This window comes from Bos indicus x Bos taurus, chromosome 5 (assembly GCF_003369695.1).
Source record: "Bos indicus x Bos taurus breed Angus x Brahman F1 hybrid chromosome 5, Bos_hybrid_MaternalHap_v2.0, whole genome shotgun sequence".
Lineage (NCBI taxonomy): Eukaryota > Metazoa > Chordata > Mammalia > Artiodactyla > Bovidae > Bos > Bos indicus x Bos taurus.
Window position 1 is genome coordinate 19855676 of NC_040080.1, and position 144179 is coordinate 19999854.

The window sequence follows — 144179 nt, forward strand, 5'->3', positions numbered from 1 at the left end:
TAACTGTTGCTTCCTGACCTGCATACAAATTTCTCAAGAGGCAGGTCAGGTGGTCTGGTATTCCCATCTTTTTCAGAATTTTCCACAGTTTATTGTGATCCACACAGTCAAAGGCTTTGGCATAGTCAATAAAGCAGAAATAGGTGTTTTTCTGGAACTCTCTTGCTTTTTCCATGATCCAGCGGATGTTCGCAATTTGATCTCTGGGTCCTCTGCCTTTTCTAAAACCAGCTTGAACATCAGGAAGTTCACAGTTTACATATTGCTGAAGTCTGGCTTGGAGAATTTTTAGCATTACTTTACTAGCGTGTGAGATGAGTGCAATTGTGCAGTAGTTTGAGCATTCTTTGGCATTGCCTTTCTTTGGGATTGGAATGAAAACTGACCTTTTCCAGTCCTGTGGCCACTGCTGAGTTTTCCAAATTTGTTGGCATATTGAGTGCAGCACTTTCACAGCATCATCTTTCAGGATTTGGAATAGCACAACTGGAATTCTATCACCTCCACTAGCTTTGTTCGTAGTGATGCTTTCTAAGGCCCACTTGACTTCACATTCCAGGATGTCTGGCTCTAGGTCAGTGATCACACCATTGTGATTATCTGGGTCGTGAAGATCTTTTTTGTACAGTTCTTCTGTGTATTCTTGCCACCTCTTCTTAATATCTTCTGCTTCTGTTAGGTCCATACCATTTCTGTCCTTTATTGAGCCCATCTTTGCATGAAATGTTCCATTGGTATCTCTAATTTTCTTAAAGAGATCTCTAGTCTTTCTCATTCTATTGTTTTCCTCTATTTCTTTGCACTCATCACTGAGGAAGGCTTTCTTATCTCTTCTTGCTATTCTTTGGAACTCTGCATTCAGATGCTTATATCTTTCCTTTTCTCCTTTGCCTTTTGCTTCCCTTCATTTCACCGCTATCTGTAAGGCCTCCTCAGACAAGCATTTTGCCTTTTTGCATTTATTTTTCTTGCGGATGGTCTTGATCACTGCCTCCTGTACAATGTCACGAACCTCCATCCATAGTTCATCAGGCACTCTGTCTATCAGATCTAATCCCTTGAATCTATTTGTCACTTCCACTGTATAGTGGAGTGGATAAGAAGTTCATGATCTGAGCTACAGCCAGCTCCTGGTCTTGTTTTTCCTGACTGTGTAGAGCCTCTCCATCTTTGGCTGCAAAAATATAGTCAATCTGATTTTTTATTGACTATCTGGTGATTTCCATGTGTAGGGTCTCCTCTTGTGTTGTTGGAAGAGGGTGTTTGCTATTGTTAGGTAGGTAGAATAGGGAAAAGGAGTTCAAAATGGCCATGGCTAAAAGACAAGGAACGTCAAAGGAAGGTCCGAGGACCAGAGTGAAGACTTCAGGCAGAACAAACAGCACTCCTGGCTAAGCCCAATTTGCATAGGGCAGGCCCAGGTGGAGGAAAAAACATATAAAAGGAGGAGCCAAAGCGCTTTCTCATGGACTCTGTCTCCTGCATGTGTGCGCTCTTTCTCTCTCTCTCTCACTCTCTCTCTTTCTCTCTCCCGTGTGTCTGTGTTCTCTCTCTCTCTCTCTCTCTCACTCTCTCTCTCTCCCCACGCACTCCTCCACTCTCTTCTCTTTGAGTCTTGGATTCTCCTGCTATCTTCTAAATACAATGGAGCTGTAACACTGATTTGCCTAAGAGCTGTAGCACGGTTTGTCCAAGACCTGAGAGCTGTGCGCACCGAGGGCTTTAATGTCCGTTGCTCCAAATCTTTGTTGTGACGAGACAAAGAACCGAGGAACATACACTCGCGTGACATCTATGGTGCCGTGACTCGGATTTAACCTGGCTGAAACAACCTCTGCGGGGAAGAGGCCAAACACAGCAGGAGCCCAACTCAGTGAAGCTCCCGCGCTAGAAGCGGAAGGCAAAGAACCCCAGCGCAGGGGAAGGCCCATCGTGCTGGAAACCGGGACATCGAAAACCAAACTCAGCAGAAAGCTCACGTGGCCCAGTCTCAGATTCCAGAAGACCTCTGGTTAAGGTAAGAGGTCCTCGCTCCTATGACTGGAGGGACCTTTACAATCTCTCATTTCTTGTTTCCTCGAACCTCCAGCAAACAGGCGGGCGGCAGGGGGCACAACTGAGGGACTCTGGAGAGGCTACTCCTCAACATGTCCCAAAGGCGCTATCTGCTGAGCCCCAGTAGCTGTTACCCAAGCTGGTGGGGGTTATTCTGTCCTTTCTCTTCTCTGTGCCAAGGATCAGACCAATGAAACTGTGAGCACTGGTCAGATATTTAGCAAATTTTCCGGCGGGCTATGAAGGAGATTCTTTGGCACGTTTTTCCCACTGCTTTTTCCTCCTGTCCTTCAGCTCTCTCCCGGGACTCAAGCCCGGCCAAAACTAATGAAACTCAGGCTCTGATGTCTCATTGCAAAAATTTATTGAGAGACAAAGCGATAAGAGGTGGATTTGTTAGGATCCAGAGAGAAGCCACTCTTTAGGGTGTGAACCATTGCTGAGGGCAAGGGCTGGGGCCACGAAATTAGGGCTGGCTAGGTTTTGTGAGGGGGTGGAATTCATATGCTAATGAGTAAGAGGATCATCCCAGCCATTGGGGATATCCTGCCACCTCTGGGTGTGTCTGTTGGCTTATAGATTGGGGATTAAGCTTTGTTTGAATCATCTTGGACCCAATTGATTTTAATTGGTTTACATTATACCCTTGTGCTATGTTATTCTTTCAAAGGTTGTGCTCTGCCCCCTTCCCTCCTGTTTCATGCTCTTTTCCTGAGCCCCATCCAGACCCACAAGGTTGCCTCTACAATCTTCTGGAGAGACAATCAGAAAATAGCTGGCCTTGGGAGGGAAATACTCTATAATATTCAACCCCCTAATCCTACCCAATACTGGTCACATTGGAGATCTTGGGGATGCCCAAACTCCAGTCTGGGGGGTCCCAGGAGGTCATCACGCCTTGACCTGCCTAGGGATCGGTCTTCAAAAGGTTGTCACGCTTCGACCTGCCCAGGGACCCAATTCTCGGGAGGCCGTCATGCCTCGACCTGCCCGGGGATTCAATCTCTAGGAGGCTGTCATGCCTCAGCCTGCCTGGGGATCAGCACCCTGACCCAGGGATGCCTGGCTCTCAGGTTGCAACAGTTCTGGGTAGGATAAGCTTCAGAAAGACTCACCCCTAAGGAAGTCTACCTATGGAAACAGAAAGGAAGCCTATTACTTGTGAGACTGTGCACCAGCCTGCTTGTCACAGATAACCATCACGGGGCTGGAGCCAAAGGTGCAACTGGATGTGGCAGGTAGGTCTGAGAATTTCTTGGTTGACACAGGGGCTACCTACTCTGTCTTGATCTCCTGCTCTGGAGCCTTCTCCTCCCAAACCTGTACCATTTTGGGTGCTACAGGAAAAGCAACTACCAAAAGATTCACCTAAGCACTTCTTTGTTGTTGAGATGGACAAATATTTTCCCACCAGTTTCTGGTGGCCCCTGAGTGTCCTACCCCCTCATTGGGAAGAGATATACTCACTAAACTGGGGACCACCCTTGTGATGGGAAGTTTTTCAGCCCCTAGAGCTCTACAGCTCCTGGTTACTACTGAAGAACCCATTACACCTTCAATAGAGAGGGACCAAAAACTATGGGAAGACAAAATTAACCCCAAGGTGTGGGATCAGGGGATTCCTGGACAAGCCCACCAAGCTGAACCGGTCATCTTTGTCCTCCGATACCCCACTCAGTTTCCTAGCCGGAAACAATACCCTCTCAAAAGAGAGGCTCAGAAGGGACTACAGCCTTTAATAAATAAATTCCTTGCTTGTGGGCTATTGGTCCCTACCAGTTCGCCATGTAACACCCCAATCCTCTCAGTAAAGAAAAAAGATGGAACCTGGCGAATGGTTCAAGATCTCCAGGTCATAAATGAAACTGTAGTCCCCCTCCATCCCACAGTACCCAATCCCTATGTAATCTTGGGAGAAATCCCACTCAGTGCCAAGTGGTTTACAGTCTTGGATCTCAAAGACGCATTTTTTTTTTTTTTTTTTTTTGCATACCACTGGCTAAAGAATTCCAATACCTTTTTGCCTTTGAGTGGGAAGCCCCAGGAGAAAAACACCAACAGATGACTTGGACAGTATTACCTCAGGGGTTCAGAGATAGCCCCCACCTGTTTGGACAGGCCCTTAGCCTGGATCTCCTAGATCTGGACCTAGGACCTAATGGGAAAATATTACAATACGTAGATGACCTACTAATCTGCTCTCCAGATGGGAAAAGTGCCCAAAAACATGCAATTCAGGTTCTAAACTTCTTGGCAGAAAGTGTCCCATGCTAAGGCACAGATGGTCGAGACAAAGGTCACTTACCTGGGAGTTCAGATTACGCACGGGTCCAGGAGGCTGTCCTCTGATCGGGTACAAGGAATCCTCCAGTTGCCCTCCCCCACGACTTGAAAACAATTGCGAGCTTTCCTGGGGCTAACTGGTTATTGTAGAATCTGGATACCCAATTATGGTCTAATTGCCCAGCCTTTATATGAAAGCTTAAAGGGATGAGATGATTCAATCTCACTGATGTGGGGAACTCCTCAAAAGAAGGCAGAGGCTACACTAAAACAAGCTTTAACTCAGGCACCTGCCTTGAGGTTGCCAGACCCAGAAATAGCATTCCAACTTTATGTCCATAAAAGAGAGGGAATAGCCTTGGGAGTGTTAACTCAAAGGTTGGGATCTGAGCCCCAGCCTGTAGCTTGCTTATCCAAGAGTCTCAATCCAACTTTCCAAGGTTGGCCCCCTGCCTTCGAAATCTTGCAGCTATTGCAATTATGATAGAAGATGCTTTAAAACTCTCCTTTGGGGGCAAACTATTTTTATCAACCACCAAGTAGAACAACTCCTAAATGGGAGAGGCCATTTATGGATGCCTGATCAAAGAATCCTCAGATATCAAGTAATGCTGATGGAAAATCCAGGCCTCACTATATCCCTTTGTGAGGTTCTTAACCCAGCCACCCTCCTACCTACCCCCGAGGGCTCTCTCCCCTTTCACTCTTGTCTAGATACCTTGGACCACTGGACAAAACCCCGAAAGGGATTGTCAGAAGATCCTCTGACCAATCCTGAGGAAATCTGATACACTGATGGAAGCAGCTTTGTCTTGGATGGAAAAAGAAGAGCCGAGTATGCAGTAGTCTCCAATTTTGAGACCATAGAGGCTAAGCCTCTGCCAACAGCCCAATTAGCTGAGCTCATAGCCCTGACTCGAGCTTTAGAGCTGGGAAAAGGAAAAAGAATAGCCATTTACACTGACTCCAAGTATGCCTTTCTGGTGCTACATGCACATGCGGCTATTTGGAAAGAAAGGGACCGCTTGACTACCCGAGGGTCCCCAATCAAATATGGTTATCAAATTCTTCGACTCTTGGAGGCAGTCCATCTGCCCACTGAGGTTTCAGTCTCCCACTGTAAAGGACACCAAAAAGGGAACACAGAAGTGGCATGAGGGAACCAAGCAGCTGATCAGGCAGCTAGGAGAGCAGCATTACAAAACCATGACCTAATAGGGATTGCCACCTTAGTTCCACAGACTAATTTGCCAGAAACTGCTTCATAAACTGAAGGCAAGACTCTTAAAGCTAAGAGCAAGGGCTTTCAAGAAGATCATATGGGGTGGTTCCAAAAGGAGGGACTCCTTTTTCTGCCTGGAAACCTCCAATGGAAGTTGGTTAACTCCTTACATACCACTATTCAGTTAGGAGAAAAGGCCCTCCAAAGATTACTAGAAAGGTCCTTCAGAGGAACAGGCTTCCAAACAACTATAAGACAGGTGGTCTCCTCTTGTCCCACTTGCCAATTAAACAACCCCCAAGGAGCTCGAAGACCCCAGCTGGCCCAGCCCGTCCAACGACGTGGGGCCTACCCAGGAGAGGATTGGCAGATGGACTTCACCCAGATACCAGTTTCTCAAGGGTATAAATACCTATTAGTTATGATAGATACATTCACAGGATGGATTGAAGGCTTTCCCACCCAGACTGAGAAGGCTGAGGAGGTAGTAAAAAAAACTGCTCCATGAAATCATTCCAAGATTTGGTCTGCCCAGGTCATTACAAAGTGACAATGGGACACCATTTACTTCTAAGGTCACCCAAGGGGTCTCGAAAACATTGGGCATTACTTATTATCTTCATTGTGCCTGGAGGCCTCAATCTTCAGGAAAAGTAGAAAGAGCCAATCAATTCTTAAAATCAGCGATAAAAAAGATAACCCAGGAGACCTCCCTAGGATGGAAAGAGGCTTTACCAATAGCTCTCCTCCGCACCCACATTGCCCCTGAAGAACAAGCTGGTCTTAGTCCTTATGAGATGCTATATGGGAGGCCTTTTGTTTATGTCAATGACCTCTTCCTAGATACAGAGGTTCAGATCCTCCAGTCTTATACCATGGCCATTGGGCAATTCCAACAGGATATACACTTGTGGGGTATGAACCAGGACCCAAAAGATTCTAAAGAGTCACCACTATATGCTCCAGGAACTCAAGTCCTAATTAAAGTCTGGAAAGATGAGTCCCCAAAGGCTCAACTCCAGCCCACATGGAAGGGCACCTACCCTGTAATACTTTCTACCCCCACAGCAGTCAAGGTACCAGGACATGACTGTTGGATTCATTATTCATGAGTCAAGCCATGGAAGAAAACTGAAGAGGACACTCAATATACCTGTGAGCCCCTGGGAGATCTCAGATACCTATTCAGGACTACCAATGAGTGTCATTCTAACGAACACCCCCAAAATCTGGTTGCTGGGAATAAGATTTCTCAGGATAACTCTAAAGAGCCAACACAGCTTGACAGAGACTGTACTCCAAAACAGACAGGAGATAGATCTTCTGATCCCTGAACAAGGAGAGACTTGAGCCATCCTGGCCATGTGAATTTAAAATTGACCAGTGTCCCTACTAGTCCTTGTTATGCTATATTGATGATGCCCTATGACAATTCCATGTACTGTCAATTGTCTAACCTGTTTTGTCTCTGCCCAGGTCAACCAGCTACAACATGCAGTACCAGTTCAACAAAGATATAAAACTACAGCCGACCACAGAAAATATCACACACCCTTGGACACTGCTATAAGGACTCTGAGGATTGAGACTAGCAAGAGGGGAAGGCCTAATACCCCTCACCGTCCCAGTTCAGCAGGAAGTAGCCAGAAAGACCTCGACGCCCCTATTCCCAAAGAATTGGGCCTCCCATCTCTTGAGGGGGGAATGTTAGGTAGGTAGAATAGGGAAAAGGAGTCCAAAATGGCAGTGGCTAAAAGACAAGGAATGTCAAAGGAAGGTCCGAGGACCAGAGTGAAGACTTCAGGCAGAACAAACAGCACTCCTGGCTAAGCTCAATTTGCATAGGGCAGGCCCAGGTGGAGGGAAAAAGATATAAAAGGAGGAGCCAAAGCACTTTCTCACAGACTCTCTCTCCCGCGTGCGTGCGCTCTTTCTCTCTCTCTCTCTCACTCTCTCTCTTTCTCTCTCCCATGTGTGCGCTCTCTCTCTCTCTCCCTCCCTCCCTCCCCACGCACTCCTCCACTCTCTTCTCTTCCAGTCTTGGATTCTCCTGCTATCTTCTAAATAAAATGGAGCTGTAACACTGATTTTCCTAAGAGCTGTAGCTCAGTTTGTCCAAGACCCGAGAGCTGTGACGCGCCGAGGGCTTAATGTCTGTTGCTCCAAATCTTTGTTGTGATGAGACAAAGAACCGAGGAACATACTCGCGTGACACTATGACCAGTGCATTCTCTTGGCAAAACTCTATTAGTCTTTGCCCTGCTTCATTCTGTACTCCAAGGCCAAATTTGCCTGTCACTCCAGGTATCTCTTGACCAATCTTACAATCTCTTTTTATCTTACAGACTCATGTGTCTGTTTAGCCCATAAAATCAAGTTAGTTTTCTTCTTAGAGGTATTGGATAGAAATCATTTCTATTAGAAAACATGAAATTGAGAGATTAATAAACTCATTGTTGTTAATAATGGACGGACATGTATTTTGTTTTAGTTTCAATTCTGTTTGTGGTACAAAAAATTAGTATCAAACAATGTATCCAAAATAAATAAAGGGTAATATAAACTTTGGTCATTGTTCAAATAAGTATCTAATCTGATCGGTAGTCACTAAATCATGTCTGATTCTTTTGTGACCTCATGGACTGTAGCCCATCAGGTCCTCTGTCCATGGGCTTTCCCAGTCAAGAATACCATGGTGGGTAGCTATTTCCTTCTCCAGGGAATCTTTTCCTGGAGATCAAACCCAGGTCTCCTGCATTGGCAGGCAGATTCTTTACTACTGAGCCACCAGAGAAGCCCCAAAAGAATATAATATAGCTCTAAAATTGCAAATACTGACACTGTACTTTATAGCATGTATAGCAACATAGAATAGGTCTACGAAATGTTGGGAAGTAAAGCACAGAACACAGAATTGTGTAGAAACACTGTTATTCTTCCACTGCACTGTCTGGGGGTCATGGTGAATCCTCATATTTCCCAGTTTTTACAGTTTCTAGATTTAGGTATTTTTTCAGCAATACCAACAGACAGTTTGCCTGACTGCAGGGGCCTTAACATCCCCTCTGCCCTTCTCCCTTTCCCAGTCTCTGGAAAATCCAGATATACTTCCTTTATTTCTGGAAATCACCAGAGATGTTTTCCGGTGTGTGGAATCACACAGTGTATGGCCAAGCTCTGAAGACAGATTAGGGCACACTCTATGCTCTTGTCTCCATATCCATTTGCCTCTCTTGAGGTCAGAGTTTTTTAAAGATTTTTTCTCTTATTCCTTAAGGTTCTTATAGGGTATCAACTCATTGCCTTTTCCCCTTTTTCCTTCCTTATTACTAATCTCTAGTGGGGAAGTCAGTTACTGATTGTTTTTAAATTTTCTGTTTTTGAAAATCGAGGTATTCTTGATGTACAACAGGATCTTAGTTTCAAGTATATAGCATAGTGATTTGTTATTCATATTGAGAGAGTCATTTCCTAGGCAGGTTGATAGAAATCTAGAGGTCCCCAAGGAGAGAGGGGTCTGGACTTCTCAAGGAGAAAGGACAAAGAAACGACAAACTTTTTTTTCCTCTACATTCCTTAGGATTATATAACAATAATGTATCCTGCCTGAGGACAGTCTCTGGATTAAACCTTCTGGCTAATCCTGTTATCTTAAAATGTAAATTATGGGAGTAGGTCTGGTCTTTAAAGTGAAGTTGCTCAGTTTTGTCTGACTCTTTGCTACACCATGGACTATAGCCCACCAGGCTCCTCTGTCCATGGGATTTTCCAGGCAAGAATACTGGAGTAGGTTGCCATTTCCTTCTCCAGGGGATCTTCCCAACCCAGGGATTGAACCCAGGTCTCCTGCATTGCAGGCAGATACTTTAACTTCTGCATCACCAGGGTCTTTACAAGGATTATATAATAATAATGTATCCTGTCTGAGGACAGTCTCTGGATGAAACCTTCTGGCTAATTATTTTATCTTAAAATGTAAATTATGGGACTAGGTCTGGTGAGGTCTTTACAACCTCCAGACATTTTTGGATTCATTGGAGAGTATATAACTCTATTGCTAACACTAGCAAGGGGGTACTCTTTCTACCCCCTTCTAATGTCTATGTCAGAAGCGTTCTCTATCTCCTTTATACTTTAATAAAACTTTATTACACAAAAGCTCTGAGCAATCAAGCCTCGTCTCTGGCCCCGGATTGAATTCTTCTCCTCCAGAAGCCAAGAATCTCAGCATCTTTGCGTGGTTCAGCAACAACCCTTCAATATGCACCATGAAACAATCACAAGTCTAGCTTACGTCCATCATCACAGAGTATTTTCTCTTGTGATGAGAAATTTTAAGATCCAGTCTCTCAGCAACTTTCAACTATGCAACACGGTGTTATTAACTAGAGTTGCTATGCTTTACATGACAGCTACGGGATTTACAGAATTTATTTGTTTTATAACTGGAAGTTTGTATCCCTGACTTCTTTTATCCTTCAACTTCTTTTGCCCACCTTCCACCCTCTGCATATGGTAGCCACCAATATGATTTCTGTATCCATATCCAGGAACTTTTTTGTTTTTTAGATTTCACATATGAGTGAAGTCATATGATATTTGTCTTTCTCTACTCTGATTCATTTCACTTAGCATGATACTCTCAAGGTCCATCCAGCTTGTCACAAACGGTAGTTTCATTCTTTTTTATGGCTGAATTATACCCTTGTTTATATGGTACATTTTCTTTATCCATTCAGACATCAGTGGACACTTAGGTCATTTCCATATCTTGCCTGTTGCAAATAATTCAGCAGTGGGTATGAAGGTGCATATATCTTTTCAAGTTACTATTTTCCTTTTTTTTCGGTTGCACTGTAAGGCTTGTGGGATCTTAGTTCCCCAACCAAACATAGGCCTGTGGCAGTGAATGTGCAGAGTCCTAACTATTGGACCACCAGGGAGTTCCCTCAAGTCAGTGTTTTCATTTTCTTTGGATAAATGTCTAGAACTGGGGTTGCAGGATGGCATGGCAGTTCTATTTTTAACTTTTTTAAAAAAGCTTTCTCTCAACTCTTTGATTGTATTTTTAATTTTTTATCTCAGTGTTCTAAGCCTTAGGAAACTAATTCCTGATGTTAAAGTTCTAGATTTCCTCCCTCCCCCACCCCGACCTTGAGGGATAGTTGCTTTACAGAATTTTGTTGTTTTCTGTCAAATCTCAACATAAATCAGCCATAGGTATGTATGTATGTATATATGTATATGTATATGTATATGTATATGTATATATATATATATATATATATATATATATATATATATATATATCCCCTCCCTTCTGAACCTCCTTCCCATCTCCCTCCCTATCCCATTCCTCTAAGTTAATACAGATCCCCTGTTTGAGTTTCCTGAGCCATACAGCAAATTCCCATTGGTGATCTGTTTTACATATGGTAATGTAAGTTTCCATGTTACTCTTTCCATACATCTCACCCTCTTCTCCCTCTCCCCATATCCTTAAGTCAATTCTCTATGTCTGTTTCTCCATTGCTGTAAATAAATTCTATGTACCATTTTTCTAGATTCCGTATATGTGTGTTAGAATACTATATTTATCTTTCTCTTTCTGACTCATTTCATGCTGTATAATAAGTTCTAGGTTCATCCACCTCATCAGAACTAAGTTGTGTTCGTTTTTATGGCTGAGTTAATATTCCATTTTGTATATGTACCACAACTTCTTTATCCACTCATCTGTCGATGGACATCTAGATTGCTTCCATGTTCTAGCTATTATAAATAGTGTTGCAATGAACAATGGGAACGTGTATCTGTTTCAACCCTAGTTTACTCAAGGTATATGCCTAGGAGTGGGATTGCTGGGTCATACGGTGCTTTTATTCCTAGTTTTTTAAAGGAATCTTCATATTGTCTTCCATAATGGCTGTATCAATTTACATTTCCACCAATAGTGCAAGAGCATTCCCTTTTCTCCACACCATCTCCAGCATTTATTGTTTGTAGACTTTTTGATGATGGCCATTCTGACTGGTGTGAGGTGATATCTCATTGTGGCTTTGATTTGCATTTGTCTAACAATGAGCAATGTTGAGCATCTTTTCATGTGTTTGTTAGCCATCTGTTTGTCTTCTTTGGAGAAACATCTGTTTAGGTCTTTCCCCCATTTTTTGATCGGGTTGTTTGTTTTTCTGGCATTGAGTTGTATGAGCTGCTTGTATATTTTGGAAATTAATCCTTTGTCAGTTGTTTCATTAGCTATTATTTTCTCCCATTCTGTGGGTTGTCTTTTCACCTTGCTTATAGTTTCCTTTGCTGTGTAAAAGCTTTTAAGTTTAATCAGGTCCCACTTGTTTACTTTTGTTTTTATTTCTGTTACTCTAGGAAGTGGGTCATAGAGGATATTGCTTTGATTTATGTCATCGAGTGTTCTGCCTATGTTTTCCTCTAAGTTTCATAGTTTCTGGTCTTACATTTAAGTCTTTAATTCATTTTGAGTTTATCTTTGTGTGTGGTGTTAGGAAGTGTGCTAATTCATTCTTTTATGTATAGCTGTCCAGTTCTCCCAGCACTATTTATTGAAGAGGCTGTCTTTATCCCATTGTATATTCTTGCCTTCTTTGTCAAAAACAAGGTAACTATAGGTGCATGGGTTTATTTCTGGGCTTTCTATCTTGTTCCATTGGTCTATATTTCTGTTTTTATGCCAGTACCATACTGTCTTGATGACTGTAGCTTTGTAGTATAATCTGAAGTCAGGAAGGTTGATTCCTCCAGCTCCATTCTACTTTTCTAAAGACTGCTTTGGCTATTCAGGGTCTTTTGTGTCTCCATATGAATTGTGAAACTTTTTGTTCTAGTTCTCTGAAAAATGCCATTGGTAATTTGATAGGGACCACATTGAATCTGTGGATTGCATTTGATAGTATAATCATTTTAACAATATTGATTCTTCCTACCCAGGAACATGGAATATCTCTCCATCTGTTTATATTGTCTTTGATTTCTTTCATGAGTGTCTTATTAATTTCAGTGTATAGTTCTCTTGTCTCCTTAGGTAAGTTTATTCCTAGATATTTAATTCTTTTTGTTGCAATGGTGAATGGGATTGATTCCTTAATTTTTTTTTCTGATTTTCCATTGTTAGTATATAGAAATGCAAGTGATTTCTGTGTATTGATTTTGCATCCTGCAAATTTGCTAAATTCACTGTTTAGCTCTAGTAATTTTTTGATAATATCTTTATGGTTTTAAAGTGCAGGCGGCTGCGATGGGTGTGCTAAAGCGTGGCTGAGAGGAGCTACCCCACGTCCAAGGTCAGGGGCAGCGTCGGCGAGTGCCAGACTGCGACAGCACAGGAACGGCCGAGAGGACCTACCCCACATCCGAGGTCGGGGGGGTGGCTGAGAGGAGATACCCAGCATCCGAGGTCAGGGGTGGTGACGAGAGGAGTTATCCCACCTCCGAGGGCATGGGCGGTGGGCGGGAGGAGCTACCCCACCCAGCTAAGCCCAAGGCCAGGGGCAGCGGCCTGGAGGAGCAACCCCACACCCGAGGCCACGGGCAGTGGCCGGGAGGACCAACCCCACGCTGTGGCGGGCACAGGAGGGCCTAGAGGAGCTATCCCATGTTGAAGGTCAGGAAGGGCGGTGGTGAGGAGATACCCCTCATCCAAGGTAAGGAGCATTAGCTGCGCTTTGCTGGAGCAGCCGTGAAGAGATAGATACTCCACGCCCAAGGTAAGAGAAATCCAAGAAAGACGGTAGGTGTTGCAAGAAGGCAGACACACTGAAACCATACTCACAGAAAACCAGTCAATCTAATCACACTAGGACCACAGCCTTGTCTAACTCAATGAAACTAAGCCATGCCTGTGGGGCAACCCAAGATGGGCGGGTCATGGTGGAGAGATCTGACAGAATGTGGTCCACTGGAGAAGGGAATGGCAAACCACTTCAGTATTCTTGCCTTGAGAACCCCATGAACAGTGTGAAAAGGCAAAATGATAGGATACTGAAAGAGAAACTCCCCAGGTCAGTAGGTGCCCAATATGCTACTGGAGATCAGTGGAGAAATAACTCGAGAAAGAATGAAGGGATGGAGCTAAAGCAAAAAGAATACCCAACTGTGGATGTGACAGGTGATAGAACCAAGGTCCGATGCTGTAAAGAGCAATATTGCATAGGAACCTGGAATGTCAGGTCCATGAATCAAGGCAAATTGGAAGTGGTCAAACAAGAGATGGCAAGAGTGAATGTCGACATTCTAGGAATTAGCGAACTAAAATGGACTGGAATGGGTGAATTTAACTCAGATGACCATTATATCTACTACTGCGGGCAGGAATCCCTCAGAAGAAATGGAGTAACCATCATGGTCAACAAAAGAGTCCAAAATGCAGTACTTGATGCAATCTCAAAAATGACAGAATGATCTCTGTTTGTTTCCAAGGCAAACCATTCAATATCACAGTAATCCAAGTCTACGCCCCAACCAGTAACACTGAAGAAGCTGAAGATGAACGGTTCTATGAAGACCTACAAGACCTTTAAGAACTAACACCCCCAAAAGATGTCCTTTTCATTATAGGGGACTGGAATGCAAAAGTAGGAAGTCAAGAAACACCTGGAGTAACAGGCAAATTTGGCCTTGGAATATGGAATAAAGCTGGGCAAAGACTAATAGAGTTTTGCCAAGAAAATGCACTGGTCATAACAAACACCCTCTTCCAACAACACAAGAGAAGACTCTATACATGGACATCACCAGATGGTCAACACTGAAATCAGATTGATTATATTCTTTGCAGCCAAAGATGGAGAAGCTCTATACAGTCAGCAAAAACAAGACCAGGAGCTGACTGTGGCTCAGACCATGAACTCCTTATTGCCAAATTCAGACTTAAATTGAAGAAAGTAGGGAAAACCACTAGACCATTCAGATATGACCTAAATCAAATCCCTTATGATTATACAGTGGAAGTGAGAAATATATTTAATGGCCTAGATCTGATAGATAGAGTGCCTGATGAGCTATGGAATGAGGTTCGTGACATTGTACAGGAGACAGGGATCAAGACCATCCCATTGGAAAAGAAATGCAAAAAAGCAAAATGGCTGTCTGGGGAGGCCTTGCAAATAGCTGTGAAAAGAAGAGGAGTGAAAAGCAAAGGAGAAAAGGAAAGATATAAGCATCTGAATGCAGAGTTCCAAAGAATAGCAAGAAGAGATAAGAAAGCCTTCTTCAGCGATCAATGCAAAGAAATAGAGGAAAACAACAGGAAGGAAAGACTAGAGATCTCTTCAAGAAAATCAGAGATACCAAAGGAACATTTCATGCAAAGATGGGCTCGATAAAGGCCCGAATGGCATGGACCTAACCGAAGCAGAAGATATTAAGAAGAGATGGCAAGAATACACAGAAGAACTGTACAAAAAAGATCTTCACGACCCAGATAATCACGATGGTGTGATCACTGACCTAGAGCCAGACATCCTGGAATGTGAAGTCAAGTGGGCCTTAGGAAGCATCACTATGAACAAAGCTAGTGGAGGTGATAGAATTCCAGTTGAGCTATTCCAAATTCTGAAAGATGATGCTGTGAAAGTGCGGCACTCAATATGCCAGCAAATTTGGAAAACTCAGCAGTGGCCACAGGACTGGAAAAGGTCAGTTTTCATTCCAATCCCAAAGAAAGGCAATGCCAAAGAATGCTCAAACTACTGCACAATTGCACTCATCTCACACGCTAGTAAAATAATGCTCAAAATTGTCCAAGCCAGGCTTCAGCAATATGTAAACTGTGAACTTCCTGATGTTCAAGCTGGTTTTAGGAAATGCGGAGGAACCAGAGATCAAATTGCAAACATCCGCTAGATCATGGAAAAAGCAAGAGAGTTCCAGAAAAACATCTATTTCTGCTTTATTGACTATGCCAAAGCCTTTGACTGTGTGGATCACAATAAACTGTGGAAAATTCTGAAAGAGATGGGAATACCAGACCACCTGACCTGCCTCTTGAGAAATTTGTATGCAGGTCAGGAAGCAAGAGTTAGAACTGGACATGGAACAATAGACTGGTTCCAAATAGGAAAAGGAGTATGTCAAGGCTGTATATTGTCACCCTGTTTATTTAACTTATATGCAGAGTACATCATGAGAAACACTGGGCTAGAGGAAGCACAAGCTGGAATCAAGATTGCCGGGAGAAATATCAATAACCTCAGATATGCAGATGACACCACCCTTATGGCAGAAAGTGAAGAAGAATTAAAAGCCTCTTGATGAAGGTGAAAGTGGAGAGTGAAAAAGTTGGCTTAAAGCTCAACATTCAGAAAATGAAGATCATGGCATCCGGTCCCATCACTTCATGGAAAATAGATGGGGAAACAGTGGAAACAGTGTCATTTATTTTTTTGGGCTCCAAAATCACTGCAGATGGTGACTGCAGCCATGAAATTAAAAGACGCTTACTCCTTAGAAGGAAAGTTATGACCATCCTAGATAGCATATTCAAAAGCAGAGACATTACTTTGTCAACAAAGGTTCGTCTAGTCAAGGCTATGGTTCTTTCCTGTGGTCATGTATGGATGTGAGAGTTGGACTGTGAAGAAGGCTGAGCACCGAAGAATTGATGCTTTTGAACTGTGGTGTTGGAGAAGACTCTTGAGAGTCCTTGGACTACAAGGAGATCCAACCAGTCCATTCTGAAGGAGATCAGCCCTGGGATTTCTTTGGAAGGAATGATGCTAAAGCTGAAACTCCAGTAATTTGGCCACCTCATGCGAAGAGTTGACTCATTGGAAAAGACTCTGATACTGTTAGGGATTGGGGGCAAGAGGAGAAGGGGACGACAGAGGATAAGATGGCTTGATGGCATCAATGACTCAATGGTCATGAGTCTGAGTGAACTCCTGGAGTTGGTGATGGTCAGGGAGGCCTAGCGTGCTGCAATTCATGGGGTCGCAAATAGTCGGACACGACTGTGTGACTGATCTGATTTGATCTGATCTGATGTACAGTATCACATCGTGTGCAAACAGTAAGAGCTTTACTTTCTCTTTTCTGATCTGGATTTCTTTTATTTCTTCTTCTTTTCTGATTACTATAGCCAGGACTTCTAGGACTATGTTGAATAATAATGGTGAAAGTGGACACCCATGTCTTGTTCCTGATCTTAGGCGGAATGGTGTCAGTTTTTCACCACTGAGAATAATGTTTGCTATAGGCTTATCATATATGGCCTTTACAATGTTGAGGTGGTTTCATCTATGCTCGTTTTTTGAAGATATTTAGTCGTAAATGGGTGTTAATTTTGTCAAAGGCTTTTTCTGCATCTATTGAGATTATCATATGGTTTTTAATCTTTCAATTTGTTAACGCAGTGTATCACATTGATTGATTTGCATATCTTGAAGAATCCTTACATTCCTGGAATAAACCCAACTTGATCATGGTGTATGAGCTTTTGATGTGTTGCTGAATTCTGTTTGTTAAAATGTTTTTGAGGATTTTTGCATCTATATTCATCAATGATTTTGGTCTATAGTTTTCTTTTTTTGTGCTGTCTTTGTCTGTTCTTGGTATCAGGGTGATGGTGGCCTCGTGGAAGGAGTTTGAAAGTGTTCCTTCCTCTGCAATTTTTTGAAATAATTTTAGAAAGATAGGCCTTAAATCTTCTCTAAATGTTTAGTAGAATTCTCCTGTGAAGCCATCTGGTCCTGGGGAGATTTTTGATCACAGCTTCAATTTCAGTGCTTGTAATTTGGTTGTTCATAATTTCTGTTTCTTCCTGGTTCAGTCTTGGGAGATTGAACTTTTCTAAGAATCTGTTAATTTCTTCTAGGTTATCCATTTTATTGCCATATAGTTGTTCATAATAGTCTCTTATAATCCTTTGTATTTCTGCATCGTCTGATATAACCTCTCCTTTTTAATTTCTAATTTTGTTGATTTGATTCTTCTCTCTTTTTTTCTCAATGGGTCTGGCTGAAGGTTTGTCTATTTTGTTTATCTTCTCAAAGAACCAGCTTTCAGTTTTGTTAATCTTTACTATTGTTTCTGTCATTTCTTTTTCATTTATATCTGCTCAGAGCTTTATGATTTCTTTCCTTCTACTATTTTTTTTTTGTTGTTGTTGTTCTTTTTCCGGTTGTTTTAGGTGTAAAGTTAGGTTGTCTATTCAATGTTTTTCTTGTTTCTTGAGGTAGGATTGTATTGCTATAAACTTCCCTCTTAGGAATGATTTTGCTGCATCCCATAGGTTTTGAGTTGTCATGTTTTCATTGCCATTTGTTTCTAGAAACTTTTTTATTTCCCTTTTGATTTCATCAGTAACCTGTTGGTTATTTAGAAACGTGTTGCTTAACCTCCATGTGTTTGTGTTTCTTACAGTTTTTTTCTTGTAATTGATATCTAGTCTCATAGTGTTGTGGTTGAAGAAAATGCTTGATATGATTTCAATTTTCTTAAATTTACTGAGGTTTGATTTCACCCAATTGTGGTCTATCCTAGAGAATGTTCCATGTGCATTTGAGAAGAAGGTGTATTCTTCTGCATTTGGATGGAATGTCCTGAAGATATCAATGAGATCCATCTCATCTAATGTATCATTTAAGACTTGTGTTTCCTTATTAATTTTATGTTTTTATGATCTGTCCATTGGTGTGAGTGGGGTGTTAAAGCCTCCTACTATTATTGTGTTACTGTCAATTTCTCCATTTATGTCTGTTAGTATTTGTCTTATGTATTGAGGTGCTCCTATATTGGGTGCATAGATATTTACAATTGCTATCTCCTCCTCTTGGATTGATCCCTTGATCATTATGTAGTGTCGTTTCTTATCTCTTGTAATCTTTTTTATTTTAAGGTCTATTTTGTCTGATATGAGGATTCCTACTCCAGCTTTTTTTTTTTTTTTTTGCTTCCCATTTGCATGGAATGTATTTTTCCATCCTTCACTTTCAGTCTATATGTGTCTTTAGGTCTGAAGTGGGTTTCTTGTAGACAGCATATATAGGGTTCTTGTTTTTGTATCCATTCAGCCAGTCTGTATCTTTTGGTTGGAATATTTAATCAATTTACATTTAAAGTAATTATTGATATATATGTTCCTATTGCCATTTTCTTAATTGTTTGGGGTCGATTTTGTAGATCTTTTTTCTTCTTTTGTATTTATTGACTATATAAGTCCATTTAACATTTATTGTAAAGCTGGTTTGGTAATACTGAATTCTCTTAACTTTTGCTTGTCTGAAAAGCTTTTTATTTCTCCATAAATTTTGAAGGAGATCCTTGCTTGGTACAGTAATCTTGGTTGTAGATTTCTCCCTTTCAGTACTTTAAATATATCTTGCCATTCCCTTCTGGCCTGCAGAGTTTCTACTGAAAGATCAGCTGCTCAGTGTATGGGATTTCCCTTGTATGTTACTTGTTCCTTCTCCCTTGCTGCTTCTAATATTCTTTCATTGTGTTTAGTCTTTGTTAGTTTGATTAGTATGTGTCTTGGTGTGTTTCTCCTTGGGTTTTTCCTGTACGGGATTCTTTGTGCCTCTTGGACTTGATTGACTATTTCTTTTTCCATGTTGGGGAAATTTTCAACTATAATCTCTTAAAAATTTTTCTCATACCCTTTCTTTTTCTCTTCTTCTTCTGGGACCCCTATTATTCGAATGTTGGTGCATTTGATATTGTCCCAGAGGTCTCTGAGACTATCCTCAGTTCTTTTCACTCTTTTTACTTTATTCTGCTCCTCAGAAGTTATTTCCACCATTTTCTCTTTCATCTCACTGATTCATTCTTCTGCTTCAGATATTTTGCTATTGATTCCTTCTAGAGTATTTTTAATTTCAGCAATTGTGTTGTTTGTCTCTGCATATTTATTCTTTAATTCTTCTAGGCCTTTGTTAGTTGATTCTTGCATTTTCTCCACTTTGCTTTCAAGGTTTTTGATCATCTTTACTATCATTATTCTGAATTCTTTCTCAGGTAGTTTGGCTATTTCCTTTTCATTTATTTGGATTTCTGTGTTTCTAGTTTGTTCCTTCCTTTGTGTAGTATTTCTCTGCCTTTTCATTATTATTTTTTTTAAACTCACTGGGTTTGAGATATATTTCTCCCAGGCTTCAAGGTTGAATTCTTTCTTCCTTTTGGTTTCTTCCCTCTAAGATTGGTCCAGTGGTTTTTGTAAGCTTCTTTTAGGGTGAGATTTGTGCTGAATTCTTGTTTGTTTGTTTTTCCTTTGATGGGAAAGGCTGAGTGAGGTGGTGATCCTGTCTGCTGATGATTGGGGTTGTATTTTTGTTTTACTTGTTGTTTAGATGAGGTGTCCTGCACCAGGATGGTATTGGTGGTTGGGTGATGCTGGGTCTTGTATTCCAGTGGTTTCCTTTGTGTGAGTTCTCACTATTTGATACCCCAAGGGTTAGTTCTCTGGAGTCAGTGCTCCCACTCCAAAGGCTCAGGGGTTGATCTCTGGTTAGGAACGAAGATTTTGCAACTGGTTTGTTATGATATTAAGTGAGATTAAAACAAATAACCAAAAATGAGAAACCAAATATGAACCCCAAATGGCAGTAAAAATGCAAACAATAATTAAATTAATGGAATATACATATATACATATACACCAATAAGCAAAATCAAACAGTTCAACAAAAATAAAGTACAATAGATTGACCCAGTGAACACAGGAAAGCAAAAATTATATTTACCAGTTAAGAACAAAACTAACTAAAGCAAAAACTGGAAAACAATACTAAAGCAAGGTGCCAAGTGGGGAATAAAGCAATGAAAACAAAAATAACAAATATGTTGAGAGGAAAGGAAAGAAAGGAAAGGAAAGAAAGTAAAGAAAGAATAGATATGCAAAGTTAATAGAGGTAGATGAAGAAGATTTACACACATTAAAGATTAACTGCAAGGGGGAAAGAACATTAAGAAAAGCAAAAAAAGGGAATAAATGTAGAAAAAATATAATAAATTAAAACAAAATTATGAAAAAGAAAAAAGAAAAAAATAATAAACAGAAGAAGATAGAAGAAAGGGAAAAAGGAAAACTCGACAGAACTTCAAAAGTCCAACATAGAGGCAGAGGTTTATAACAAAAAAAATGTGACTGAATAAACACATACACACCCATAAGCAAAATCAAAACTGTCCAACAAAAATAAAAAGTACAATAGAATGACCTGGCAAACAAGTGGAACCAAAAATTATGTCTACCAGAACAAAAATAACTAAAGCACTAACTGGAAAACAAAACTAAAGCAAGGTGTCAATTATGGAATAAAACAATGAAAATAAAACTAAAAAATATGTTGAGAGGAAAAAAAAGAATAAAAGAAAGAAAAAAATAGATATGAAAAATTAAATAGAGGTAGATAAAGAAGATTTATATACATTAATGATTAACTGCAAGGGGAACAGTACAGTAGGAAAAGCAAACAAAGGAATAAATGTAGAAAAAATAATAATAGGTTTAAAAAGTTATAATTAAAAAAAGAGAGGGGAAAAAAAGGAAAACTCCCTAGAGTTTTATAACAGAGGTTTATAACAACAATAAAAATGTGATTGAGAAAAAAAAAAAAAGCTCAGAAGCTTAATTAGATTTCATAGTGCCAATAAAATTGACAACTGGGGGCGGGGAGTGTGGGAGCAGGAAAAAAAAAAGAAAAAAAATCCTAAAGAATCTACAGAACAAGTCAAAACATAAGAATAATAAATGTTTTTCTTAAGCCACAGCTGTCAGAGTCTTTTCCCTCACTGGGAGTTACAGTCCACCTCACCTCCCCAGGATGTCCTCCAACATTGTCCTTGATCTCTGAACCTACTGTGGGGGCAGCTCAGATTCTAATCTGGTCCTCCTCCTGTGTGTTCTTGTCTCCAATGTCCACAGCTATCAGAACTAGTGCATTTTATTTTGTGGGAGTTCTCAATGACCTTTTATATATTCCATAGACACAGGGTCTGCCTAGTTGATCATGTGGATTTAATCTGCAACTTGTACAGCTGGTGAGAAGGCTTTTGGGTCTTCTTCTTTAGCCACACTGCCCCTGCGTTTCAATTGTGGCTTTATTTCCACATCTGCATGTGGGTCGTCTACTGGGGTTTGCTCCTGAGGCTGCCCTGGAGGACTTAGGTTTGCCCCTGTGAGGGCCAGGTGTGGAGGTGGTGCAGCTGCTTGGGCCCAGGGGTTCTGGCAGTGCCAGGTATTCAGGGGAGTTGGCAGCTAGGGCAGCAGGAAACACAGTGCTTTAGAAGGGTATGGCAACCAGTATTGGCCAATGTGCTCCAGTATTTTTGCCTGGAGAGTCCCCCTCCCTGACAGAGAAGCCTAGCAGGCGACAGTCTACAGGGTCACATAGGGTCAAACACAACAGAAGTGACCCTGAGTGAATAGGTGCAATACTTTTTTGCCTGTGGCAGCTCTGCCCCAGTGAGAGTTGAGCCTGAAGGTGGCGCAGTTGCTTAGCTTGCAGGGACCCTGGCAATGACAACTGTGCAAGGATACAGACTGCCTCCACCACGGGAGTTATGGCCCTATCAGAGTCTTTTTTTCTGAGCCTCTTGTGGCTGGCGATCAGAAGGCCTCTTTGGCCAGTCTTTCTCTGTAGCTCAACTCATTTAGGCACCTACAAGGTTTCCTTGCCTCGGGTCCTTCTCTGTTGTTCGGCGAGTCAGGCACATAGAGGGCCCCCCCTGGCTGGGGTCCTACTCTGCAGACCGGCAAGTCAGGCATTTAAGGGATACCCAGGGTGGGGTACTACTCTGTAGTACAGTGCATCAGGTGTTTGATGGGCCCGCCTCTCTATTGGTCAGCTGCTGATGCTGGTGTGTGGGGGAAGAGAGACTATGGTGATGGCTCCACCTGGTCTTACACTCACATCTTTAACTCACTTTGCACTAACTTTGTTTATGAAGTAAGGCAGCGGTTCAGCTTCACTACCTTTCATGTGGCTGTCCAATTATCCCCACACTATTTACTGAAGAGATTGTCCCTTCCTTTGGGGTATTCCTTGTTCCTCTGTCATGAATTAATTGACCGTATACATGTGGCTTTATTTCTGAGATCTCTATTGTGTTCCATTGATCTATATGTCTGTTTTTATGCCAGTATGATACTGTTTTGATTACTATAACTTTGTAATAAATTTTGAAATCAGAGAGAATCATGCCTTCAGTTCTGTTCTTTCTCAGTTTCTTTGGCTACTCTACATCTTCTATGTTTCCATACAAATTTTAGGATTTTTTTTTTGTTCTATTTCTGAAAAATGCCATTGCAATTTTAACAGAAGTTACATTGAATCTCCAGATAGCTTTGAGTAGGAGGGACATTTTAACAACATTTATTCTTTCAATGTATCAGCATGGAATGTCTTTCCTTTTATTTGTGTTATTTTATTTCTTTCATCAATGTCTTATAGTTTTCAGTGTATAGGTCTTTCAGTTCCTTGGTTAAATTTATTCCTAGGTATTTTATTCGTTATGATACAATTATAAATGTGATTGCTTTCTTAATTTCTCTTCCTGATAATTTGTTATTAGCATATAGAAATGCAACATATTTCTGTATATTGATTTTATATCCTGCAACTGTACTGAATTCATTTATTAGTCCTACAGCTTTTTTGGTGGAATCTTTAGGGTTTTCTGTATATAATATCATGTCATCTGCAATAGTGTAAGTTTTACTTCTTCCTTTCCAATATGAACGCATTTTCTTTCTTATCAGTTGGGCTTTCCAGGTGGCTCAGTGGTAAAGAATCTGCCCACCAAAGCAGGAAGCGTGGGTTTGATCCCTGGTGGGGAAGATCCCCTAAAGAAGGAAATAGTAACCTGCTCCACTATTCTTGCCTGGGAAATCCCGTGGACAGAAGAGCCTGGTGGGCTACAGTACATGGGGTTGCAAAAAGAGATGGACACGACTTAGCAACTAAACAATAACAACAAATTTATTAATTATTAATGTTAAGAGTTGCTCTCCATGTCCTGAAAATGATAAACAGGAAACCTTTCTTAATAATGCCTTTCCTAAGAATAACTTTTTTGAACGGCTCCCTCTGCTGGATAGAGTCTGCACTGCTTATTGTTGTCAGACACAATGCTGGGACAATCTAGGCACAGCACAAGCAAGTTCCTAGAAATATCTGGAATTTTCCGGGAAATAAGATTTCCTGAAACCACTGTTAGCTGCGTTGTGATGGGGAGTGGAGAGAGAGTTGTTCTGTATTCCCAACACTGCAGACCTCTTCTGTTAACATTTCAACACTAATTATAAAGGAATGAGGTCTTGAAAACTAGAATGGGGACATATGGGAAGATTCCAAACAAACTAGGGATATGGAACTCTAACTCCTATCGAGCTCTTTTTACCATTAGAAGAACCCCTGTGGCCCATGTGTGAGAAGGTTAACCTTATTTTGCCTGAAGAGACTGTAAATGGCCTCCCTTAAGTGGAAGAGTCCTGGGTGAGTGAACAGAATGATAACTTGAATCAACAAAACATCATCCCTTCAGTCAACTCCTAGACATGAGCTGGTTTATAGAGCCAGAATCTCCTCGTCCCTTGAGGAAGTGCCCTGCTAAACTGACAGACTTCTTATAGTTAATCTTTTCCCCATGTTTCCCCAAAGAAATCTGTGACCATTTACCTACGTGACTATGATTTGAAGAATCAGACTTTGGAAGAGTTATGGAAACACCGACTCTGACTGACATTAATTTCAGGAGACCCAAGACATCACTAGCCAGAGTAAGTCAGTAGATCAGTATAAGAAGTGAGTTCTGTGACTGACTAGACAGTGAGTTCAATGGGTTGTAGAATCAATCATGTGGTTTTTCCCCTGGTTCTCAGCAGGGACATGAGAGCGAGGGACCAGAAAGTGTGGGATCCGGCATGGATGGAGAGGGGAGACTTGAGACCATCAAAGTCAGAGTCCAAAAGAGCCTTGGGCAAGAAAAAAAAATCACACCTGGAGTGTAATGCACATTTATTTCTCTAGATGTTACCATTCCAGTATCAGTTTTTGCTAATATCTGTGAAAGACATCAATTAGATAAGGGAAATCTAGGCTCAGCCTCTAGCAGATTCTACATTGGTCCTGCAGTCTTCACACTTTTCTACCTCTATTATGTAAACTCAGAGAGACAATGAAGATGAGAACTCTTAGAGAATAGTAGGATATCATTCTTCTCAGAGGACAGATTGCACTAGGAAGGAGCAGCATGGATAGAAGCTCTCAGACCTTCCAGCTAAGTATGGTTTTGGGCTCCAGAATAAAATCCTAAACACAATGATTCAATGGCTATTATTTATTATAAGAATTCAGAATACTTGAAGAATGAGAGAACTTTATCCATGTTAATCAGTCACTCACCCATATCAAATATAATCAAAGGTAGAAGTTGACTTGGAATATTGGCACAAGTGTTTTAATTTTATTATATTTTTGATTCCTAATTGAGAAAAAACAAAAACTGGACTCCATACAGAATTATTGTGAGTTTCACATGGGATACTAGATATGTGTATGATTTCTTTGTGTATTATTAAGCAACTCATACACACATTGTATACACATCTTACTCTTTTGATGTTGATCATTTGGCCTTGTATACTAAAGACTGGAGATACCAAAATCTAATCTCTCAAGGGATTTTCCCTAGGAGTATGTTCTCAGCCTCACATAAGACAGTCTTGAACACTTGTAATAGATTCTCTTCGTTTTCAGTCTTTGAGAGCTTGACCCAAGATTGGCTTTCTTTTCTGAAAAGGTAATGAACTGACTTTCATTCTTTCCTGTATCCTTCTTCAACACACGAGGTATGAAGCTCCAGAGCCCCAGCACAGTTTGCATTGACACTGAGTAGGGGAAACCACAGGCAGGGCCATATGAAGAAAGTCCTCAGTTGAGAGTAAAAGGGATGAGGGAAGTTGGGGATATGGGGAAAATGACCAGATCCTCCTGTTCCTGTTCTGCTTATGGCTGGAGCCTATATCTTCTGTTTCTTGCAGCCACGAGAACAAACTCTATCTTAAGGGACACTGTCAGCAACTCTGCTGTAGCAATGGTGGCAGTTGGCTGCTGCATGAGGAACTTGTGGGGAATGTGTCTTCCTCTTTGTCCTCTTTAGTTTCCTCAGCTCTGTGGTTTTAGCTTTCTGTAGCTCTGGTATCCCCTTTTTTTCTGGCAAATACTCCATAGTCACCTTTCCAATCACTAACCACAAGTCCACTAACTCCAATCGCTAACCACGCCCTGCTAAGCACTGTCTATTTCTGGTCTTTTTGCCCCCTCTTTCCCTGATAGCTCTAAAAAAGCTCTTCCCATTGGTTCTGATCTATTCTCCCTCACATCTCCCATCTTCTTATTTTTGTCACAACTTCACACTGGGTTCCAGTGATGTGAGTAAAAGGACCCATTGTCTCCTCTTTCCCTGAGAGCTCTATACAGGCTCTTCTCACTGGTTCCTATCTCAGTTCTGATCTATTCTTTATCACATCTCCCATCTACTTATTTTGTCATAGCTTCACACTGGATCCTTTTACTCACATCATTGGGTATCTCCCTATTACCAGACACCATTCTGACATTGGTCAACACGTATTAACACATCAATTTCCTCATGTCCAACCAATGGTCTTATATCCTGTCTTGAGTCTTCTTGGCCACTGGGTTCTGCTAATCTTTCAAGTGTTCTTTGTTGACTTTTATCCTTGTCTTATGAACACTACTGTGTCCCTAAAATGAAACAATTTTTTTGTTGTTGTTGTTGGGATGTAGTGCCAACATGTTATTGCTGTTCAGTTGCTAAGTCATGTCTGACCCTTTGCGACCTCATGAACTGCAGCACACAAGGCTCCTCTTCCTTTACTATCTCCCTTAGTTTGCTCAGACTCATGTCCATTGAGTCAGGGATGCCATCCAACCATTTCATCCTCTGTTGCCCCCTTTTCCTCTTGCCTCAGTTTTTCCCAGCATCAGTGCCAACATGCCACAGTTTAAATGCTTTGCTCACCAGTTTATACACAATGTTCAACTCAGCACATATAAGGTGGTTTGTGTTACATACGATATGCAAGAAAACTTGTACAGATATCATCACCTGTGAGCATAAACATCACAAGAAAGTTTGTCTCTGAAGCACTTAAAGTCCTTTATTATTTATAAGATTCTGTTTCCATATCAGTCGTACAAGCAGACAAGTACTTGGGTTTTCAGTTGGCTTTTAATGATGTAGCAATTAAACCTCTGTTATCTTAGTCTGCTTCTTTTCCCCCCTCTTCTCCCCAACCACATATCAACATTTTTACTTCTATGGTCTCTTAGGGAAAACTCAATACAATATATATATATATATATATATATATATATATATATATATATATTTTTTTTTTTTTTGGTAGTTATTATGTAGTAGGTAATTTAAGAGGCAGTAGAAATATAAAAACAGTGATTGGACCCTCATGTTATTTACAGTCAAGTGAGGGCAGAGGATATGAATCAAATATTCACTCAAAAGACTGGTATAATTAAGACTAAAAATGTAATAGGTGCTGGGGAGGGGAATGTAATGTCAAAATATTCAACCCTGTCCTGGAGCTCAAGGGAAAATTCTTAAAAACTGAGCAGAGATGCAGAGAATGTTTGGGAGGTAACTTGATGGAGGAGAGAGGAAAGAATTCCAGGTCCAGAGAGCAACTTCTGTTAAGGCAAAGTGGTGAAATGTATTATGAGTTCCAAAAGCTAGTTCAACGAAGTTGTGGTCCGGAGAGTTTGGGTAAGTTTGGTGTGCATGCTCAGTCATGTCTGAATCTTTGAGACCCCATGGACTGTAGCCCACCAGGCTCCTCTGTCCATGGAATTTTCCAGGCAAGAATACTGGGGTGGCTGCCATTTCCTACTCCAAGGAATCTTCTCAACCCAAGAATCAAACCCGTGTCTTTTGCATCTCCCCTATTGTGAGGCAGATTCTTTACCACTGGGCTACCTGGGAAGCCCAGGTGGAGGAAGAGACAATAAAGAAAGATTAGACCTGATAGGGATTGTTAGGCTTTGTTATGGAATTTGGTATTATTACAAGGAAGATAATGAGGTGTTTTTTAAAGGGAAAAATTGCATTGTCAGTATTTATTTTTAAAATGTCACAGAATTCATGGTAGAGAATAATTGAAATGGAGTGAAGATGTTGTTATTAAAGCTATTTAATTATTTTAGTGTCTTTGTGTTAAGATCATGAAAGTGGTGCTAAAGAGAGGAGGACATGTTTGAGAGATATTTCTGCTGTTTTTCAGTTGCTCAGTCGTGTTCCATTCTTTGTGACCCCATTAACTGCAGCATGCCAGGCTTTCCTGTACTTCACCAGAGATATTTAGTTAAAAATAAATAAAACTTGGTATTTTTCCTGGTGGCTCAGAGGGTAAAGAGTCTGTCGGCAATGCGGGACACCCGGGTTCAATCCCTGGGTTGGGGAGAGCCTCTGGAGAAGGAAATGGCAACCCACTCCAATATTCTTGCCTGGAAAATCCCATGGACAGAGGATTCTCATGGGCTATGATCCACGGGGTCGCAAAGAGTCAGACATGACTGAGCGACTAACACACACACAAATAAAACTTGGTGATATGAGATGAAGGTGGAGAGCAACCTAGAGGTATGCATGTGAGAGAGAGTAATATCAAGATGAGATGGTTGGATAACATCACTGATTCAAGAGACATGATTTTGAACAAACTCCAGGAGATAGTGAAGAGCAGGGATGCCTGGTATGCTGCAGTTCATGGGGTTGCAGAGTCGGACATGATTTAGTAACTGAACAACAACAACAACTGGTTTTTAGATGGCATGTCTTGTATGGCATATCCTTTACTGAGATATGGAGTGCTGGAAGATGGTTCCTTTTATGATGAAGTTTAGTGGACTACTGTTGTAAGTTGAGTTGGAAGTACCTTTGGGGTTTTATACTTGCTGTGTTAAATAGCCGGTAGAGTATACAGGTCTGGTGATCAGAGAATGATCTGAAAGGCAGATATGACTTTGATGTGCACTGCTTTGTATGTGGTAGTTGAAACTGTGAGAATGTAAGAAATTAACTAAGGATATCAAGTTAAGCTAAGTGAAAGTGTGAATCACTCAGTCTGAAGATACAGAAAAGATAAAGGCTAAAATTAAAAAAATACTGGCACGATGAGATGGATGATTGAATCACCACTTCATTCAGATGTAAAAATATATTCATCACGTACACTCATTTTCTAAAATATTTTATTTTGTGTATCTCCCTTTCCACACTTCTGAGAATAGTGCTATAAAACACACACACACACACAGCCCTCTGAGCTTTCTTATGATCCGAGCTCAAACTTCATGTGGTGTCTCTTAGTCAGACAAATAGAGACTTATTTTCTGCCAAGTGGATTATAGTTGACAAATCCATGGATAACTTTTCTGACAGTCTTCTTTGGTTATCTCGGTAGAAGACACCCAGGCACATTTCATACTCCGGGTTTCTCGTTGATTTGAAAACCTACAGAAAGAAAGCAGATGGTTTTCTTTACATCAGCCATGAGTATATGCATATGGCCAGAGGCTTACAAGGACTTCAGAAAATGTTTTCTATTTTTTTAAATAAAGAGTAAACTCATTAAAACTATTTAAATACACAACCATATGATAGGCAAAGCAATCCTTCCCACTTTATGTTAATTTCTCAAACGTCTCTCCAGAGAAGTTAATAGTTCATTTTTGTTGTTTAGTCTCTCAGTTGTGTCTGACTCTTTGTGACCATATAGACCATAACCTGCCAGACTCCTCTGTCCATGGCAAGAATACTGGAGTAGGTTGTCATTTCATTCTCCAGGGGGTCTTCCTGACCCAGGGATTGAACCTGCATCTCTTGCATTGCAGGCAGATTCTTTACCACTGAGCCACAAGGGAAGCCCTGATAGTTCATTAAAGAGAGCTAAAACATCACCTCTGACTTTTTTTTAGTCCATTCTGAGCAGTGTGTGGGATCCTAGTTCCCCATGATAGGAGATGGGTTTGAATCCATGCCGCCTGAATTGGGAATGCGGAGTCTTAACCACTGGAACGTCAGGGAAGTCCCTCAGCTCTGACACTTTTATTGCTTAAAAATTGATCACTATAAGAAGTGAGCAGAAAGTTATGCTCTGTAAAACAAACGTGTGCACTCATAAAAGAGTTTATACCTGCTAATTTACCTTTTATATAAAAAGCTAAAATCAGGCAACAGGGCAATCCTGTTTCATACATAAGTTTTCTGAGTGGATGGAGGGAGATTTCTTTCTCAACTTTCTGTGTGAATCATTTTATAGAAATATTTATCAGACTGTAGCAGTCAGGAAATTTATACCCATTAGATCACTTCAAAGCCAATGATGTCATATGTCTCTTTCTTGTCACATACAACATGGGATTAAAAACCACAAAAAGAAAAAATGCAAAAGAAATGCAAAAGACTTACAGCTGAGGGTCAAAAGTGCTGTTGTCCAACCAGGTCCATAATTTCCCTCCAGGAGGAATCCTCAAACCAACCCAAAATGAATCATATATATTTTGCCATAGGAAAGTCTAAAAAGAATAGAAAATGTTGTATGAAATCAAGTGATTCTTACAGATGCAAGATAAAATACCACAGGAGCACCTTCTATGTGGCTAGCACTGCACTAGAAGCTAGGAATGAACAGGTAAGACAGGCTTCACGTTTTCAAATAGATCACAGTGGAGGGGAAATCCACAGTAATGCAATGGGATAAAAGCCAAAGGAAAATTACCAAATGTCTATCGACAAATGAATGGATAAAGATGTGGCACATATATACAATGGAATATTACTCAGCCATAAAAAAGAATGAAATTTTATCATTCGTCATACAGAGTGAAGTAAGGCAGAAAGAGAAAAACAAATATCATATGTTAACACACACACATATATAAGGAATCTAAACATAAATTAAAAAAAAATCTAGATGTACCTATTTGCAAGGCAGGAATGCAGACATAGAGTAAGAACATGTGAACACAAGAAGACAGGGAGAGTGGGAAAAATTGGGAGATTGGGATATATATATATATATTACCATGTGCAAAATAGATAGCTAGTGGGAAGCTGTTGTATAGCACAGGGAGCTCAGCTCAGTGCTCTGTGATGACCTAAAGGGGTATTATGGCAGAGTGGGAGGGAGGATCAAGAGGGAGGGAATATACGTACACCAAATATACTCCAATATAAAAACATAAACTGAGACTGCAAAGAAAAAAAGAACTATTATGGACAGTGTTAGTAGACACCAAGGCTGTGGCGTCAGGCTGCAGCTACTATTACTACTACACATCTTTGCACAGTTATTTATTCTTTTTATTTCTGCATTTTTCCAGTCACTAAAACTCTGACTATGATAATATTCATACCTATCTCAAAGAACTGTTATTGTTTTGTTAATAAGTAATATTAAACACGGCTTGGCCCATAATGAATGCTTCTTGCCTAAATAATAGTGATTATTACTGAATACAAGTATTAAACAATAATCTAGAAGCAAGAAAACACACAGGAAAAACACACAGAAAGAAAGTAGTCTCTGAGCTGATGGAGCACATATTGTTTATAAGTTTTTTTTTTTTAATTGGAGGACAATTGCTTTACAATATTGTGTTGGTTTCTGCTATACATCAACATGAATCACCCATAGGTATACATGTGTCCCCTCCCTCTTTAATCTCCCTCCGACCTCCCATCCTATCCCACCTCTCTAGGTTGTCAAAGAACACCTGATTTGAGCTCCTTGCATCATATATAGCAAATTTCCACTGGATGTGGTAATTTATGTGTTTGCATGCTACTCTCTCAATTCCTCTCACCCTCTCCTTTCCCGACTATGTCCACCAGTCTGTTCTGTATGTCTGCATCTCCATTGCTGAAAATAGGATCATCAGTACCATCCTTCTATATTCCATATATATGCATTAATATATGACATTTGTTTTTCTCCTTCTGACTTACTTCACTTTGTAAAACAGGCTCTAGGTCCATCCACCTTGCTAGAACTGACTCAAATGTATTATATTTATGGCTGAGTAATATTCCATTGTATATATTTACCATAACTTCTTTATCCATTCATATATTGATGGACATCTAGGTTGCTTCCATATCTTGCTGCTGCTGCTGCCGCCGCTAAGTCACTTCAGTCGTGTCCCACTCTGTGCGACCCCATAGACGGCCTTCCACCAGGCTCCCCCATCCCTGGGATTCTCCAGGCAAGAACACTGGAAATGGGTTGCCATTTCCTTCTCCAATGCATGAAGTGAAAAGTGAAAATGAATGTGAAGTTGCTCAGTTGTGTCCGACTCTTAGCGACCTCATGGACTGCAGCCTGCCAGGCTCCTCTGTCCACGGGATTTTCCAGGCAAGAGTTCTAGAGTGGGGTGCCATTGCCTTCTCCTTCCATATCTTAGCTATTGTAAATTGTGCTGCAGCAAACATTGAGATACATGCGTCTCTTTCAATTATGGTTTTCTCAGCGTATATGCCCAGTAGTGGGATTGTTGGGTTATATGATAGTTTTATTCCTAGTTTTTTAAAGGAATCTTCATACTGTTCTCCACAGTGGCTGTATCAATTAACATTTCCACCAACATTGCAAGTGCATTCCCTTTTCTCCACACCCTCTCCAGCATTTATTGTTTATAGAGATTTTGATGATGGCCATTCTGATCCATGTGAGTTGATACCTTATTGTAGTTTTGATTTGCATTTTTCTAATGATGAGCGATGCTGAGCACCTCTTCATGTGTTTATTAGCCATCTGTATGTCTTTGGAGAAATGTCTGATTAGGTCCTCTGCCCATTTTTTGTTTGTTTGTTTGGGCTGTTTGTTTTCCTGATATTGAGCTGCATGAGCTGCTTATATATCCTGGAGATTAATCCTTTGTCAGCTTTTTCCTTTGCAATTATTTTCTCCTATTCTGAGGGTTGTCTTTTAATCTCGTTTCTTTTGCTGTACAAAAGCTTTTAAGTTTAATTAAGTCCCATTTGTCTATTTTTGTTTTTATGGCCATTACTCTAGGAGGTGGGTAATATCTCCTTTTTGTACAATAACATAACCCCTGAAACAAAGTATATGGCTGTCCATAATGTGCTAAGTTGCTCAAGTTTTGTCTGACTCTTTGTGACCCTGTGGACTGACTGTAGCCTGCAAGACTTCTCTGTCCATGGGATTTCCAAGGCAAGAATACTGGAGTGGGTTGCCATTTCCTCCTCCAGGAGGTCTTCCCAGCCCAGGGATCAACCCTGTGTCTCTTGTGTCTCCTGCATTGGGAGGTAGATTCTTTACCACGGCCCAATTCACATGTATGCCATGCCGTGCTCAGTTGCTTCACATGTATAATTGACCCCTATTACAGGCTTCAGGAGCCAGAGGATAGAATATTACGGCCTCAACTGTGTCTCTTCAAAATGTATGCATTTGAAGCTCTAACCCCCCATGCTTCAAAATGTGACTGCCTTTGGAGACACAGCTTTTAGAGACAGTGACTAAGCAGAAATGAGGCTGTTAGGGTAGATCTTAATCCAATCTGATTACTGTCCTTATAAGAAGCAGAAATTTGGACATACAGAGAGACACAGATGCATGCATACAGAGGAAAGACCGTGTGAAGACAGAGCAAGCAGGTGGCCATCTAGAAACTAAGGAGAGAGGCCTTGTAAGGAACCAAATCTGCCAACACCTTGATCTTGAACGTCTAGCCTTCAGAGCTGTGAGTAATGAATTTCTGATGCTTAAGCCGTCAAGTCTGTGGTACTTTGTTATGTTAGCTCTGACAAACTCATACAACCCCTTTGGGTGCTTGTGTGCTAAGTCCCTTCAGTTGTGTCTGACTCTTTGTAACCCCGTGGACTGTAGCCACCCAGCTCCTCTATCCATAGCATTCTCCAGGCAAGAATCCTGGAGGGGTTGCCATGCCCTCCTCCAGGGGATCTTCTTGACCCAAGGATCAAACTTGCATGTCCTGCATTGGCAGGCAGGTTCTTTACCACAAGCACCACCTGGAAAGCCTTACAGCCCCTTTATTATTCTGTTGGTGGCTCAGATGGTAAAGAAACTGCTTGCAATGTGGGACATCTGGGCTCAATTCCTGGGTAGAAACAGACAATAAATCAATGCATGGAGAAACAGTGCAATGAAAGACTTCCCTAAAAACCTTATCTGTTTCCTGCTCATCATCAAATGGAAAAAGGCAGAAATGCAGAAAAGATGTGTTTCCTGGGCAACAAGAAACCTAACCAATCACTTAATAATGAACTGAAACTCCACTTTAAAGACCTAGGAGGAACTGTGTGTTCATTTCCAAATACAAAGCTATGTAACTCAGTCTCTTTTTATTAGATGCTTTCTTATTATTATGTCCTAAAAAGTGGCTCTGCTTCAGCAGATACTTGCCAGTTTTTAATTTATCCATGACTTCTCACCCTACCCCACTCCCATATACCTCCTAACATCAGCTGTCTTTTTCATCACTTCTCTGGGGTTCAGTGTGCAGTGAGCAATTTTTGTGTCAGAAATCCCCTGTCATAATGAATAGATTTAACAAACTCAACTTACATAAAGCTACCTGTGTTCTCTTCACATATCTGTAAAAAGATGTCCCTAATTGATTATGTAGTGTAAGAATAGTTGAAGATAGACCAGAAAGACTATCCATGAGTTAATTATCCTGCCTATGTAGAACAGTGATCACTGAAGAAAACTGATTAGTTGTTACTAGCCAGTTTAACTTATTCAAAGCCTCTGTTATTTTATTGCATACTAAACTAGTGAATTAGTTGAAGAAGGCAATGGCACCCCACTCCAATACTCTTGCCTGGAAAATCCCATGGACGGAGGAGCCTGGTAGGCTGCAGTCCATGGGGTCGCTAAGAGTCGGACACGACTGAGCGACTTCACTTTATTAGGTCCTTTCAAGTTGATACCTTCTTCCCCTTTTTTGTCTTAAGCTGACTTCTAAGAGAAGAAAAAAGTCTCTTTTTTAGTTCTTCACCCATTCTGGATTTGGTTCATATTCAAACCAATTTGGACTGGATCTGACAAAGAGTTTTACAGTTTGATATTTGTGGTCACATTGGTTACACTGAAGATAACTTACTTCCCATTTTGATTTTCTTGTTTTTGTGGATTTCTATGAAACTCAGAGGAATTTTTTCTTCCCCCTACAAAAGTTTCAACAGCTGTCTTTATATAAACCCTCCAGACTTAACCAGGCTTGTAAAGCACTGTTCATCACTGAGTTTTCTGAAGCTGAGCCTTTGACATCGTTTGTAATTTCAACATACTAATTCTTATGCTAAGAATCCTTATTTGATGTTTGCCAACTAATATCTATACTGGTCTTATTTAGGTTTAGTGTCCAACCTTCGTGTAAGAAATTTCAATTTAAATTAAGCCAGAGTTAGAAAAATATTTGTTTTCTTCAACAAAAAACAAAGCTTAATAAGAAGGGTATACTCTATTTCCTTTCTCTGAACATCATTTTTAATTTCAGCTGCCATGCTGTCTGACTACAAACTTTGTGAGCAATGATGGATTAAATATGGGAGATGAGAGTGATGTCATACATTTAAAATGCAATCTGGGAAATGGATACCTTATAGAGAAGAACTTAGGTATATACTACTAAAAGGATTTCTTCTATCCCTAGCTAAGTGAATGTGAAAGTAAAAGTTGCTCAGTCGTGTTTGACTCTTTGCGACCCCATGGGCTATATAGTCCATGGAATTCTCCAGGCCAGAATACTGGAGTGGGTAGCCTTTCCTTTTTCCAGGGGATCTTCTCAACCCAGGGATCAAACCCAGGTCTCCCGCATCGCAGGCAGATTCTTTACCAGCTGAGCCACAAAGGAAGCAAAAGAAGACTAAAATAATAATATAGTTTCAGTGATTCATTCAACCAATAATTGTGCAGTTAATATCAATGAGGTTTAAATTTTTTTCACCGATATTTTCAAATTTGTAGCACAAAGAACTACTGCAGTTGTGAAGGATGCTATAATCTTAAAATTTTATACCTCACCGTATCAGTGAAGTCTCGGACCACCATGAGATGTGATTTTTTCGTGACACAGTCATTTTTACTTTCATTCCAAGATTTATTTTCATGTTCAGCAACCCAGTAGCATTTCCCCCCATGTAGCTTCCAATCTTTGGTGGGGCATGATGTATGAACAGTGGAAGAATTGAAAGAAACTGGAAGGAAAAAGGATAAATAATTAAAAGAAACATGAGAATGCATCCCTAATATTGCATAATAATTAATGCCTCTCAAAAGTTGTTAAATTATGGCCTAAGCTTCTTTGACAAAAGTATGTGCTTTTCTCAGGATGGATTTTGAAACAAATAAAACCTAACAGAATTTCAATTGTATTTTTTTTTTCTTTCTCTCTTTTCTTCTTTCTCCCATTTAATTTATTCTCTTTAAAATATGTTATGTTTTCTATGAGCTAGGCAATGCACAGACACTAGGATAAAGCGATCAACATCCAAACTTCAGGAAGATAAAAATTTGGGAGGAAAAGTAGAAATTAGAGATTTCAACTAGTGATTTCAACAATGAACCAGACATTTTGAGAATTATGTATCACTATAATTTTGAGAATGATAAAATCATGAGAAGAATTTTTATTGGGCAAAATTTGTATGATAGGTGATCTCTAAAACTCAGATAGATTGATCTTCCTATGTATAAAAGGGTCTGGACAGAATTTAAAGCAATTTTATTCAACACCATGTTACCACCTCTATCAAGGGTAGAAGGAGGACAATGTGCTTTTGTGTTGGGAATAATGTCCCAGAAAATTTGCTATCATAGTCTCACTAGTTTAAAAAAATTAAAGTTTTTGGAATGAGGTTGAGGAGACTTGGAAAAATTAAAATCCATTTTAAAGTTTTAATGAGTTCCCAGAAGTTGAAATTACTCTATAACATGGACTGGTAAGTCTTTCTAATAACATTATATATGCGGGTTCAAAAAAAGAAAGGAATATAGTTTTTCAATATAGAATAAAAACTTAAATCAACAGATTAAAAATAATAAAGGAAACAGAAAGAAAAAGAAAACAGAAAAGCTAAATAATTGAGTGTTTTCTTGACTTTTAAAAATATATAAATATGTGAAAGATAAAAACGCATAAAATAATCATTTATAACATTTTTCATGTAGTGCCATTAAAAAACTGACAAAAAGCTATGTGGTGTGATCATGAATTTTAGGAAAGAAAATATTTTTTACCATATTGTACACCTGCACATGTCCCAGTAGAAATAAAAATACTAATAAAATGATTTCAACATAGTACCTTTAAATTCATTTAAAACACATACAAGTTTATTTTTCTCATTTGTCTTCAGTCTTTAAACAGTTTTGTCAAAAACTGTAATAGGCCCATGAAAAACAATGGTCTAAACCATGCCTCTGTAGGGGTAGAGGAATTTCCCCTTTATTCAGATATACCCAAGTAAAATACATGCTACTGTCCACACTTGCTTATTCAGGAATTCAGTTCAGTTCAGTTCAGTTCAGTCACTCAGTCATTTCCGACTCTGCGACCCCACGGACGGCAGCACACCAGGCTTCCTGTCCATCACCCACACCAGGAGTTTACTCAAACTTGTGTCCATTGAATCAATGATGTCATCCAACCATCTCATCCTCTGTTGTCCCCTTCTCCTGCCTTCAATCTTTCCCAGCATCAGGGTCTTTTATAGTTAGTCAGTTCTTCACATCAGGTGGCCAACATATTGGAGTTTCAGCTTCAGCATCAGTCCTTCCAATGAATATTCAGGACTGATTTTCTTTAGGATAGACTGGTTGGATCTTGCAGTGCAAGGGTCTCTCAAGAGTCTTCTCCAACACCACCGTTCAAAAGCATTAATTCTTTGGTGCTCAGCTTTCTTTATGGTCCAACTCTCACATCCATACATGACTACTGGAAAAACCATAGCTTTGACTAGATGGATCTTTGATGGCAAAGTAATGTCTCTGCTTTTTAATACACTCTCTAGATTGGCCATAACTTTTCTTCCAAGGAGCAAGCGTCTTTTAATTTCAGGGCTGCAGTGACCATCTGCAGTGATTTTGGAGCCCCCCAAAATAAAAAGTCAGCCACTGTTTCCACTGTTTCTCTATCTATTTGCCATGAAATGATGGGACGGGATGCCATGATCTTAGTTTTCTGAACGTTGAGCTTTAAGACAACTTTTTCACTCTCCTCTTTCATTTTCATCAAAAGACTTTTAGGTTTTCTTCACTTTCTGCTATAAGGGTGGTGTCATCTGCATATCTGAGGCTATTGATATTTCTCCCGGCAATCTTGATTCCAGCTTGTGTTTCATCAGCCTGGCATTTCTCATGATGCACTCTGCATATAAGTTAAATAAGTAGGATGACAATATACAGCCTTGATGTACTCCTTTCCTGATTTGGAACCAGTCTGTTGTTCCAACAGAAACTTGGATTAAAGATTTACTGCGCATGGCCCCGCCCATCAGAACAAGACTCAGTTTCCCCCTCAGTCAGTCTCTCCCATCAGGAAGCTTCCATAAACCTCTTATCCTTCTCCATCAGAGGACAGACAGAATGAAAACCACAATCACAGAAGACTAACCAATCTGATCATATGGACCACAGCCTTGTCTAACTCAGTGAAACTATGAGCCATGCGTGTAGGGCCACGCAACACGGACGGGTGATGGTGGAGAGTCCTGACAAAATGTGATCCACTGGAGAAAGGAATGGCAAACCACTTCAGTATTCTTTCCTTGAGAGTCCCATGACAGTATGAAAAGGCAAAAAGACAGGACGCTGAAAGATGAACTCCCCAGGTCAGTAGGTGCCCAATAAGTTACTGGAGATCAGTGGACAAATAACTCCAGACAGTATGGAGAGACAGAGCCAAAGCAAAAACAACATCCAGTTGTAGATGTGACTGGTGATAGAAGCAAGGTCTGATGCTGTAAAGAGCAATATTGCATAAGATCCTGGAATGTTAGGTTCATGAATCAAGGCAAATTGGAAGTGATCAAACAGGAGATGGCAAGAGTGAACATCGACATTTTGGGAATCAGCAAACTAAAATGGACTGGAATGGGTGAATTTAACTCAGATGACCATTATATCTACTACTGTGGGCAAGAATCCCTGACAAGAAATGGAGTAGCCATCATAGTCAACTCAAGAATTAGGCAATATAAAATAACATTACCTATTGAGTTGTTTGCTTCAGATTTACTTTGCTCAGTACAATATTTCTTCTTTAATTCATTATCCACTTCAGTTTGTCTTGCAGATTTGAACTGAATAACTAGTGAAAGAAGACACATCTTTTCTTAATTAAATATAAAGCAGAAAACAGTTAGGTTGTAGTGACTCAGTGAAGTTGATTAATGTGGAAACTCCAGAGAAATTAAAGTGATTAAAATTTATGGGAAAAAATTCCTTTTCCCAAGATTGGACCTTCTTTTGCACATACTCATGTTAATTTTATTAATATCAAATTTAGGGGAATTGGTAAAATATGATCTGGGACCAGAAGGAAACTCACTTGATTTTTTTCTGGAGTTTTCATATTTATTTTAATAAACACAAAATAACCAGCTTTGAATGTAAGCTTCATTTGGATAGTTTGTGTTTGGTAAATTCCTATTAACTGTACCAAGTGTCACCTGATTCATGGAAAGAGCTTTCTGTGTTTTGATTTCAGTTCATGATTCTGTTCCTTTTGAGGTTGTTAAAGTCTACATATGGAAGGACAGGGTGAGCCCAGAGTACTTTTCTATCATGAGAAAGACATTTGTCTTTCTGATGGCCATTTCACTGAAATTACTTTTGGTTATTTATAATTTCACAATAGTGTGTATTAATCAGTTAAATCTTTAAAATCTATCATAGTAACAAATCCGTTACTAACAAACTACTGTTTTGATAACAAGCAAATCTATTAACCTATACCAAAAAGAAACATAACAGAGAGAGTATTTTTTTTTTTAATGGCCATGCCCCATGGCATGTGGGATATTAGTTCCCTGACCAGGGATCAAACCTGCACCCTCTGCAGTGGAAATGCAGAGTTGTTTTAACCACTGGACTGCCAGGGAAATCCCAGCAGAGGTGTTGAATGTTAAGTATTTTTTGCTTCATCCCTTCAATGTTAAAGTCCCAATTTGGCCACTGCCTAGTTATATTAAACTACTCAAACCACTTATCACTCTGGGCTTTACACTGTTCACCTCAACTGGAGGCTTGACCTTGTTGATTTCTAGGGCCCTGTCCAGTTCTAGAATTCTGACTCTGCTCATTGACCTCTAGTACCTAATGACATACATAATTACTAATATCATTCACAAGGACAATACAGGCAGATATTGCCTTGATCTGTTCTAGGGTTTGGTTGAATCTGGAAACCTGAATTCCTTAGAGTATACATCATCTGGAAGTTTTTCTCCAAGCATTTACTTAATAAACAATTAAAATAATTGCCATATAAAGTTGGACTATATTTCACTATATCCACAGCATATGAGTATAATTTTTAAGTGCCTGAGTGAATTGATTGGTTTTAGACAAAATTTTCACCCATGGATGCAAGATTGAGGATGCCCCTGAGTAGATAATGGGACTTCCCTTGTGGCTCAGCTGGTAAAGAATCTGCCTGCAATGCAGGAGGCCCAGTTCAATTCCTGGGTTGGGAAGATCCCCTGGAGAAGGGAAAGGCTACCCACTCCAGTATTCTGGCCTGGAGAATTCCACAGACTGTATAGTCTATGGGGTCACAAAGAGTTGGATACGACAGAGTGACTTTCACTTCACTTTCAGGATGCCATGATTTTCTTTTTCTTTTTTCTTTTAGGATGCCATGATTTTAGTAAGCTTGAATAAGATCTTGAATAAGCTTAAACAGAAATATGCTTCATAGTTTAGTTTGCTTTCACAGAACATGGTTCAGAGAAGCTGATTTTGATCATAAAATATAAATCTAGCCTCCTTCATATATCAATGAAATGAATCCATAATATATGTAATATCACATGATGAAGTTCTATGGAAAATCTCTAATTTTATTTGTGTACCAAATTTCCTGCTTTTTGTGAAATTGTACTGAATTGTGTAGAAACCACTTTAACAGCAAACACAATTACAACAGGTCATGATAAAATAATACTTTGGGGTAAATAAAGGTTATTGGTAATTACTTACCAAGCATGCTCAGCACAATTACTATTACAAGAAGAATGATAATCATTGCACACCCAACTTTCAGGAAAATTCCGTGGTGGTGAGAATCTATAAAATTGGATAAATTTCACTAGTAAGCCCAGTTAAGTAATTCCTTAGGTGGTAAGGAAGGGATGAATAAACTTTGTCGGTTATGCTCTTGAGTTACTTTCCTTTGAAATATGTAGACCTAAATTCCTCTTACATACAAATTTGGTCCCCTGATTTGTGAAGAAGGGGGAATTTATAAAACTGAATGAATATATTTTTTTCCTTTTGATTCACCATTCATAATCTTAACTTATGATTTACTCTCTGCATTCCTACGTTTTTATATAAGACTGACATTCTCAAGATTCTCTAATAAACTTACTGACAGCCCTCACTTATTTGGGTTGATCCATTCTTTTATGTCTCTTTTATGCATTCTTATACAATAAACCTATTTCCTGTTATATGTAATTGCAATTTCATAAAATTATACATTTTAAAATAAAAGTAATTTTAGGGATAATCTTGTCCAACATTTGAATGTTAAAATGGGGATTTTTAAGTCCACAAAACACAGTTACTTGATAGTAGAGTTGAGATCATAGCTCAGGTTTCTTGACTACCAAATTAGACCTTTGTTCACTATCCATTCTATCTCTTGTAATCAGATAAATAAGTCATAAAAAGGAAATGACATTTTTAGCTCTGGGCTGATTGATGACTAAAACCAAGAGGCTCTTATCCAAAATAGTTACAGTATATCAATTCCACTAGATATGTGATATATACACATCTACATGGGGCTTCCCTGGTGGCTCAGGCAGTAAAATGTCTGCCTACAGTGCGGGAGACCCAGGTTCAATCCCTGGATAGGGAAGATTCCCTGGAGAAGGGAATGGCTGCCCACTCCACCATTCTTGCCTGGAGAATTCCATGGATAGGGGAGCCTGGTGGGCTACAGTCCATGAGGTTGCAAAGAGTCAGACACAACTGATACTTTCACAAACTGAGAGCCTACTATAACTGATGTGAAAATACAACCAATTACAAAATCAAATGTCAAGAATGACTAACATGAATGCTTATTTAGTAGAATACTATTAGAGAGTGCTTGTTCAAATTATTATTAAGTAAAACATCTTTAATGAGAATTTATTAAATTCTCAAAACACTAAAAGAAGTCCATGCATTTTCTTTTATCAGGCAAAACGATGCAAATTGTGCCTGACTAGGCAATAGTGAGAAGAATGTGATAATATCCCAACACACATTTCTAGGGTGAAGAACTGATATTTCAGACCTAAAAAGTTGGAGAATAAATCATCAGAGTTCATGAATGGAACTAATACAAGGAGTACTATATCATTCCTTTAGGCCCCTGAAGTAAAGTTTAAGAAAATCATGAATTTCTGAGTTTTAGTCCAGAATATTCTTAATTGTATTACCTTTTCTCACTGATATTTCACTCAGTTTCATGGGGGTACCCTCTTGTTTTATGTCTTGGAGAACCAATGAAACTATAATATTTAAAATATTTAAAATAAATGAGATCCATTTATTTAAAATCCATTTATACATTCATCTGCCTACCAAGCATCTATTCATTGCCCACCAAGGACTTAGTACTGTGCGAGGCAGTGGAAATACAAAGATTAAGAGATCAGGGAGAGAGTTTCAACAGACATGAAGCTCTGAAATAGGAAGGACTATGATAATTCTAAAGAGGAAAGAGAAAGTCAACAACCAGAGTTAAACAAGTGAAATTTAGCAACTTCGAAGAGAAAGCTCGGGGACAATTGTGTAGGGCTCTGTGGGACATTACAATCCAATGTAGCAAATCTGGATTGTACTTTGGATTGTAGCATCTTTCTTTCCCTCTTGAATATGACACATGGGAACAGAAGTTGCATTTATCCACAACAGAGATATGCAGTGAAAGAGTAATAAAATATTTGACTTCTAGTCATGACTATAGGTAGGTAATTTAATTTTTATGCATTCATATTTCCTCATTTTTAACATTACAATAAAATTGGACTAGATAACATTAAAGACATTGTCCCCAAATCTCTTTTCCTTGTTCTATTCTTTTTTAAATTAATTTTTATTGGAATATAGCTGACTTGTGTGCTTAGTCACTTAGTTGTGTCCGACCCTTCATGACCCTTTGGACTGTAGCCTGCCAGGCTCCTCTGTCCATGGGATTCTCCATGCAAGAATACTGGAGTGGGTTGCCATTGCCTTCTCCAGGGGATCTTCCCAACCCAAGGATCGAACCCAGGTCTCCTGCATTGGCAGGCTGATTCTTTGCCACTGAGCCACCAGGGAAGTCCATTTTATAAATTTGTATGTCAATCTCAATCTCCCAATTTATCCCTCCCTTCTTTTCCCCTTGGTAACCATAAATTTGTTTACTAAGTCTGTGACTCTGTATCTGTTTTGTAAATGGGTTCATTTGTACCATTTTCTTTCCTTTTTTTTTTTTTTTTTGACCAGGATAAAAGTAATGTTCTCTCCATGAATAGACGAAATTAAATCCTGGCATGCAGAATCAAAAATCTTGATCTTGTAGCTTAAAGTGAGTTAAAACAATCTCTAGAAAAATGGACCAGTTATATGAGATTTGTGGGAAATGGAGGAATAAGAATACAGGTTTCGTCCATATTACTTCTCAAACTAAGTTCCATTAGCTCACATAAAATGAAAGCTCCCAGTCTATCAAGAAAAGAAAGCAGATAAGCCCATATCGAGCAAGTCGTGCTGTGCTGTGTTAAGTCACTTCAGTCATGTCTGACTCTTTATGGCACTATGGATTGTAGCCCACCAGATTCCTCTGTCTATGGGATTCTCTAGACAGGAATACTGGAGTGGTTTGCCATGCCCTCCTCTAGGAGATCTGCCTGACCCAGGGACCAAACCCACATCTCTTACATCCCCTGCATTGGCAGGTGGGTTCTTCACCACTAACACCACCTGGGAAGCCCCATTGAGCAAGTTAGAGAGAGACCATTTAAACACAGGAAATTTCTTTCAACTGGAGAAAACCATACATGAGATCCACTTGAAAACTGCAAGCTTAAAAATATGAAAGAAGAAATGGATACTTGGGAATAACAGGAAAGCAAGACATCAATTTTATTCCACAAGGACAAGCTTGTGGAGACTTTAAACATTTTATGTAACTTTAACAATACAAAAATTCTTACCCTAGAGGAGATAATATAAATGCAACATGGAATTTTCCCTAAAGCTTCATTTGTATAGAATGTATGTAGAACATACACTGGATTTGAAAAAGCTATTGGTTTTTAGGTGATTTGTGATTAAGGTACAATCTTATCTTTAGCTGTATGCCTATCTACTTGTGCTTCAAAAATATTCTGTTACTCAGATAATCATTAATTCTAAACTTCAGGAATAAGATATTAACATTTTATATCTTTTTATTTTAGTTTAACATTTTTATCCTACCGATACACAACTTCCAAAAGGCTAAATAACAATGTGAATAATTGTCAGGGATATTTTCCTCAGTGTGAATGAGTTTATCATGTTATTTTCAGATTTGGATGAGTAAAATTATAGAGCAGAAAGAGGTTATGAGTATCAATGTCACCACAGGAATATAATAAATGTCCACCACAAGAAATATAAGGAATAGAGTTCATGGAAACCAAAAGCAAAGGTCTACATATTAAGACTAAAGTTACAATTAACTTATGAACACTTTGTGTCATTAAAATCCTTCACTTTTACCCTGGCATTCAGTAGATTTTGCTTTGCATCCAGTCTCCTATTTCCAGTAAATCTCCTGGAGAAGGAAGTGGCAACCAACTCCAGGATTCTTGCCTAGAGAATCCCACAGACAGAGGAGACTGGTGGGCTACAGTCCATAGGGTCGCAAAGAGTTGGACACGACAAAATGACTTAGCACATTTCCAGTAAGACAGATGTAAACACAGGACAGAAACAAGGGAGAGTTCTAGATTCAGCTTACCAGATTTCTGGAGTGAAGATGAATGTTCTGAAGATGTATGTTTGATATCAGCATAGACTATCTCTCCAGCCATTGCAGAAATTAAAAAGAATCCTATATTTTTGCAAACCTCCTGTAAATGAGATATATTGAGACAGATAATTTCCTTCCTCTCTCCCAAGTTTGGTAGATTCCTTCAATGAATAAAAAATAAAAACAATGTGCTCAGCCTTATCAATCAAGGCAATAGATTATTGGACACTTGCATGATCTGAAAGAAAACTACTCTCCATGCAGTAGTTTCTTGCACTTCAGTTAGTTTTCTGCCCTCAGTTGGAATGATTTTGAACTTCAATAGTACCACAGAAGAGATTGCATCACTTTCTTCTATAAACCACTTCCTCTTTTAGATCAGACATATTTTCAGGCAGAAACCCTTTGACCTTCTAGCATTTTCTCTAAAGTGGAATAACAACTGGGAAGGATGGACAAGAAAAAGAGGATTTTTTTTTTTTAATGAAAGTAGTAGAAAGAATTGACAGAATCCTCATCTTTGAAATGCATTGTAATTACCTAGGCAATACTTTAAAATTCCTTTAAAGCTATTTCTTCTCTTGTACACTTTATAATATTAACAGCAAGCTAAGTTGAAGCATATATTATGCAGAAGATTTCCAAACTGAAAAATAATCTATATGAAATAGAAATAACTCTATGTCAAAATATCTCAAGGTTCTGTCATAAAAGAAAATAAATCTTATTTTTTAAATGAAGTTCACAGAAATTTACCACTGAATGCAATGTATTAAGCATAGATTTTAATTTCTCATTTTTTCTGTGCTGTGCTCAGTCTCTCAGTTGTGTTCAACTCTTTTGGGAACCCCATGGACTGTAGCCTGTCAGGCTCCTCTGTTCATGGGATTTCCCAGGCAAAAATACTAGAGTGGGCTGCTGTTTTCTTCTCCAGGAACCACAAATTTTCGAATTGATTATAAGTCTGATTCTTGTTATTTCATTGTGGCTGATAGAGTTTACATTTTAAACACATTTTCATTCATATTGTATTCTATAAACAGAAGTTTGAAAAGTTGAATATTATAAGGCTAAATTGTTTTAGTTTCATTTTTTTTCTACATTATTTGATTATAAGTTTCCATCACAGTCTATTGTAAGCTAGATTGGAACTTTAAAAGCCTGGGCCTAAATCTTGACTTCAAAATGTAACAGTTAAACACCTTTGGACAAATTTATCTTTTCAATGCCAAAGTACTAATCTATAACAGATATAATCATATGAGAGTACTATTATATTTTTGAACATTGTAATATATAATAAAGTATATGATATAGTTTAATAAACTATAAATAAAGTATACAAATATTCCTACTTTTTCTTGTACACCACTGGCTTCCTTTGCCAGTATTTTTCTAACTTCTTCCTTATCCTTTTGTGGTACTTTACTTTTCTTCTACTTACCTCTGAGAGAGGTACCTTTGTGTTTAGAAAGAGAGACTAAAAATAGTAATGCTTAAGGAAGACTGATTATTTAACAATAGCTTGCATGCATCCTTAAGAATTTAGAAAAGTCCCTTTTTCTACCAACATTGTTAAATTGCAATGAAGAAAAATAAGATGCAACATCATGATAAAAAAATGAAGGTCTGTAATGGTTAACGTCCAAGACATAGATAATACAGTGGGTTAAGTAATTAACCACATTTTGGGGAGTTGTAAGAACAGGAAAGTGTGCAAATCAGGAATGTGAGATGGTTACAAAAGAGGAAATATGTTCTAAGATGTAAAGTGAAATTTTACATTAAAAGAAAAATAGAATCTTTAATTTCAAATACACGAAGTGAGATTAAGGTTTAAGCAAAAATGGAGGGACCAGTAGTCTCTAACTAGTAATTGATTTAAAATACCTGAGACATCTTTTATTTATCAGCACAGAAATTTGTCCAAAATAGTGAAAGGTTGTTGCTGAACCATGAAAGATGCCAGGATTCTTGGCCTCTGGAGGAGAAAGATTCAATCCAGGTCCAGAGACGAGGCTTGATCACTCAGAGCTTTTGTGTAATAAAGTCTTATTAAAATATAAAAGAGATAGAGAAAGCTTCTGACATAGGCATCAGAAAGGGGCAGAAAGAGTGCCCCCTCACTAGTGTTAGCAATGGGGTTATATACTTTTAATTAGTTATTACAGTGAATCAAAAGAATGTCTGGAGGTTGTAAAGACCTTACTAGACCCACTCTCATAATTTACATTTTAAGATAACAGGATTAGCCAGAAGGCTTTTTCCCCAGAAACTGTCTTCAAGCAGGATACATTATTATTATATAATCCTAAGGAATGTAGGGGCTTGCCTGGTGGCTCAGAGGATAAAGCATCTGCCTGCAATGCAGGAGACCCAGGTTTGATCCCTGGGTTGGGGAGATCCCTTGGAGAAGGAAATGGCAACCCACTCCAGTATTCTTGCCTGGAGAATCCCATGGACGGAGGAGCCTGGTAGGCTACAGTCCATGGGGTCGCAAAGAGTCAGACACGACTGAACAGTCAACGGTATGGTAAGGAATGTAGAGGGAAAAAAACAAAATTTGTCCTTTCCTCTTCCTTGAGAATTCCAGACCTCTCTCTCCTTGAGGACCCCCAGACTTCTTATCAACCTGCCTAGGAATTGACTCTCTCAATAGAATCAAAAGATTTTTGTCAACAAACACAAAGTAAATGATGTTAGAGAAATGACAGTTTTTAGTAATTTGTCTGAATAGGTTTTTATATTTGTGAACTTAAAATGTAGTTTGAAAGTTTAGATGGGTAGTCACAATTCCCCTGTATTTTAGTGGCACTTTCTGTCGGATGACACATTGTTGTTAAAATACACAGAATCATTCCAATTTATGTTCCTGTGCCTGGCTGGATTTATTTATATGTTGTGAGGTATACATCAAAAGAGAGAGAGATCTCCAAATATTTTCTGTTCAGGGAAACATTGAGTGTATTTCCATTAGTAGATCAATTTTCATGAAATATATATAAAGCTTATAATATTTATATAAATTTTTCACAAATTTAATATAGATAGTCTCATAAAGACAGTAAACTAATTTGCATTAAATCTGTAAAAATATACTAGAGATTGCATTAGCTAAAAATTAACATTTATTAAGATCATCATGTGTTTCAGATATTAGCTTGTTTAAACCTCACATATTGCAACAAATATAAAAAGGTAGGTGACTATTATCCTTATTTATTGATGACGAAGCAAAGTAACTTACCTAAAATCACACAGAAGGATAGGAGCTGATCAGAAATCTGAAAGATTATTTGACACCAACACATATAAACTCACTGGCTAAACTCAGTGGCTTCTCTTGGAACCAGACGCTGAGTTTCAAAAGAGTATCCTCTCCCCAGGAAGCTGAGTTTTTAGTGAGTTAGATGAACCATTTACTAACATTTAATATATGAATCAAAAAAATTATCCAGCAGAGCAAGCACGAGGTTCTACTGCAGCCTAGAAGTTCATCAGAGAGAAACTTGAAATGAGACGTGAATATCAAAGGAAAAAACTAATTTAGTTTTAGTAACAAATAAGGCTGATGAACAAATGGACCAGCCAGGCAGAAAGGTACCGTAAAGAAGTACCTTCAGGATTTATAGCAATCCTTGTCACTCCAGGGTTTCAAAGAGCTTCATAAAAATAGAATTGCGCAGTTTGTAGTCTTTTATTTTGAGCTGCTCTACTCATCAGATTTTCAGTCCTTATTTGTGCTGTCACAGATACAGAGCATCATAGTACAGTTGTACCACAACTGACCTGTTTTATAGCTGATGGACATCTGTGTTGTTTCCAGTTCAGGGCTGTGATGAATAAAATTGCTGTGAATTTTTTTTGCACCATTCTTCATATGCATACCACTTTTATTTTTGTTAGCAAATAAGTCAAATTTCTGGATCCTGAGCTACCTGCATGTTCAGTTTTAGTAGACATTGTCAAACCGAGGGTGTCCTCCTCAATTTACACTCCCTTTAGAAGTTTTTCTTTTTTCCAACTAAAACAAATTCTCACTAACATTTGGTATTCTCTTTTTATTCTTGTTCATTTTTTAATTTAAATTTTGATACTGTAGTAGATGTACAGTCACTCCTTTTAGTTTTCATGTCATTTCTCTGATGACAATTTTGAGGGTTTTGATAAAGCTGATGTGACATTTTGATGTCTATTTTTTGTGCAACTCCCTTTCAAGTCTTTTGCCCCTTTAAAAATTTGCATTTTATTGTCTATCTTTTTCTTATTGCTTTTTCTTTTTTTTAAGCTGTAATCTCAGTCTTTGTTAAGAGAATCTGGGCGGCTATGGACACAGCTTCATCACTCACACAGACAGCTAAAAACTTCCCTTGGCCTTCAATTCCGATTGGTACAGCATCTCAAGATCAGTCAGAGGTGAGAGTTTTGGGCTTTTTGAAATCATTCCTGGACATTCATACTCTAAATGTGCATGACCTTCCAGATTGCTAGGAATAGGTTTAAAGTCCACTTTTCAAAATCCACATGCAACAGCACAAATAAGTATCAAAAATTTACCAATGAGCAAAATTTTTCCTTTTAAATTTTGGTCAGCTTTTTGTCTCCACGGATGGTATTGCTGCTTTAGAAAATGAAGCAGTTGTCACTGATGTTTTTGACAGACACCTAAGCAAAGTTATAGCTGGACATGGAACAACAGACTGGTTCCAAATAGGAAAAGGAGTACGTCAAGGCTGTATATTGTCACCCTGCTGATTTAACTTATATGCAGAGTACATCATGAGAACACTGGACTGGAAGAAACACAAGATGGAATCAAGATTGCCAGGAGAAATATCAATAACCTCAGATATACAGATGACACCACCCTTATGGCAGAAAGTGAAGAGGAACTAAAAAGCCTCTTGACGAAGGTGAAAGTGGAGAGTGAAAAAGTTGGCTTAAAGCTCAACATTCAGAAAATGAAGATCATGGCATCCGGTCCCATCACTTCATGGGAAATAGATGGGGAAACAGTGTCAGACTTTATTTTTCTGGGCTCCAAAATCACTGCAGATGGTGACTGCAGTCATGAAATTAAAAGATGCTTACTCCTTGGAAGGAAAGTTATGACCAACCTACATAGCATATTCAAAAGCAGAGGCATTACTTTGCCAACAAAGGTTCGTCTAGTCAAGGCTATGGTTTTTCCTGTGGTCATATATAGATGTGAGAGTTGGACTGTGAAGAAGGCTGAGTGCCGAAGAATTGATGCTTTTGAACTGTGGTGTTGGAGAAGACTCTTGAGAGTCCCTTGGACTGCAAGGAGATCCAACCAGTCCATTCTGAAGGAGATCAGCCCTGGGATTTCTTTGGAAGGAATGATGCTAAAGCTGAAACTCCAGGACTTTGGCTACCTCATGGGAAGAGTTGACTCATTGGAAAAGACTCTGATGCTGGGAGGGATTGGGGGCAAGAGGAGAAGGGGACGACAGAGGATGAGATGGCTGGATGGCATCACTGACTCGATGGACGTGAGTCTGAGTGAACTCCGGGAGTTGGTGATGGACAGGGAGGCCTGGCCTGCTGCGATTCATGGGGTCACAAAGAGTCGGACACGACTGAGTGACTGATCTGATCTGATCTATAGGGATTATGGAAAGAGTTGTTGTTATGTTAGTCACTCAATCATTTCTGACTCTGTAAACCCATGGACTGTTGCCCACCAGGCTCCTCTGTCCATGGGAGTCTCCAGGCAAGAATACTGGAGTAGGTTGCCATTCCCTTCTCCAGGGGATCTTCCCGACCCAGGGATCAAACGTAGGTTTCCTGCATTGCAGGCAGATTCTTTATCGTTTGAGCCACTAGAGAAGCCTAGGAAAAGAGTAGATGATTTTAAAAGGATCTCACCTGAAGAGATCCTTCCCTGGTGGCTCAGACGATAAAGCGTCTGCCTACAATGCGAGAGACTGGGGTGCATTCCTGGGTCAGGAAGATCTCTTGGAGAAGGAAATGGCAACCCACTCCAGTATTCTTGCTTGGAAAATCCCATGGATGGAGGATCTTGGTAGGCTACAGTCCATGGGGTCGCAAAGAGTCGTACACGACTGATTGACTTCACTTTCACTTTCACACCTGAAGAACTGGAAAGTTTTAGAAAGTGGAAACTGCGGCGGAAAAAACCTCCTACCAGCAGAGGGCGCTGTGCGATTGTGGTTACCATAAACAATAACAGCAATCTGATTTGTTTAGCCAGTAGGAAGCTATTTGGCTATGGTTTTTCCTGTGGTCATGTATGGATGTGAGAGTTGGACTGTGAAGAAGGCTGAGCGCCGAAGAATTGATGCTTTTGAACTGTGGTGTTGGAGAAGACTCTTGAGAGTCCCTTGGACTGCAAGGAGATCCAACCAGTCCATTCTAAAGGAGATCAGCCCTGGGATTTCTTTGGAAGGAATAATGCTAAAGCTGAAACTCCAGTACTTTGGCCACCTCATGCGAAGAGTTGACTCATTGGAAAAGACTCTGATGCTGGGAGGGATTGGGGGTAGAAGGAGAAGGGGACGACAGAGGATGAGATGGCTGGATGGCATCACTGACTCGATGGACATGAGTCTGAGTGAACTCCGGGAGTTGGTGATGGACAGGGAGGCCTGGCCTGCTGCGATTCATGGGGTCACAAAGAGTCGGACATGACTGAGTGACTGATCTGATCTGATCTGAAGGTATTTGGAGAAGGCAATGGCACCCCACTCCAGTACTCTTGCCTGGAAAATCCTATGGACAGAGGAGCCTGGTAGGCTGCAGTCCATGGGGTCGCTAAGAGTCGGGCAAGACTGGCGACTTCACTTTCACTTTTCACTTTCATGCATTGGAGAAGGAAATGGCAACCCACTCCAATGTTCTTGCCTGGACAATCCCAGGGACGGGGGAGCCTGGTGGGCTGCCATCTATGGGGTCGCACAGAGTCGGACACAACTGAAGCGACTTAGCAGCAGCAGCAGCAGCAAGCTATTTTGCGACCCCATGAGCTATAGCCTGCCAGGCTCCTCAGTCCATGGAATTTCACTCAGTTTTAAATATTCCATATTTTTATATGCCTAAATAAGCCAAATTTCCCCCAGTCTGACTATGGGTCCTAGATCTGAAATGTAAAGACTTTGGGCAAAGTACTTAATTTCCTTGTGACTTGGTTTCCTTCTACATAAAACACCAATAGCAGTAACACCTGAGTCAGAATGTGAGAATTAAGTAAATTGATCATATTTATTTAGTCACTGATATAAATAATAGTTGTCGCTCAGTCATGTTTGACTCTTTGCGACTCCATAACTGTAGCTCGCCAGGCTCCTCTGTCCATGGAATTCTCCAGGCAAGAGTACCGGAGAGATGCACCAAATAAAACTGTTATAATTATTGCATTTAAAAATTATGTTTATTGGAACAATATCATCATTCAGTGTGAAGTTTTGTCACTTTTATATTTTTGGTGCTTTGGATAATATAAGGAACAGATGTCCTCAAATTTAGTCAAGTAGTATGAGTTGAAACTTGTGCCACATGGAATCAGGTATAATTCAGCAAAATGTGACTAAGGAAAGCCTGGGACAACAGTTCAGTGTCAGAGATAGAAAATAACCAACAAGTTTCTAGGCACTCAACAATAAGTTTGAGAATTATTCAGAAGAAATTTCTTAAAGGGAGCATGAGACTTCAAGTAGTCTTATTTGGCTAGTCATAAAAGGCATGGGTAATCATTCAATAGGTCATACTAAGCCTGTCCCTACTGAGGGCAACTTATAAAGTAGGTAAAATATTTTAAACCATATTAAAGGCATCAGTGAGATGGCAAAGTAATGAAAACCGGCATAATGCAAATCTAGAAGAAGCTGAAACCAGGAAAAAAGAGCTCCTTTATCTATAGAAGATTTTCAAAGACGGACAAAAGAAACTGAGTTCCTGAACAAGGCTTTGGTGTCTTAGAAGTGAGAATAATTCTGGTCTTCGAGTGGGATTGAGGGACTGAAAAATCAGTATATCTGGCTGGGTTGGTTCACCAAAATCTACACCCAAGGACATGAGTTTGCAGTCTGGAAACTACTGACAATTTAAGTCAGATGATTCTTTGTTGTTGGGGCCTGTTCAGAAGTTTCCTTTACTTCTACCTTCTGGATGCCAGGAGCAAACCTCCTCCTGCTTTTACTCCGTACCATGTTGAAGAATCAAAAATATCTCTAGACATGGCTAAATATCCTTTGAGAAACAAAATCCTCCCAGGTTGAAAAACACCGCTCTAGGAGGAAGACTGATCTGAAAGCAGGCTGGTCTTTGAAGGAGACCAAGCTCAACTTCAAGTCCCTTCAGTATCTAAAGTTAAAGGAAGGGATCCTAGATTGTTCATGACTCTGATGATTTGCTAGAAGCAAATTTAACCTCTGCCAGATGCCAAAGAAAAATTATACTGAATGAGTTGTATAGGAGAGGAAGAGTTTACTGAAGCCTATTTTAGTAAGTGAAGAAATTGAAATAAATTCTACTGAAACAAAAGGCAAGAGGATTTCTGAGTGTTGGAGTCAAAGGTGCTGGAGAATGTTAGAAGGTAGTCAATGTACTTAGGCCATTTGTGTTGGCTTATTGGTGCTTATTTGCTCAACAGTATTTTAGCCACATTGTTCTATGGTGGTTCTGTGGTTTTTTAAAAAAAAAAATCTGCCAGGATTGGGAAAGACCTGGGTTTGATCCCTGGGTGGGGATGACTCCCTGGAGAAGGAAATAGCAACTCACTCCAGTATTCTTGCCTGGGAGATCCCATAGACAGAGGAGCTTGTGGGCTACAGTCTATGGGGTCACAAAAAGTTGAATACAGCTGAACACAGCACATACATTTTGCTCTTAGGTTAGGTTCCTACGCTTCTATTGAGACTGGGAGGCAGGGCTGCTCTCTCCTTGGTGATTATACTTCAAAGGGATGGCTCACAGGTGCCTGAGAAAAGTATTTGTGGGCTGTCAAACTTGCAAGAGGCTGGAAGAAAATTTATATCTGAAAGCAACAGAGAAAGAATTTTCAATTACAAAATTTTTTGAATAATGCTCTAAGAAGAGGGAGGTCAGGAGTCTGCAGTCAGGAAGAAACCTAAGATTTAGTTACTGTAAGAGGAATACTAAGTCTGGCTTGGTCAAAGAATATAATATTATTTTAGTTCTAAGACATTTATTACAGTCTTTCACAGACAGAATCTAGTATTCCACAACAGTGGTACAAAATGGGTATTTGAGTAAATAAGGAACATGAAAAATAACAATTAGAAATAATAGCAGTTAAAGACCTCCAAGGGCTCTAAGTAAAGTAAGTAAATGAAGGTCACTCAATCGTGTCCAACTCTTTGTGACCCCGTGGACAGTAGTCCATGGAATTCTCCAGGCCAGAATACTGGAGTGGGTAGCCTTTCCCTTCTCCAAGGATCTTCTCAACTCAGGAATAGAACCCAGGTCTCCCACATTGCAGGTGGATTCTTTGCCAGCTGAGCCACAAGTATTAATAAACTTGAAAGTATTAATACAAAGTCAAGCAGACTTTGACATAGGAAAATCCAAATATAATTTAAAGATAATTAGCCTTGCATATAATTATTTCTTAAATATACATATTTTGTATTTTAAAAAGAAATACAAATAGTTGAAATAATAGCATATTTAAAATGAGTTCAAGGAAATAAAATACATTAGAATTTAGGCTGAAACTTGGAAATTACAAAAAATGATGAAAATGGAATTTTAGAACTAAAAATTATAATGATAAAATTAATATCTCAGAAGAAATAGAATTTTTCTTAGTTTGATAATATGTATCACTACCACCACCCCTCCACAAAGAATAAACAACCAAACAAGCAAAGAAAACTATATTAAACATCATGTTAAAGGTAATTGTTGAAAACTTTCTCTTTGAGATTGAGAACAAGACAAAATATTCACTGTCATCACATTTACTTAACATGATTACTGATGGCCTTAGCAAATACAATAAATTTTTTAAAGTTATAAAGATCTGAAAGGAAAAATCGCAGCACACATCAGCCATAGATGCAATCCCACTTATAGAAAATTCAAGTAACCCTACTGATAAATTATTAGAATTAATAAGTGAGTTGAGAGGTCCCTGGATATGCAAAATGAATATAAAAATATCAATTGTATTTTTATTCAACAGAAACTAGCTGAAAATGAAAATTATTAGTTTTCTCTTGATGCCATAATTACCACAAATCCCACATTTTAAAATTACATGTATTTATTATCTTAATGTTTCTATAACTCAGAAGTTCACGTTCAGTGTGACTCAGTTCTCTCTGCTTAGGGTTTATGAGGCCAAAATCAAGGTGTCAGCAGGGTTTCCCTTCCCTGAAGGTTAAAAGAGCAGGAACTTAAGATGAACTCTCAGTAAACTAAGATATCTAATTAGTCATCTGTGGAGAAATGTTTGAACTGCCAATGTTTGGGGTGGAGAAAGAACAGAGTTGGATAAGGGATCACTAAACCAAGCTGAGTGTAGGTAGCAGAGATTTATAATGGATTTTACCAGCAGTGTTACGATGTTCTTTATCAATGTGTGTTCTTTGAAGCTTGTGCAAGTAGTTGGGAATGCCAGTTTCTTTGGCTGAAGTGGTTTAATTTTCACTTACTTGCTGACTGCCCGCCTCTCTCATCTTCTTAAGGCCAATGGCCTTCTTTATCCTGCTGCCTACTCCATCTTCAAGCCAGCAAAAATGCTTCTAATCTCTCTGACCTCTCCTTCAGGCCAGTCTCTCTAACTCTAGCCAGAGACATTTCTCTGCTTTTAAAGTCTCATACACAGGCAGAGTTCAGAGATAGTACAGGTTTGTTTCCAGACCACCACAATAAAGGATATGTCACAAGGAAACAAGTCAGGCAGACTTTTTGGTTTCCTGATGCATATAAAAGTTATATTTACATCATACTGTAGTCTATTAAGTGAGCAATAGCATTGTGTCTAAAGAAAAAAAATCAATGAACATACCTTAATTTAAAAATATTTTACTTCTGGGACTTCCCTGGCGCTCCAGTGGTTAGGACTTTGCCTTCCAGTGCAGAGGGTGTGAGTTCCATCCCTGGTTGGGGAGCCAAGATCGCACATGCCTTGAGGCAATAAATAAATAAATAAGTAAAACAGAGACAAATTCAACAAAGACTTTAAAAATGGTCCACATTAAAAAAAATCTTAAATAAATACTGCTGATAAATTCTAATCATCATCTGGACCATCAGTGAGTCATAATCTCTTTGCAATAGAAACACCCAAGATTACTGACCCCAGATCATCATAATAAATATAAAGAAATATTGTTAGAGTTACCAAAAAGTGACACAGAGACATGAAATGAGAAAATTCTGTTGAAAATATGGCACTGATAGGTTGTTTGATCCAGAGTTGCCACAAGACTTCAAGATGTGAAAAATGCAGTAGGCAAAGCACAATAAAACAAAGTATGTTTGTAATTAGTTTGTGGCTACCTATACAATTCAGGGTAATCTATCTGAAAGCTTATAACAGTAACTCCATCAGAATTTCTTGCTTGTAATATGACATATTCATATTTTCCAAAATCATTAATTTTGGGGGGCGGATTATCTTGCCTAATGTGGGGATGTGTGCTAAGTTGCTTCAGTTGTGTCTGACTCTTTGCAACCCTGTGGACCGTATCATTATTGCCAAATTCAGACTTAAATTGAAGTAAGTGGGGAAAACCACAAGACCATTCAGGTATGACCTAAATCAAATCCCTTACTGTTATAAATGGAAGTGACAAATAGATTCAAGGGATTAGATCTGATAGAGTGCCTGAAGAAACTATGAATGGAGGTTCGTGACTTGTACAGGAAGCAGTGATCAAGACCATCCCCAATAAAAAGAAATGCAAAAATATAAAAAGGTTGTATGAGGAGGCCTTACAAATAGCTGAGAAAAGAAGAGAAGTGAAAGGCAAAGAAGAAAAGGGAAGATATACCATTTGGATGCAGAGTTCCAAAGAATAGCAAGGAGAGATAAGAAAGCCTTCCTCAATGATCAATGCAAATAAATAGAGGAAAACAATAGAATGGGAAAGACTAGAGATCTCTTCAAGAAAACTACAGATGCCAAGGGAACATTTCATGCAAAGGTGGGCACAATAAAGGACAAAAATGATATGGACCTAACAGAAGCAGAAGATATTAAGAAGATGTGGCAAGAATACACGGAAGAACTATACAAAAAAGACCTTCACGACCCAGATAATCATGATGATGTGATCATCCATCTAGAGCCAAACATCTTGGAATGCGAAGTCAAGTGAGTGTTAGGAAGCATTGCTATGAATAAAGCTAGTGGAGGTAATGGAATTCCAGCTGAACTACTTCAAATCCTAAAAGATGTTGCTGTGAAAGTGCTTCACTCAATATGCCAGCAAATTTGGAAAACTCAGCAGTGGCCATACGACTAGAAAAGGTCAGCTTTCATTCCAATCCCTTAGAAAAGCAATGCCAAAGAATGTTCAAACTACTGCACAATTGCACTCATCTCACCCACTAGCAAAGTAATGCTCAAAATTCTCCAAGCCAGACTTCAACAATATGTGAACCATGAACTTCCAGATGTTCAAATTGGATTTAGAAAAGGCAGAGGAATCAGAGATCAAATTGCCAACATCTGTTGGATCATTGAGAAAGCAAGAGTTCTGAAAAAACATCTACTTCTGCCTTATTGACTACACCAAAGCCTTTGACTGTGTGGATCACAACAAACTGTGGAAAATTCTTCAAGAGGTGGGAATACCAAACCACCTTACCTCCTGAGAAATGTGTATGCAGGTCAGGAAGCAAGAGTTAGAACTGGACATGGAACAACAGACTGGTTCCAAATAGGACAAGGAGCACATCAAGGCTGTATATTGTCACCCTGCTTATTTAATTTATATGCAGAGTACATCATGAGAAATGCCAGGCTGGATGAAGCACAAGCTGGAGAAAAGATTGCTGGGGAAAATATCAATAACCTCAGATATGCAGATGACACCACCCTTATGGCAGAAAGTGAAGAAGAACTAAAGAGCCTCTTGATGAAAGTGAAAGAGCAGAGTGAAAAAGTTGGTTTAAAACTCAACATTCAGAAAAGTAAGATCATGGCATCTAGTCCCATCATTTCATGGCAAATATATGGGGAAACAATGGAAACAGTGACAGACTTTGTTTTGGGGGGGGCTCCAAAATCACTGCAGATGGTGACAGCAGCCTTGAAATTAAAAGACGCTTGCTCCTTGGAGAAAAGCTATGACCATCCTAGACAGCATATTAAAAAGCAGAGACATTACTTTGCCAACAAATGTCCGTCTAGTCAAAGCTATGATTTTTCCAGTAGTCATGCATCGCTGTGAGAGTTGAACTATAAAGAAAGCTGAGCGCCAAAGAATTGATGCTTTTGATCTGTGTTATTGGAGAAGACTCTTGAGAGTCCCTTGGACTGCAAGGAGATCCAATCAGTCTATCCTAAAAGAAATCAGCCCTGAATGTTCATTGGAAGGATTGATGCTGAAGCTGAAACTCCAATATTTTGGCCACCTGATGTGAAGAACTGACTCATTTGAAAAGACCCTGATGCTGGGAAAGAGTGAAGGCAGGAGGCAAAGGGGATGACAGAGGATGAGATGGTTGGATGGCATCACCGACTTGATGGACATGAGTTTGAGCAAGCTCCGGGAGTTGGTGATGGATAGGAAAGCCTGGCGTGCTGCAGTCCGTGGGGTCCAAAGTGTCGGACATGACTGAGTGACTGAACTGAACTAGGGTTCAGTTTGAGCTAAGTACTGTTCTAAGTCCATTTTCTTGTATTAGCTAACTTAATTTCTAGCTAATAATGAAATTTCTACCGAATTCTAAATAAACAGCTGGTCAACTAGTGAGGTAGAGATGAAACTCGTGAAAGGTTGTTGTTGAACCACGCAAAGATGTCAGCATCCTTGGCCTCTGGAGGAGAAGTATTCAATCCGGGGCCAGAGACGAGGCTTGATTGCTCAGAGCTTTTGTGTAATAAAATTTTATTAAAGTATAAAGGAGATAAAGAAAGCTTCTGACATAGGCATCAGAAGGGGGTAGAAAGAGTACCCCTTTGCTAGTGTTAGCAATGGAGTTATATACTCTCCAATGAATCCAAAGAATGTCTGGAGGTTGTAAAGACCTCACCAGACCTACTCCCATAATTTACATTCTAAAATAACAGAATTAGCCAGAAGGTTTAATCCAGAGACTGTCCTCAGGCAGGATACATAATCCTAAGGAATGTAGAGGGAAAAAAATGTTTGTTCTTTCTTCCTCCTTGAGAATTCCAGACCCTTCTCTCCTTGGGGAGAGAAACTTGTCTAGGAAATGACCCTCTCACTTGGACAACATTTGCATCAACATGTACAGGCTACTATATTTAAAAAGGATGACCAGCAAGGGCCTATTGTATAACACAGAGAACTGTGCTCAATGTTGTGTGGCATTCTTAACGGGAGGAGATTTGGGGGAAGGAGAGATGCATATATAGGTATGGCTGAGTCCCTTTGTTGTTCATCTGAAACTATCACATTATTAATAATCTATACTCCAATACAAAATTAAAAAGTTTTAAAAAAGAAAAAACTGAAGTTATAGAGTGAAAATTTTTTAACTGACATAAATTCCTCTCAAGTCAATTAGACTATTTACTGAACTTTTTCTGTATAGAGCTCTCTGAAAACACACATGAAAACAACTTTCCAGGTACAAATAATTATAAAGTTAAGGTTTTATAATAGGTATGTCTTCCAAAAAATGTTATATTATTCTGTTTCTTTCTTTCTAGTATGAGATGTAAGTTTTAATATATTTTGTAGGCATCACCACTTCTTAGAAACCATTTTGTTTATTTTACTTTTATTTTAACATACATAAAGGCAGCTTGTAATTGCACTGGATACAAAAGACAAACAAATAAACACACCTTATTGCACTTAGGAAATATTTCACATGAAGTATTGCACATGATAGAATTGTATCAGGAAAGCCACAAATTGATAAGCAGATAGAACTATTATTTTTCCAGATTTGAACAATACAGACTTTTTCCTGAGAGACATTTGCCACATCACATATTGCACATTTTCCAACACGTTTATCTGTTTTACAAATATTCCTCATGTTCTTCTTGTCCTTACCTTTGTGAGAGACTGTATATAAGGCAATACTTTATATACTTTTGAAAAAGGCAAGTTTACAGTGAAGAAGTGAAAAAAATAACATAAATACCTAACCACCCCATTCTTTGGGGGAGAAATGACAAAAAAAAAAAAAAAAAAGAAAAGAAAAGAAACTTGACAAACTTCTTTAAAAAGAGAGAAATATTACAAAGCTTCATTTCATAAGCATTGCCCATTTACTAATGTCCTTGGAGTTAGCAAAATGCATTTAGACTAAATCTCTGTGCTGCTAGTTAAAATTTTCTTTGTTTATGTTCAGTTTTTAATACCACCATCTAATTCCTTCATACAGTACAAATGCATGAAGGGCATACATTGTTTGTAGTCATTCAACAATAAATAATAACTCTAAACCTAGTTATTTTATTATCTCTGAATCAAAAATATATAAAGTGCACTCAAAAGCTTTGCAGTCATTTATCTCATCCTTGGACAAGATTTATCAGTCACCTGTGACACTTTCAGATCATGGCAGGAGTACTCCATAATGCAGACATGCCTGGAATTTTTCTCCCTTTTTTCCAGTCTTGTGTGGAAGAAAGTTTCCCAAATAATACAAACGTTTTTTTCTCACAAAGTCTTAATGGGAAACTTCTGACCAGAGAGCAGCATTTGCCCACAGTTGTCATATTTCCTAGAGTTCCATGTTAGAATGTCTATAAGCAAATATGATTCCTCTTTATTTGGAGGGTTTGCTACATATCCAGTGTAAATTCTTGTCACATTCTGTGCTGCTGATCTCTGCACTGTTCAGAACTGCACAGTTCTCAGACCCCGTAAGGTTGAACCTGTCAAACAATAAAGAAACTGGAATTAGTTTCAGCCTATCATTTCCGTTCAGTTATATGAAAATCAACTTTGTGGTGGTGGTTATGGCTTCTGCTTTTTTTGTTGTTGTTTTTTTTAAGATGTAATGCATGAGGCAAGTATGCCAGTCAAATGATCACAGAACAATCTGTAGAGACAGTAGACAAAGATGGAAAAGAATAGTATGTGGAGAGAAGATACAAACTTAAGAGTGAAGAGCTCCATTCATTTGGCTGGTGTGTCACTACAAGAGTGACTCTTATTCATTTTTGAGTGCAGAAACCCTTCGAGAAACTTCCCAGAAAGTGCGCACGTTCAACAATCATGCATATTAGTTCATACAGTTATGGGGGGTAACAGCCCCTGGTGCCCATTTGTGGATGTGGGGCATACTAAGGATTCTTTTTCTAGAGATTTAAACTAGTTCTCTGAATCTCTCATTTTCATGAAACTAGAGACCTAACAGTTCATTCACATCTGAGTGACAAAGATTAATACTAAACTTATACGGTGTCCTTCAAACTTGAAAATATACAGGTAATGGAAATTAAGTAAGCATCTTTAATTTTGGGGCAAGTTTTCTCTCAGACCCATAGAAGCTTCTAATTATCAATAGGTATTGGAAATATTGTTCTTTATCCCTGTGGATATGAGAACTGGGAAAGTTAAAAGGGAATTCCTTTCCAAAAAGTATCTTGTCAATTAAATAAAAATATTAGATTGGAAATTTTTTTCACATCATCATAATTATACCTGGAATATTTGAATCTTATTTCACTAGAATTTACTGAGATCAAGTTACTAGAAGTACTTATTGTATGAACTCCAAGCAGATAAAAAAGGATATTACTATTAAAGCCCTTCTTTAAGAATTCCATAGTTTAGCTGTCCTCAACCATTTTGGTACCAGGGACAAGTTTCATAGAAGATAATTTCTCCATGGACTGGGGCAGGGGGATGGTTTTGGGATGATTCGAACACATTACATTTATGGTACACTTTATTTTATATATTTTTTAATCAGCTCCGCTTTGAATCATCAGGCATTAGATCCTGGAGGTTGGAGACCCTTCCCACAGAGTATAACATACAAAAGAGAATGTTAAAGCTCTGCTTCTAAGAGCACAACCCTCATAAAGAACAACACTTTGAAAGAAAAAACAGGAAAGCTGCCAGCTTTGGGAGCTGGCAGCCTTGGAAGCATAAAGAGATATCTTGAAACTCACCAGTTGTTAAATTCTTGGCCATTTGACCATTTCCACGTCTGGCCAGCTTCATTTTTCAGCCCGATCCAGTGTTCAGCTCTACCCACATGTTGTTTTAAAAAGTTCTTGAAGGAAGAACAAAGGAAGTGTATGTTAAACCACCCCTCTTGGTATGTATGTAATACATTCTGTTTTTCAAATCTGCAAGTAGTAAGCATTGTAGCTCAGCTGATCATTTGTATTAACTAATGATTAATAGTGCGATGTGGGTTCAGCTCATTTGGATTTCTGATCTTTGAAGCTAAACACATCACACTTAAAGACTACACTGGACTCTCATTTGGACCTTAGACTGATCATGTGGTTTCTTGTGACTAAGTTTTCCCGGGTCAGAGACAGACAGAATATCTACACTTAGAAGGAAACAGAAGAAAATCACGGATTAGCTATATAAAATAAAAAAGAATACCAACACTTTATGGAATTCTTTTTGAATGCCATCTTACCATGTCCTCTTTAGAATCAATGACAGCAAGCGTGGCACCATGTTTGGAGCAAAAGTTTTGGGCCAAGGTCCAGTTCTTTGTTTTCTTGGAAATAAGGTAGTATTTCCCCTTGTGTCCAATCCAATCATCTGAGCATGGAAACACATGGGTGTTTGGTGGCGCTGATGATGCATATTGTCCTGGACAGTTGTACTGGCCCACTGTGAACATAAAAATGGTGTGTTTTAGCAACACAAGGAACCAAGTACCCATAGGGTACAAAGTAGTTCAGGGATACTCTACTAGGTGATAAAGGAAGAGAGGAAAGAAGATGAACTAAAAAAAAAATTTTATGGAAGTATAGTTGACATACAATATATTAGCTTCAGGTGTACAGCACACTGATTCAGAATTTTTATAGGTTATGCTCCATTTAAAGATATCAAAAAAGGAAGGTAAATTCCATAGAGAGCAAGAAGGCAGTTTTTCACTTTATCTGATCTCTTATTGTACCTCATCATCATTGTACAAGGTCTAAGAAATAAGAGGGTGTCACTTTGGTCAGAAAATGGTGGGGAAATTTAAAAATCTTGAAAATAGTCTTTTGACTCTAGTTGAAAAGGGGTATAAGGTATAGGGGTTGGCTGAAAAGTTGGTTCAAGGTAACAGAAAAACTGAATTTTATGGCCAGCCCTATATTATAAATTCCAATTAAGGTTTTGCATTTGAATGCAGAGGGGGAAGAATTTGAAGACGTGATAGATATAACTCTATATGGCAAGGTGGAGGAGAGAATACTAGCAGAGTAGCAATTCAGAATACAAAAAGGTTTATGGCTGGGGAATGTATCCTAACATTGTAAAATTTCATGTGTGTATAAAACACAAATGAATCTTGGTATAGCTGTATGCTTCAAATACCGTAACAAAACTAGCTCTTGGAAGCTTCTAGATATATTCTTAATTATCTCAATTATCCATACCCACTATTGTGTGTCTTTTGAGATAAGAGACTGTCCAATTCCTGATTAATCTATGGCTTAGATATCATTTTTTAATCAACAATGAATGGGCAGCCCACATTTTTCCAATTAAATATCAATTTGTTTAGAATCTAAATCAACCCTTTCTGTTACAGAGTTAAATATCTTCTCACATGTAATTTTATCCCATGGTATTATATAAATCATAGACAATTTTTAATAGTTCTAAAGCACTAGAAAACTAGAAAAGTATTGTATCAGTTATCTAAGGAATGTGGAACCATATTTTATATTTCCTAGGAAATTGACCATGTACGAAAAATGAGATGATTTAAGATTAATCAGAATTTTTGATGAACTCATGAAGTGCAGACTCACCTGATAGAGCAACGAGAGCTATAATGAGAGTGGTGATGAAGACCACGTTTACTACAGCACATGGGATAGGAACTTGAATGGACCCTTCATGATATGTTGCAGAATAAGTCCCAGTGGCATGACCTGAAGAGAGAAAGTGGATGATGAGGCAGGCTATAGAAGTAAGAAAGAGATATTTGATTTTCTCTTGAGGCATTTAAAAAAATATATGTCTCCCTACCTTCTTATGTGAAATTTATAAGTTACGTTTCCTCAAATTTTGAATAAGTTATTTTTGGCTAGAAATGAAACAATCCAGTCACAATAATGAGATTATAAAATATTTGCCCAAATATGTACTGAGTAGCTATGAAAATAAACATATATTATAATTGTATTCTTTAAGGTTTAACTAGACAAAGAGATGCTGTTTTCCTTCAAAGCAATTTACTATGCAATGGATGTTAAGACAACTTTTGCCTCTTCTGAAGGTTGTTTTTCCCAGCATAGATCTGCTTTCAAATTTTCCAAGAGAAGACTTTTCTTCACTCCTATCTGGTTCTATTTCTCTCAACTTGTTAAAGCAAATCTGTATTTTCTCATCAGCATACAACTATTACCAGAAGCAGCGCTTGGTAGTTAGGGTAGCAAGTTCAGAGCTCTCTGTCTAGTTTCACTTCTCACCATGTGAGACTCAATGAAGGGGCTCAAACTCAATGCAGGAACATCTCTGGCTCCTCAGCAGGTATCAACACATCCAAGTAGCTCATGGATGCCAGAGTCCACTGGCTTATCCACTGGACTCACACTGTTGGCTTGGACATCCAGTGGATAAGCTGAGGAGGTGATTCTCTGATTTTAAGTTATATCATTAGTTCATTAGTTAGGGCTATTGTTATTCACAGTTTGTTTTATCACCTAGGCAACAAAACATTCCCCTAAGAGTATACTTCCGCTTTGGTTACAAGCCCTGTCCATTAATGGAGAAATTTGAAAACAAATCCTCTAGTACATATTGAATCCCTCAAGGGTGGTGCTCAAAGATTGTTCACACTGATAAAGCTACAAGAGCAGCATAGACTTAATATTCATAAATCAAGTATTCAATAGAAGATTGGGATGATTTCAGGAAAAGTTCACAATTCCTACAATTAATTCCTTCTTATTTCAACTATGCTATTATTGAATGGTTTTATTCTTAAATATACATTTTCTTTCAGGAAGTTCAGCTGAGTCATCAAGTTATGGGTATCTGGTCACCAAAAAATTTGTGTGGCTTGCAATATCCACACTTGATTTTGTGTTCCTAAGTGAAAGATAGTTTTATCAGAGGCAATGAATGCTTTTCTAAAGCAAACCATGCTAGTAGACACATATTCAGAAAACAACCCCCTCCTTTAGGTATTTTCACCTCTGTTGTTCTGAACACATTCTTTGTTACTGGATAGTTGTGTTTACAAGTAAACTCTAGTTCCTACCTTCTAGTGTTTGGGGCACCTCATTAACATGAGAGGAAGAGAGAGAGAAATGAAATAAGTCAAGAAAGTTTCACCAAAAAAGTTATTGGAAAACAATGGGAAAATCCTGGTGACAAGAGATGAAAAGGTCTGTGGATAGATTAGACAAACAGAAAATGAGAAAAGTGATACAGCAAAAGTGTAGATTTTGATGAAAAATAAAAGAAAGGAAGAAAAATGTCTGATTCATATAGAATTTGAAGTCCACGATTAGAAAGGTGAAATAGAAAAGTGAGTGCCAAAGAAGTGATGCTTGCAAATTGTGGTGCTGGGGGACTCTTGAGAGCCCCATGGAGGGCAAGATCAAACCAGTCAATCCTAAAGGAAATCAACTCTGAATATTCACTGGAAAGACTGATGCTGAAGCTCCAATACTTTGGCCACCTGATGCAAAGGGCCGACTCATTGGAAAAGACCGTGATGCTGGTAAAGATTGAAGGCAGGAAGAGAAGGGGGCAGCAAAGAATGAGATGGTTAGATAGCATCACTGACTCAAGAGACATGAATATGCACAAATTCTGGGAAACAGTGGAGGACAGGGGAGCCTGACATGCTGCAGTCCTTGGGTTCACAAAGAGTTAGACACAACTTAGTGACTGAACAGCAACAACAACAAATAGAAAAGTGAAATGGAGGGAAAGAGTACCCATAGGACTAGAGAAGAAGACTGTGTTTTCAAGAATTCTTTATGAGGTTCTCACAATAAATTGCCTTTGGACACTATAAATATTCAGATGCTTATATGGCTATTCTCTCAAAGTCTGGAAACCTGTGTTCCTAGCAACTGGAGGATGTTTTCTTGAGAACACAAGATAAAGCCCATGAAAATCACACAATGGTACAAGGTTCAGCCAGTCAAGAATGAAAAATAGAATTTTTCATAAAGAGAGGCAGTGCTTCCTAAGGGATGTCCAGATGGCTATGAAAAAATGATACTTCACTGGGCTAGGGAGGGGATTTTCTAATTAAATCTGAAAAACTGAGATGGTATAAAATAAAACAAAGACGTAGATTTTTAAGAAGTTTCTAAAATTCACCTTTGTGATTTCATTTTGTGTCTCAGGTATTCTGTGTTCACATAGATAAAGAAATATTTACTTCTTCCCACTTTCTCTTGTATCCTGATCAAATAGAACATAGCCAAGTTTTTCCACAAAAGGCAAGCTTGATTTTCTCCCTAACTACTGGTGTATATCATAGATAGATATAAACATAGATGTAGATATTACCAGTATTTAGAGAAAAAGAATCGACTTACTTTGTTGTTCTCTTTTCAGGTGCAAGGAGCTGGTCTCTGTTGCAGAAAAATCTTCAGAATTCATCTTCATCCTTGTCACAATCCCCCTGGTTAATCCCACGTGGAGCCAACCTACAGTGAAAGTCTCTGCTGGAGCTCTTGTTCCGTCTCTGTGTCTTTGAGATACCTCAGCATTTATATTCAGCTATGTTGTCTCCACCCCCTTCCTCTCACCTCCTAATCGCTCAGATACTCCTGTTCTCTTTAATTTATGCTCCAGAGGCTCAGACAGTTTACAATGTGTTGTTGTGGTGAGCTATGGGTTTCCCCTGCCATCTGAAATGTGCTTTCTCACAACTGTAGGTGCAATATGAAGAGGCAAGCGGGAATTTCCCAGAATCTGAGATATCCTTTTTAAATTTGTAGAAAACAAATAGTTTAGGAAATAGAATATCCAAGTAAAGAATTAAAAGTTAGAGATTCCTATATTTGAGATGGAAATAATTTGAAGAGTCATATTTCCCTGGAATCTCATTCATTCATTAAATCATACGTTTAACAACTAATATGCATTGAACATCTGCTATGAACCCAACACCATTTGGGGTTAGAAGATTTATTGTTGGTTAAAAAATCTATCCTCATGGATCTTTCTCCAGTCTGGAAGTGTTTTACTTAGCGAGCTATAAACTGGCTTTTAGAAATGTGCCATTCACTTCTTCCCTGGGAACTAATTTCTTAAGTTATTATCTAGTAAGTAGTTGCTTTAATGCAGGAAATAGAAACCTTGTGGCTGGAACTTCCTTTCTATGTTCTAAAATTGTTTATCTTAAATGATCTATTTCATTTATCTCAATTTTCAGGTTATATATTACTGTCATTTGGACTGCCTTATTTCCCCTCAGTAATATCTTTTTATTCTATTTTTCTTCCATTTGCTAGATTAGAGTATAATTACTATAAAAATATATTACCATAGTATCAATGTCATCCAGGTAAATTAATAAGCTCAATGCAAAAATAAATACAGAATGTCTATATCCAGTGATTTAAGGAGAGGATCAAAATACTGCTCTAATTAATAATTTTAGTACTCAAATTTTGTCATTAATGTGACTTGAATAAAGATATTCTGTTTTCAGAATAAGGCCTTTGTGAAAATGTTATGGTCAAGTGGGTAGGAAATTAACATCTACTGTAGGCTTGGGCTTCTCCTGTAGCTCAGTTGGTAAAGAACCTGTCTGCAATGCAGGAGACCCAGGTTCAATTCATGGTTTGGGAAGATCCCCTGGAAGAGGAAATGGCAACCCAGTCCAGTATTCTTGCCTGGAGAATCCCATGGACAGAGGAGCCTGGCATGCTACAGTCCATGGAGTTGTAAGAGTCGGACACAACTTAGCAAGTACACCACCACTGTAGACTGCTGCTGCTGCTGCTAAGTCGCTTCAGTCATGTCCGACTCTGTGCGACCCCATAGATAGCAGCCCACCAGGCTCCCCCGTCCCTGGGATTCTCCAGGCAAGAACAATGGAGTGGGTTGCCATTTTCTTCTCCAATGCATGAAAGTGAAAAGTGAAAGTGAAGCCACTCAGTAAGTGTCCAACTCTTCGCGACCGCATGGACTGCAGCCTACCAGGCTCCTCCGTGCATAGGATTTTCCAGGCAAGAGTACTGGAGTGGGTTGCCATTGCCTTCTCCACCACTGCAGGCTAGTAATTATCATTTAACACCACCATTATGGCAGAAAGTGAAGAAGAACTAAAGAGCATCTTGATGAAAGTGAAAGAGGAGGGTGAAAAAGTTGGCTTAAAACCCAACATTCAGAAAACTAAGACCATGGCATCCAGCCCCATCACTTCATGGCAAATAAATGGGGAAACAGTAGAAACAGTGACAGACTTTACTTTTTGGGCTCCAAAATCACTGCGGATGGTGACTGCAGCCATGAAATTAAAAGATGCTTACTCCTTGGAAGGAAAGTTATGACCAACCTAGACAGCATTTAAAAAGCAGAGACATTACTTTGCCAACAAAGGTCCGTCTAGTCAAAACTATGGTTTTTCCACTAGTCATGTGTGGATGTGAGAGTTGGACTATAAAGAAAGCTGAGCACCTAATAATTGATGCTTTTGAACTGTGGTGTTGGAGAAGACTCTTGAGAGTCCCTTGGACAGCAAGGAGATCCAACTAGTCCATCCTAAAGGAAATTGGTCCTGAATATTCATTGGAAGGATTGATGCTTAAGCTGAAGCTCCAATACTTTGGCCACCTGATGTGAAGAACTGACTCATTTGAAAAGACCAGGATGCTGGGAAAGATCGAAGGTGGGAGTAGAAGGGGACAACAGAGGATGAAATGGCTGGATCACATCCCGATTCAATGGACATGAGTTTGACTATACTCCAGGAGTTGGTGATGGACAGGGAGGCCTGGCATACTGTGCTCCATGGAGTTGCAAAGAGTTGGAAAAACTGAGGGACTAACTTAACTGAGTCACTATTATCTCACTCTTTTAGTTTATAGAACATGTCATCATCTGAGATTTTGTTTTTAATTTTTACATAAATGCATATTTTCTAAACTATCAATTGTTTTATTTACTTCCCTCACTGGGAAGTAAGGTCTTTAAGAGCAGGGACATGGTTGTATTTTACAACAATGCATCTCTTGTACCTAGAATAGAGCTTAGAACATAGGAGTTCAACGAATACTTGCTGGATGGATACATCAAATAATATATGTGAATATCAACTCAAGCACTTGTTACCTATGCAGATTTGCAGATATACAACTCTACTGGACTTTGGCTTTGTTAAGTGTACAATGAAAATATTAATATCCAACTTATAAGGCTTTTATAAAGAAAACATCATAAATGAGAAAATTAGTTTTCTACCACTGTGTTTGCATAGATTAGGCCTTTAGTAATAAGTGAAGAAATAACAGTTTGATTAAGATCATGGGAAAGAAAAATTCCTCCTTTGATGGAAGATGTTAACAGATAATAACTGAGCAGTCACAGTATAGTTGCTGATATGACTTAATGTGACTCTTGTCTGTCTAGACTACAGGTGAAGAAGTTGTAGTCTCTTATAACTCTAACAGCTTTTGTGACACCAAAACACTTATTTGTGTTCAAGTTTTCTTATTTCTTCAGTCATAATCAGGTGAATGGATACTATACATATATACTTATATAAACATGGTTATATATATATGCACATGCATAAATACTTTATACGTATTGTATATTTATGTATAGTGTATGTAATAACATATGTATACTATATGTACTACATGTTATATACACTACTATGTAATACATGTAATAGATCTTCCCTATATATATATGTATAATATGTGTATTATATGTTACATGTGCCATTGTACACAGAAAACTGATGTCTGGTGATCTGATTTTATGAAAATAAATGTCTTTAAATGTTATAACATTGATCAAAATCTGTTATTTTTGTTCTGAAATCATTTTTCTCTATTTGTTTTTTATGAAAGCAGTATTTTGTTGAAATTAACACTTTGCAAGGTGGGAGTAATCAGACGCTGAAAACATAAAACCTAATCAAATTACCAAGAACATATACTATTGATGGGCTTCTTAGGTGTATCCACTGGCCCTCATACTATTCAATTCAATACTTAATTGAATACCTCATACCTGATATAATTCAAGTCTTCTGCAATAACTTGAATTTCATTGCAAAATTAATTTTTTAAATTTTATTTTATTTTTAAACTTTACAATATTGTATTAGTTTTGCCAAATATCGAAATGAATCTGCATTACTCCTCCCTCCCCTTCTGCAGTCGTTTTTTTTTTAGGTGTAAGAAATCTGCCTTATATTTGAGAAAGCAGTCAACTTAAATCCATGCAGAGGTGTGAACAATGAATAGGAGTTAGCAAGCACAATTCTGGTTGATACCTGTTGTCATGATGTAATTATTAAAAGCCTATAGTTTCTCTTGCAAGAGTGTCTTCCCATGTGAATTCTATGTTTATATTACTAATCAGTGTTTGTTAAATCAAAGAAAGATAGCTCACCTATGAAATGGCACTAAATAGGACAAAGCAAAGTGTACAGGGTCAGGGCGATGTAAGAGAGACTTTGGGGTCAGAGGGTATTTCGGTTGCTCTTTATTCATCTAAATATGGAAGCCAGCTTCCTGTGTGGTCACCCCTGATGGATTCAGTTCTCTGAAGCAAAGAAACACATAAAAACCCTAAAGAAACCAAACTTGTGCAAATACACTCTTTCCTTACAAAACATACATGGTCATAATATATAACTTTCACTTTTTTAGAGATCTTTCTGAAATTTCATTTCATAAAGAACATATCAAAACTTTGAGGGCTATCACAGGGCAAAGATTATCATTAAGATTTCACAGTTCAATTGAGAAAACTGAGACTTAGATAGAGAAATTAGTGCCTGGACAAATTTGGAAGAAGCCACTACAACTCAAAACAGTTCTCCTTCACGTTTGACCTTATATGAAGAATCCGGGGGAAGGTTCCAGAAAGGAAATGAAGTAATGTGAGCTGCATGCAAAGTGGTACAGAGAAGACAGGATATACAGTCCTTATTGGGCAGCAGTTCAGCAGAATCCTTTTTGGTGGCCTACGTTTACAGAAACCGCAAACTTCAGACCTGATACAATTTCCGGAGACAACCTGTTCATCTTTTTTTTTTTTTTTTTTTTAAGTTTCCTTTTTCTTTCAATGGGTGAGTTAGGTTTCTAAACAACTTTTAATCTTCTTGAGAATCACGGCTTCCATTTTTTGTTTGAATTAAAACAAATTATGCAAATTGGTCAAATTTATTTTGAAATCACAGGTGTGTGAGTGATCTCATATTGGTTACCATAAAAGCTCAGAAGAGGTAGCCTTAAGTAAATAAGTGGGGAATTTCCACTGCTAACCACTTTCTTACCTTCTCTTCTCTTTGAATTGACTCTTTGAACTTTCTAATTTTCCTCTTTGGTGAAATATCTTCTCAAACACAGAAATGAGTTGGTTTGGAAAGTATGAGCTGGTATGTTTCTTCTTCCTAACTTGACATAGTAAAGGTGAAATACAATGTTCATTATTATGTAAACCTGGACTCTGAAAAATCTATTTTTGAAAGTAAAGGACATAAAAGAACTATACCAAGGATAAGATATATCTTTATGTAAATTAATTCCAGTCTACTTACATGTAGAAAATATTTTGGGAGAATATTCTCAAAGATAGTAGTATAGAAATAGCAAATATAACATGTAGAAATTTTAGGTAGATAAGGGCCTGTGTCACTAAATGATGAAACAAATAATTCTATTTGTATGTGAATCTTGATAGATGCATGATGAATTTCAACAGAACTGCTTCTCTCACCTCCTTTGGATATATTTATATCTACTAACATAGTGAGAGAAAAACCTCCAGGCAGAAGACATCATCGTTCAGTTGCTCAGTCGTGTCTAACTCTTTGTGACCCCATGGACTGCAGCATGCCAGACTTCCCTGTCCTTCATCTCCCAGAGTTGCTCAAAATCATGTCCACTGAGATGGTGATGCCAGTTAACCATCTTATGCTCTGTTGCCCCCTTCTCAAAATCTTTCCCAGAATCAGTGTCTTTTCTAATGAGCTGGTTCTTCACATCAGGTGGCCAAAATATTAGAGCTTCAGCATCAGTCCTTCCAATAAATATTAGGGTTGATTTCCTTTAGAATTGACTGGTTTGATCTCCTTGCAATCCAAGGGCCTAAGAAACTTCTCCAACACCACAGTTTAAAGCATCAATTCTTCAGCACTCAGCCTTCTTTATGGTCCAACTCTCACATCCATACATGACTATTGGGAAAACCACAACTTTGACTGTACGAACATTTGTCGGCAGGTAGAAGACACTCAGGAATTATGACCACTCTTTTGCTCAATAAATTTGAAGTTCAAATGTATTAAACTATTTCTTGATAGATTTTTCTGGCCTTTACTGAGGCAAGATGTTAGGGAAGGAAGATGAAACCCATGAAAAAGGGAAGGTCAAAGCAGGCATGAAATGTCATAAGTGTATTATGTATAGTTTTAAGCTAACACACTTGACAATTTAAGCAAAATGGGCATATCCTAGATAAACCTCTTCTACAATTAAAACAAGAATTTTAAAAAATCTTAATGGTTTTATAAATTTTAAATAGATTGAATCCATAATTGAATACATCTTCTTTGGGAAATAAATAAAACACAAAAACATAAGTAAAACACACCATACTCAGATAGTTTGGGGCATCTCAGGTGACTCTAGTGGTAAAGAACCAACCTGCCAATTTAGGAGACATAAGAGATGCAGGTTTGATCCCAGGGGCAGAAAGATCCACTGGAGAAGGAAATGGCAACCCATGCCAGTATTCTTGCCTGGAAAATTCCATAGATAGAGGAACTTAGTGGGCTACAGTCTACAGGTTGCAGGGAATCAGACATGACTAAGGAAATACAGTTTTATGTTCCCACCTACCAAACATTAAAGAAGAGATGTGTGTGTGTGTGTGTGTGTGTGTGTGTGTGTGTGTATGTGTGTGTGTTAGTCACTCTGTCGTGGTATCATGGACTCAATAGACGTGAGTTTGACAAATTCTGGGAGACAGTGAAGAACAGGGAAGCCTGGCATGCTGCAGTCCATGGGATTGCAAAGAGTTGGACATGGTTGAGTGACTGATGGAACAACAACAGCAGAAACTAATACACCTTTGTAAAGCAAGTATATTCCAACACAAAATAAATACAAAAACATGATCCTGGATCCCTGGATGGCTTTCTCTAATGCCACCTCATCAGGAGAGGGTGCAGTTGGAAGGTTTTTTATAGGCTGGAAAGTGTGGAAATTCAAGTTTGAACCTTGGAGTGTGCTAGTGTGGATGACAGTAGGACCATAATTTTTTTCACAGTGCTTGACTGGAATAGAGTAGCTATTCACTAAAAGTTTGCTGTTTTGCTAGTTTGCCTTTTCTTGGATTTTTGCTGGAAAACAGGGTTTTGTGGTATGGACATTTTCCTGTTTGCACTGGTTAGCATTTTTGGCTTGCTGGATTCTTCAGCCCTGTGTCTCTGGGACAAGTGAGACAAAAAGAGAACACCCACCACTGTACTGAAAGGTTGTTGTTGAATCACGTGAAGACACCAGGATTCTTGGCCCCCAGAGGAGAAGAATTCAATCCAGGGCCAGATACGAGGCTTGATTGCTCAGAGCCTTTGTGTAATAAAGTTTTATTAAAGTATAAAGGAGATAGAGAAAGCTTCTGACATAGCCATCAGAAGGGGGCAGAAAGAGTACCCCCTTGCTAATGTTAGCAATGAAGTTATATACTCTCCAATGAATCCAAAGAATGTCTGGAGGTTGTAAAGACCTCACCAGACCTACTCCCATAATTTACATTTTAAGATAACAGAATTGGCCAGAAGGTTTAATCCAGAGACTGTCCTCAGGCAGGACACATTATTGTTATATAATTCTAAGGAATGTAGAGAAGGAAAAAAAAGTTTGTCCTTTCTTCCTCCTTGAAAACTCCAGACCGCTCTCTCCTTGGGGACCCCTAGACTTCTTATCAACCTGCCTAGGAAATGACTCTCTCAGTACCATTTTTCTGGTCCTGAGTTTTCCAATCAGTCTTATCCTCACCATCTTTCATTTTTCTTGTGGAACTTTTATATGTAATATTCAAGGATTTTGTTGCACTTAAGTGGGGAGAATAGGGAAAATACTTCATATAGTCCTAGAAATAGATTCATAAATTTTAGTTTTCATAGTTGATATTATTGAGTGCATAAGAAATGCCAAGGAATCTACAAACTGTTAAATAATCTATTAGAATATTTAATACAGTTTAGCTAATTTTCTTGAAAGTAGAAGACTATATGTATATAATTGAATTTATAGAAACCAATAAAGAATATAAAATAATATTTTTAAAAAGATAATTTCAACAGTATCAAAAATCAAATATTACGGAATAGGTCTAGCAAAAGACATTTAACAAAACTATGAAATATTGATACAAATAATAGACATATCCTGTTTAAGGATTAGAGAGCTTATATTGTAAGTGTGGCATTCTTCTTGAATTTACTTCTTTATTAATTAAAAAAACTTTTTGGCCATGGTGCATAGTATGCTGGATCTTGGTTCCCAACTGGTGGTTGAACACATGCCTGCTGCAGTGGAAGTGGAGTCTTAAACCAGTGAACTGCTAGGAAAGCCTCAAATTAATTTTTTTTAAATTTTATTTTATTTTTAAACTTTACAATATTGTATTAGTTTTGCCAAATATCGAAATGAATCCGCCACAGGTATACATGTGTTCCCCATCCTGAACCCTCCTCCCTCCTCCCTCCCCATACCATCCCTCTGGGTCGTCCCAGTGCACCAGCCCCAAGCATCCAGTATCGTGCATCGAACCTGGACTGGCGACTCATTTCATACATGATATTTTACATGTTTCAATGCCATTGTCCCAAATCTCCCCACCCTCTCCCTCTCCCACAGAGTCCATAAGACTGTTCTATACATCAGTGTCTCTTTTGCTGTCTCATACACAGGATTATTGTTACCATCTTTCTAAATTCCATATATATGCGTTAGTATACTGTATTGGTGTTTTTCTTTCTGGCTTACTTCACTCTGTATAATAGGCTCCAGTTTCATCCACCTCATGAGAACTGATTCAAATTTATTCTTTCTAATGGCTGAGTAATACTCCATTGTGTATATGGTCCATAGTTTCCTTATCCATTCATCTGCTGATGGACATCTAGGTTGCTTTCATGTCCTGGCTATTATAAACAGTGCTGCGATGAACATTGGGGTACACGTGTCTCTTTCCCTTCTGGTTTCCTCAGTGTGTATGCCCAGCAATGGGATTGCTGGGTCATAAGGCAGTTCTATTTCCAGTTTTTTTAAGGAATCTCCACAGTGTTCTCCATAGTGGCTGTACTAGTTTGCATTCCCACCAACAGTGTAAGAGGGTTCCCTTTTCTCCACACCCTCTCCAGCATTTATTGCTTGTAGACTTTTGGATCGCAGCCATTCTGACTGGCGTGAAATGGTACCTCATAGTGGTTTTGATTTGCATTTCTCTGATAATGAGTGATGTTGAGCATCTTTTCATGTGTTTGTTAGCCATCTGTATGTCTTCTTTGGAGAAATGTCTATTTAGTTCTTTGGCCCATTTTTTGATTGGGTCATTTATTTTTCTGGAGTTGAGCTATAGGAGTTGCTTGTATATTTTTGAGATTAGTTGTTTGTCAGTTGTTTCATTTGCTACTATTTTCTCCCATTCTGAAGGCTGCCTTTTCACCTTGCTAATAGTTTCCTTTGTTGTGCAGAAGCTTTTAAGTTTAATTAGGTCCCATTTGTATATTTTTGCTTTTATTTCCAATATTCTGGGAGGTGGGTCATAGAGGATCCTGCTGTGATGTATGTCAGAGAGTGTTTTGCCTATGTTCTCCTCTAGGAGTTTTATAGTTTCTGGTCTTACGTTTAGATCTTTAATCCATTTTGAGTTTATTTTTGTGCATGGTGTTAGAAAGTGGTCTAGTTTCATTCTTTTACAAGTGGTTGACCAGTTTTCCCAGCACCACTTGTTAAAGAGATTGTCTTTAATCCATTGTATATTCTTGCCTCCTTTGTCAAAGATAAGGTGTCCATACGTGGGTGGATTTATCTCTGGGCTTTCTATTTTGTTCCATTGATCTGTATTTCTGTCTTTGTGCCAGTACCATACTGTCTTGATAACTGTGGCTTTGTAGTAGAGCCTAAAGTCAGGTAGGTTGATTCCTCCAGTTCCATTCTTCTTTCTCAAGATCGCTTTGGCTTTTTGAGGTTTTTTGTATTTCCATACAAATTGTGAAATTATTTGTTCTAGTTCTGTGAAGAATACCGTTGGTAGCTTGATAGGGATTGCATTGAATCTATAAATTGCTTTGGGTAGTATACTCATTTTCACTATATTGATTCTTCTGATCCATGAACATGGTATATTTCTCCATCTATTAGTGTCCTCTTTGATTTCTTTCACCAGTGTTTTATAGTTTTCTATATATAGGTCTTTAGTTTCTTTAGGTAGATATATTCCTAAGTATTTTATTCTTTCCGTTGCAATGGTGAATGGAATTGTTTCCTTAATTTCTCTTTCTGTTTTCTCATTATTAGTGTATAGGAATGCAAGGGATTTCTCTGTGTTGATTTTATATCCTGCAACTTTACTATAATCATTGATTAGTTCTAGTAATTTTCTGGTGGAGTCTTTAGGGTTTTCTATATAGAGGATCATGTCATCTGCAAACAGTGAGAGTTTTACTTCTTCTTTTCCAATTTGGATTTCTTTTATTTCTTTTTCTGCTCTGATTGCTGTGGCCAAAACTTCCAAAACTATATTGAATAGTAATGGTGAAAGTGGGCACCCTTGTCTTGTTCCTGACTTTAGAGGAAATGCTTTCAATTTTTTCACCATTGAGGATAATGTTTGCTGTGGGTTTGTCATATATAGCTTTTATTATGTTGAGGTATGTTCCTTCTATTCCTGCTTTCTGGAGAGTTGTTATCATAAATGGATGTTGAATTTTGTCAAAGGCTTTCTCTGCATCTATTGAGATAATCATATGGTTTTTATTTTTCAATTTGTTAATGTGGTGTATTACATTGATTGATTTGCGGATATTGAAGAATCCTTGCATCCCTGGGATAAAGCCCACTTGGTCATGGTGTATGATCTTTTTAATGTGTTGTTGGATTCTGATTGCTAGAATTTTGTTAAGGATTTTTGCATCTATGTTCATCAGTGATATTGGCCTGTAGTTTTCTTTTTTTGTGGGATCTTTGTCAGGTTTTGGTATTAGGGTGATGGTGGCCTCATAGAATGAGTTTGGAAGTTTACTTTCCTCTGCAATTTTCCGGAAGAGTTTGAGTAGGATAGGTGTTAGCTCTTCTCTAAATTTTTGGTAGAATTCAGCTGTGAAGCCGTCTGGACCTGGGCTTTTGTTTGCTGGAAGATTTTTGATTACAGTTTCAATTTCCATGCTTGTGATGGGTCTGTTAAGATTTTCTATTTCTTCCTGGTCCAGTTTTGGAAAGTTGTACTTTTCTAAGAATTTGTCCATTTCTTCCACGTTGCCCATTTTATTGGCATATAATTGTTGATAGTAGTCTCTTATGATCCTTTGTATTTGTGTGTTGTCTGTTGTGATCTCTCCATTTTCATTTCTAGTTTTATTGATTTGATTTTTCTCCCTTTGTTTCTTGATGAGTCTGGCTAATGGTTTTTCAATTTTATTTATCCTTTCAAAGAACCAGCTTTTGGCTTTGTTGATTTTTGCTATGGTCTCTTTTGTTTCTTTTGCATTTATTTCTGCCCTAATTTTTAAGATTTCTTTCCTTCTATTAACCCTGGGGTTCTTCATTTCTTCCTTTTCTAGTTGCTTTATGTGTAGAGTTAGGTTATTTATTTGACTTTTTTCTTGTTTCTTGAGGTATGCCTGTATTGCTATGAACTTTCCCCTTAGGGCTGCTTTTACAGTGTCCCACAGGTTTTGGGTTTTTGTGCTTTAATTTTCATTCGTTTCTATGCAAATTTTGATTTCTTTTTTGATTTCATCTGTGATTTGTTGGTTATTCAGCAGCGTGTTGTTCAGCCCCCATATGTTGGAATTTTTAATAGTTTTTCTCCTGTAATTGAGATCTAATCTTACTGCATTGTGGTCAGAAAAGATGCTTGGAATGATTTCTATTTTTTTGAATTTACCAAGGCTAGATTTATGGCCCAGGATGTGATCTATCCTGGAAAAGGTTCCATGTGCGCTTGAGAAAAAGGTGAAATTCATTGTTTTGGGATGAAATGTCCTATAGATACCAATTAGGTCTAACTGGTCTATTGTATCATTTAAAGTTTGTGTTTCCTTGTTAATTTTCTGTTTATTTGATCTATCCATAGGTGTGAGTGGGGTATTAAAGTCTCCCACTATTACTGTGTTATTGTTAATTTCTCCTTTCATACTTGTTAGCATTTGTCTTACATATTGCAGTGCTCCCGTGTTGGGTGCACATATATTTATAATTGTTATATCTTCTTCTTGGATTGACCCTTTGATCATTATGTAGTGACCATCTTTGTCTCTTTTCACAGCCTTTGTTTTAAAGTCTATTTTATCTGATATGAGTATTGCTACTCCTGCTTTCTTTTGGTCCCTATTTGCATGGAAAATTTTTTTCCAGCCTTTCACTTTCAGTCTGTATGTGTCCCCTCCTTTGAAGTGGGTCTCTTGTAGATAACATATGTAGGGGTCTTGTTTCTGTATCCATTCAGCCAGTCTTTGTCTTTTGGTTGGGGCATTCAACCCATTTATGTTTAAGGTAATTACTGATAAGTATGATCCCGTTGCCATTTACTTTATTGTTTTGGGTTTGAATTTATATACCGTTTTTGTGTTTCCTGTCTAGAGAATATCCTGTAGTATTTGTTGGAGAGCTGATTTTGTGGTGCAGAATTCTGTCAGTTTTTGCTTGTCTGAAAAGCTTTTGATTTCTCCTTCATATTTGAATGAGATCCTTGCTGGGTACAATAATCTGAGCTGTAGGTTATTTTCTTTCATCTTTTTAAGTATGTCTTGCCATTCCCTCCTGGCTTGAAGAGTTTCTATTGAAAGATCAGCTGTTATCCTTATGGGAATTCCCTTGTGTGTTATTTGTTGTTTTTCCGTTGCTGCTTTTAATATTTGTTCTTTGTGTTTGATCTTTGTTAATTTGATTAATATGTGTCTTGGGGTGTTTCGCCTTGGGTTTATCCTGTTTGGGACTCTCTGGGTTTCTTGGACTTGGGTGATTATTTCCTTCCCCATTTTAGGGAAGTTTTCAACTATTATCTCCTCAAGTATTTTCTCATGGTGTTTCTTTTTTCTTCTTCTTCTGGGACCCCTATGATTCGAATGTTGTAGCGTTTAATATTGTCCTGGAGGTCTCTGAGATTGTCCTCATTTCTTTTAATTCGTTTTTCTTTTATCCTCTCTGATTCATTTATTTTTACCATTCTATATTCTAATTCACTAATCCTATCTTCTGCCTCTGTTATTCTACTATTTGTTGCCTCCAGAGTGTTTTTAATTTCATTTATTGCATTATTCATTATATATTGACTCTTTTTTATTTCTTCTAGATCCTTGTTAAACCTTTCTTGCATCTTCTCAATCCTTGTCTCCAGGCTATTTATCTGTGATTTCATTTTGATTTCAAAATTTTGGATCAATTTCACTATCATTATTTGGAATTCTTTATCAGGTAGATTCCCTATCTCTTCCTTTTTTGTTTGGTTTGGTGGGCATTTATCCTGTTCCTTTATCTGCTGGGTATTCCTCTGTCTCTTCATCTTGTTTAAATTGCTGAGTTTGGGGTGTCCTTTCTGTATTCTGGCAGTTTGTGGAGTTCTCTTTATTGTGGCATTTCCTCGCTGTGTGTGGGTTTGTACAGGTGGCTTGTCAAGGTTTCCTGGTTAGGGAAGCTTGTGTCTCTGTTCTGGTGGGTGGAGCTGTATTTCTTCTCTCTGGAGTGAAATGAAGTGTCCAGTAATGAGTTATGAGATGTCTATGGTTTGGGGGTGACTTTGGGCAGCCTGTATCTTGGAGCTCAGGGCTGTGTTCCTTTGTTGCTGGAGAATTTGCTTGGTATGTCTTGCCCTGGAACTTGTTGGCCCTTGTGTGGTGCTTCGTTTCAGTGTAGGTATGGAGGCATTTGATGAGCTCCTGTCAATTAATGTTCCTTGGAGTCAGGAGTTCCCTGGAGTCAGGGTTTGGACTTAAGCCTCCTGCTTCCAGTTATCAGTCTTATTTTTACAGTAGTTTCAAAACTTCTCCTTCTATACAGCACCATTGATAAAACATCTACATTACAGATGAAAAGTTTCTCTACCATGAGGGTCACCCAGAGAGGTTCACAGCATTACATGGAGAAGAGAAGAGGGAGGAGGGACTTAGAGGTGACCCGAATGAGATGAGATGGAATCAATAGAGGAGAGAGTGGGCTAGCCAGTAATCACTTCCTTATGTGCACTTCACAACTGGACCACTCAGAGATGTTCACAGAGTTACACAGAGAAGAGAAGGAGGAAAGAGACAGAGGTGGCCAGGAGGATAAAAGGGGGGAATGAAAAGGAGGGAGATAGATCCAGCCAGTAATCAGTTCCTTAAGTGTTCTCCACCATCTGGAACACACAGAGATTCATAGAGTTGGGTAGAGTAGAGAGGGGTTAGGGAGAAGACACAGGCGACCTGGTGGAGAAAAGGAGAGTCCAAAGGGAGAGAGAGCAGTCAAACCAGTGATCTCGCTCCCTAGTGAAAAATGAGTACTGAAGACTGGGTTCTTAAAGGTACAAAATTGGTAACAAATACATAAAAGCAAAAATTAAAAATCTAGAGTAGAGTTTGGAGTTTCAAAAATACGATGTTAAAGAAAAGAAGAAGGAAAAGAAAGAGAGAAAAAATGAATAAACAAAAACAAACAAGGTCGCAAAAATTATAAAGAAAATATAGGTACAAAATTGATAACTAATACCAAAAAGCAAAAGTTAAAAACCTAGAGTAGTTTGGAATTTCAAAAATACAGTGTTAAAAAAAGGAAGACGAAAAATAAAGAGCGAAAAACAAACAAACAAACAAAAACAAAGTCGCAAAAATTATAAAGAAAATACAGGTACAAAATTGATAACAAATACCAAGAAGCATAAATTAAAAATCTAGAGTAGAGTTTGGAATTTCAGATATACAATGTTATATAAAAGAAGAAGAGAAAGAAACAGAGAAAAAAAAAGTCACAGAAATTATAAAAAAAAAAAAAAACTATAGGTAAAAAATTGATAACAAATACCAAAAGGCTATAAATAAAAATCTAGAGTAGAGTTTGGAATTTCAAAAATACAATGTTAAAGAAAAGAAGAAGAAAAAAAAAAGGTCAAAAAATTTATAAAAAATGTATATATGAAGTTTGCTTTAAAAAAATAAGTTTTTTTTTGTTTTTTTGTTTTTTTTTTTTACAAAGTAATAGGTTATAAAAGTGAAAACTAAAGGAATAATAGAGGACTTAAAATTTTTTTAAAAAATTAAAAGAAAAAAAAAGAATGATTGTAAAAATAGTAAAAATATATCTAGGACTTTCTCTGGTTTTGTTGTGAGTATTGTGGGTTCAGTTCATTTTTGGCTAGTTCCTTGGTCTGACTTATATTTCTCAAGATCTATAGGCCCCTTCCTAATGTAGTCGGTACTAACCACAAGGTTTTAATCTATTGCCTGTAGCTTCCAAGGCGGTTCCCTCTGTTATAGCTTCTGTTTGCTGGTCTCTTCAGTGTCTGGTTTCTGCTCTGATCAAAGGGGACGGTGGCGGACACTTTTTTTTTTTTTTTTTTTAGGCTCACTTGTTCAGTTGCGCTGTGGGGAGGGAGGGAGGGATGCTGCAAACAAGTAACACTGGCGTGTGCTCACAGTGCCTCAGCCACACTGGATCTGCCCCAGCTCACGGCGCGTGTAGCCTCCCTGCCCACACTGCTCAGGCTCTAGGTTGCTCTGCCAGGAACCATCCGTGGCCGGCCCTGGGCTGCCTGCACCTCCCAGGTCCAAGCCGCTCGGGTTTAGGCACTCGGGTAATCCTCAGAGGCGCAGACTCGGTTGGGCCTGCGTTTTGTGCCCGTCCCAGGTCCGAGCAGCTCAGGTGATGAGGTGTTTGGCAAGCGCTATTGCTGAGACTTATCACCTCCCTGCCGCTAGGTTATCTAGGTGTACAACCGGCACACCTTCTCAGGCAGATGTTGACTGTCCAGACCCCCAAGAAGTTTTAGTTAGCAAAGAAGCCTGCTTACAGTTTTATAGATAATGTCTCTCTGGGGCTGCGATTGCCCCCTTCTGGCTCTGGCTGCCTGTTACCAGAGGGGGATGGTCTGCAGCTGGCTATCTCTGTTCAGTCCTTTGTTCTGTGCATGGGCCTGGCGGTGTCTTAGGTTAGGGCTGGCTTTTCGCGTGGTAGATATCCCACAGTCTTGTTTGCTAGCCCAAATTATTTCGCTCAGATAGGGCTCAGGGTATTCAGGCCAGATCCTTACTCTAAGCGATGCAGCCCACGCAGCGCCTCCCTGCCCAGCCCCTGCTTGCTAGTGGCGTGTGCAGGCGTCTGCGCTGCTTCTCCTCTGGGGGAGTTACCATAAGGCTCGCAATCTGCAGGTTTTAATTGTTTATTTATTTTTCCTACCTGTTATGTTGCCCTCTGTGCTTCCAAGGCTCGGCACAGATTTGGCAGTGAGAAGGTTTCCTTGTGTTTGGAAACTTCTCTCTTTTTAAGACTCCCTTCCTGGGATGAAACTCCGTCCCTCCCTCTTTTGTCTCTTTTTTTGTCTTTTATATTTTTTCCTACCTCCTTTCGAAGTCTTGGGTTGCTTTTCTGGGTGCCTGATGTCCTCTGCTGGCATTCAATAGTTGTTCTGTGGAATTTACTCGGCCTTTAAATGTTCTTTTGATGAATTTGTGGGGGAGAAAGTGTTCTCCCTGTCCTACTCCTCCGCCATCTTCGGAAATACCTCAAATTAATTTTTAAATTCATTGCAATCCCATTCAAAAATCTTAACAAATTTTTAAATAAAGTTGACAAACTGACATAAGTTTACATAATTCTTCACACATCTGTAAGTAAGCCAGGCACTCCTAACAAAGGACAAGATTGTAAAACTTGCTCTACCAGTCATCAATAGTTACAAACCTATAGTAATTTAGAGAGTGTAATGCCATGCTACAGAAAGAAAAGCAGATATATAGAATAAAGTTATGTCCTATACTATTTTCTTGGGCTCCACAATCATTGCAGATGGTGATTGCAGCCTTGAAATTAAAAGACACTTGCTCCCTGGAAGAAAAACTATGACCAACACTTACAGCATATTAAAAAATGGAAATAATACTTTACCAATAAAGTCCATATAGTCATATTATGATTTTTCTGGTAGTCATGTATGGATGTAAGAGTTGGAACATAAAGAAAGCTGAGCACTAAAGAATTGATCCTTTTGAACTGTGGTGTTGGAGAAGACTCTTGAGAGTCCTTTGGACAGCAAGGAGATCAAACCAGTCCATCCTAGAGGAAATCAGTCCTGAATATTCACTGGAAGCACTGTTGCTGAAGTTGAAGCTCCAATACTTTGGCCACCTGATACGAAGAACTGACTCACTGGGAAAAACCCTTATGATAACCCTGAAATATTGAAGGCAGGAGAAAGGGACGACAGAGGATGAGATGGTTGGAGGGCATCACTGACTTGATGGACATGAGTTTGAGCAAGCTTCGAGAGTTGGTGATGGACAGTGAAGCCTGGTGTGCTGCATAGAGCCCATGGGGTTGCAAAGAGTTGGACATGACTGAGCGACTAAACTGACTGAATTGATGGAACAAAGTGGAGATATCCATTCACAAATAAAGACTATTTAATGATATATCAAGGTATTGACTAGGTGATCCTGTTTCCAATAATTGGGCTTGGACACTGGTCCTAGTTTTTCTTTCCTAGCTTGATGTTGCCTTAATAGACAGAAGTAGTGTTTGTTGTAAGGTGTAGGCAACCTATGTTAATTTTGTGGTCTGAAGTGCTTAGCTATCACATGAAAAAAGATAATTTGATCCCTATGATACCATACATAAATAACTTCTTCATGGATTGTAGACCTAAATGCAAAAAGCAAACTGACAAAGATTTAGTATTAATGTAATGTTTACCCAAGCTAATTCTGTGTTTATGATAAAAGAAGAGTATTATAATTCAGTTATATTTATAGAAATGTAAGGTAAAATCTCTTGCTGTGGAAATACTATCTTCCCTTTTTCCTACCGTATATTTCTATACAAAAGCACACAATTACACACATATATAGTCATTTTGAAAGTGAATATACCTGACAACTATAATTCATGGATATATTATTTCTGATTATATTCAATTTGAACTTTGACTGCTTTTTAAAAGTCACCTCAAAACTAATTATCCTTTATTGTCAAGCTTATAATTTTTATTTCTTGTCTACTGATGCTGCTACTTAACTGATGATTTTATTTTCTCCTTCCATCTCACATGGTTCTTCATAACATATCTATATTCCCCATTCCTATGAATGGTGTAATCTCTCTAATCCTTTCACATAACATCTTTTCTTTCAAATATCTTAAAATATCTATTGCTAGAGAAATGTTTCAATTATATGACATATAATATATGTCACATATTATATATTTTATATATATATATATCTAAGAAGAATTTCTATGATAAATGATTGTAAGAAGACACAAACAGTGAAAGGGAAATATGAGAAGCATTAAAAAAAACTCTTAACTAAACACATTTAATTGATTTAATTCAATATTTCAGAATTAATTCATTTAGCAAGCTCAATTTAAATATATGCACTGTGAACACTGTACAGAAACAAATGTAAGAGATTTTTTAAACCTCAAATAAATAGTTTGCTCACTAGAGGTGCATTTTACTAACCAATATGACATTTGAACCCATATTTCAACTCTTGTTTCACATAGTGTTTTTTATGTGGCTGTCATTGTTGCTGCATTTCCATCCTGCAAGATTACCGCCCTTAAGTTAGACAACTAGAAATTTGTTATGTAATCAATAAATTGATTGCAAGTTATTTAAATACTATAGATACAAACTTTATAGTAGATTTTAAAACCAAGAATTTAAGATCAAGAATTATTTTAAAAACTAATGCTTTCAGTTGGTGATTTATAAAATATGAATGATCACCAGAAGATGGATCATTAGCACCATGGACCTGTTAAATAAAAGTGAATTCTGCTTACAGGGAAATTTTAATGTCATACACTCCAAATGGCTAATAATTTGTCACTTTGCTAAGACAAATACAGCAAAGACTGTTAAAAGAGAAAGGCAAGGCAAATGTGAGTTGCACTGATGCAAGTGATACCTCTTTTTCTTGGACTATATTTCATGATTAAAGCTCTTCTGAAGTAAAAAAAAAAAAAAAAAGACAAATATGTAGGGTGCCTGGGCCAACTTAAGAAAGGCACATTAGTGTCTGTTCAGTTCAGTTCAGTCGCTCAGTCATGTCCAACTTTTTGCGACCCCACAAACCACAGCACACCAGCCCTCCCTGTCCATCACTGCTCCCGGAGTTTACCCAAACTCATATCCATTGATTCGGTGATGCCATCCAACCGTCTCATCCTCTGTCCTCCCCTTCTCCTCCTGCCCTCAATCTTTCCCAGTATCAGGGTCTTTTCAAATGAGTCAGTTCTTTGCATCAGGTGGTCAAATTATTGGAGTTTCAGCTTCAACATAAGTCCTTCCAATGAATACTCAGGACTGATCTCCTTTAGGATGGACTGGTTGGATCTCCTTGCAGTCCAAGGGACTCTCAAGAGTCTTCTCCAACACCACAGTTCAAAAGCATCAATTCTTCAGCGCTCAGCTCTCTTTATAGTCCAACTCTCGCATCCATACATGACTAGTGGAAAAACCATAGCCTTGGCTAGACAGACCTTTGTTGACAAAGTAATGTCTCTGCTTTTTAATATGCTGTCTAGGTTCATCATAACTTTCCTTCCAAGGATTAAGCGTCTTTTAATTTCATGGTTGCAGTCACCATCTTCAGTGATTTTGGAGCCCCCCCCAAAATAAAGTCAGCCACTGTTTCCACTGTTTCCCCATCTATTTCCCAGGAAGTGATGGGACTGGATGCCATGATCTTAGTTTTCTGACTGTTGAGCTTTAAACCAACTTTTTCACTCTCCTCTTTCACTTTCATCAAGAGGCTCTTAAGTTCTTCTCTTTCTGCCATAATGGTGGTGTCACCTGCATATCTGAGGACATTGATATTTCTCCCAGCAATCTTGATTCCAGCTTGTGCTTCAATGAGTCCAGCATTTCTCATGATGTACTCTGCATATAAGTTAAATATGCAGGTGACAATATACAGCCTTGATGTACTCCTTTTCCTATTTGGAACCAGTCTGTTGTTCCATGTCCAGTTCTTTTTTTTGTTTGTTTCAGCTGTTTTAAGTCAAAGATCTTTATTTTTGGCTTCTTTTTAAAGAAAGCTCTTCTAAGAATTACATATGAAAGATCACGCGTAAATCACACTTCTTCCATGGATTAATAAAAATACAGTTTTCATGATTTGTAAATATCTGTTTTTAGGGGATCCAGAGAGCTGGAAAAATGCTGCTGGGTTTTTCTGGCCTACCACTGAATTGTCTATAAGTCAGTTAGAAGGACGCATGTGTATCGTGGGTACGTTATTTCCCACCAAGAGAAACAGAGCCTCAGCATCTGGACCGTGCTTATCTCAGGAAATTGGCAGTGACTGGCTCTGAAGGGAAGTTGGTTCTGCTGGAGCGGCACGGGGGCACTGCTTCCTCCCAGGGGAAGTGGGCACAGATGCAGACCCCCGCGGAGCTTGGGGCACAGCCAGTGACTCATTCACTGCTCTTCACCAGCCAAACCTCGTTGCGATGTCCGTAGGGCTTCATGGGAGGGTCATACCCAGTGCAGAAGTAGAAGTCAGTCTGGTACTTGGCTGTGCTCTCCAGGGCGGACCGCAGCTGGATGGCTTGGGCAGCGTAATCAGCTGCCTTAGCATAACCACCAAACTGCGTGGAATAGACAGTGATGCCTTCCCTGTCTTCGATCTTAATGCTGTCATCGCTGGGAGCTGGTGGGTCGCTTTGAAACTTGTTTGGAATCCAGAACCAGACTTTTAATTTCTTCTGTAGGTCCCCATCGTCACTGGGGAACACAGCAAAGGAAATAGGAACTGTCATCCCCATTCCGAGTCCCTTATCATTGGAGCCTCCCACATACTTCATGACTTTCGGCATTGCCTCCCTCAGAGCCTCATCCACAGGCTTATCTGTCACTTCCACTGTGGCAAACTTCCCGCCTTCACAGGCCCTCTCCTCATAGAAGACATCTCCCTTGCTCCCTTTGCTCAGGACCTGCCAAGGCCAAGTCTCTACGCTCCCGAACAGCGAGTTCTTGATCATGCCCAACATGGTGTCGCCGTGGTGCTCAGGACACACGGGGAAACACGGGGTAGGGGAAAAGGGTCCATGTCCAGTTCTAACTGTTGCTTTCTGACCTGCATACAGGTTTCTCAAGAGGCAGGTCAGGTGGTCTGGTATTCCCATCTCTTGAAGAATTTTCCACAGTTTATTGTCATCCACACAGTCAAAGGCTTTGGCATAGTCAATAAAGCAGAAATAGATGTTTTCCTGGAACTCTCTTGCTTTTTTGATGATCCAGTGGATGTTGGCAATTTGATCTCTGGTTCCTCTGCTTTTTCTAAAACCAGCTTGAACATCTGGAAGTTCATGGTTCACATATTGCTGAGGCCTGGCTTGGAGAATTTTGAGCATTACTTTACTAGCATGTGAGATGAGTGCAATAGTTTGAACATTCTTTGGCACTGCCTCTCTTTGGGATTGGAATGAAAACTGACCTTTATTAGTCTTGTGGCCACTGCTGAGTTTTCCAAATTTGCTGGCATACTGAGTGCAGCACTTTCACAGTATCATCTTTTAGGATTTGAAATAGCTCAACTGGAATTCAGTCACCTCCACTGGCTTTGTTCATAGTGATGCTTCCTAAGGCCCACTTGACTTCACACTCCAGGATGTCTGACTCTAGGTGAGTGATCACACCATCATGATTATCTGGGCCATGATTATTAATGTCTGTAGGTAATATAATTGTCCAGGACTAATAGAACAAATTCAGCTGAAGCAGTGCTGTATAAATTGGGCTTTATAGCTAAATCTTTTGTGTAAACCTATGGCAGTAGGAAATTTACTAAGAGAAAAGAATTACACTGTATTTTCCCCTATCTATAGAAAGAAACACTTCAGTTATCTTAAACGCTAATACACCTGTAGTTAATCAATAAATTAGTCCTTGAACAAAATACTTTTATTGTTTGCAAGGTTCCAAACACTGTGACGGGTGTGTCGTACAGGACACAGAGAAATCTGTGATCTAATCACAGTTCTCTAAGACCCAACAACATAGATAGGAGAAATAATCCCACAAATCTAAATACAATAAAGATTGGAAAAGCATGTAAGGCAGTAATAGAAATATGTGCTAATGTCATACTAGATAATTTGCAAAATGAATGGTTTAGTTTAAAATTTTTATAGAAAAAATAAATAATTTCTGGCTACAGCAGTAGTAGACATTTCTCAGAGAGGAAGAGGGGAGTGGGTAGAAACTGAAGGTAGAAATAAGTTAATTATATCATTACATATGATATATCTTAGATGATTACACATGTAGAAGAATGTGTATGTGAAAACTGTTAGTAAGAAGAGCTGGATAACTTAGAAAATGTAAACAGTGATTGTTGTTTTGTTCAGTCACTGAGTTGTGTCTGTCTCTTTGCAACACCATAGACTGCAGCCCACCAGGCTTTCCTGTCCTTCACTATTTCCTGGAATTTGCTCAAACTCATGTCCATTGAGTCCATGATGCCATCCAACCACCTCATCCTCTGTTGTCCCCTTATCCTCCTGCCCTCAATCTTTCCCAGCATTAGTCTTTTCCAATGAGTCAGCTCTTCGCATCAGGTGGCCAAAGTTTTCGAGTTTTAACTTCAGTATCAGTCCTTCCAATGAATATCCAGGTTTAATTTCCTTTAGGATTGATTCGTTTAATCTCCTGCAGTCCAAGGGACTCTCAGGGGTCTTCTCCAGCACCACAGTTAGAAAGCATCAATTCTTAGGCACTCAGCCTTTTTTCTGGTCCTACTCTCACATCTGTACATGACTACTGGAAAGACCATAGTTTTGACTATACAGACCTTTGTCAGCTAAGTGGTGTGTCTGCTTTTTACTATTCTGTCTAGTTTTGTCATAGCTTTTCTTCCAAAGAACAAGCGTCTTTTAATATGACTGCAGTCACCACCTGCAGTGATTTTGGAGCCTTAGAAAATGCAGATTTGGTAGTGTTTCACTATTTTTATGAAAGACTTTATATTTGAAATTATTTTTTTAATTGTTTACAGGAGTTGACACATAAAATCATCAGACTTGAAGATTTTTGTTGTTTGTTCTGTTTTGTAAGGGAAGATTTTTGATGACAATTTCAAGTTTTTTAAAAGATATAAGGCAATTTTCTGTGACATTTTAAATTGCAATTTCAAGGATTTTGGCCATTTCATTGGAATTGCTAAATTTGTTGGCTCATTAAATGTTTTTATTATCCTTTTCATGTCTACAAGATATGCAATAATAGTTACTCTTTCATTCCTGACATTGAAGACATGAGGGCAACCAGCAAAAAAGAGAAATAAATATGCAAATGTATATTATATTCTATAATATCTAACCTTTCACTTCTACTGAGATGAAGTGAATGTGATTTGTCAGTGGGAATTTGCTGGAAACTTGAGAGCATTTCTGTTTTCTCCACTCAGGCCATTGTTATTGGCATATCTTTTGAAATAACCTTCTCTTCTCTTCTTAGTTCTTACACTTCTTCCTGCCTGGAGATAACTCATGTTCTAGTTACTAGAGTATTTTTTTTCAGGTTCTTCAAAAATCTTTGGTAATTTGAATATTTTAGCCTAGATGTTGCATATCTCTGAGAAAGTCTATTCCAGATAATTTGGGCAATTCCTCTTTATCAGGGAGTATCAAATCTATACTAATTAAATTTTAGTAATTTTAACTGTACCTCAATTTTATTAACTTTACAATGAAATAATATTTATACTTATCACATAAAGTAGTTGCAAAAAAATAGCTTATACATGTAAAACACTTATAATAGTGCATGGCTTAAAGTTGGTGCTTAACAAATGTGAGCTGTTATACCTCACTGATCTTTTATAATCCAATTGCTGGCAAAGAACTGATATCATCATAATTATGGAGACCAGTTAGGATTTATTTTCTGAGTTAAAAAATGGTAGCCACTGCCTCCTGAAACACCAGGGCTACATGGAAGAGCCTATTGATTCTGATTGCTGTAAGGATGGATGAAGTGAGGAATTGTCTATGGGCTGGTAAACCATAACGATCTGAAGTGATTACTGCAAAATATTTATCAAAAAGAAATCTTTTCTGTTTATCTTCGTGTTCAAGTCTGGAACTTTACGTTCCTAGCTTACGTTTATCTTAGTTTCCTAACAGGAAATTTTAAAACCACACCAGGTAACTAGAAAAAAATTTAAAGCACTATTGTCCAAACACCATAGACATTTTCTATAGCAGAGAATTTAAGGAAATGGGTGGGGAGCAACAAAACCAGATAAAAGGAACCAAAATAAGGATAGTTCATATCAGTAATACAAGCCAGAAACTGAGAGGTTTAACATGTCTTGTGATACAAGTGGTAGACCCTTAGGTAGGAAATCACAAATGGATGATTCATTTAGCAAATATTTAATGAGCACCTACGTTATGCATAACACTGAAATAGGTCCTTGGGATACAGAATTGGCAAAGCAACCATGACACCTATGCTTATAAAGAGTACACAGACTGTCAAGTAAGGCAGATATTTAGTAATTTAGTTTTGTCTCTTTTACTCATTGTAGTCAAAGTTTTAATATGTTCCTGATTATAAAAGACCCTTCTGGTATCACTGATTTTTCTCTATTGTTTTCCTATTCTCCATTTCTTCTCATATTTCATTATTTCCTTCTATCATCTTGCTGTAGATTTGGTTGGCTGCTCTATTTCTAATATCTTCTGGGTGAAAGGTAGGTTATTGAGTTGGATCTCTCTTCTTTTTTTTACTATAGGTGTTTACATCACTACATTTCCCTCTCAGTTCAGTTCATTCAGTTCAGTCACTCAGTTGTGTCCGACTCTTTGCGACCGCATGAATCGCAGCACGCCAGGCCTCCCTGTCCATCACCACCTCCTGGAGTTCACTCAAACTCATGTCCATGGAGTCGGTGATCCCATCCAGCCATTTCATCTTCTGTTGTCCCCTTCTCTTCCTGGCCCCAATCCCTCCCAGCATCAGACTCTTTTCCAATGAGTCAACTCATCGCATGAGGTGGCCAAAGTACTGGAGTTTCAGCTTTAGCATCATTCCTTCCAAAGAACACCCAGGGATGATCTCCCTTAGAATGGACTGGTTGGATCTCCTTGCAGTCCAAGGGATTCTCAAGAGTCTTCTCCAACACCACAGTTCAAAAGCATCAATTCTTCGGCGCTCAGCCTTCTTCACAGTCCAAGTTTCTCAAGAGGCAGGTCAGGTGGTCTGGATTGCCCATCTCTTGAAGAATTTTCCACAGTTTATTGTGATCCACACAGTCAAAGGCTTTGGCATAGTCAATAAAACAGAATAGATGTTTTTCTGGAACTCTCTTGCTTTTTCCATGATCTAGTGGATGTTGGCAATTTGATCTCTGGTTCTTCAGCCTTTTCTAAAACCAGCTTGAACATCTGGAAGTTCACAGTTCACGTATTGCTGAGGCCTGGCTTGGAGAATTTTGAGCATTACTTTACTAGCGTGTGAGATGAGTGCAATTGTGTGGTAGTATGAGAATTCTTTGGCATTGCCTTTCTTTGGGATTGGGATGAAAATGGACCTTTTCCAGTCCTGTGGCCATTGCTGAGTTTTCCAAATTTGCTGGCATATTGAGTGAAGCACTTTCACAGCATCATCTTTCAGGACTGGAAATAGCTCAACTGGAATTCCATCACCTCCACTAGCTTTGTTCATAGTGATGCTTTCTAAGGCCCACTTGACTTCACATTCCAGGATGTCTGGCTCTAGGTGAGTGATCATGCCATCGTGATTATCTTGGTCATTAAAATCTTTTCTATACAGTTCTTCTGTGTATTCTTGCCACGTCTTGTTAATATCTCCTGCCTCTGTTAGGTCCATACCATTTCTGTTCTTTATTGAGCCCATATTTGCATGAAATGTCCCTTTGGTATTTCTAAAATGAAGAGATCTTTCTTGAAGTGATCTCTAGTCTTTCCCATTCTGTTGTTTTCCTCTATTTCTTTGCACTGATCACTGAGGAAGGCTTTCTTATCTCTTTTTGCTATTCTTTGGAACTCTACATTCAGATGCTTATATCTTTCCTTTTCTCCTTTGCTTTTTGCTTCTCTTCTTTTCACACCTATTTGTAAGGCCTCCCCAGACAACCATTTTGCTTTTTTGCATTTCTTTTCCATGGGGATGGTCTTGATCCCTGTCTCCTGTACAATGTCATGAACCTCAGTCCATAGTTCATCAAGCACTCTATCTATCAGGTCTACTCCCTTAAATCTATTTCTCACTTCCACTGTATAATCATAGGGATTTGATTTAGGTCATACCTGAATGGTCTAGTGGGTTTTCCCTACTTTCTTCAATTTAAGTCTGAACTTGGCAATAAGGAGTTCATGATCTGAGCCACAGTCAGCTCCCAGTCTTGTTTTTGCTGACTGTATAGAGCTTCTCCATCTTTGGCTGCAAAGAATATAATCAATCTGATTTTGGTGTTGATCTGCCTCTTGAGAAATTTGTATGCAGGTCAGGAAGCAACAGTTAGAACTGGACATGGAACAACAGACTGGTTCCAAATAGGAAAAGGAGTTCATCAAGGCTGTATATTGTCACCCTGCTGATTTAACTTATATGCAGAGTACATCATGAGAAATGCTGGACTGGAAGAAACACAAGCTGGAATCAAGATTGCTGGGAGAAATATCAGTTACCTCAGATATGCAGATGACACCACCCTTATGGCAGAAAGTGAAGAGGAACTAAAAAGCCTCTTGATGAAAGTGAAAGGAAGAAAGTGAAAAAGTTGGCTTAAAGTTCCACATTAAGAAAACGAAGATCATGGCATTTGGTCCCATCACTTCATGGGAAATAGATGGGGAAACAGTGGAAAGAGTGTCAGTCTTTGTTTTTCTGGGCTCCAAAATCACTACAGATTGTGAGTGCAGCCATGAAATTAAAAGATGCTTACTCCTTGGAAGGAAAGTTATGACCAACCTAGATAGCATATTGAAAAGCAAAGATACTACTTTGCCAAAAAAGGTTCATCTAGTCAAGGCTATGTTTTTTCCAGTGGTCATGTATGGATGTGAGAGTTGGACTGTGAAGAAGGTTGAGCGCTGAAGAATTGATACTTTTGAACTGTGGTGTTGGAGAAGACTCTTGAGAATCCCTTGGACTACAAGGAGATCCAACCAGTCCTTTCTAAAGGAGATCAGCCCTGGGATTTCTTTGGAAGGAATGATGCTAATGCTGAAACTCCAGTACTTTGGCCACCTCATGCAAAGAGTTGATTCATTGGAAAAGACCTTGATGCTGGGAGGGATTGGGGGCAGGAGGAGAAGGGGATGACAGAGGATGAGATGGCTGGATGGCATCACTGACTCGATGGACGTGAGTCTCAGTGAACTCCGGGAGTTGATGATGGACAGGGAGGCCTGGCGTACTGCGATTCATGGGGTCACAAAGAGTCAGACACGACTGAGCAATTGATCTGATCTGATCTGATCTGGTGATGTCCATAACTTGTTCCAGTATATCCTGGTGAGTGGTGGCTGCACGGTGCTGGGGTGGCCAGTGGCTGAGAGGAGATACCCCATGTCCACGGTCAGGAGTGGCGGTTGTGAGAGATACCCCACATTCAAGGTAAGAGAAAGCCCGGTAAGACAGTAAGTGCTGAAAGAGGACATCAGGGGTCAGACAGGCTGAAACCACAATCACAAAAACTACCCAATCTGATCACATGGATCACAGCCTTGTCTAACTCAATGAAACTAAGCCATGCTGTTTAGGGGCACCCAAGATGGACAGGTCATAGTGGAGAGTTCTGACAACATGTGGTCCACTGGGGAAGGGAATGGCAAGCCAATTCAGTATTCTTGCCTTGAGAACCCCATGAATAGTATGAAAATGCAAAAAGATAGGACACTTAAAGATGAACTCCCTGGTCAGTAAGTACCCGATATGCTACCAGAGATCAGTGGAGAAATAACTCCAGAAAGAATGAAAGGACAGAACCAAAGCAAAAATACCACCCAGTTGTGGATGTGACTGGTGAAAGAAGCAAGGTCCGATGTTGTAAAGAGCAATATTGCATAGAACCTGAAATGTTAGGTCCATGAATCAAAGCAAATTGGAAGTAATCAAACAGGAGATGGCAAGGGTAAATGTCGACGCTCTAGGAATCAGCAAGTTAAAATGGACTGGAATGGGTGAATTTAACTTAGATGACCATTATATCTACTACTGTGGGCAGGGATCCCTTAGAAGAAATGGAGTAGCCATCATAGTCAACAAAAGAGTCCAATACTTGGATGCATTCTCTGTTTATTTTCAAGGCAAACCATTCAATATCATGGTAATCCAAATCTATGCCCAGATCACTAATGCTGAAGTGCAATGGTTCTATGAAGACCTACAAGACCTTTCAAAACTAACACCCAAAAAAGATGTCCTTTTCATTATAGGAGACTGGAATGCAAAAGTAGGAAGTCAAGAAACACCTGCAGTAATAGGCAAATTTGGCCTTGGAGTACAGAATGAAGCAGGGCAAAGGCTAATAGAGTTTTGTCAAGAGAACACACTGGTCATAGCAAACACCCTCTTCCAACAACACAAGAGAAGACTCTACACATGGACATCACCAGATGGTCAACACTGAAATCAGATTGATTATATTCTTTGCAGCCAAAGATGGAGAAGCTCTATACAGTCAGCAAAAACAAGACCAGGAGCTGACTGTGGCTCAGATCACGAGCTCCTTATTGCCAAATTCAGACTTAAATTGAAGGAAGTGGGAAAACCACTATACCATTCAGCTATGACCTAAATCATATGCCTTATGATTATACTGTGGAAGTGACAAATAGATTTAAAGGACTAGATCTGATAGACAGAGTGCCTGATTATCTACAGACAGAGGTTTGTGGCACTGTACAGGAGACAGGGATCAAGACAAATCCCAAGAAAAAGAAATTCCAAAAAGCAAAATGGCTGTCTGAGGAGGACTTACAAATATCTGTGAAAAGAAGAGAAGCAAAAAGCAAAGGAGAAAAGGAAAGATATACCAATTTTAATGCAGAGTTACAAAGAATAGCAAGGAGAGATAAGAAAGCTTTCCTCAGTGATCAGTGCAAAAAAATACAGGAAAACAATAGAGTGGGAAAGACTAGAGATCTATTCAAGAAAATTAGATACCATCATGTAAAGATGGGCTCAATAAAGGACAGAAATGGGATGGACCTAACAGAAGCAGAAGATAGTAAGAAGAGGTGGCAAGAATACACAGAAGAACTATACAAAAAAAGATCTTCACGACCCAGATAATCATGATGGTGTGACCACTCACCTAGAGCCAGACATACTGGAATGTGAAGTCAAGTGGGCCTTAGGAAGCATCACTATGAACAAAGCTAGTGGAGGTGATGGAATTGCAGTTGAGCTATTTCAAATCCTAAAAGATGATACTGTGAAAATGCTGCACTCAGTATGTCAGCAAATTTGGAAAACTCAGCAGTGGCCACAAGACTAATAAAGCTCAGTTTTCATTCCAATCCCAAAGAAAGACAATGCCCAAGAATGTTCAAACTACTGCACAGTTGCCCTCATCTTACATGCTAGCAAAGTAATGCTCAAAATTCTCCCAGCCAGGCTTCAACAATACATGAACCGTGAATTTACAGATGTTTAAGCTAGTTTTAAAAAAGGCAGAGGAACCAGAGATCAAATTGCCAACATCCACTGGATCATGGAAAAAGCAAGAGATTTCCAGAAAAATATCTATTTCTGCTTTATTGACTATGCTAAAGCCTTTGACTGTGTGGATCACAACAAACTGGAAAATTCTTCAAGAGATGGGAATACCAGACTACCTGACCTGCCTCTTGAGAAACCTGTATGCAGGTTAGGAAGCAACAGTTAGAACTGGACATGGAACAACAGACTGGTTCCAAATAGGAAAAGGAGTACATCAAGGCTGTATATTGTCACCTGCATATTTAACTTATATGCAGAGTACATCATGAGAAATGCCAGGCTGGATGAAGCACAAGCTGGAGAAAAGATTGCTGGGAGAAATATCAATGACCTCAGATATGCAGATGACACCACCCTTATGTCAGAAAGTGAAGAAGAACTAGAGAGCCCCTTCATGAAAGTGAAAGAGGATAGTGAAAAAGTTGGCTTAAAGCTCAACAGTCAGAAAACTAAGACCATGGCATCTGGTCCCATCACTTCATGGCAAATGGATTGTGAAACAGTGGAAACAGTAGCTGACTTTATTTTGGGGGCCTCCAAAATCACTGCAGATGGTGATTGCAGCCATGAAATCAAAAGACGCTTACTCCTTGGAAGGAAAGTTATGACCAACCTAGACAGCATATTAAAAAGCAGAGACAATACTTTGCCAATAAAGGTCTGTCTAGTCAGCGCTATTGTTTTTCCAGTAGTCATTTATGGATGTGAGATTTGGACTATAAAGAAAACTGAGCCCAGAAGAATTGATGCTTTTGAATTGTGGTGTTGGAGAAGACTCTTGAGAGTCCCTTGGACTGCAAGGAGATCCAACCAGTCCATCCGAAAGGAGATCAGTCCTGAGTGTTCATTGGAAGGACTGATGCTGAAGCTGAAAGTCCAATACTTTGGCCACCTGATGCGAAGAGCTGACTCATTTGAAAAGACCCTGATGCTGGGAAAGATTGAGGGCAGAAGGAGAAAGTGATGACAGAGCATGAGATGGTTGGATGGCATCACTGACTCAGTGGACATGGGTTTGGGTGGACTCCATGACGTGGGTTTGATGGACAGGGAGGCCTGGAATGCTGTGGTTCATGGGGCCGCAAAGAGTCAGACATGACTGAGCAATGCTATATATAGAAAAACCCTAAAAATTCCACCTCCAAATCCTGCTAGAAGTAGTAAGTGAATTTGGCAAAGTTACAGGATACAGAATCAATATATAGAAATGTCTGGCATTTTTACATACTAATAACAAGCTATCCAAAAGAGAAAATAAGTTCCATTTCAACTACCCAGAAAGAATAAAAGACCTAGGAACAAACTTATCCAAGTAGGTAAAAGGTTTGTACTTAAAGCTATAAGGTATTGGTGAAAGAAATTGAAGAAAACACAAATAAATGGAAAATATTCTGTGCTCATAGATTGGGAACTAATATTGTTAAAATGTCTGTAACCCAAAAAGTGAAGTCGCTCAGTCATGTCCAACTCTTTGTGACCCCATGGACTATAGCCTCCCAGGCTCCTCAGTCCATGGCATTTTCCAGGCAAGAGTGCTGGAGTGAGTTGCCATTTCCTTCTCCAGGGGATCTTCCCAACCCAGGGATCGAACCTGGGTCTCCAGCACTGCAGCCAGACGCTTTACCGTCTGAGCCACCAGGGAAGCCAAAAACAGACTACAACTACAATGCAGTGCTTATCAAGATACTCATGACATTTTTCACAAAACTGGAACAAATAATTCTAAAGTTTGTATGGAATCAAAAAGACCATGAATAGTCAAAGCAATCTTGAGAAAGAACAACAATGCTGAAAATATTACTCAGCCTGATGTTGAACCATACTACAAAACAATGAGAAACTGCTATATATACTATAGTTATATAGTGTGGTACCAACACAAAAAGAGACACAGAGATTGCTCAAACAGAACTGAGAGGCCAGAAATAAACATCTACATATGTGGGCATTAGCCTGAGGGAAACATTCAGAGGTAGAAAGACAAATATCATATGATTTCACTTATATGTGGAATCAAAAAAATTTAGCAACAAACAAAAATAAACAAAAACAAACTTATAGGTATAGCAGTCAGATTATTGGTTACCAGAGGGGAAGGTGATGGTGGGATGGGTTAAATGACTGAAGAAGGGCAACTGCATGATGATGGTTAGTATTTAGTGATCACTCTGTTGTGTACATATACATTGAATTATAATGCTGTACACCTGAAATTTATGTAATTATAATTAAAAACTTTCTACTCCTTTCCATCCCTCCCCCTCTGGTGCTCCTATATGCCTACATAGATTTGCTTGTTAGTGTTCCAAACCTCTGTGAGGTTTTTCTTCTTCTTTTTTTTCTTCTCTTTCCCAGACTGGATACTCTCAGTCAATTTACTCTCAAGTTCATTGATTCTTTAGCCAAAACCACTGTTATGCCCTGCTAGTCAGTTTTTAGTTTCACTTCTTGTAATTTTCAACTCCAGAAATTCTATTTGTTTCTTTTGTGTATTTTTGTTTCTCTGTATCTTTACTGAGATTTTCTACTTGCTAAGACATTATTCTCATACATGCTTGAGAGCATGGTTGCCTTATTCCTTTGAAAATATTTAAAATAGCCAACTGAAAAGCTTTGTGTTAATATTTGTATAGAGCCTTGTCAGTCAGAAGTGAGAATTTAGTGCCTTATCACGTCTTTCTTGAACATGTTCACAGCCTTATACTTGAATGTCACTTTCCATATTTCTAAAAGCATGTTAAATTTTCAAAGCCTTCTATGACAGTCGTATCCCCCAAGTTTCTCTCTTAAACTACCTTTATCAGACTTTTCTTTGCCCCAACACTTACTTCCACATCAGGAAGGTATAATTTTCAACAACTGGTACGGATAGTTTTTGACAAATGTCTTTGGGGAAAAAGCTGGCTTCACTGAGCAAGCTCTGTTTGACTGTTTCAGGTCAAGTAAAAATTTACCCTACAGGTGGGAATTACCAGGGAAGTGCCAGCTGGTTCAAATAATGACTACTCTGATAATCAGTTTTGAGGACCTCCAAATTGTTAATGTCCTTTCCAGTTCCTGTTCGGTCACTGGTTTTCACAGCTACTGTAGTTGCAAGACTGTTGGGTTCCAAGTCTACTATGTGGCTGAGAAGAAACGGATGACAAAGTGAAAACTCCCCTGAAGTCCCTGTTCTTAAGGAGATGCAGCTGTTTTCTTGAATAAGTTGTAGTAGATTTTTGCAAGTCTTTGTGAATTTCCAGTGTCCTAAGAAAATTCATTTTGATAATTTAGTTAATATTCTTGTTGACTTTATAAAGGGATAACTTTCTGTAGGTCATAACTCCATTTCCACTGATGTTTGGCCAGACAAACACATAATTAAAAATAAAGAGAGCTAACCAGTATTCCTACCTGGAGAATCTCCATGGACAGAAGAGCTTAGCAGGCTACAGTCCATGGGATCACAATGACTAAGCAACTAAGCACAGCACAGCACATAGAAACATATTGGGGAGTTTACTCAAGTATGAGGATAGCGTTATGTAAAAAGTAATATTTAATATGAGGAGTAAAAGTTCACTTCATATTTAATATGTGGTAAATAAGACAGGTCCAACAGAGGTCCATCTAGTCAAAGCTATGGCTTTTCCAGTAGTCATTTATGGATGTGAGAGTTGGACTATAAAGAAAGCTGAAAGCTGAAGAATTTATGCTTTTGAACTGTGATGTTGAAGAAGACTTGAGAATCCCTTGGACTGCAAGGAGATCCAGCCAGTCCATCCTAAAGGAGATCAGTCCTGGGTGTTCATTGGAAGGACTTATGTTGAATGAAATTCTAATATTTTGGCCACCTGATGGGAAGAACTGACTCATTTGAAAAGACCCTGACACTGGGAAAGATTGAGGGCCGGAGGAGAAGGGGACAACAGAGGATCAGATGGTTGGATGGCATCACCGACTCAATGGACGTGAGTTTGAGTAAACTCCAGGAGTCAATGATGGACAGGGAAGCCTGTCATGCTTCAGTCCATGTGGTTGCAAAGAGTTGGACATGATTGAGAAACTGAACTGAACTGAACTGAACTAAACTGAAGTAAGACAGGAGAAGAGCTTTTGATTGGGACAAATAGTACAAGTCTCAAAGATGGGAGGAGGAATAGTCAATTAGAGAGACTGAAAGAAATCCAAAGGGCTTTCCTGGTGGCTCAGATAGTAAAGAATTTGCCTGCAATGTGGAAGACCCAGATTTTATTCCAGGTCAGGAAGATCCCCTGGAGAATGAAATGGCAACCCACTTCAGTATTCTTGCCTGAAGAATTCTATGGATAGAGGTGTCTGGAGAGCCACAGTCTAAGGGGTCACAGAGAGTTGGACATGACTGAGCTATACACACACATACAAAGAAATCCAATAACCAGAATAAAGTGAGACTAGAGAGTGAAGCAAAAGTTAGAGCCAAATTACAAAGGGCCAAATAAATGTTGTTAAATGGTTTAGAATTATTCTAAGTACAGTGGTAAATCTCTGCAGTGTTCTAGGTTGGCTACTAACTGGGTTCAGATATTCATTTTTAGAGGGATCACTCAGACTGACTTGTATAGGATGTACTGGAACAAACAGTTGTCTTAAAGATGTGATTGTGTTCAAGTCTAAAGTGGTGGCAGTTGAAATGAAGGAAAGTTGTTGAATTAAAGACACAATTAGTAAAGAAGTCTTTGATTAACTTGATAAAGGAATTCAAGGAGAGGAGATGCAGAAATAGAAAGTCAGATATCGTCCTTGTGTTTTGATTCAGAAGTACATATATACAATGGAATATTACTCAGCCATTAAAAAGAATACATTTGAATCAGTTCTAATGAGGTGGATGAAAGTGGAGCCTATTATACAGAGTGAAGTAAGCCAGAAAGAAAAACAATACAGTATACTAATGCATATATATGGAATTTAGAAAGATGGTAACAATAACCCTGTATATGAGACAGCAAAAAGAAACACTGATATATAGAATAGTCTTTTGGACTCAGTGGGAGAGGGAGAGGGTAGGATGATTTGGGAGAATGGCATTGAAACATGAATAATATCATATATGAAATGAGTCACCAGTCCAGGTTCGATGCACGATACTGGATGCTTGGGGCTGGTGCACTGGGACAATTCAGAGGGATGGTATGGGGAGGGAGGAGGGAGGAGGGTTCAGGATGGGGAACACATGTATACCTGTGGCAGATTCACTTTGATATATGGCAAAACCAATACAATATTGTAAAGTTAAATAAAATAAAATTAAAAAACAAAAAAACAAAAAAGAAAATTGTGTGCAGCAGGCAGTGTTCCTTAAGTAACATAGAGAATAAGACTGGACTTGGAGAGAATCAACATGATGAGGTCAGTTTCTAGACCTTGTAGGGGAGTCAACTGGGTATTTTTAATAGACATTTTAATATATGATTCTAGTCCTAAGCAAAGGATTCTAATCAAGAAAATTATATATATATATTCTTACTTTTATGTCTTTTGGTTTAGAAAATAATTTTCTATCTGTGTTAGACACAGTGGCATGGCCCCATCCTTGACTGAAGAATTCATTCCCTCAGTTGATAGGAATTGGTGTTTCAAAGTTTTCAGCTGAATCTCTATGGTATGGCTTTCAGCCAAAACATACCACCTTCTCAAAGGCACATTCTCCCTCAGAAATAACTGCACCAAATGATTATTCCATGCAAGACTATAAACTTGCCTTATGCCAGACCTGCCTTAAGGACCACTCAGATTCAGAGCTCCCTATGGTGGCAACTAAATGTTTTGTTTGGACTGAGTCACACAGTTCAGTTTCTCTCTACCCGGACAGAAGTTTCTCTTTCTCTCCCACAGGTGTTGATTTTGGGGTACCTCCCTAGTTAACCACCTGTATGCAAAGCTCCACCTGAGAGTTTGTTTCCTGAGGAACCTGACCTAAAACACAGTCTAAAGAAACACTGGGGGCAAAATAGCAAAAAAAAAAAAAAAGTAGAGTTTCATCCTTGCTCTATTTATTTTTTGGATTATCCATGTAATCTTTTCTCCCTGAGAGCAGTACTACAGGAGGAATGAGCAAATGCATAATTTTTCGATAGCCTATGTCTTGGTAATACCTGCTTTTCCAACTCTCTTGCATCTGACGTTTCAGAAGGTACTTAAGATGAATGTTTTGATTCTCCAGGAAACACATGGAAGTGCATATTTTGCATGAACTGCCTCCCCCCCACATTTGTAGAAAACATAAAAATGACTCATACAAAAGCAAAGCATACATGATTTTATTTACAGAAGTGTTAAGGTGTACAGCACAGTGATTTGACCTACATACATCATGAAATGATTCCAACAACTGGTTGACTGAATATCAGTCATCTCATATAGATACAACATAAATGACCATCGAAGAATTGATGCTTTTGAACTGTGGTGTTGGAGAAGACTCTTGAGAGTCCCTTGGACATCAAGGAGATCCAACCAGTCCATTCTAAAGGAGATCAGTCCTGGGTGTTCTTTGGAAGGAATGATACTAAAGCTGAAACTCCAGTACTTTGGCCACTTCATGCAAAGAGTTGACTCACTGGGAAAGACTCTGATGCTGGGAGGGATTGGGGGCAGGAGGAGATGGGGACGACAGAGGATGAGATGGCTGGATGGCATCACCGACTCGAAGGATATGAGTTTGGGTGAACTCCAGGAGTTGGTGATGGACAGAGAGGCCTGGCATGCTGCAATTCATGGGGTCTCAAAGAGTCGGACACAACTGAGAGACTAAACTGAATTGAACTAAAATGAAATAGAAAAATAATTTTTTTATTGAGATGAGATCTTTTAAGATTAACTTTCCTAATACTTTTCACATATAATGTAGGGTAGTGTTAATTATCATATTGTACACTACATTCCTAGTACTTATTAATCTTGCAGCTAGAGTTTGTAACTTTTAATCACCTTAATCCAATTTCCTTTCTATCCCCTTTCCTCTACCTCTGATAGCCACTAATCTGATCTCTTTTTCTATGAGTTTGTTGGTTTTAGAAGTATGGTTGACTTACACTATATTAATTCCTAATACACAACATAGTGATTCAATATTCCTCTAAATTTCAAAACATAATAAATCTAGTTTTAATCTGTCACCAAACAAGATTTTACTTAATTATTAACTATATTCCCCAGATAGTACATTTCTTTTTTTTTTCCTAATTTATTTATTTTTTAACTTTACAATATTGTATTGGTTTTGCCATATATCAACATGAATCCGCCACAGGTATCCACGTGTTCCCCATCCTGAACCCTCCTCCCTCCTCCCTCCCTGTACCATCCCTCTGAGTCATCCCAGTGCACCAGCCCCAAGCATCCAGTATCGTTCATCGAACCTGGACTGGTGACTTGTTTCATATATGATATTATTCATGTTTCAATGCCATTCTCCCAAATCATCCCACCCTCTCCCTCTCCCATAACTGTGACTCATTTATTTTTCAACTTAAAATTTGTATCTCTTTTTAAAATTATTTTTTATTGAAGTATGGTTGATTTACAATGTTGTGTTCTTTTCTACTGTATAGAAAAAAAAAAAAAGGAAGAAAGAACACAGACAGCATCAAAAAAAAAAAAAAAAAAAAGAAGAAAAGAAAGAAAAAGAAAAGTGAGGGAACTTTGTTTCTCTTAATCTTCCTTACCTATGTCCCACCCCCAACCACTCTCCTTCCCTCTGGTAACCAACTGTTCTGTGCATATTACTTGGTTTCTGTTTCATTACTTTTGTTCATTTTTCTTTTAGATCCCATTATAAGAGAAATCATACAGTATTTGTCTTTGTGTGATCTTTCACTTAGCATAATACCTTCTAGATCCATCCATGTTGTTGCAGATGGCAAGATTTCATTCTCTTTTATGGCTGACTAATATTTTATTTCATCTTCTCTATCCATCCATCTACTGATGGGCACTTAGGTTGCTTCCATTTCTTGGCTATGGTAAATAATGCTGCTGTGAACATAGGGGTGCCTACGTCTTTTCAAATTAATGTTTTGATTTTCTTCAGATAAAATGGAATTGCTGGATCATATGATTCTTTTTTAATTTTTGGAGGACTCTCCATACTATTTCCACAATGACCACACCAATTTACATTCCGGACAATAGTGCAGCAGAGTTCTCTTTTTTCTGCATCCTCACCAACACTTATTTTTTTGTTTTCTTTTTGTAACTGTTTTGTCAGATGTGAGGTGATATTTAATTGTGATTCTGACTTACATTTTCCCTGATGATTAGTTGCTGTTGAGCATCTTTTCATGTGTCTATTGGTCAGCTGCCCATTTTTAAAGTAATCACTTTAACCAAGAGAATGGTACAATCAGGTTGACAATCTCCCAAGACCACATTATGTGAGCTGAAAATTTTTCCAAAGAAATAGGAAGGAAGATGCCGAGAAGACAAAATTTATATTTATAATTATCATTCCCCTGGAGAAGGAAATGGCAAAAACCTATATATATGTATACATTTTTTCAAAGGCCAATGACTAATGGGTTTGAATGACAGGTATACTGAACTAAAGACAATTTAATGCTAAACTCAATAAACATCTAATATTCAAAAATACAATATAGCTTCAGTTCAGTTCAGTTCAGTTGCTCAGTCGTGTCCCACTCTTTGTGACCCCATGAATTGCAGCACCCCATGCCTCCCTGTCCATCACCAACTCCCGGAGTTCACTCAAACTAACGTCCTTCAAGTCGGTGATGCCATCCAGCCATCTCATCCTCTGTTGCTTATCCAATATTAAATTGATTAATAAAATAGGAAAATCCTTATTTATTGAGACTTTTAACTGCAAAACACTAGAGTACCATGCTTCTCAATATATATCAAAAAGGTAAGAACCATGAGAAGTAAAATGATGAATGCCATGGTCCTTGCCTTGAATGTCTACAGCCCAATTTGAGATATAAACCTTATAAATAAATCATTTTACCTCACACGCTAGTAAAGTAATGCTCAAAATTCTGGAAGCCAGGCTTCAACAATACATGAACTGTGAAATTCCAGATGTTCAAGCTAGTTTTAGAAAAGACAGAGGAACCAGAGATCAAATTGCCAACATCCCCTGGATCATCGAAAAAGCAAAAGAGTTCCAGAAAAAAACATCTATTTCTGCTTTATTGACTATGCCAAAGCCTTTGACTGTGTGGATCACAATCAACTGTGGAAAATTCTGAAAGAGATGGGAATACCAGACTACCTGACCTGCCTCTTGAGAAATCTGTATGCAGGTCAGGAAGCAACAGTTAGAACTGGACATGTGGAATAAACTATGGAATAGTTTAATAGTAATGGAATACCTAACTGGTAAAATACTATGTAGCCAATAAAACTTAAGTAACAATGGGAAAAAAAAAAGGAACTGGACATGAAACAATAGACTGGTTACAAATAGGAAAAGGAGTACGTCAAGGCTGTATATTGTCACCCTGCTTATTTAACTTATATGCAGAGTACATCATGAGAAACGCTGGGCTGGATGAAGCACAACTGGAATCAAGATTGCTGGAAGAAATATCAATAACCTCAGATATGCAGATGACACCACCCTTATGGCAGAAAATGGAGAACTAAAGAGCCTTTTGATGAAAGTGAAAGAGGAGAGTGGAAAAGTAGGCTTAAAGGTCAATATTCAGAAAACTAAGATCATGGCATCTGGTCCCATCACTTCATGGCAAATAGATGGAGAAACAGTGTAAACAGTGGCAGACTTTATTTTTGGGGGCTCCAAGATCACAGCAGATGGTGACTGCAGCTATGAAACTAAAAGACGCTTGCTCCTTGGAAGGAAAGTTATGATCAACCTAGTTCAGTTGAGTTCAGTTCAGTCGCTCGGCCGTGTCCGACTCTTTGCGACCCAATTAATCGCAGCACGCCAAGTCTCCCTGTCCATCACCAACTCCTGGAGTTCACTCACTAGACAGCATATTAAAAAGCAGAGACATTACTTTGCCAACAAAGGTCCATCTAGTCAAGCCTATGGCTTTTCCAGTAGTCATGTGTGAATGTGAGAGTTGGACTATAAAGAAAGCTGAACACTGAAGAATTGATGCTTTTGAATTGCAGTTTTGGAGAAGACTCTTAAGGGTCCCTTGAACTGCAAGGAGATCCAACCAGTCCATCCTAAAGGAAATCAGTCCTGAATATTCATTGGAAGGACTCACGTTGAAGCTGAAACTCCAATACTTTGTCCACCTGATGTGAAGAGCTGACTCATTTGAAAGACCCTGATGCTGGGAAAGATTGAAGGTGGGAGGAGAAGGGGACAACAGAGGATGAGATGGTTGGATGGCATCGCCGACTCAATGGGCATGAGTCTGAGTAAACTCCAGGAGTTGGTGATGGACAGGGAGGCCTGGCATGCTGCGGCCCATGGGGTCACAAAGAGTCGGATATGGCTGAGCAACTGATCAGAACTGAACCTGCAAAAGTGTAATTCTAAAATGACACAATTACATAAGTTGGTTAAAAGGAGATATTTAATAATAAATCTTGTTCATGCTCATTCGCTCCAGTCTTGTCTGACTCTGTGTGACCCCACCGACTGTAGCTCACTAGGTTTCTCTATCCATGGGATTTCCCAGGCGAGAATCCTGGAGTGGATTGCCATTCCTTTCTCCAGAGGATCTTTCTGACCCAGGGGTCAAACCCACATTTCTTATGTTTCCTGCATTGCAGACGGTTTCTTTAACACTGGGCCACTGGGAAGCCCAATAAATCTTGCAAAGGGGCTGCATAATAAATAGACAATATAGGCAACATCTTACTTTCAATGTTGGAGTAACTTTTCAATTTGCCAGGTTTTAAGAAAACTCATTTTTCACTAAAATCTCAGAATTTTTTGTACTCAAATAAAGATGTAACTCCCACACATCTGTTTCCTGTACATGTTTCTCTTGATTTCATCACAAAAGCTATGCAATTTATAGGAAGTTAATTGAACTTCTTTTCTTAGAAACAGGAAGTTACACATTTCAAGGGTATTTTTTAAAGGTAATGGAAGTTTACAATTTCAATCAAATCTTAAGAAAAAGAGGTAACTAAGGTCATAGCTTGATACTCTAAATATAACTTATTATAATGAGTCTGGTTTATAACACTTCTATAGGAAAACCCTAATACAAAACATAGGTCAAAAAAGCAAACAACTGAGTTAATTGAAAAGGATAAAATGAGAATATTAATAAGGAGTAGAAATATAGAACCTGATGTACCTTTAAATTCAGTGATGCCTATATATATATATTTTTTTTTTCTCTTTAAATGTTTGTTTCTGGAGGAGCACAAATGAGATTGTAAATTTCTTTTAGTAACAGCAGAATCACTATTTCATGTTTCTTGTCACAGCTATGTGAGTTAACAAATACAATTTGGTTATTCCTCTATAATTTAATCCACTTTTGTGTCTACCTTATATCTGAAACTGAATAGATCTATCTAGCTGGAGAATAACACAAAGATTTGTTTAAACGTCTTTTTTTAAAGTATATGTAACTCTAGATTTTTTTTCTTTCCAGCACTATGTGACATGTGGGATCTTAGTTCCTTGACCAGGGATTGAACCCACATCCCCCACATTGGAATGCAGAGTCTTGGCCATTGGACTGCCAGGGGGGTTCCTATAACTCTAGATTTCTTTATTTTTCCCTCCCTCCATCTCTCCTCTCTCTCTCACTCTCTTCTCACTTTCTCTCTCTATTTGACTTACATGAAACTCTTTCTCTTTCTAAGCCACTAGATATTCCTTCTGTCTGTAGAATCCTTTCTTTTTTCTTTTGTTTCTTATAATACTCTATCTATATCAGCTTCTCAGACAAGCCCATCCAGCTCCATGGTCTAAAAACTACCTATATTCTTTCAAAACTTATTTACTTTTATTGTAGGGTAATTGCTTTACAGTATTGTGTTGGTTTCTGCCATACAGCAACATGAATCAGCCATAGGTATACATATGTCCCTTCCCATCTCCCAACCCATCCAACCCATCTAGGTTGTCACAGACCACCTGATTTGAGCTTGCTGTGTCATACAGCAAATTCCCACTGGCAGTCTAATTTTACATATGGTACTGTATATGTTTCAGTATGGACCTAACAGAAGCAGAAGATATTAAGAAAAGGTAACAAGAATACACAGAAGAACTATACAAAAAAGATCTTACTGACCCAGATAACCACCATGATGTGATCATTAACCTAGAGCCAGACATCCTGGAATGTGAGGTCAAGTGGGCCTTAGGAAGCATCACTACGCACAAAGCTAGTGGAGGTGATGGAATTCCAATGGAGCTATTTCAAATCCTGAAAGATGATACTGTGAAAGGGCTGAACTCAATATGCCAGCAAATTTGGAAACCTCAGCAGTGGCCACAGGACTGGAAAAGGTCGGTTTTCATTCCAACCCCAAAGAAAGGCAATGCCAAAGAATGCTCAAACTACTGCACATTTGCGATCATCTCACATGCTAGTAAAGTAATGCTCAAAATTCTCCAAGCCAGGGTTTAACAGTACGTGAACTGAGAACTTCCAGATATTCAAGTTGGATTTAGAAAAGGCAGAGGAACAAGAGATCAAATTGCCAATATCCATTGGATCACAGAAAAAGCAAGAGAATTCCAGAAAAACATCTACTTCTGCTTTATTGGCTATGCCAAAGCCTTTGACTGTGTGGATCACAACAAACTGTGGGAAATTCTTAAAAGCGATGGAAATACCAGACCACCTTACCTGCCTTCTGAGAAATGTGTATGCAGGTCAAGGAGCAACAGTTAGAACCAGACATGGAACAATGGACTGGTTCCAAATTGGGAAAGGAGTAGAGAAAGGCTGTGTATTGTCACCCTGCTTATTTAACTTATATGCAGTGTATATCATGCAAAATGCCAGACTGGATGAAGCACAAGCTGTAATCAAGATTACTGGAAGAAATATCAATAACCTCAGATATGCAGATGACACGACCCTTATGGCAGAAAGTGAAGAGGAACTGAAAAGCCTCTTGATGAAAGTGAAAGAGGAGAGTGAAAAAGTTGGCCTAAAGCTCAACATTCAAAAAACAAAGATCATGGCATCCAGTCACATCACTTCATGGCAAATAGATGGGGAAACAATGGAAACAGTGACAGACTTTATTTTCTTGGCTCCAAAATCACTGCAGATGGTGACTGCAGCCATGAAATTAAAAGACGCTTGCTCCTTGGAAGAAAAGCTATGACCAACCTAGACAGCATATTAAAAAGCAGGGACATTACTTTGCTGACAAGGTCCATCTAGTCAAGATTCTGGTTTTTCCAGTAGTCATGTATGGATGCGAAAGTTGGACTATAAAGAAAGCTGAGCACCTAATAATTGATGCTTTTGAACTGTGGTTTTGGAGAAGACTCTTGAGAGTCCCTTGGACTGCAAGGAGATCAACCCAGTCTATCCTAAAGGAAATCAGTCCTAAATATTTATTGGAAGGTCTGAGGCTTAAGGTGAAGTTCCAGTAATTTGGCCACCTGATGAGAAGAACTGACTCATTAGAAATGGCCTTGATGCTGGGAAACATTGAAGGCAGGAGTAGAAGGGTATGACGGAGGGTGAGATGGTTGGATGGAATCACCGGCTCAATAGACATGAGTTTAAGCAAGCTCTGGGAATTGGTGATGGTCCGTGGGAAGCTTGGCATGCTGTAGTCCATGGGGTATCAAAGAGTCTGATATGACTGAGTGACTGAACTGAACTGAATGCATACGTTTCAGTTCTACTCTCCCAGTTCATCCCACCCTCTCCTTCCCATACTATGTCCACAAGTCTATTCTTTCCATACCTGTCCATCAACTGCTTACCCAACCTTCCTACTCCATAATTAAATAAGCACCTTGTTCTCAAAATGTTCAAAACTGATCTTCAAAATTTGCCTTTCATACAGGGTTATTTTCCACTCATTCACATCTCAATTAATGTTTTTTTGAAAAAGATTTTTTGATGTGGACCATTTTTGAAGTCTTTATTGAATTTGCTATAATATTGCTTCTGTTGTTTTGGTTGTTTGGCCACAAGGCATGTGGGATCTTAGGTCCCAGATGAGGGATTGAACCCATGCTCCCTGAATTAGAAGTTAAAGTCCCAATCACTGGACCATCAGGGAAGTCCCTCAATTAATGGTATTTTCATCCCAGTAACTCAGGCCAAAAGTACCCTGAAGCATCAGTAACTCCACTTTTTGTCATAGTTACTACATCTTATCCATCTGTGAATTATTTCTTGATACATATAAAGTTTCCACCTCCACTGCGACTGCTGTATTTCAACTGACTTTTGCCTATTATTTAATTGTGATTTTTCAACTTCTTACCTTGCAGAAATTTCAAATCAACCCCAACTTTTATGTTGGAAACTTGCTTTATTTTTCATCATTGATGAGAAAAACTTGCCATTTTCTCATCAACTAAATTATTACACAGTGTTTGTTTGTTTTCTTGATCATTTCATTATTATCTCCCTCCGTTTGCATGTAAGCAGGATGAGAGCATCAGTGTTGATATTGAATACAACAGCATGTTCAGTGGTCCATCCTCAGCACCTAGCACATTGCCAGGGAGTGGATACTCAGTAATTATTTTTTGAATGAATGAATAAATAGATAAATCTGTGCATGTGATAGCAACCAAATGAGTAGATTGAGGGTGGTTGTATTAGAACAGATGGTCAGAGAGGACTTCCCTGAATCATTCTGATTTCCTCTAGGTTTCACATTTCTGTCTACAGTAGTGCCCAGGCAAGAATTAGATCCTGGAAAAGTAATGTGCATATACCAACTCTAAGAATAAGAAACAGAAGTCTTATAATTTTGAGATACCACATATCCTTTCAGTTGTATCCTGGTTTGGAAGGTGCCATGACTCTCGCTCCCCTCAAACCTCCTTATGAATGGTTCATCGCTGGTGCCTCAGGTGGTAAGGAATCCTCCCATAATGCTGGAGAACTGGGTTTGATCCCTGAGTTGGGAAGATTCCTTGGAGAAGGAAATGTAACCCACTTCAGTATTCTTGCCTGGAGAACTCCCTGGCAGGCTACAGTCCACGGGGTCACAAAGAGTCAGACACAACTGAACAACTAAGCCCACCCAGCACCTTATATACCCAACTTGAGTTTGTGGAAAAATCTCCTGTTTTCCACACACCACCACCCCCGCCCCCATCTCTCCCCCCGGCCCCATCCCCGCTCCCCAGGCAGATGACATTGGTGGTATCTTGTTAAAGAATCTAGTCTGGGTAATCAAAGTTTTTCATACAGTTTGTATTGCACTGATTTCTCTTGTATCAGGTGATCATCAAACAGTTATTGTAATTTGTTTCCATCCTTGAGACTGTTCATATCTTTGTCATAGGAGAATGATGGAAATTCAAGGAATACTGGCGTGTAGACTGCGGACATACTGTGAGGATGAACTGGTTGGACTTTGCATGAGATTCTGACAGATCTACTTGATTGACGCCTAGTCTTTATATCTAGTCTGACTAATCAAAAATTAAAAATTGAGCTGAGACCTAATACAGTGATTGTGTTTTAGCTTGGGAAGACATTAATATTATTGTTGTTTTTATTTGTAATATCTGGTAGTTGAAGATACTATAGTGTTATTTCTTCAGAAGGCAAGTAATCTTGACTTTTCTGCTGTCTGTTTCTAGATAAATCTTTTTTAAAAAAACTTAATTTATTTTAATTGGAGGATAATTACAATATTGTGGTGGTTTTTGCCATACATCAACATGAATCAGCCATGGGTGCACATGTGTCCACCCATCCTGAACCTCCTTCCCACCTCCCTCCCTCCCCCATCCCTCTGGGTTGTCCCAAAGCACTGACTTTAAGTGCCCTGCTTCACACATCGAACTTTCACTGGTCATCTAGTTTACATTTGGTAATATACATGTTTCAATACTATTCTTTCAAATCATCCCACCCTTGCCTTCTCCCACATAGTCCAAAAGTCTGTTCTTTATATCTGCAGCTTTTTTGCTGCTTTGCATATAGGATCGTCATTACCATCTTTCTAAATTCCATATATATGTGTTAATATACTGTGTTGTTTCTTTTTCTGACTTACTTCACTCTGTATAATAGGCTTCAGTTTCATCCACCTCATTAGAACTGACTCAAATATGCCCTTTTTTCTAAAGCTGAATAATATTTCATTGTGTATATGTACCACAACTTCCTTACCCATTCATCTGCTGATGGACATCTAGGTTGCTACCATGTCCTGGCTATTATAAACAGTGCTGCAGTGAACATTGGGGTACATGTGTCTCTTTCAATTCTGGTTTCCTTGGTGTGTATGCCCAACAGTGGGATTGCTGGGTCATATAGAAGTTCTATTTCCAGTTTTTTAAGGAATCTCCACACTGTTCTCCAAAGTGGCTGTACCAGTTTGGATTCCCACCAGCAGTGTAACAGGGTTCCCTTTTCTCCACACCCTCTTCAACATTTATCATTTGTAGACTTTTTAATGGTGGCCATTTTGACTGGTGTGAGATGATACATCATTGTGGTTTTGATTTGGATAAATCTTAAAATCATTTTTCCAATATTGTCAAGATCATTATTGACCTACTGCTATATTCTGTATTCAGTACTCAATTTTCTTATTACTGGAATTCTCAGAAGAATTTGATACAATTGATCTTATCCTTTCCTTTACAAACTTCATTTGACTTCTAGAGAGAATAATATCATTAATATCAAAATTACCATCTTCACTACCTTTAGCACTCCCGCTGACTTCACCACTATCATTTCTCTGATATGAAATATGCATAAAATTTGTTCTTTGTCCTATATTAACTTTCTTGGATGTTTTATTTAAATTAGTCATGTTTGTAACTAATATGCAGTTACTAATATGCAGTCTGCTACATGATCTAAAATGACAGTGGACGGTTTATGTGAGATGTTATTTTCATGAGCCTGCATGGAAATTTCATACTCACTGGTGAGATTTTTGATAATTTCCTCCCATAGATATATATGTATATTTTTATGTATGAGTGATGAAAAAGAAAAAGTCCATATCTAGTTCTAATTTATTCAGGATCACAGAGTTTTAAATGTTTATTTCATCTTTTGTTTAAAAGAACTAAAAATGAGGACTCTCCCAGTAAATGGAGAAATGGAAACATAACATTTTACAGTTACATTAGAGTCTTAAGGCCTATTGAGAAGAAGGATATTTGACACAGGCTTTCCTAAAGAGATTGAAGGTATTTGAATTTAAGTGTTTGTAAGTTACTTTTTGAAAGTTTTTTTTTTATATAGTTTTTTTGGTAAATAGTATTCTGAAGCAGAAACTTGCTTATTAAGCAATAAAATTTATTTGTGGTGCATATATTTTTTAAATAATAAAACTGAAAAAAGAAGCATTATTACTGATTTCAGGTGAGCTGACTTTAATACAATTGCACTATTAAATCAATAGCATAGATATTTATTATTTTCAGCCATATATTTCAAATGGATATTTAGCTATTTTGTATATTACTAAATAATGTAGAAAAACCCTAAATTTAAATTAATTCATTTCATTTAAATAATTTAAATATTTTGCTAAGGAAAGTAGTCCTAAAAATTAAATTTTAAAAGAATGATCTATTTTTCTATATAATAAACTTGGAAAATGAAGGCAGATATTCAGTTCAGTTCAGTCCCTCAGTCATGTCCAACCTTTTGAGGCCACGTGGACGACAGCACGTCAGGCCTCCCTGTCCATCACCAACTCCCATAGTTTACCCAAACTCATGTCCATTGAGTCAGTGATGCCATCCAACCATCTCATTCCTTGTCGTCCCCTTCTCCTCTCTCCTTCAATCTTTCCCAGCGTCAGGGTCTTTTCAAATGAGTCAGCTGTTCACATCAGGTGGCCAAAGTATTGGAGTTTCAGCTTCAACATCAGTCCTTCCAATGAACACCCAGGACTGATCTCCTTTAGGATGGACTGGTTGGATCTCCTTGCAGTCCAAGGGACTCTCAAGTGTCTTCTCCAACACCACAGTTCAAAAGCATCAATTATTAGGTGCTCAGCTTTCTTTACAGTCCAACTCTCACATCCATTACATAGCAGTACTGAGTACTGAACCCAAAGACCAGATCAGTGTAGATGATCACTGAACATTAAACAAAGATAACTAGATTGATTGTCTTTGTATGTCTCAGGAAAAGAATTATATTAATAGATGCCAGGGATTCAGTGAGTTAAACACACAGCTTGAAGATTTTGTGTTTTAAATTACTGCATAGGAGTAAGGGAAATCAACAGGCTAACTTGACAATGCTGCCTTCAGCCTCTTTTTTTTTTTTTTTTTTTAATTTCAACAAGGACTGTTCCAGGCGTACCTCGGTTCCTCTTATGAGTTAGTGCCCTCTAGTGGTTTTGTAAGACCTTACAGAAAGAGCCTGCTACCCTGTGATTGTGAGATAAACCCATCTGGGAGGAGACTGAAGTGGAGGTTCTCGTATTGTTCTCCCTGAAAATATCTTCCTTCACCAAACAGAATATTTTCACCAAATCTTATCTTCATATCCAGTCATTTCTTCATTTGTGAGCTTTGGAAGATTTTATCTTTCAATGGCTTGGCCTACCTAATTTAGGTAATCAAGTTTGTAATCTTAACGTTGTTCATACTACTCTTGTATCATCATTTGATGTCCATGGAATCTGTAGTGATGTCTCCTACTACATTTTTTATATTAGTATATTTTGTCTTCTTCTTTTTCATAGCCCTGGCAGAGGCTTATCAGTTTTATTGGTATTTCCAAAGAGCCAGCTCTTGGTTTCATTGTCTTTCTATATTCATGTCCTGTTTTTAATGTCATTGATTTCTGCTCTATTTCTTATTAATTCTTTTCTTCTGCTTGTTTTGAGTTTTCCTTTTTTCCCCCTAGTTTTCTAGGATGGAAACTTAGATTATTGATTTTAAATTTCTCTTCTTTTCTAATGTACATGCATGCTAAGTCGTTTCAGTCTTGTCTGACTCTTTGTGACCCTATGGACTGTTGACCACCAGGCTCCTCTGTATATGGGATTATCCAGACAAGAATACTGGAGTGGGTTGCCAAGACCTCCTCCAGGGAATCTTTCAGATGCAGGGATTGAACCCATGTCTCTTAGTATCCAAAATTGGCAGGCAGATTCTTTACCACTAGAATCACCTGGGAAACCCCTTCTTTTCTAATATAAACACTAAATTATATAAACTTCCTTCTAAGGACTGGTTTTGTTCACTTCAGTCATTCAGTCATGTCCAGCACTTTGAGACCCTATGGACTGCAGCACAGCAGCTTCCCAGTTCATCACCAACTCCCAGAGCTTGATCAAATTCATGGCCATTGAGTCAATGATGACATCCAGCCATCTCATCCTCTGTCATCCACTTTTACTCCTGCCTTCAATCTTTCCCAGCATCAGGGTCTTTTCAAATGAGTTAGTTCTTCACATCAAGTGGCCAAAGTATTGGAGTTTTAGCTTCAGCATTAGTCCTTCCAATGAATATTCAGGACTGATTTCCTTTAGGATTGACTGGTTTGATCCCCTTGCAGTCCAAGGGACTCTCGTCTTCTCCAACATCACAGTTCAAAAGCATCAATTCTTCAGCGCTCAGCTTTCTTTATAGTCCAAATCCCACATCCATACATAACTACTGGAAAAACCATAGCTTTGACTAGATGGACCTTTGTTGGCAAAGTAATGTCTCTGCTTTTTAATATTCTGTCTAGGTTGGTCATAGTTTTTCTTTCAAGGAGCAGGTGTCTTTAATTTCATGGCTGCAGTTACCATCTGCAGTGATATTGGAACCCCCAAAAATGTCTGTCACTGTTTCCATTGTTTCCCCATCTATTTGCCATGAAATGATGGGACCAGATGCCATGATCTTAGTTTTCTGAATGTTGGGCTTTAAGCCAGCTTTTTCACTCTCCTCTTTCACTTTCATCAAGAGGTTCTTTAGTTCTTCTTCACTTTCTGCCATAAGAGTGGTGTCATCTGTATATCTGAGGTTATTGATATTTCTTCTGGCAATCTTGATTCCAGCTTGTGCTTCATCCAGCCCAGCAAGTCACATGATATAATCTGCATATAAGTTAAAAAAGCAGGGTGACAATATACAGCCTAGGTGTACTCCTTTCCCAACTTGGAACCAGTCTGTTGTTCCATGTCCAGTTCTAACTGTTGCTTCCTGACCTGCATACAGATTTCTCAAGAGGCAGGTCAGGTAGTCAGGTACTCTCATCTCGAAGAATATTTCATAGTTTGTGGTGAGCCACATAGTCAAAGGCTTTGACATAGTCAATTAAGCAGAAGTAGATATTTTTATGGAACTCTCTTGGCTTTTTGATGATCCAGTGGATGTTGGCAATTTGATCTCTAGTTCCTCTGACTTTTCCAAATCCAGCTTGAACATCTGGAAGTTCACAGTTCACATACTGTTGAAGCCTGGCTTGGAGAATTTTGAGCATTACTTTGCTAGCGTATGAGATGAGTGCAATTGTGTGGTAGTTTGAACATTCTTTGGCATTGCTTTTATTAGGGGTTAGAATGAAAACTGACCTTTTCTAGTCCTGTGGCCACTGCTGAGTTTTCCAAATTTGCTGGCATATTGAGTGAAGCACTTTCACAGTATCATCTTTTAGAACTTGAAATAGCTCAACTGGAATTCTATCTCCTCCACTAACTTTGTTCATAGTGATGCTTCCTTCCTAAGGCCCACTTAACTTCACATTCCAGCATGTCTGGCTCTCGGTGAATGACCACACCATTGTGAATATCTGGGTGAATAAGATCTTTCTTGTATAGTTCTTCTGTGTATTCTTGCCGCCTCTTCTTAATATCTTCTGCTTCTGTTAAGTCCATACCATTTCTCTCCTTTATTGTGCCCATCCTTGCCTGAAATGTTCCCTTGGTATCTCTAATTTTCTTGAAAAGATCTCTAGTCTTTCCCATTCTATTTTTTTCCCTATATTTCTTTGCCTTGTTCACTGAGGAAGGCTTTTTATCTCTCTTTCCTATTCTTCAGAACTCTGCATTCAAATGGGATGTCTTTCCTTTTCTTCTTTGCCTTTTGCTTTTCTTCTTTTCTCAGCTATTTTTAAGATCTACTCAGATGACTGTCTTGCCTTTTTGCATTTCTTTTTCTTGGGGATGGTCTTCATCACTGCCTCCTGTACAATGTCACAGACCTCCATCCATAGTTCTTCAGGGACTCTGTCTATCAGATCTAATCCCTTGAATCTATTTGTCACATCCACTGTATAATCATAAGGGCTTTGATTTAGGTCATACCTGAATGGTCTAGTGGTTTTCCCTACTTTCTTCAATTTAAGTCTGAATTTGGCAGTAAGGAATTCATGATTTGAGCCACAGTCAGCTCCTGGTCTTGTTTTTGCTGACTATATAGAGCTGTCATACAGCCATCTTTGGCTGCGAAGAAAATCATCAGTCTCATTTTGATACTGACCATCTGATGATGTCCATGTGTAGTCTTCTCTTGTGTTGTTGAAAGAGGGTGTTTGCTATGACCAGTGTGTTCTCTTGGCAAAACTCTGTTAGCCTTTGCCCTGCTTCATTTTGTGCCCCAAGGTCAAATTTGCCTGTTACTCCAGGTATCTCTTGACTTCCTATCTTTATATTCCAGTCTACTATGATGAAAAGGACATCTTTTTTGGGTGTTAGCTCTAGAAGGTCTTGTAGTTCTTCATAGAATTGCTCAATCAGCTTCTTCAGCATTATGTGTTGGAACATAGACTTGAATTACTGTGATATTGAATGGTTTGTCTTGGAAACAAAGATCATCCATCCTGATTCATTTTGGTCATTCTGATCATTCAGAATCAGAGATGATTCTGATTTTGTTACATCTCACTAGTTTTGATAACGTCTCTTTTATTTTCATTTAGTTCAAATATTTTAAATTTCTCTTGAGAGTTTTCTTTGATTCAAGTGTTATTTAGAGAAAATTGAAGCCTCCTATACAGTTGATATGAATGTAAATTGTTACAACCACTATGGAGAACCGTATGGAGGGTCCTTAAAAAACTAAAAGTGGAACTACTATATGATCCAGCAATCCCATTCCTGGGTATATATCTGGATAAAACAATAATTTGAAAGATACATGTGCCCTAATGTTCATAGCAGCACTATTTACAATAGTCAGGACATGAAAGCAACCTAAATGTCCATTGACAGAGGATGGATAAAGAAGATGTGGTGCTATATTTACAGTGAAATATTACTCAGCCATAAAAAAGAATGAAATAATGCCATTTGCAGCAACATGAGTGAACCTAGAGATTATCATACTAAGTGAAGGAAGTCAGTTGGAGGAAGGCAAATATCATATGATATCACTCATATGTAGAATGCAATTTTAAAAAAAAGAAAAGAAACAAATTGGGACTTCCCTGGTGGTCCAGAAGTTAAGAATCCACCTTCCAATGCAGGGTATGCAGGTTTGATTCCTGGTCATGGAACTAAGATCTCATATGCCGCTGGGCAACTAAACCTGTATGCCACAACTAGAGAAGTCTGCATGATGAAAGAAAGAGCCTGCATGCCACACTGAAGGCCAGCATAGCCAAAAAAAAAAAAAAGAGAGAGAGAGAGAGTGAGCGAGCGAGAGAGAAAGAAACAAATGAACTTATTTGCAGAAAAGAATCAAACTTACAGATGTTGAAAACAAACTTATGGTTACCCAAGGGGAAACATGGGGAGGAGGGGATTAATCAGTAGCTGGAATGAACACACATGCCACAATATATTATATAAGATAGACAATCAACAAGGACAAGGAGTTCTACTCAATATTCTGGGATAATCTATATAAGAAAAGAGTCTTAAAAAGAATGAATATCTGCTACACATAACTGAATCAATTTTCTGTACACCTGAAACCAGCACAACATTGTAAATCAACTATATCCTTTTCTAGTTATCTTTTTAAATGACATCTAGTTTAATTCCATTGTAGACTGAAAGCAGATACTGGATGATTGTATTCTTTGAAATTAGATTTTTTCCTAAAAAAATTAAATTCTTATTTCAAAACTAATTATTATTTTAATCTAATATTTTAAATACAATGCAACTATTTACTTTCATTTGTTTTACGACCACTGTACTTGAAAAATATCAGTTGTTGCCAAGAGCTGTGGGACAGGGAATAGGAAGCTATTACTCAGCAGGTATAAAGCTTCAATTACCCAAAATAAACATTTTACAGGTGTGCTTCACAATAGTGTAGTGTAGTTAGTACTGTATTGTGTACTTAAAATTTTGTTGAGGATAGATCTCAAGTTAAGTTTCTTTCCTCGGGGGAAAAAAAAAGAAGAAGAAGAAAGGAAGTAAAGAAATCCAGAAAAAAAAAATGTTTATGAGTGTTCAGAAATCGAGAAGTGAGAATTATTTGGGGTGAGTAGTCAGTGTACTTCACATGCCACCCTGCTCCTGCCCACATCCTTCCGTGATTGAAAGCAGAAGAACTTATTTTTTGCCTTAAGCCAGGTGAGAATTCTGACATATGTAGGTAGTGTTATTAGAGATTTGGAAGATTCAGACACTGGTGATTTCAGTGTGAAAGGATGTGCGATTAGAACTACATATAACCACAGAGTAAAAGTGGATATGATGAGAGTAACCAGGCCCTCCCACCAACAGTAAGATTGAATCTTTTTCTTGGGTGTGGATCTTATGAAAAGGAACCAGCCATTTAGAATTCAGAAATGAAATTCACTTTAAGGTGCTTCTTGCCATGGAAAGTCAACCTTAATGAGAAGATCATGAGAGTTCAGGGTAGGAAGCAGAAAGTGACATATAGGGAGTTGTGTGGATGCAGTACCATGATTCCCAGGTAGGACTGCCAAAGGAAACACCACGTAAGGAACTGAAGAAAAAGTTCCTCAGAAGCAGAACTTCTGAAAAGTCCCCAGAAGCAATCCAAGAGAAAGAAAGAGCATTTAGAGTATCAATGTATGAATCAAAAGGAAGCATTTGAAAAAAGGGGTGAAAATGGATCATTTGTAGATGTGGGTGGACCTAGAGACTGTCCTCCAGAGTGAAGTAAGTCAGAAACAGAAAAACAGATGTTGTATATTAATGCATATCTGAGGAATCTAGAAACAAATGATATAGATGATCTTAACTGCAAAACAGAAATGGAGATATAGACATAGAGAACAAACAAAAGGACACGAAGCAGGAAAGAGGGAGAAGTGGAATGAGCTTGGAGACTGGAATTGACACATACACACTACTATGTATAAAATAGATAACAAATGAGAACCTCCTGCATAGCTCAGGGAACTCTACTCAGTGCTCTGTGATGCCCTAAATGGGAAGAAAATCCAAAAGGGAGGGGATTTATGTATACGAAGAGCTGATTCACTTTGCTGCACAGCAGAAACTAACACAACAGTTAAAGCAACTATACTCCAGTAAAAATTAATTAAAAAATAAAACACTGGTTAAAAATAAGAGTATTTAAAGTGTCTGGTCCTGCAACACTTTCCCACATATTTATCTCTACTCCCCTCATTTTCACTCATTCCTGTGGCCCCAGGTTAAGAGATACTAGAGAGAGAAGCATATCAGGAAGAGCCCGTTAAACCTGCTGGTTTCTTTGTTGGCTCCAAACCTGGAGCAGGCTCAACCTAGGTTCCATGAACCAGATGTGGAACAACAGATTGGTTCAAAATTGGGAAAAGAGTATATCAAGCTTGCATACTGTCACCCTGTTTATTTAACGTATATGCAGTGTACATCATGTGAAATGCCAGGCGGGATGAATCACAAGCTGGAATCAAGATTGCTGGGAGAAATATCAAAAACCTCAGATATGCAATGGCAGAAATGTGAAGAGGAACTGAAGAGCTTTTTGATGAAAGTGAAAGACGAGAGTGAAAAAGCTGGCTTAAAACTCAACATTCAAAAAATGAAGATCATGGCATCTGTCCCATCACTTCATGGAAATAAATGGGGGGAAAAATGGAAACAGTGACAGACTTTATTTTCCTAGGCTCCAAAACCACTGAAGAAAGTGACTGCAGTCATGAAATTAAAAGATGCTTGCTCCTTGGAAGAAAAGCTATGACAAACCTAGACAGCATATTAAAAATCAGAGACATCACTTTGCTGACAATGGTCTGTCTAGTCAAAGCTATGGTTTTTCCAGGAGTCATGTATGGATGTGAGAGTTGGACCATGAAGAAGGCTGAGTGCCAAATAATTGATACTTTCAAACTGTGGTGCTGGAGAAGACTTTTAAGAGTCTCTTGGACAGAAGGAGATCAAATCAGTCAATCCTAAATATTCATTGGAAGGACTGATGCTGAAGCTGAAGCTCCAATACTTTGTCTACCTGATGTGAAGAACTGACTCATTGGAAAAGACTGTGATACTGGGAAAGACTGAGGACAGGAGGAGAAGGGGAAGACAGAAAATGAGATAGTTGGGTGGCATCACTGACTCAATGGACATGAGTTTGAGCAAGCTCCAGGAGATAGTGAAGGACAAGGAAGCCTGGAGTGCTGCAGTCCATGGGGCCACAGAGAGTCAGACATGACTTAGTGACTGAACAACAATATTAATGAACATTTAGATAGCTTCCAACCTTGTTGATATTTTTTTATTTTTGTTTTTTGGAATTTTCTTTTTTTTTTTTTTTTTTCTGTGTCAGGTCTTAATTGTGGCATGCAGTATCTTCATTTGTGTCATGCAAGGTATTTTGTTGCAGCCCAAACTCTCCAGTTGTGTTGTGTGACATTAGTTGCTCCACAGCACATGGGATCTTAGTTCTCCAACTAGGAATCAACCCATGTTCCCTGCATTGCAGGGTGGATTCTTAACCAGTGGATCACCAGTAAAGTCCCCATCCTTGGAGTTTTAGACAGTTTTTTAGGTGCCCATTTTATAGGTTACAGGATGGCTGAAGAAAGAAGCTGACTGACATCCAAAGGGTAGATCACTTTGCCTAATTACTGATAAACATACCACAAAATTGAAGACTCATGGTGGAAAAAATGTATAATAGAGAAGCAGTAACAAAAATAACCCTGCAGTAACTGTGAAAATATTGAATTCAATAACTATTAAGCTACTGCTAAATTGAAAACGGTGCTTCCCTGGTGGCTCAGATGGTAAAGAATCTGCTTGCAATGCAGGAGACCTGGGTTTAGTCCTGGGGTTGGGAAGATCTCCCGGAGGAGGCAATATTAAATAGCAACCCACTCCAGTATTCTTGCCTAGAGAATCCCCAGGGACAGAGGAGCCTGGCAGGCTACAGCCCATGGGGTCACAAAGAGTCAAATGTGACTGAGCGACTAAGCACAGACTTGAAAAGGAAGATCATAGCAAATGTTATGCCATTGGTTCCCCCTCCAGCTCTGTTCTCAACCTTCTGTATCTTAGTTTTCATCTGAGGAGACTCATCTTAGGGACAGTGTCCTGTGCCTTCTACTTGCCTTTGCACAATTGGTGCCCAGCAGGAAAAACAGACAAATGTGCTAAGAGTCATGGCTAATGGGCCCTGGGTCCTTCTGTGAGGCCAGGATTGGCTGTGCTCCTTTCAGGATGTCTGGTGTAGTCAGCTCTCTCTCCACAGTTTTCTGTCCCACCAGTGAAGCCTCTAGGTTAAAATCTCTGGGGTTCCATTCTAGATTTGCTATAATTGTCAGAGAATTGGAATTTGGTTGCCCACATTTTAAACTCTATCTCAACTTATTAAATTAGTGTTTCCGGAACTGTAGGTCTCTTTTTAGTTTGGGCTTGAGGAATGTTTTTAGAGTGATAGAAAAGTTCCAAAATTGGATTTGGTGATGGTTACACACATCTATGGGCTTCCCTGGTGGCTCAGATGGTAAAGAATCCACCTGTAATGCCTGAGACCTGGGTTCGATCCCTGGGTTGGGAAGATTCCCTGGAGGAGGGCATGGCAAGCCACTCCAGTATTTTTGCCTGTAGAATCCCTATGGACAGAGGAGCCTGTTGGGCTACAGTCCATGGGGTCACAAAGAGTCAGAAACACACATCTATATATTTGTTTAAAATCATCCAGTCATGTACCAACAATGGATGGATTTCACTGTAAGTAAATTAGACCTCGCTAAAGCTAAGAGAAAAAAAAACATCTCAAATACCTGCACTATCTCATGAATATTGGGCAACCTCTTTGAATACCAGGAAAGGTCATTGGATAATATGATTTGTTTCCTAAATTCTTCTTGAAAATTTAGAAGTTTCAAATTTGTAAATTTGTTTTTACATAAGATGAGTCTTTCAGTTCAGTTCAGTTCAGTTGCTCAGTCGTGTCTGACTCTTTGCGACCCCATGAATCGCAGCTCGCCAGGCCTCCCTTTTCATCACCATCTCCCGGAGTTCACTCAGACTCACGTCCATCGAGTCAGTGATGCCATCCAGCCATCTCATCCTCGGTCGTCCCCTTCTCCTCCTGCCCCCATTCCCTCCCAGCATCAGAGTCTTTTCCAATGAGTCAAATATTCGCATGAGGTGGCCAAAGTACTGGAGTTTCAGCTTCAGCATCATTCCTTCCAAAGAAATCCCAGGGCTGATCTCCTTCAGAATAGACTGGTTAGATCTCCTTGCAGTCCAAGGGACCCTCAAGAGTCTTCTCCAACACCACAGTTCAAAAGCATCAATTCTTCGGTGCTCAGCCTTCTTCACAGTCCAACTCTCACATTCATACATGACCACTGAAAAAAACATAGCCTTGACTAGACGGACCTTTGTTGGCAAAGTAATGTCTCTGCTTTTCAATATGCTATCTAGGTTGGTCATAACTTTCCTTCCAAGGAGTAATCGTCTTTTAATTTCATGGCTGCAGTCACCATCTGCAGTGATTTTGGAGCCCCCCCCCCCAAAAAAAAAAGTCTGACACTGTTTCCACTGTTTCCCCATCTATTTCCCATGAGGTGATGGAATCAGATGCCATGATCTTTGTTTTCTGAATGTTGAGTTTTAAGCCAACTTTTTCACTCTCACCTTTCACTTTCATCAAGAGGCTTTTTAGTTTCTCTTCACTTTCTTCTATAAGGGTCTTTAGAATGCCAAAAAATATTGCCAGTGTTTTTTTCTTTAAATTATACTATTAAATTACTGGTATAATTTATAATCAGTGTTGTTTTAAGATCAGGAAAGAATTTAACTGTTGAGTAATTGCAAGCTATTATAATAAATCAAACATCCATCTATTTGGGAATATAATTGAAAATTCACCTATTTAAGCTAATGCAAAAGACCAACTAGCTATTATTAATTTGGCTCTAAGGTCAGTTTTCATTCCAATCCCAAAGAAAGTCAATGCCAAAGAATGCTCAAACTACCACACATTGCACTCATCTCACACGCTAGTAAAGTAATGCTCAAAATTCTCCAAGCCAGACTTCAGCAATACGTGAACCGTGAACTTCCAGATGTTCAAGCTGGTTTTAGAAAAGGCAGAGGAACCAGAGACCAAATTGCCAACATCCACTGGATCATGGAAAAAGCAAGAGAGTTCCAGAAAAACATCTATTTCTGCTTTATTGACTATGCCAAAGCCTTTGACTGTGTGGATCACAATAAACTGTGGAAAATTCTGAAAGAGATGGGAATACCAGACCACATGATCTGCCTCTTGAGAAACCTATATGCAGGTCAGGAAGCAACAATTAGAACTGGACATGGAACAACACACTGGTTCCAAACAGGAAAAGGAGTACGTCATGGCTGTATATTGTCACCCTGATTATTTAACTTATATGCAGAGTACATCATGAGAAACGCTGAACTGGAAGAAACACAAGCTTGAATCAAGATTGCCGGGAGAAATATCAATAACCTCAGATATGCAGATGACACCACCCTTATGGCAGAAAGTGAAGAGGAACTAAAAAGCCTCTTGATGAAAGTGAAAGGTGAGAGTGAAAAAGTTGGCTTAAAGCTCAACATTCAGGAAACGAAGATCATGGCATCTGGTCCCATCACTTCATGGGAAATAGATGGAAACAGTGGAAACAGTGTCAGACTTTATTTTTGGGGGCTCCAAAATCACTGCAGATGGTGACTGCAGCCATGAAATTAAAAGACGATTACTCCTTGGAAGGAAAGTTATGACCAACCTAGATAGCATATTGAAAAGCAGAGACATTACTTTGCCAACAAAGGTCCGTCTAGTCAAGGCTATGTTTTTTCCAGTGGTCATGTATGGATGTGAGAGTTGGACTGTGAAGAAGGCTGAGCACCGAAGAATTGATGCTTTTGAACTGTGGTGTTGGAGAAGACTCTTGAGGGTCCCTTGGACTGCAAGGAGATCTAACCAGTCTATTCTGAAGGAGATCAGCCCTGGGATTTCTTTGGAAGGAATGATGCTGAAGCTGAAACTCCAGTACTTTGGCCACCTCATGCGAATATTTGACTCATTGGAAAAGACTCTGATGCTGGGAGAGATTGAGGGCAGGAGGAGAAGGGGACGACAGAGGATGAGATGGCTGGATGGCATCACTGACTCGATGGACGTGAGTCTGAGTGAACTCCGGGAGTTGGTGATGGATAGAGAGGCCTGGTGAGCTGTGATTCATGGGGTCGCAGAGTCGGACATGACTGAGCGACTGAACTGAACTGAAGAAGTGTACAATTTTCATTTCCTTGACCTTACAAATTTATCAGGAGGAAGTTTTAAAAGAAAAAAAAACATTATATTAAGTTCAATATGTGGTGGACAGTTGAGAAATTATGTGTTATCTTTGCTCGGAAATCAAAAATAGCATTTCCTTTGAGGTTTTCGACCAGTGGATGAAACTGTGAACCTGTTGTATGTACCTTGAGTGGACCATTTGAGGCCAGTTTCTGATTAGCAGTGGGTTTATTATTCTTCTCTTATTGCATATTTAAAAAAACAAAACATAAAATTTTACATACACATCCACCCACATTTGAAGATGCAAGATGAAGAAACATACATGACCTTGAACACACAGTTGAAGAAAAGGAGTTCTATCCAAACATTTCAATTTAAATGTCAAGGTATGGAATTCAGGTTTTTTTTTTTTTTTTTAATTGTTGTGGATTAATATGCATGAGGATTTACTATAAGTTGATATTCATGTGCCCTTTCTTGGATCACTGCCTTGTTATGGTGAAGGGGTTTGAGAAACTTCGTAAATCTATGAGCCCTGCCATAGACATGAAGTTAAGCAAATTCTGGGAGATGGTGTGAGACAGGAAGCCTGGCATGGTGCACTCCATGGGGTTGCAATGAGCTGGACGTGCCTTGGAGATTGAACAATAATATTCATATGAATATTAATGTGGATAGAAGTTTCCATTATTGTTTTTTTGTTTTTCTGTTCTTGGACTGTTTCATTTTTGTGATATTTTCCCATTGTCTGTCTCTGCGTCTATCTTTTCTCTCTTTCTCTTTATCAATATGGGACTAACAGCTATTTGCTTTGAAGTAATATTTTGCCTCATATTATTAAGGATATACCTAGGAAATATACACATCTAGTTAAAATTAATAATTAAAAAGTGAATCTTTGGTGCCAGTCATTCACCTTTTTACCATTTATAAAATAATGACATTTTAAAGTATCAACTTTTAATTCAGCATGTCAAAAATTTTAAAATATGTTTTTCATCAGGTGAAAAAACTTGTTTGGACAATAGAGATATTAACATGAAAGACCACAAAATGTAGGGGCTCTTCCGTGAAAACGTTTCTCACATTCAGTTTGTAGACGGCATCTGTAAACCAAAATGTGTCTTAGCACAGAAAAAGAGGTCAGGAAAGTGTAAAATAATAAATTTGCAACTCCTAGTAATTTAAGTGGCATGTGCTAATAATCATTATTTACTAATATGTTTTGCTGGTATTTAGTAAACTTTGGTAACATTTTGTAAAGTTGGGAATTAGACATGACATTTTAATCTAATCAACAATTTTATATTTCCATCTTTTTCAGTGTTTGTCTAACTGTTCTCACTTGTTTATTTTCCGAATAATTTTATAATACATTTTGCAGACACTTTCATTATAAACAACAAAATAAAAAAAAAAAAAGAGATGTAGTTTTATGGTATATTAAATGCTTCCTAATTTATCAATCAACTTAAGGAACATTTATCTCTGACATTTAGCCTTTAAAGCACTCATGGCTGAATTTCCACTTGTTCAAGTCTGTATTCATGATATACTGACTTTTTTGTTTGTTTGCTTTTTATTTTGGTGATTTGTCTCTGTTAAGGATGATGTTAGCTTCATTAGGCAAAGAACTATTCTCTTGAAAAAGTGCCCATCAATTTCATCTTTAATTTTTAGCATAAAGTGGTGGATATTATTATTTGCTTTTTACTTCTGTAAGATGATGATATATTTTACCCAAGCTCTATGAATGTGAGATGAATGAATTTCTTACTATTGAACAGCTCTTGTATTCCTAGAATAAATTCAACATGATCATGGTATGTTTTGACTACTACTAATATGTTTAAGATTTTTGTGTGAACACTCTTAAAATTCATTGGTTTTTGCTTGTTTAAAATACATTTATTTTTGATGGTAAAGTGCTTGTGTTCTAAGCTTCTAAGTTAAATTATACCACTTCTCAGGGTAATGAAAATGTTAGTTTCTTCATAATGCTGAATTTAACATGCCTTAAATTCATATTTTGAAAGTTATCCCATGATACTTAGGAGAAATAATTAAGTCTGAGTTGAATTTGAGTAGGCTTCTACACTCTTTATCCTAACATTTTCTGATAATCATTTGTTTGATTTTTAATATAATGGCATTTTATTACATGTGTTGAAATTTATTGACTATCATTAGTACTATATCAAAATATCCAAAAGCAATCTGGGAAATGTAAAATATTCCTTAATTGAACTCTGATAAAACTTATTTTACTATTTTTGTTAATATTACTATAAGAGAAAAGGTGTGCACTAATTCCCTGAGATACTGTTCTGTGTGATTTATTACACTCTTTCCTGACCGGGATTGGCAACTTCAAAGGTAGCTTTTCTCTTCCCACCATTCTGATCATCCGGAGTAGTATCATTACTAAATAAGATAAATATGTATTTTTCTGTTTCCTTAGATTTTATGTTGCTATTGCCTAATATTCTATGATATTCAAAATCTATATTGTGTACAACCTGTTATTACAATTGCCATCACTTCACAGGAATGCACTTTCCAAGCTAATTTATGTGATTAATCTGTTAGACTGTTCTGTGATGTCACACCGATATAAAATCTTATTGGGGATATCTGGAGGACTAAATGGCATTCTGGTTTTGACTTTGATCACCCTGAGTCTGTTAGGTAAGTTAAATGATCTTAATTAAATAAAAATATGAAAAATGTTTACTTGTTTCTTATTACTCTTTTCATATTCATTCATTATTCTTTACACTAACAAAGATTTAACTAGATTAAATTTAAAGATTTAATGATTTAACTATGTATAAAGCAATATATTATGCCCCACAGTAACATATTGATTAAGTATTTGAATCAGGTACATATTTTGTCCTCAAGTGGCATACAGTTTACTAGGAGAAAAGTGTATGTAAGTGTGTGTGTATGTAATGTGTTTGAAATCATACTTCAGGATTTCTTAGATATCTGTGAATAGATTGAATTACATTATTTTTCTTAAAAAAATTATACATTATTATTTAAGGTTGAATTCAGTTTACTCTTGATTTTGTCCAAATATTTGCTGAACAATCTTTAGACTCCAAACATTGCTACAAATCCTTCAAAAAAAAAGGAATAGTCATGGTGAGAAATCCCATATTTTAGTGGAAAAAACATTAAAAAAATTTAGGGTAGACTGGGCTAAATACAATGTATAGACTGAAGTAAGTCAGAAAGAGAAAAACAAATATTGTATATTAACATATATATATATATATATATATATATATATGAAATCTAGAAAAATGGTACTGATGAACATATTTGCAGAGCAGGAATAGAGATGCAGATGTAGAGAATGGACTTGTGAACACAGAGTGGGAAGAGAGGGTGTGACGAATTGAGAGAGTAGCACTGGCATATGTACATGACCATGTGTAAAATAGATTGCTAGTGGGAAGCTGCTGTACAGTACAGGGAGCTCAGCTCGGTGCTCTGTGATGACCTAGAGGGGTGGGATGGCTGTGGAGAGGCTCAAGAGAGAGAGAATACATGTGTATATATAGATAATTCACTATGCTGTACAACAGAAGCTAACACGACATTTGTAAAGCCACCATATTCCAATAATTAAATAAAAAAGGAATGAAAATGCACCTGTTGGTGCACTTAAAAAATGCATGGAAAAAAAAAAAAAGCATGGAAAGAGCATGCATAACCCCTAGAACTAGAACTTTGCTGTATTTATTATTGTATGACAAATTCTTAGGACAATGCCTGGCACAGAATAGATCCCAAGCAAATACAGGTGCTATACATGAATTCATTGTGTAATACTTTAATTCACTTTTCATTAAACACAAACATGTTTTAAAAGAAAATTTATCATTATCCCTTCAGTTATTTCTTGTTCCAACCATCTGAATTGTTCTGAAGAATTTGTCTCTGAGACATTGCCTAGAGAAGATGTTTTCTCAACCTTAAAATAATCCTCTTTTCAAGTTTCTCAGGAAGTGCTGCCAAAATGCCTAAAACAGTATAATTCAAACATCACCCAGCATGATGATACTGGATACTTGGAAGTCAATAGTGACACAAGAGGCAATATACATAAGAAAGATGCAGACCACTGTGTTTCTAGAGCTACAGGTCATAAAGGTATTTCTCAAGGCTTTGGCCTCTATCACTTTTAATCATTTGGATTTTCTAAGTTTGAAAAAAAAATCCCATTGAAGAGGTATGCAGTAGACTAAATTAATGAAGATTTGATATAAATCTACTTTTTACTCAAAACTTGATTCACATATTTTTAAATTTTTTTTTGTTGTTGTTGTGGAAGGACAGCTGTAAAACAACATAAAAAGGCCCTTCCCTCTAGGAATATAAAATCGTATTGAAATATATAAACATGAAAATTAATTGTGATCGTAAGGAATGATGTAAATAACTATTTTTTGTCTCATTTATCCTTTTTTCAAATACAAAATGGATAAAAGTAATTATATCTAACAGGCTATCTGTTATGATTTTAAAGTTAGAACTTCCAACCATCCAGACTTTTGGGAAACTGTTCTTCCTACTTTCAACTTTTCTTTTAGTTTAAATTTTTAACACTTATTCTTTGAACCTTTGACTTTTATTTGATAGTTTGATATGTGAAAAAGGTACAGTTGATTTATTCTATAATTACTTGTCAAAGAATTTTTCTGAAATCCACTAGTTTACAGTTTCCTTATCCCATGTAAAAATGTCATATGTATTATATTTGCTTATTAACACTCTTTTCTTTCAGATTACTTGTCTGTTTACATGTACAAGTCCTCATCCAATTGAAATATTATAATTTTACCACTTTTTTATACTCTGGCTATCTAATTTCCCTTTATGTAATGAAACTTTTTCAGAAGTAAGAAAGCTTTGATGGGTAAACATGGGATCAAATAGACACCATTAAGCATTCATTAAAGTCAGTCTAAATACTGCATAATTATAAGAAATTAATTTCCTGTTAATTTTCTTATTCAGGTAATGTTAACAAATATAATTATTTAAAATTAAACATCAATGGTGTTATGACATTCAAATGTGCAACTATCATATCTATCTACTTCCAAAACATTTTCATCACCCTAAAGAGAAATCCCACACTCCTCTTTTCATTTTGGGGTGAGAAAACTATTTTGGAGTTAGATAGGTGTGCATCATGTTTGTACATCTTTTGGATGTTATAAAACCCATGGCTTTTGTACTTTAAAAAGGTTAGCATTGTGAATTTTATGTTACATAAATTTTGTCTCAGAAAATAAAGAGATTGTAAAGGCCAGAAGTTTGAACAGTTATGTTGATCCGTGCTTATATTTTTATATTATACTACATTTTTCTTCATTGTTATTCTGAAAGTCTCAGTTTCAATTTGAGAATGCCTTAATTTAAATTTAAGAAAATCAAAGGACCTGCAATTATAAAGAGGATAAAAAATTGTTATTCATCTCAATGTTACTTAATATCAAAAAGGAAATATTAAAAACAATTTACACACATAAAGCAATGAGAAAGATTTCTAAAACATTATGTGGATAAATGCTAAGCAAATGGTATGCTGCTGCTACTGCTAAGTCACTTCAGTCGTGTCCGACTCTGTGCGATCCCATAGACGGCAGCCCACCAGGCTCCCCGGTCCCTGGGATTCTCCGGGCAAGAACACTGGAGTGGGTTGCCATTTCCTTCTCCAATGCATGAAAGTGAAAAGCGAAAGTGAAGTCGCTCAGTCGTGTCCGACTCTTAGCGACCCCATGGACTGCAGCCTACCAGGCTCCTCCATCCATGGGATTTTCCATGCAAGAGTACTGGAGTGGGGTGCCATTGCCTTCTCCGGCAAATGGTATAGATAATAGTTAATCTCTCATAGCGTTAATGCTATGTATATCTTGACTGGTACATGTTATTTTAGTAATCATATTAGGTTATGACATGAAAAAAAATCCCTTTATATCTGTCTAGGTTTTGCTTCAGACTTTCCACGTGGCAATAGTGGTAAAAATCTACTGACAATGCAGGAGACATAAGAGATGCAGGTTCTATCCCTGGGTGGGGAAGATCTCCTGGAGGAGGGCATGACCACCCACTCCAGTATTCTTGCCTGAAGAATCCCGTGGACAGAGAAGCCTGGTGGGTTTCAGTCCATAGGGTGGCAAAGAGTCAGACACAACTGAAGTGACTTAGCACACACACACACAGGTTTTGCTTCATCTTACTAAATTAATTTTCTTGGGACTTCCCCTGATGGTTCAGTGGTTAGGAATCTAAGTTCCAATGCAGGTGACCTGGTTTAGACCCTTGGTTGAGGAACTAGGATCCCAGATGCCCCAGGGCAACTAGTCCAGCATGCTATAACTACTGAGCTTGCCTGCTACAACTAGAGAGAAGCTTGCATGCTGCAATGAAGAGCTGACACAGACAAAAATATAAAAGAAATATTTTAAAATAAATCAGTTTTCTTAATTTTCATGGACTCTCATTTGTATTTTGGATAGCTTGTCTGAGTCTGAACACTTTGTTATGATTTTATCATAGCTCTACTCTTTTTCATACAATATGCAAGTATTTTCACTGTCAATTTGTAGGAATGTGCTCATCAGAATGGCTGAAATATCAAGAAAAGTGCTATTGGTTCTCTAATGAGATGAAAAATTGGAGTGACAGTTATAAGTATTGTTTGGGGGAAAAATCTCATCTACTAATTATTCAGAACCAACTTGAACTGGTAAGTGGTTTAGTATCAAGCTTATGATACTTGCTGCTTTGCCATTAAAATGGCTTATCTCAAATTTCTTCCCACCTTTTCATTAAATTATCTTTTATCTTGGCTACTGAACTTTTGGTGCCCTTTTAAATTCTGAGCTGGAATCCAGTGCTTCCCTTGACTTGGGGTAATTATGGTCTGAATATTGATGTTTAATTTATAGGTAGTGGCAGCTCAGCTGATAAAGAATCCTCCAGCAATGCAGGAGACCGTGGTTCGATTGCGTGGTTCTATCCCTGGAGAAGGGACAGGTACCCACTCCAGTATCTTTGCATGGAAAATTCCATGGGCAGAGGAGCCTGGTGGGCTACATGGGATCGCAAAGAGTCAAACACGACTGAGCCACTTTCACTTTCACTTCACAGCGTATGTCCTGGTACATGATATATAGTGAAAGCTGCTTGGTTGTGTCCGACTCTTTGCAACTTCATGGACTATACAGCCCATGAAATTTTCTAGGCCAAAATACTGGAGTGGGTAGCCTGTTCCCTTCTCCAGGGGATCTTCCCAACCTAGGGATCAAACCCAGGTCTCCTACATTGCAGGAGGATTCTTTACCAGCTGAGCCACCAGGGAAATCCATATGATATATAATGTATGTGTAAATAAGATGATTGACTAGGATAAAAGCCTTCATGTAGAGTGTGAGTTGTCCAGTAGAATTCTAAAATCTTATTTAGTATGTCTAAATCATTAAGCTATCCTGTTCATTTAATTACTCATCACCCACTTTTTAGGCTTTTATACAGAAAACTCTAAAACAATCAAACTATGTGTGGATTGGGCTTAACTTTACTTCCCTGAAAAGAACATGGACCTGGGTGGATGATTCTCCTTTGGATTCAAAGATGTGAGTCTTTCCCAAAAGGCAGTATGATCTATTGTCTATCAGAGAATTTATCTCCTTAAAGCATCTATAAACATATCAAAATGAACTCAAATAGTTCTTGGTACTAAAGAATTTGAAAGGATGAAAATGAATGTTGGCTGGAGTAATGACAAATTTTGGCTTGGTTTTTAAAGCAAAAGGACTTGAAAACAATAATGATTGTTCACTTACTGATTTTAAAACTCCTCACACTTTATAAGGGAAAGGTACATTGAAACAATGTAGTCTTCTGCTTTCAAAGTTCTCAATACTTTTAAAATTTTTATCTTTAAAATTAATTTTATTGGACTATAGTTACTTTATAATAGTGTGTTAGTTTCTATTGTACACCTAAGTGAATCAGCTATACATCCTTGTTTTTGGAGTTCCTTCCCATTTAAATCACTTCAGAACCCTGAGTAGAGTTCCTGGAGCTATACAGTAGGTTCTCATTAGCTACCTTTTTTATACATTTTATGCATGGTATCAAATAGTATATGTATGTCAGTCCCAATCTCCCAATGTCATCCTCTCCCTTTTCCTCCTTGGTTCCTTCCCTGGTATCAGTGATTCTTTTAGTCATTTTTAGTAATTAAAAAAAACCTCTACATGATTTTTTTATACTGTAAGATCATCACAATGCTAAAAAAACAAATAAGAAATACAAGACAGAACAAAATAATCCTAAATGCTCTCAGCAGCTGCAGGAGATTATTGAGGTTTTGAAAATTTTATGAATGCTTTTGTGCACTTGTATTAATTTATAAAATTATATTATACTATAGTAGGACCAGCAAACTCAAATATTATCCCTATGTTGGTAGGCAAAGTAATGGTGCCCCTAAATGTTCTAATCCCCAAATTCTGTGAATGTTACCTTAAGTCTAAAAGAGAGTTCATGAGTGTGATTAAATTAATAATCTTGAGATAGAAGTGTTATGCTGGATTATTCAGGTGGGCCCAATGTAATCACAAGTCCTTATGAGAGGGAGAAAGTAGGGGCAGGCTCAGAGGAGATTTGAAGATAAATGCAGAGGTCCAAGTTGTCTGATAGCCAAGGAGTGCAGGCAACCTCTAGTACCTGCAAAAGGCAATGAGCAAGTTTTTCCCCAGTGACTGCAGCAGACAGCTCCAAAGACACTTGATTGTAGTTCTTTAAGACCAGCTTTGAGCTTCTGATATCTAGAACTGTAAGATAAAAATTTGTGCTGCTTTAAGCCACCACATTTTTGACAATTTATTACAGCAGTGAAAAGAAACATTCACTATGGTAACCAGTACTATTGGTTAATGAATACTATTATGTTATTGTCCTTATTACTTAAGTAAGAAGTAGTTACTTATATTGATTAAGCACTTAATCAGTTATTACTTAAGTTATTAAGTAATTAAGTTATTAGTTATTAAGTAATTAAGTTATTACTTATTAAGTTATTAAGTAATTACTTAAGTTATTAAGTAATCAGTTATTACTTACTCAGTTAATACTTAATAAGTTATTACTTAAGTAATAAAGGAGTGAAGTAATAAATATTACTTACTTTCTATCTCTGGAGAAGGGAATAGCAACCTACTCCAGTATTCTTGCCTGGAGAATTCCATGGACAGAGGAGCCTGGTGAGCTGCAGTCCATGTGGTCACAAAGAGTCGAACACGACTGAACAACACACACATTTTCTATCTCACTGCACTAAATTAATAAATCTAAGGAAGTCAACTGAAGACATTATTTGGAATGGAGAATAAAATTATGGGTGAGATCTAAGTTGTATCAATGGACATGACCTGATTGGCTACTTATGAAGATGCTAACTTAGGTTTCTTCCTTATGCCAAATCCACTAAACACTACCTTTAGGATTGAGTTTTAACTCTGGACTATGCCTAGGGATTTTTGTTCACAAACATTCAATACAAAATTCAAGCATAAACATATATAAATTCAAATGTAGGTGTATTTTCCAATATGAAAATCCAACACTTACTTTTCCGCTATTATTCTGGAAGCCTTGAAAATCATGTATATCTTTTCTGTGACCCCTTCTTAAACCTTTTTTCTCAGTTTAAATAAATTCTTAACAGACTAAATCACTAACAGTACAATATTTTATATATAACTTCATTATTGTATTCAACACATCACTTTATGGATAAGTATTACAATAAGTGTATAATTTACTTAGGGCTTACATGGATCAGTTTGTGGCAGGTGAGTTCTACCACTGAACCACCAATGCAAGCGGGTCAGTTTGTGTACTAAGTTCTTTACAAACATCTAGTCATTTAACCTCTGTAACAACATAATGAGGTAAATATTTGTATCACTATTGTACAAATGGATATGAAAAACCAAGAAAGATTTAATGAGCTACTCATGTGACACTCCCAGTTTTTAATCTAAATGGATGACATGGAACAATGGAAAGAAGACTAGGATAGAATGTGAGCACAGATATCTTCTTAGCTCTGTCATTTACAAACAGACTTTGGAATTCTCTATCACAGACAGTAATACTAAATTACAGAGGTATTGAAATGTTTCATGACTCTAAGTATTTGAAAATGCCTTAAATATTTGAATTATCTTTTAATTAAGGGAGGTTTTTAACTGAGAACAGAATGGATGTCTTCAGCAATGATGATGAATAATATCTTTATCTTCTCCTTTTCAGATTTTTCATAAAAGGACCAGCTCAAGAAAATAGCTGTGCTGCCGTCAAAGAAAATGGAATTTACTCTGAAACTTGCAGCAGTGTTTTCAAATGGATTTGCCAATATTAAAATTTTAAAAGTGACAGTGAGTTATCAAGGATCAAAATTTTGATCTAACATGAATCTTTAGGAATAAGAATTTAAAATTGCAATTAAACACCCCCTGGCTTCTCTATTTTCCCTCAGTCATGTTCATGGGTCCTAGTCACAGAGTAACTCATGTTAACAATCTAAAATATACCCTCTGATTCTTTATGTGATAATATAATCCAAAGTGAACCCATACATTTATATTCATGATGTAATTCATCTTTTCTTTTACAACAAATGTGAATAAATTATGTCTGCTTTTCTGTTATTTTGCTTTTTTTAAAATTGTTAACAATATCCTATGCAAATTTCATATAGTTCTGAGTTACATCATAGTGTGACTTCCTATGGGGCTTCCCAGGTGGCACTAGTGGTAAAGAACCTATGTGCCAATGTAAGAGAAGATGTAAGAGACACAGGTTCAATCTCTGGGTCTGGAAGATCCCCTAGAGGAGGGCATGGCAACCCACTTCAGTGTACTTGTCTGGAGAATCCCACGGACAGAGGAGCCTGGCAGGCTGTGTCCATAGCACAGAGTCAGATACAACTGAAGCGACTTAGCATACATGCACATGGCTTTATATTTTACATTCCTTTATTGATGAACATTAACTTTAACTTTTTTTTCAGATTTTTGCTTCTATAAACTATGATGCAGTATTCTGAATATCTGTTTAAATGGTAGCATTTTTATTTCTATGATATACTTTTAAACTGGATATTCTGGGTAAAAAAGTGTTAATGTTTTTGGTTTACTGCTGACTTTATGCAATTTTTATCTAAATTTAGAAACTATCACAAACTTATAAGAATCCTATATGTACAGTGGAAAAAACTTACTTTTTCCCCAAACCTTTTGAGAATTAGTTGCCAATTTGATGAATTTCATTATAAAATTTCAAGTATCGTTGGATATTTTAATATGTATTTCCTACAAAATATATAACCTACTTAATTAAAGTATAATTATCAATCAACAAATTAATACTGTCACAGTACTATCATCTCTAAGTCTCTATAACATTTGCCAATTGTCAAATACTGTTCTTTTGAGTTAAATATCCAGATCAGAAATATTTTCTGCATTTAGTTACTTTGACTAATCTCTCAACATCTAGAAGACTTCCTTAACCTTTGACATTCATAAGATGATGCTTTTAAATATTACAAGCTGGATATTCTGTAAAATGTTCAATTTAAATTTGTTTGATTATTTCTCATAGTTATATTCAAGTTATGTCTCCTTGGCAGGAATAGCAGAGCAATAATGTAGTGAAGCTTTGTTCATTCTTTCAGAGGATGAAGTTTTTTGTTCCATTGTTATGATGCTTACTTTGTTCACATGGCTAATATGGTGCCTATTAATGGCAACCCACTCAAGTACTCTTGCCTGGAGAGTTCCACGGACAGAGGAGCCTGGCAGGCTACCATCCATGGGATCACCAAAGTCAGACATGACTGAGCGACTTTCACTTTCATTTTATCAGACTTCATTGTAAAGTTTCTCTCTTGTCTTTGTAATCAATTAATATTTTGTTGTTTTCTACCATTCCAACACTTCTTATTTATCTTAGCACCCATGGCCAGACCTCTAGAAATTCTGAGAGCCTGGATTATTACTAAAGCTCCTTTCCTTGTTGGAGATTGAATTTTTTCTCCTCAATGCTACGACTCTCAACACGCTACTCTGCTTTTCACATTTTTCTTGTTAGCCTCTTTCCCTGTGAAGTTTAGTAATTTGGCAAGTAGCTTGAAGGAAAAATATTAAGCTAAATATCTTTGGCCCTCTTTTGTCTTCAGGGTTTTTTCAAGTGAATTGACAGCAATTTTTATCTCAACTAAGACAGTGTCTGCTGGCCATGACTTTCTGCCCAGATTCTGAGCAGATGACTCTTCACCAAAATACTGCTAGGAGAAGAGTAACTCCCAAATTATTTTTTTACGTCTGAATCTTTCCTGTTTCTTCATTTATCTTGAAAACTTTCCAATGTTTTAAAAAAATTTTGTTTGTTTGGATCCTGCTCTTCTAATTTTTCTCAGCATCAGCTGGTCTGTATCCACTTGCATTATTAAAGACAGAAGTACATAAGAACTTTCTCAAGTTTATCCTTTTTACATCATTTCAAGATTTTGTTGTCAAAGAGAAAAGGAAGTAAACCTTAATAAATTTCATTTTATTGTAATTCCCAAACAGTTGACAGAGCTCATAATTATCATTATTATCATGATGTGATAACAAAAAGCTACAGTTTATTATCACTTGCCATGATCCAGAAACATTGGAAAAAGATGTGAATGTGTCTCAAGTAATTGGTCCAACTACATAATGAAGCTGTTATTATTACTTTTATTTTAAGATGAGCTTTTTGACTGAGAGACCAAGTAAATTTGTTCTCAAATTGGTGACAGAATCCATGATTAAATGATCTCATTTGAAAGTTAGTTTGAAATTAAGGCAGCAAATAAATGTTAGTGTTGACTCATGGCATTTCTGGGTTAGTCACAGAGTCTGTGAATATAAAGTCCCTCAATTTCACATTTCTGTAACCACTCCTGATTCTTAGGAAAGTCATTAAAAAGTAATAGTCCATATCATTGATATGGTTATTCACTTACCAGTTAGAACATGTTTTTGAAGTTTAATATGTTTGTGTTACTGGGCTTCATGATGTGTTCTGAATGTATAATAATGAAGAGATGTGATTCCTTCATTTGAGCAACTTAATAGAAAACTGAAACATTTACTGGGTATATAAAGTCACAAACTTTATATACAAATTACAAAAGGCAGTGGAGTAAGTTATTATGAGAGAACTTAATGTGATATCTAACTCAGGGAGATTTTCCCAAGGAAATGTCAAATAAATGTACAGACTGAAGACTTGAGTATACATTGGCTAAACTAAAAAGTAAGGCATTGAGTTTGAAGGGAGAAATGTTTCAGTTGAAGGGAACTGCAAAAGAGAAGAGAACGTATATAGCAGTTGGATAATCCTTTGAAATTTAAGATGGCTCAAGCAAAAATTGCTTTCCTGGTGGCTCAGAGGGTAAAGAATCTACCTGCAATGCAGGAGACCCAGGTTCAATCTCTGAGCCAGGAAGATCCCCTGGAGAAGTGAATGGCTACCCACTTCAGTATTCTTGCCTGGAGAACTCCATAGACAGAGGAGCCTGGCAGGCTGCAGTCCATAAGGTCACAAAGAGCTGGACATGACTGAGTGACTAACGCTTTCACTTTTGAGCACAAGTGATGAAAGAGGAAGTATGAGAAAATAACTCTCTTTAACACAAAAATCTCATTTTTAAACTGTGAATTTTATAATTCCTAAACTTTATCTTCCTGTTTACTTCCTTATGAAACCCTATGTGAAGTGAAGTGAAAGTCGCTCAGTCGTGTCTGACTCTTTGCAACCCTATGGACTGTAGCCTGCCATGCTCCTCTGTCCATGGAATTCTCCAGGCCAAAATACTGGAGTGGGTAGCCATTCCCCCTTCAGGGTATCTTCCCAACCCAGGTATCCCATATTACAGGTGGATTCTATGCCATCTGAGCACCAGGAAGGCCTCAGTTAGTAAAGAATCTGCCAGCAATGCAGGAGACAGGGTTCAATTCTTGAACTGGGAAGATCCTCTGGAGAAGGAAATGGCAACCCACTCCAGTATTCTTGCCTGGAGAATCCCATGGACAGAGGAGCCTCATCAGCTAGAGTCCATGGGGTCCTAAGAGTCAGACACGACTTAGCGACTAAACCACCATGAAACCCTATACCTGATACCATACATAAGACACAGTGATGTTTTTTACATGGTTCCTAGGGAGCTGCAGTGTAAGGGGAGAAAGTACACAGTTGTTTTAATTTCACCGAGGAAAGAAGTTTTTCTGCAGGTACCAGACAAGGAGTTCAGGACAGCTAGTGCTCAAAAACTCTAACTCCTCAATGGGTTTCAAGAAAGCATTTTTAAAGGCATGCTGGGGGAGGGGAGTGAGGGTGTGTGAGCCTCTCAGGGTGTGTGATCCTCTCATTTCTCTGATTGTCTGATGGTGATGAACCAGGGTGGCATCACAGGGGTTAACATTATCAATCCTTGGGCTCCAGTAGCTCTGAGGGCCACTGTTTATGGGCATCAAGCAGTTAACTGCTTCCATTTGGTAGAGGTTTAAGCATCTCTGGAAATGTGTGTCAGATAGTACTATCCTGGTAATTCAGAGAGGAGGTAAAGATTCTTTGACTGCTATATGGCTGATTACTGTAAAACTGTTATCAGTTTTCCTGGCCCCAGTTATTTTTGTCACTACATGTTTACAACTTTTTAATCATTAAGTCTTTTCTTTCTTTTAAAAAAAAGCTTTTTATTTTGGGGTGGAGTATAGAGAATTAACAATGTTGTGATAGTTTTTGGTAAACAGTAAAGGGATTCAGTCATACATATATATGTATCCATTCTCCCCCAAACTCCCCTCCTATTCAGCCTGCCATGTAACATAGAGCAGAGTTCCCTGTGTTGTATAGTAAGTATTTGTTGTCTATGTATTTTAAACATAGCAGTGTGTACATGTCCATCCCAACTCTCTATGTTGCAGTCAGATGCTCCGGAAAGCAAACTCACTCAGAATGACAATGTGGATAGTGGAGTGTAGTTTATTACACTGGCGGGTCCAAGGCAGAGTTTCCTCATTAGTCAGGGACCCCGACCAATTTCTGTGAAAACCTTCTATACCCTAAGTGTACGGGAATAAGCCCACATCACCAAATTCCCCAATCCTACTCTGGAAAATGTCAAAGGGAGATACAATCATGTTACAGCCATGATTCATAATCAGAAGGGTCCGCTGGTTATACATTGTAGCCTACACCAATGGGTAGCATAAAGATTACAGTGGTGACTGACTACATAGGGCATTATTACATTCTTTCTGGCAATGGGAAATCTTGGTATGGAATCTTGTATTTATCAGTCCAGGAGGCCTGTTAGGCTGTAGGTATGTTATCTCCATGGCTATAACATAGTTCAAAGTTTCACTGAGAACGTAAGATGAAGTTTCCTTCTTTTCCAAGATGGAGTCAGCTCAGCATGTTCCTTTCCTCCTTCATTCCCCTCTATTGATGCTCTCAACTTCCAGTGTGAGCATCACTCATCAGGATGTACTGCATTTTAGGTTTCCTGGTATATATTTGGGTAAATGAAGTCAGCCTCTGTGATATAAAGTTAACAACACATTGGAGAATACAAGGTCGACATAACAGAATCAACAGAGCAACTATAACAATGGCTCATATAGTTTTCCACCAAACACCCTTCACCTGTGAGAGAACAGAAGCCCAAAAAGGAAGATTATCATCAGACATAGCTTTTATTTGACCTTTCATGCCATCTAGAGTGGCTGATATATTGTCAGATAAATCAGGAATATATATACAACATTCAGCTTTGATTATAGCACAGGCCCCTCCTTGAGTGGCTGTAAGTATGTCTAAAGCCATTCTATTTTGAATTACCGCTTTCCTCATTTGTATTTGTTCAGTATTTAGAGCTTGAATCATTCTCAGGTTGTCATTTAGGGCTCTTTGGGTGAAATTGGCTAGAACTTCAACTCTGATCATTATGTCCATAGTACCCAATGAGGGAACAAATATAGCAGACAAATAATCATACCAGTGGAAAACTGATCATGACCATCTAGCCTGCAGGAGGGTAAATTTAAAGGTTCTTGTATTGTTGACCTGATGTTTCCATGGGCAAAGGCTAGACCCAAAGTACACATCCCTATCCATCCTGGGGGCAGCCAAGGCCATAAATTAGTCCCACATAACCAGTGGGTGGTGATTACAGTTTCCATACTCGATTTTTGTTGTTTTGCCTGATGCAAAAAATCACATAAGCTAGGCATATCACCCCTCTGTAGAGGTGATACCCACCAAGGGAGTCCATCCATGACAGACATGGGCATGGCTTCACACACCCCGCAGTTAATTTTTTTTAATGAAGTCAGCATAGGAATGTGCCCATGAAATGAAAACATTGTCCTTTGCAGAAACTATGGCTAGTCTCAAGATGATACCAGAAAGTCCGTTGTAGAGTTCGCAGGAGTTCGTTGTAGAGTTTCATCTCTTTTTCTTCTATCTCAAGATGATCTTGATTTCACATGGATCAGTGGGGTCCTTCTGTGCAGTCCACTCGGTGTTCTCCAGGTCTGTGTGGTATGCTGTCTTCACCCTCGTGTGGTGAATCCAGGGAGTGACACCTGCAACTTTAACTGCCATAGCGGTGGTTAGAACAACAGTATATGGACCCTGCCAATGTGGGGCCAAGGAATCTGTTTCCAGTCCTTGACCCACACCTGATTGCCGGGTACAAATTCGTAACTCTGTTCCCCAAGAAGGAATGGCACTCTTTCTTGTACAAACTTAGTTATTTGATGTATTACCTTACCCAATTGTTCTATCTGCTGTGAAATCCCATCCTCCTTTACCTGTAGCAAGTTTGTTGACACCTGTCTCACTATGGAAGGGGGTCTCCCATAGATAATTTCATAAGGCGGATAACTGTGGGAACACGGGGTCACCCTTAATTTTAGCAAGGCCACCAGAAGCAAGTTCATCCATAAACAGTCAGTCTCTGTAATCCATTTGGTGTTTCTTTAAGAGTTCAGTTGGTTCTTTCTGCCATTCTGGAACTCTGGGACCTGTATGCTGTATGCAATTTCCATTTGACATTTAGAGTTTTGCAAACCTGTTGAATTAAGTCGGCTACGAAGGCAGAGCTGTTGTCTGATCCTATGCTGGTTGGGGACGTGAATCTGGGGATAATTCCTTGAAGCAGACAGTGAGCCACTTCGTTTGCTTTTCACTTCGGGTAGGGAAGGCCTCCATCCATCCTGAGAAGGTACATACCATGACCAGTAAATAGCGACCGTGTTGGCAGGTTTTCATTTCAGTAAGTCCACTTCTATATGTTCAAAAGGCAGAGTGCCTTTTAGTTGTATCCCCGGGGATTTTTGTTTATGTCCAAGGGCAGCATTGACCTTCGAGCAAGCAGAATAGTTCTGGGATTCCATTCTACACAAGGAGGAAAGTCGTGGAATTAGGAAATATTTTCGAATTAATTCTTCTATTTTGTCATATCCCAAGTGAGTTATCTGGTGAACCTGAGATCCCAGTGTGGGGGCTAATGCCTCGGGTACCAGTAATCTGCCATCCAGCAGTTCCCACCAACCTTTTTTATTTTTGGTGGCCCTTTCTGCTTCAGCCAGCTGGTCTCGGGCTGGGGTATACTGTAGGAGAGTCAAAGTTAACAAAGGTTCTGATAGATCCCCCACCAGCAGCCCCAAATTCCTCAGCCGCATGTTTTGTGGCTTTATCTGCTAGTCGGTTCCCCCATGCTTGTGGGGTGTCTTCCTTTTGGTGACCCCAACAACGCATCACTGCTACCTTTTCAGGTTCCCATACAGCATCTAATAGAGTCAAGATTTCTTCCTTGTTTTTAATGTCCTTTCAGTTGACTG

General features: G+C 38.4%; 3 protein-coding genes and 2 pseudogenes across 6 annotated transcripts; 1 reads left to right on the plus strand and 4 right to left on the minus strand.

Moving 5' to 3' along the window:
* Positions 1-28807: 28807 nt before the first annotated feature.
* Positions 28808-45158, minus strand: LOC113892439 (killer cell lectin-like receptor subfamily B member 1B allele A). Of its 2 annotated transcripts, XM_027541271.1 has the most exons (6): positions 44833-45158; positions 40827-40913; positions 38836-38934; positions 35649-35821; positions 30044-30150; positions 28808-29086 (listed from the first exon to the last, which is right to left on the minus strand). In XM_027541271.1, the coding sequence occupies exons 1-6, from the start codon at positions 44903-44905 to the stop codon at positions 28978-28980; spliced, it is 648 nt and encodes a 215-aa protein (XP_027397072.1). In that variant the 5' UTR covers positions 44906-45158; the 3' UTR covers positions 28808-28977. The 2 variants fall into 2 exon arrangements, with proteins under 2 accessions (XP_027397072.1, XP_027397073.1); XM_027541272.1 differs by lacking the exon at positions 40827-40913 and having other exon boundaries at positions 44833-45138.
* Positions 45159-59739: 14581 nt separating this feature from the next.
* CD69 (CD69 molecule) lies at positions 59740-67034 on the minus strand. Its single transcript, XM_027541273.1, has 5 exons — positions 66704-67034; positions 63950-64072; positions 62611-62810; positions 62126-62229; positions 59740-60880 (listed from the first exon to the last, which is right to left on the minus strand). Exons 1-5 carry the CDS (start codon positions 66771-66773, stop codon positions 60772-60774), a joined length of 606 nt encoding a protein of 201 aa, XP_027397074.1. The 5' UTR covers positions 66774-67034; the 3' UTR covers positions 59740-60771.
* A 19742-nt stretch (positions 67035-86776) lies between these two features.
* Positions 86777-87799, minus strand: LOC113893627 (annotated as a pseudogene).
* A 38593-nt stretch (positions 87800-126392) lies between these two features.
* On the plus strand, positions 126393-136943 carry KLRF1 (killer cell lectin like receptor F1). Of its 3 annotated transcripts, none has more exons than XM_027541274.1 (6): positions 126393-126584; positions 128788-128886; positions 130207-130362; positions 132828-132967; positions 133744-133856; positions 136546-136943. In XM_027541274.1, exons 1-6 carry the CDS (start codon positions 126500-126502, stop codon positions 136652-136654), a joined length of 702 nt encoding a protein of 233 aa, XP_027397075.1. In that variant the 5' UTR covers positions 126393-126499; the 3' UTR covers positions 136655-136943. The 3 variants fall into 3 exon arrangements, with proteins under 3 accessions (XP_027397075.1, XP_027397077.1, XP_027397076.1); XM_027541275.1 differs by having other exon boundaries at positions 126497-126584; positions 128747-128886; XM_027541276.1 differs by lacking the exon at positions 133744-133856 and having other exon boundaries at positions 126399-126584.
* A 4843-nt stretch (positions 136944-141786) lies between these two features.
* On the minus strand, positions 141787-142625 carry LOC113893415 (annotated as a pseudogene).
* Positions 142626-144179: the final 1554 nt, after the last annotated feature.

What these genes read in the sequence shown, in the direction of transcription:
- LOC113892439 (XM_027541271.1), bottom strand. Translation starts at nt 44,905, where the DNA reads ATGGCTGGAGAGATAGTCTATGCTGATATCAAACATACATCTTCAGAA. An exon ending in ATCTTCACTCCAGAAATCTG is followed by an intron (nt 40,914 to 44,832) that starts GTAAGCTGAATC and finishes CCAATTTTATAG; the next exon opens with ATTCTCACCACCACGGAATT. An exon ending in AATTGTGCTGAGCATGCTTG is followed by an intron (nt 38,935 to 40,826) that starts GTAAGTAATTAC and finishes TTCTTTCACTAG; the next exon opens with TTATTCAGTTCAAATCTGCA.
- CD69 (XM_027541273.1), bottom strand. Translation starts at nt 66,773, where the DNA reads ATGAAGATGAATTCTGAAGATTTTTCTGCAACAGAGACCAGCTCCTTG. An exon ending in CCTGAAAAGAGAACAACAAA is followed by an intron (nt 64,073 to 66,703) that starts GTAAGTCGATTC and finishes TTCTCTCTTCAG; the next exon opens with GTCATGCCACTGGGACTTAT. An exon ending in GGCCAAGAATTTAACAACTG is followed by an intron (nt 60,881 to 62,125) that starts GTGAGTTTCAAG and finishes ATTGTTTGACAG; the next exon opens with GTTCAACCTTACGGGGTCTG.
- KLRF1 (XM_027541274.1), top strand. Translation starts at nt 126,500, where the DNA reads ATGCAAGATGAAGAAACATACATGACCTTGAACACACAGTTGAAGAAA. An exon ending in TAGAGCTACAGGTCATAAAG is followed by an intron (nt 130,363 to 132,827) that starts GTATTTCTCAAG and finishes GTCAATTTGTAG; the next exon opens with GAATGTGCTCATCAGAATGG. An exon ending in TCTCCTTTGGATTCAAAGAT is followed by an intron (nt 133,857 to 136,545) that starts GTGAGTCTTTCC and finishes TCTCCTTTTCAG; the next exon opens with ATTTTTCATAAAAGGACCAG.